This window comes from Anopheles ziemanni, chromosome 2 (assembly GCF_943734765.1).
Source record: "Anopheles ziemanni chromosome 2, idAnoZiCoDA_A2_x.2, whole genome shotgun sequence".
In the NCBI taxonomy this organism is placed as follows: Eukaryota; Metazoa; Arthropoda; class Insecta; order Diptera; family Culicidae; genus Anopheles; species Anopheles ziemanni.
This window is the reverse complement of record NC_080705.1, coordinates 35,925,789-36,063,613: the sequence shown is the minus strand read 5'-3', so window position 1 is coordinate 36,063,613 and position 137,825 is coordinate 35,925,789. Positions and strand designations below refer to the sequence as shown.

The following is a 137,825-nucleotide window of genomic DNA, read 5'->3' as shown; positions in this document are numbered from 1 at the left end:
CGGTTCAACGGTAAACATTGCTATTGGAAGCATGTTCCGTTGCCTAGTCGAGTGCTTGTTTCCCAGACTCACGCGGCACAATTGCAAGAAGCCAGCGCGCTGTCATGTTCACATCTTCGCCCCGCTGAACGCTCCAGAAGGGGTGCACAAATGGGTGTGTGGGGGAATGGGGAGAAAAAGAACATGCAAGAAATCCCATAATCCTCACACCAGCGGCCACCAAGGGGTGCACCAAGACGAGGAACCTCTCCGCGCGCGGTATTAACATAAAAGAACGATCAATTATCCAACGCAACATGGCACGCAAAACGGGCGTTATCTCGCATTGATCTTCATCGACGCACCACGACGACGCATGACGACGACTTTATCTGCCAGCTGGGGTTTGCTTCCATACCTACATTGGGACGCGAAGCGAACGGCAAAATCGGTGGCTTATCATGCGCGTTTCATCGATCACCGATCGCTGGAGCGGGATACGATCGATCGGTTCGATCCGATCCGATCGCGAAATTCCTCCGCCATTCCATCCACCGGCGCGGACCGTCGTCTGGCTACCAAATTTAAAGCGTGGAAGCCCCAACCTGCGCAACCGCATGGTGAAAATGTGATCAAATTTGTACCCAATGAAAATGGAATTATTCAAACCTGTAGCCCATCCATCCTCGGACCGGCGGAGGGCCACCGGCAAGGATCCCCGATATCGTCCGTACGATCGATCTCCGTACGAGACGAGTAAAAGGGACAGCGAGCCGGTGCGACAAAAGTCCTTTGCCAAGCATAAAATCGCCGGGCAAAATACATACGGGGCGAGCGAGTATGATATGTCAATAAATTTATGATAGTTTATCGAACCGATTATTCTTCCGTCGGGAACGGCACACGCGGGGACACGGGTATCGGGTGTCGCCGGTATCTGTGGTACTTTATTATTTTCATTACACTGCCGTGCGCATGGGTAAGTTTTCTTTTTCACTCGAGCACTTTTCTTTTGTACTCTAACTCTGCGATGAACTGTTTTGTTTCTTCTGAACCGCATTGCGCGCGGGGTGGCGGCTCGCGGGCGCGTAATGGATCCATCTTGCAAGTAGCAAGTGCAGGGAAGGTAAGTTAAAATGTTCGCTTTCAAAATTATCACACCCCGGAGGGGCAAATAAAACGGCATCGTTACAGCTCCAGTCCGATGGCGCAGTCCTTGTCGGGCAGCGTTGTTTCCTTGGACAGCCTCCTGGTTTCTTTGTTCTCTCCTCCTGGCCGGACTTCAAAACGTTGCGCAAAACAACAAGCTAGACCTCAAACCGATGGCAGCCTGCCAAAGAAGGTGCGATAGTCCTGAAAGAGTGGCAGATTTTCTTTTTTTCTTCCCCTCACTGGCGTTTTTTCCCCGAAAAAATGGCGATGCGGTATGGGAAATAAATTTGATTAAATCATGTCAAAAGATAGCTTTACCGCTGCAGGACGGTGCGTTCGAGGGGCCAGTTGCAGTCTTAAAATTTTATTTTTATGCATAAACAATACGATCATCGGTGCGATCTGTCCGCGGTCCGGTTCGCCTTTGAGGTGGCCCCACCCGAAGGGTAACGGTAACAGGCGCCCCGGAACGAACGCCCAAGGATCCCGTCCAAGGGCTGCACCGAAGAAACGCTCCCGGGAGTGCACCGGCGTTGGCACGGGAAATGGGAAGAGGGGGATCCTGTTTTTTTGAAAAGGATCGCCGTTTTTGTGTGCCTCACTGCAGTGTCCACAAACTTGAAGCCATTCCATCGCGCGTCCGACGCGACTGCATTGATTCCATTTGATTGATGTTATTGATATGCTAAATTTTATGACACCGAACCCGAAACGAACATCTCGGAGCCTTTTGCAGCAGCAACCGTTCCCGCCGATCCCGCCCGTTACCGTTGATGGCCGCGTGAATGCCAACCGAGCGGGCGAAACAGAAAAAATAACCAAGCCAAAACATGGTCATACATTCCCGCGCGGAATCGCCCGGCGAATTTTGCGGCGAGGCGCGAGGTTGGGCGAGCGGATGTATGCAACAGCATACATTCACGGCGTGTTTTAAACGGCTTCAAGTAGAAGTTATGAAATAGGTTAACGATAAGAAGGGACCACCGGGTACATCGGGGATTTTGCGGCTTTTTGGTGGTTACGGGAGGGTTTATATTATACTTTAACACGCCATAAGCCGTTTGCCTAACTACCGATAAGCTCCCTTCGAAAGCTCAAGCATGATTTACGCCGCCTTAAAAGTAGCTAAAAATGTGTGAAATAATTCTCTACGTCGTTGCAACGCGCCCGCATGCCTGTTCCTGGCACGAACGCGGCTATAATGTTAATTTCTGTAAGTTTTATTTTATAGTTTTTTGTAAAAAACCCCTCCTCGGGTGTCCCGTTTTTGCTGGGAAGCTTAAAAGTGTAGTGCACATACCTCCACACAATCGTACAACTCATTTCGGCAGCCGAACCGAATTTCACTGCCCAAGATCGCTGGCACGAGATGTAACGCTTGGCTGAAATACAATACGCTCGTAAAATTACCAAAATCACAAAATGCTCATCGCTTGTAGTTTCCATTTTTGCTGTGGATTTTTCATTCCACTGAATGCATTAAAGCTGGTTTTGAAAGAGCGTAGTAAAACAATACGTCCAGATATGCTTGACCGAAAAAAAGATGAGCAAAAGTATGCAAAAATGCATCTGTGTTCTTTTTGAGTTATTGAAAAATAAAGATTTCATCTGTTGATTAAAGAAAACTTGACAAAGGTTTAACCGAATAGCTCGATGCGATACACGGAATCAATTGATATTTTCCACCGGAACTTTTATGGACTGATCACTTACTGCATGTTGACTTGTAAAAATCAATTTAGTTCCTTCGGAAAAATCGTCCGAATAAAAACGGACAGATTTATCACTGATCTTACGTATAAAGTTTGAACATTTCCACCCGCCCGTCGCCACGAGATCCGAAAGCTCGAAAGCACGGCCTCAACCTTTCAACCGGACTCGCCTTTACATCACTCCGCTCCGTAAGTGGTTCGTAAAGATTGTAATTGTAAATTTCACGGATTTCAATTTTCACGAAACCATCCATTCAGAGCCGGGAATGTTGCCAGCCGACGAGCGGACGGTCCTAGGCCACCGATCAGAAGCATTTTGCGAGATATTGGTGCACACGGGGAGGGTTCCGGACGATAACGGGCCCCGGCTGCAATATTTCATGGAATGCATGTCCGCCGAAATTACGGTTATAAATAAATGAATAAACGAGTTATTGTTACAAACCTGCAGCCAAGCGAGTGAAATCTCCATCGCATCCGTTTCCAATCTGGATGACGACGATCGCGGGACGGTACCGCGGAAGGATCGGCCTTCTTTCGGCCTTCGCAAAACCCCAAAGGATGCGCTTCGAGTGGACGGCATCGGCTTGAGCGCATCCGTTTGCACCTTGTGGGACCGCAACATTTTCCGTTTTTCTTCATCCATCTAACAAACAGTCGGTCGAGGGAACGAGCAAGCAAAAGCGACGGGAACAGCAGCATTTAAAAATTAATTCTACAGTACCGATAATTCGATTACGCTAACTGAACCATAACGGAAGGTAAATTGAAGGGCCGTAAAATTGAACCCGCACAATATATGTCGCTTTCGCTGGCCACGAATGAAGCGACGAGATCCTTGCGCTGAACTCAACCCTTAGCCAAGGAAGGAAAAAATGAGGATGAGCCGAACGAATGGTGGAAAATGTACAACCATGCGATAACAATTTATGTGCTTGAAGGTGCAATTTTTGAGAAGATGCCATCACACTTTTTTTCAAGTAACCATTTCTCCTTTTCGTTGTTTCCCGTGTTTTTTTGTGATTCGTTCATCCACAGCTGTTTACTCTCAATCAATGGACTTTTGGTCATTGACAGCGTGTTTTCTATGTCTTTAGTAATTCAATTCTTATCTTAGGGATGTGGATCAGAGCTCCCTGGCGTCCACATTATCCTGTTATCTTTCCTTTCCTTCATCCATTCAGAAGTGGATGAATCAATTTTCCTCCATCGTAACAGGAGATGTTTTTCGCTCGTATCGATTTCCAAAAACCAAACCACGCGAAACCGATGCGTTGTACACGATTAAAACAATTAAATGTAAGACCCAATAAATAAGAGCGAACGTGCGATCGGCAACGAACGATCACTGTAATTTTGGCAAATAAATAAATTAAATTTGTGACTGTCCGTATATCCTTCGACGGTGAAACCGACGGTGTTCCTCGCCGAGGACGCAACATACTTGGTAGGGCCAATTTTAGGTATTAAATCTTTTCGTTTAACGATTGTTTTTCGTTTCTTTTGAATCTCTTGGTTTATTGTAAACGCCGGGCACTGCGGTGTGACATCTCCGTTGGAAAGGTGTAGGATAGGGGGGATAGGTGTGACCGTAAGATGGCGAGATGCCGTCCTAGAACTGTCAAAACGTTCGAGAATTATGTGACATGATATTTATTTTGCTCCAAATAAACAACGCGCAAACCTGTAATTGAAACGGAGAGGTTACGCACGGATGCCCTTAAAATTTATCGCTTTTACAATGCGGAGGGCGAGTCCTGTTCCTTCCGCCCCGAGGACACGCGAGCGGGCCCATCATCGGTGGGTCGGACTTTCACGGGCACGATAGTGATCCAACCTACTGTTTACGCAAAGAACCACAATGGCTGATATTGGAAACAGTTCACGGTTTTTGTTTTAATATTTTGCTTCATCTCACCTGCTCACTGCGGGAAAGGAAATCATCCAGCAAACGGTTGACAAGCGGAGAAACAGGATTTCCCCCATGCGTATGTGTTCCTTGCGGTTTAATTGATTCTTCAGTTCTGGATGTTCAGTGAACGGGTTTTAAACAAGCATGAAGTCGATGTGAATTTACCACCAATTCTACAACACGGGGCTGTGTTTACGATTTGCAACTTCTTAATTAAAACCGTCATCTCAATATCCTTCCCGGGACTGTGGTTCTGCAGCTTCTTCTGCTGGACGAGCAATGTTTTAAGCTTCATCGAACCACCTTGCCTCACACACTTTGACAACTCAATGCCAACCGAAGCGGTCGCCGGTGGCAGCTTGATGGATGGAAAGCCTGGCCATTTTTCACACAATCCTTTTGAAAATGAAAGCGAAAGTACGAAATAATTCACACCGTTCGGACAGCTGCGCTGCGTTCTTGGTTTTATTTGCACCGGATTATCGATGTGCGAATATGACCTTTAAAATGGGTTTGGTTGAGATAATATATTAATTTTATCTTCTTGCATATTTAATATCTAATAAAAGTTGTCTACTGTATGAAGTTATTTAATCGTGAAAATATGTTCCTCTTCCGTTTGACTTATTTCTTTCTCAAATGAGGTAAAAAGTTTGCCTCAAATTGCATGTTTTGTAGTGCACTCCTTAACTTCGCACTCGAAGCACCAAACCACCGATGAAAGCAAAAACCCCGAACTGGCACAAAATACAATAGATCTAATCGTGCGCCTAAGTGACGAACCGTGCGGAACAAATTAGCGGGCCCACGGAGATCCCGCCAGCCCAACCGTCCGCCGGCTTGGAAGAAACAAAAAAGATCAATATTTTGAGGCTAAATAGAAAGTGCCAAAGTGAGGCCCGATCGTCGGTGTCCTCTGCCCTTCAAGGCTCGCGCGCTCGTTCTCCCTTGGTGCTTGGGCGTGAAAATGAAATTGACCGTTTTTCCCCCCACGCTCCCTGGCGCACTGCCTGGCGCATGGTGATTTTGTTATTATTTGCTTCGAGCAGCGAAAAAGGCCTCTTTCTTCCTAAGCCTTTTCCGACCGGAGACTAGAGGATCGAGCAGGCATCCATGGTTGTGCGGGGAGGAGAACCGATTGAAAATTTAGCTTAATTTTACCCCTTTTGCATCTCACCGATTATCGTTAGTTTTATTGTTATTAAAGTATAACTGCGAGCGGTATTGCGAAAGGTTTTCCCCCCGGGGGGAAGCAAAGCCAATATCTGCAAGCTGTGTGCACGGCTCGGCGAAAGCCGGACCTCAGGGCCAGGAACATCGAGCTTAGACTCATTTGGTGCGCTTACATTTCCGCGCCGGAGTTTTGCCAGTCCGGTCTGGCTGACGATCGGAGCTCGCAGTGGATTCCGCAGTTGGAGAGAACCGAAATATCCAAACCGATTCGTTAAACGGATCGGAGGCGAAATAAAAATTAATGAAAACGAGTGTTTATGGCCACACGTTTTACCATATTTATTTGCAACGGACACGAACGGAGCCTGGACTCCGGGACAGTCCTTATGCAATCGAGTGCATCAAGAGGGGATGGTTTGCAAATGTTCGTGCCTTGTTTGTGTCTAGCTTCGGCTCGCGTTTTGTCGCCGGTGAAACAGGATTGCCATTTCAGCTAGCTTCCCCGAGGGAACCCTTGGAACGCAGCCCAACGGGACACCCAATTTTATACCACTAATCGTGCCATCACCCGCATCCCAGCCGGCTGCTCGGTGGGAATCGAATCATCGTTGGGGAGAATCTTCCGTGCGTCGTTTGCCATTGGAACCGTTGGTCCAGCCTCCGATGGTGGGTTTACGCAAAACGCATGTAAAACGTTCCCTCCCCGAGCACGTTCGATAATGACTTCTCTGTTTGTCCCGCGATCGGGCTGCACCCGACGCAAAACAAACAAATCGTTTTACAAATCTCAGGACCGGGAGGAGGTCCCACCAACTGCGCTGTGCATGATGATGCGTTGCATTGGGCGCAACATCAAATTGGTACCAAGCGAGTTTATCTGAACCTTAGTGCTGGTACTGGTTAATGCTGGAGCATCACTTTGTCCCCATGGTGTGGTGTATTGCTACAAAATCGTGCCTCCTCTTCTCGCCCTTTCCATCAGCAGCGTTTGATCGGTAGAAAGGATGGCTGCCTTACTCTCAGCGAAAGGGATTGTACTGTTCGTATTTTAAGACGAATGCAAAACCAATCTTCCACCTAGTCGAAGGTGAATGGATGTTGAGCTGATATCGTACTAATCGGTTGGCTGTGCCGTTACACTATTTTCTCTCTTTATTATCAGCTTTGTTTGAGTTGTAAAATCTTTGATTTATTTTGATAATACGGAATAATTATCCATAAAAATATTTTAAATATACAATCACCATGAACCTCGTTCTACTTTCTGGTATAAACATAATTAACATTATGTCTTATCCACTTCGAAAGTAATGACAGCGTTTGGAAGCTAATGTTTTTAGAATAAATTTTGTAAAACGTACATTGATCTTCCTGGCATCACCTAGTGATGGTATCGTTGCCAATTTTGCTCATTTCAACCACAAAAGAATGCTACCAAATATCACAATTTTTTTTATTTGAACATCTTATTTTCGAAAACTTAATCAATTTCTACTCTGCCGTCTCTATTCCATCAAATTGTTTTTCAAGCTCAAATATTTCCTCATTTCTATGAAATTGTCTCAACTTTAGATTAACATTTCACATTTCACAACATTTTAAAACTTATGCTTTCAACTGAAAGAGTGCAACATTCAGCCAATTGAATTTTCAACATTTTATTTTGAAAGTGTTTTCTGAATAAATCATTGTGCTTACATTTTGAGCAGTTCAAACTTGTACAAATTCGTACACCAAATTTGGCTGAAGTGAGCACGACTTTTACCATTGCGATAAAGGCTAGATTGTTCACTAAAAATTGCCAACAGCACGCCAAAAAATAGCAGCACAAAGTGCTTTGGAAAATAATTGTTTTATTTTACAATAAGATGCTTTTTACTGTGATAATGATTAGTGAGCAAAATTGTATGAATATAGTTAATGAAAATGTTTACTCGAATAGTTTTTTCAAGCATCTCTTAATTTTTTTTTTACTCTCTCATCAATGCATTATTTTTTGCATAGTGTTCTGCCCACAGTTAATAACTATCAAATATTTAAATTCATTAAATTCTTTTAAAATTGTCTTATGTGCTATTGATATCCTAATTCATCTACTAATCATCGATTTAAACTCATCTGACCCGATTGTTATGGCAAGTAATGGCTAATAATCGCTCATTAGTTACAAATAGACCAGTAATTTTATTACATAAAACGATTACACTCACCCAGCACCCTCAAGCCTTTCTGGTACCCATACCGCCCCATTAAATAAATATACCCACCTTCAGCGTTTACCTGCTTTCTAAATCAATTTCTGCAAACATTTCTCCCTGACCGGTCCGCTGACCAAAAGAAGCCAACGATCTATCTGCACCGATCACCGCCGTCCGGAAAATCGCTAGCCCGCTGCACGAAAAGCAAAAACCAACAATCCATTTTCCGGTTCATTGATTTTTATAACTCTATTTACAAATCTCTGGCCCCGATCACAATCGGCGCCCAACCAGGGGTGGGAGACAAAACTGGCGCGGGGGCAGCAGCTATAAGAGCAGTTTTTATTTACTTAAGATCGAACCGATCGATAGGTCTGGGACCCCTCGGAGGCCAGAAACGGTGCACAGCGCTACACGGAAAGTCCGCCCGAAGAAAGCACACGCAGACAGATGTAAATTCGCCTCGTCCTGGGGGCAGCTGGTTGGCGGGGGACCACCGAAACGCCGGTATCGGGTCTGTCGGGATCCACCCATCCTTCATGGCCGCGAGCAAACAAATCGACGATTCGCGATCCGATCGGCCGCACGGTCGGGCAAGGAAGTAAAAGCAGCCGGACCGTGCGGCCTTCTTATCGGTGCATCGATAGATCATCTTTTCGGTTCAGCACCGATTCCTTAATGCCTTCGTTTGGCGCATCGAGGTAAGGTAAGCACGCCAAACGGGTTTCAAATTGAATTCGATACAATATTATCTGCGCGCACCTGCAGGGGGTCTTAGATAGTGAGCGAACACAGACAGAAGAAAAAGTAAATGAAGTATCCTGGCGAATGGTCGCTTTAGCATTAGAAAAAAAACCAGGTGTCTTCTCTGTTCCTGGCGGATCATCGCTCCCGTTTGTGGACAACAAAATCGTCCATCACGGTACGAGCACGCGGCCAGAATAGAAGCAAGCCAGCGATCGCCGATCTAATTATAGGACACAAACTAAATATGCGTACGTTCGCGAGCCGAACCAACATAATTTCCTCGATTTTGCTTTGATTATGTCAAATCATCGACCCCGCTCGCTCGTGCGGCCCCTCCGGTGGGCCCATCGTTATGTTGTGGCACATTTGTACGACGCAACATGTTGAGGGAGTCATAAAGAGCAACCGGCGTGCGGCTCCGAACTGGCCGCGCGTCGCCCTATTGCTATCGTTAAAAGTTTATTGTGTCAATTAGTGATTGCGAATTTTCGTTCCGCGACTGATTTATGATGCAGACAACCTTTGTGGCCAGCAGGCTAAAATCAAACCACACTCAAAAGCAGGAACGTCCCCCGTCACGTCGGAAGAGTCGGGTTTACAATGCGAGAAAGATGATCGCTCGGGACGCGCGACCGGTTGGGAAGCCGTTTGTTTTATAATATGTGTGTTCTTGGCGCAGGGAGGGTTTGGGGGCACACCTGAAGGGATGTACCCGCCGGGCCGTATCGGTAGCGAGCGGTAGTTTGGTAGCAAGAGAATAGCCGAAGACGGATGGCTGAAGACAGGTTAGTTTTATAGGTGACAGGTGAGTTTTATACCATACCATATCAAGGAAAGCAAGAGCTCGGGGGGTTCTAAACGAGTCGTATTTTGAAACTCGTTAAAGTGGTTTTACGATTTTGAAATTTCCAAAAATTGTTTTTTTACAAATGTTAATTAAATTTATTAAACATGATTGCATCTAAATTTCACTCAAAAAAGAGATGAGTTTACATGATAGTAAGTTTTAAAGTAAACATAGCTCACCATAACAAACTCCAGCGACCAAGTACAATATGGGTCACAGGAACGGAAAAGGGACGTAAAAAGGAAACCGGGAAACGAACGAAGAAAATTCTTGTACCTACCACCCTGGCCCCCTTTCCCTTACTCTGAAAATGGCATAATTGAATATCCTTGCCAAAAGACATGGACTCCGAAACCGCAGTGACGTGACTTCCCACCAGGTTGGGTTGGAGACGGGGGAAATAATCACCGCGTCACGCATGTCGGCATTGTGCACAACACTATACCCCTTTTCGGACGGCCGTGCTGCCCGGTGCCCATCGATAAGTTATTGTTAATTGCCTGTTTGATTATTTACTACCAAGGGCCGGTCGGTAGGTAATTTTTCCATTACTCTTAATCGATTTGTGCACACCGGTGAAACCCACCCGGTACTCGGCCGTCACAGAAGACATGGAAGAAAACGGAACACGGAGCCAAGATCCTGGCACGCATATGGCCCCACGGCCGTGATCGATTAGTTGTGTGCACCGATGTGCTCCAAAACCCACTGGACTGGACTCGCGGAATTCGCGCAGGAAGGGTTAGCCGGTATGTTCGAGAACACACACACACACACACACACCTGTCCTCGCAAAGTTATACCCGTAAAGAGTTACCCGCGAATTACTGGAACGGAATGTTTCCTTTTCCAGATTCTTCACATCCTCCTTGGACGGAAAGAATCTGATGACTAAAAGAAAAAGTAACTATTTTAAACTAAGATACTAAAAGTTTATGAACTGAAATACCCAACTGGATGCTTAGCATGACTCTGGATGGAATGGATACGGCTAAGCAAATGAAAATAAAACATTGCTGGAGAAAAACATATCAAAGGAATAATATACTTTCGCGTGATTAAAATGCCCAAATTTATATTATGTAGCATGGCTTTTAAAAGAGGTTTATTATAAGGAAGAAGCTCCGGTTTTGCACCAATTACAATCAACTTTAAACCAACTTCAAACCAACTTTTTAAAACTTTTTACAAATGAAAAATGTCTTTAGGAAAATATTTTCTGTTGCCCTGTTCCGTTCCATATCGACACGGCACAAGAAAGAATGAATATTGCTACCACGCCGCTCTTTTTGATTACCATACCAAATATGGATCATGCAGAATGCATTTTCTCCGCATGCGACTCGTAAAGTGCAGATCCAGAACGCAAGACCACGCGCACGCTAATTGATTCCAACGGGCGAGAGTACGACCGCCGTGGTGGAAGAGGGAAATAACTTGACGCGACCGGGTCCGGCATAGTCTTCCGCAAAACGCGAACGAACAACGATTTCGGGACCGGCTGGAAACGTTGCTAAGGACAGCCCCCATGGCGTCGGGAAGGCCAAAAACTCCATTATCAGAGGTGTTTGCTGTTCCTGCCGTCGGCCGGCCGGACCAGACACATTGCCGGTCGCGGGTGCCTCTCCATTTACGGACGGATGGACGTTAAAGTTGCCTGCGGTGCCTTCAGCGGGCTGTCTGACGGGTTGTCCAGGTTCGAAGCCCAAGACTGTGAAGCTCATTCGCAGTGTGACAAGATTGTTGCCGGGACGATTCAGCTCGGGCTACGCCTCATTGCGCACGGAACAAGTCAATTAGGCTTTGAATTATCGGCTCTTGATGTTGCTTCGAAAGACGATCAAAGTGAGGATCGCGGCCGGTTGGATAAAGTGTTTGCAAATCGGGTTCAATGGAAGGGAATTTGAATGAATGGAATTGCTTTCGATAAAGGGAAAACTGTTTGAAATGTAATACATATTGTGGTGATAAAGCGATCGATCAATGTGGCGACATGTAGGACAAGTGTTAATCCGGTGAAGCTATCATCAACATATAAGAGCTTATGTATTGACGTAGTCACTTTTCACAATCACGGTCCTCTTCTAAACTTCAAAACTCGGCTAGCTTCAATTACAAATGAGCGCATTCCACCTTAACGGATGCGTAACTAAAACATTCCGGCTTCCTTGGGGCCATAATGATTCGCAATGCCTTCGCCGCTCGGTTGTGTGCTATAGATAATTTATCAATCACACCGTTCCATGTTCTCGTGTCACCGGGATCATGTCATCGTGAGACTAATAACGGTTTTCCTCAGCACCAGCGGCGTAGCCGCCAGTCTGTCTGTTCAAGCCGCTCAAGCAGAGATAGGAAAATTAATATCGTTGCAACATTATGAGCAACTGGGGGGAGGCCAAGAAAAGAAAACGAAATCATGTCACACTCGACGAAATTCAACGCGATCTACGCTGGGAAAATAGATCGCGAGAGGTCTGTTATGGGAAGGGAAAACTGTTACAGACACGCATCGGTTGGAAAACTATCGCAAATACCCATTCCAGACGAGTTTTCACACCAGGAATAAATGACTTCCGACTGGCATCTTTATATTACCGCACCTCGTTCGGTATTCGTAAAATATTGTGTCAAAGCTTAAACATCATTATCCCAGATGTAATTGCGCTATTATATGCCATTTCCCTTGCAAAATTAATAGCAGTGTGTCTAAAAGAAGGCGAATCGAGTTCGAAGAGATACAGAAATTGATCAAACCACTAAACCCGGCAAAGTCGAATGCGAATCCCTCGGATCGGAAGGGCTCGGTAAGATTTTCCCATATAAATATCGACCCTTGCCCGACAGATAGGTACGTAGGGTGTGTTGTACGTATGTTCCCCTCATTCGCTGCCAGATCTGGTGGATTGAAAGTATCGTTGGGAGCGTAAGGTGGGGATCGTGGCTATCTTGTCTGGGGGCAGATCGTTTCCTTTTCGACGACCATTTCGACCGTACTACCAGCATTTCCCGATCGGCCTTAGACCGATCACTATAAATTAATCTCGCTCTCAACTGTACCTACACTAACGACACGACATTCTATACAACCGATCGTAGAGAAGCGACTTCGGGAAGGTGGCTTCTTTCGGCTGTCTTATGCATTGCCGTGTCGCCTTGTTTCCTCATATTTGCTATTTTATTAACTTCACGCTATCTTTCTGAATCGGGTCTGGTGTGTTTTGGTCCCTGTTGATGGTTGAACGGGAATTATAAATAATCTTCACGTATCGGCTGCAGAACGTCACAACATCATCATCGGTCGCTTGGCCAGACAGCACGTCTGCATGGTCTCAGCCGGAGTTGCAATGCAGATGCAGTCCAGAATGGTTTCCTCGGGTCCTCTAAAATTAGACCTGAGGAAAAACCACCCAGCTGTCCACCGCTGGGGTACTGTCTGTGTGAGGGAACGGAGGACTAACTTTGTCAGCCCACTAATCGTGACCGTTCGATGAGCAACGGGTGGGAGAAATGATGCCACTTCTGCGACCAACGACCACTAGCATACTTTCAACCGCGAAGACCTAGGAGAACCCACCTTCTATTTACTGAAGTAACTTTCTCCCTGTAGCATCGCGAAATCAAGTGCCACTATCATGGACCGACACGGCTCGTAAAGCTCACTAAGAAAGCCAGAATACCCGCGGGAAACCCTCCGGGCTTGGGTTGTTTAAGCCCACTCCAGACACACATGTGAGCATTTTTCCCGCCCATGCTACAACTACGGAGGGGGACAGAAACATTAAAAGTCCTCCCACAAATCGTGACTCTCGATGGGACACAGGTTGGTGGGTCACAGAGCTGCGTTTCTAGCCACGAGGAAATTTCATGGGAAACTCCATAATTGCCCTCCACAATCCGTTACGTACCACAGTCGCATTGAGTAGGCGTGTTTTGTGGATAATGTAAACGAAAATGAAACATGCATTCAACTGCATACGCTTTTACTGAGATCATTCAACTGGCAATGACTGGATGTACAACTGATAGTGATTTGAAGAAATTCGTATATTCATATCGATTTTTATTTGTTTCGCACAGAACCTATTCCATCACAACAAAATATGCATTTTTAAAGTGCTACTCGAGTAAAAGGATCTTTTTACATTATAGGGCATTAATCCAATTTTACTGTAAATTTCAAAAATTACCTAACGTTGAAATAATTTAAACTGTGAACTATTTCAATCAAAAATTCAACCCGCTGTTAGATAGTGGTGGGTAAAAGGAATCTCCGAAGAAATTCGAATCTTTCCATTCAAATCGAATCTGAGATCAGGATCTCCAAATCCGAGTCTCTATCCGGACTCATTCAATCGAAGTCCGTGCTGCCTTTCTAAATCAACTAGTATCGTATCTAATTTGAGTCTGATTGAGTTTAAATAGATATGGATCGAGTCTGAATCAAATTGAGCCTCAATCGACTGACATCGAGTGCTCAAACGATTCGAATCGAATCTGTCAAAAGGGATCCAATCCAATCGAATCTGCCAAGGAAACCATGCCAACACTACACATAGCTTTCACAAGTATCAACAAGAAGGCGCGAAAATGAACGATAGCTGTACGTTCATGTCTTGCTAAAATTGTTTAATTTTGTGGATAAAAGTACATTTTTTAATACTGATTCGTCTTTACAGTTGGTGCTGGTGGTTTTAACGCTACGTCGGCCGATGGAGGCGGTTCGGAAAACAAAGCAGAGGGAGTTTTACCGCTCGTAATCCAGCAGGTCATCGAGTCCAGTGATGGCGGCATTACAATGTTTGGGAATCAGTACGCTATGATTTCTTTGGTTGCAATCGTGCGGGACGTTGAATTTTCGTCCACTAAAGTGACTTACCAGCTAGAAGATCACACGGGTAAGATTAAAAGTCGATTGTAAGTTGATCTAGGCTTCTCTGACTCGATTTTATTGTTTTACTATTGTTATTCTAGGTCGAATAGACGCACACTTCTGGCTCGAGGAGGATGGAGCGGTGAACACACCAAGTGTCGCCCCCAACTCGTATGCACGGGTCGTTGGATCCGTCCGAAATCAGGGTGGTTCGAAAGCGATCATGACATATAAAATAGATCAAGTTAATTCCCCGAACGATGTTACCACGCATCTGCTAGAGGTTCTGCATGCGAGGTACAAATCGGAGGAGAACAACAAGCGTAAAGTAGAGTCCAGTGTCGATGCGAACTCCAACGCGACGTCGAATGGTGGCTTCATGGAAACGGATTCCGTGGGCGCTTCGTTGGGTCTCAACGGGAAGCAGCTAGCGGTATACAAAGCTATCAAAAGCTACGGTACTGCGATTGGCATCAACCGAAAGGAATTGCAGGCCAAATTTAATCATATTAATCCCTCTGAGCTACAGTAAGTTCTACTATGACTTCTCCTTTTCGCATGATATTTCTAAATTGTTTGTATGCTTGTTTCAGGAACATCATCGACTTCATGACCCAGGAAGGAATGATCTATACGACCGTTGACTCAGACCATTTCCTTTGTGTCGATGCGTAGAACTCATCAATTAATCTATAATTCAGTTCTCTCATTCCTTTTTTATTAATAAACCAAACCGGGCGATAACGCACGATGATATAATTTCTTCAGTTAAACTCACGGGGTTTAATATTAAGAATCTTTCCTTTGTTTATTTGTGTTATGCTATTACTTTCACATTTTCGAAAATTCTGTCTCTTTCCAACTTGCATTTCGAAACCCGGTATCGGCCTGTCAAAGGGATGCCCACTGCAAAACAAACAATTTAACTTAGTGTGTCGTACGTTTACGAACAAATCAACGAATGAACATCTTTGTCGTTCGCATTCTGTGTACTTCACCTAATAAAGTGATCTATAGTATGGATTCCTGACCGATACTACCCCTTTCGCCGAAACGTACTGAAGTTGGCAAAAATGGTACTCTCCACGCTGGCTGATTTTATCTACAATATCTATCTTCTCGTGTACTACTTCATAAAAATCTGTATATTTATCGGTTCCCTGTTGTTTACTACGATCTGCAATATAACATGGGCTGGCCGGAGGCTGGTGGAAATCATTCAAACCTTCCTAAGCGTAGTCAACGAGGATAACCGATACTTCATCCAGGATGTGAAATCTGTTTTCGGCGGAATAGCAGACTTTTTCACAAGCAACATCAACAGCTTCTGCTCCGTAATTGGCAAGTTTATAAGTAAGGAAATTGCCTTATTGCAGTCCATTCCGGGCATATTCTTCGAAAGATTTAAACGCAGCCTTGTAGACATCGGTGAAGCCGTCTGGTGTTTGGTCAACCTGCCCGCCCAGCTTGCGCTGCTCTTGCTGGATTTCACGGTCTATTCTGCGATTTGGTTGAAAGATGTAGCAAAAGCTGGTTTTGAGTTAGGCTACGAATCGATTAACACATTTATTCACTACACAACACACGATGTACCAGTGGAAGCGGCTTGTGGGCTTAGTCTGCTCGTCTTGGCATACTTCCACCGAAGACGTTTGAATCCATTCCTTCGCATAGCTGCTTTCAACCTATTCCGAGGATTACATTCGTTGCTACGAAAGTGCATACTCTTGTTCAATTGGATAAATCAAACTCTCACTACGATAAGAACAGTCATCCATGCTTACTGCGAAACCCAACTACCGAGACGGCTTGTTCAAATACGCACTAGTCTGCAAGAAAGAGCTACTAATATCCTCGATTCGGAAGCATGGCCCATGCTACACAGCATCCGTAGCATGTTCCCAGCCAGGAACGGCGTCCACCATGGAAGACTCTCCCAAAGGAACAACGTTCACCCTGCAAGACCCACCGGAAGATCCCCCGTGCAAGCTCAAAGGCGCCACGAAACACCCAACCGTACGATAGGATCATGCATCATATGCGAGGACAACGATCGTTCCGTTGCTTTCGTACCGTGCGGTCATATTTGCGCGTGTAAGGTTTGTTCAAACCATCTGTGTCACCACAATCCTGTTTGCCCGATTTGCCGTACCTACATTCAACAGAAGCTGGAAATTTTCATCTAAAGGCACGAAAAATCCTCGATAGGGACCAATGGTCAAAATTAAATAGCTAAGAGGCTTAGAAAATCAAGGCACCCGTCTCATGATCTCTGGATCGAAATAAAGCACTCAAGACACTAGACGCTTAAAAAATTGAGAACTAACGACATTAATTTTAAGTGTAGGTATAAAAAACAACTGGCTGATAGTTGAAAAAACTTGTCCATAAAGAAAAATATGATAATCATTCGATGCCGATCGAATTTCTCATACATGAGTGTATGAATTTCCATGTGTTATTTTCCGAAATAGTAATTAACGCTCAATGGCGATCGTTTTTTAAAGCAAATTGCAGAACGTGTCTTAAAACAAACGGTAACAGTAATGTTCGAGCGATAAGTGTACATTTTCAAAGAATGAATATATTTTCATACCCAATATCATTAACATCTCGTTATCTACATTTTTATAATTCGAAAATAAAACATTCTAAGGCTACAAATTGCAAAGCTTAGAGCTTTTGCTCAAACACGGACAGCCACAACCCGACGCGCACACGTCATGGCGTTCGAACCATATCCTCATGTGCTCCGTGTGACCACCATGGCCACAATGCAGACAAGCGTTGGCCGCACCGCGTACCGGTAAACGGCACAGGCTGCAGTACAGTACCGGTTTCTTGCAGGTGGCACAAGCGGGTGCCCCCACCCGACAGCAGTGCAGACATTCGGTCACAAACTCTACGCACCGCGGTGTATCGACGTAGTTTGATAGGAACTTAAGCACCTTGGCCCGCTGGACGAGAAGGCCCCAACGGTAAAGCATTTCCGCGTAGCTGCGCTTGAAGTTGTCGTATAGATAGCGATTGCTATCGCCTAACAGGCTCCGATTGAGATCCGGTCCGAATCCAGCCGCACCCGGTGCACCAAATCGAAAGTCGTCTAGGGAATCCGACCACGAGTTGCTTCGCAGATGCTTCAGCTGTTGTGCCAGTATCCAGCCTTGGTTAGAGGAGGGATCCACCGGTAGAATCGTATGATAAGGCGATCCGCTGGGCTGTTAGAAAAGACGGGTGTGTTTGTGGCGATCCATGAAAAAGAGAGGAATAAATGTTAGATACGCAAAGTAACGAATTACACCGCGGATCGGCATCGACAAAACATCTGGGAGACGAAAGCACTATTACGGCAACAATGACATATATGAAGCAGCGGGTAGCGTGGCGTTGATTTCGGACGGCTTTGTACAGCTTATCCCTGCATTATGAGCTGCGAGTTTTTGTTAATGGCTTATATATTTCAGCGGCGATGGCAGGCAACGGTGTATCGAAAACGAAAGTCCTTTTTACACACACGGAACATACATAGACACACACACACACACATACACACAGTCTCAAGGTGCTAACGGCAAACGGCCAACTCGGCCTTTGGAGAGAACGATTGTACACGCCGAAAGCACAGAACATAACTGAACGGAGAAAAACATTGAATTATGAGAAAGAAGGAATCAACCAGGGACTGACGCCGTTAGGATTGGGTTCTTAAGCAAGCATGTTGACTTTTGCTAATTTATATTATTTGAATAGGATGTTGTTTAGTAGACGAACGCATTTTGGCAAAACAAAACACAAACCAGATTCGGAGTATACCTGATTTACCTTAATTTTTCGATGACCGCTAAGTAAGTGCTATAATGAGTCGAAGGAAAGAAACAATTAAAAAGCTAACGGGAGTAAAAACTTATTATACGGTAGCAAAAAAAAACCCCGCAAACGAAAAACCATACCATGGAAAGGATGATAACAGGGTAGGTGGTGTTATGTTTAATCCACTAACAGTTGATTCCGTAAAATTTAATCTAAAAACCAGGATACACGATGCATCCATTTGAATGGGAACATAAAACAAACTTATGTCTATATAATTTCATTTATCAGTGGACAGAATTCTTCCAAGTGGTTAAAAACATGCGATTTATGATGTATTTCTAAATTATGGCTGAATGGTAGAACAAATCAAATTATTCACTATGCAAATTATGGTGTAAAGTGTATGAAAGAATAATAAAATTCTTATATTGAGAGATAGCTTGCACTCGACGGTTAGTTAAACTACAATAACCGACAGCCATTCGTTTTTGATCACTGCCAAACAGTCACTCTCTTGCATGTCCGATGAGCAAGGAACGGATATGGGACACATATATTGAGCATAAAGATGAGAAAGGGGTTACCGATCTATCCACTACTATAGGCCCAACACATGCGCCTGTTTCTAAATCACCAGCGTGTATAAGGGATAAAATATATCAATTCTCAGGAAAATATCACTAGCGACCATGCTCGCGATCGCGATGAGAAGCAAAAGGCAAAAGGACTTACACTTTGATTGATCGATTTGCTGCTCGAGCTAGAACTCATCGAAAGCTCCAGCGCCGACGGACAGTGACGTCCAAAGGCACAGCAGAGCATGGCAGCCGTTTGAACATCGTGGATGCGCGCAAAATGATGTATTCTACAAGTAAGCAACGATTAGTAAAACTCTACACCAAACGGCGCACAGGTTACCTACAGAGATTCTAGTAAACTCTTTGCAAATGGATTCTGCGCACACATCATATCGTCATCCGCATCAAAGTCGGCACTCGGTTGGGCAATCATTTCGGCAAGTGACCAGCACTGTACCAGATCCGGTCGGCCATACTTTTCTGCCGCCGCGCGATTATGGCGACACATTTCGACCACATTCGTTGTATTGATGATATAGTTTTCGGCCAGCTCGCGACTCACGTACAGAATCTTGGATACGTCGTAAACGTGCACGGCAGAAACGTTGATCTTTACCGACGAGCCCCGGTGGCGCGAAGATTTCTATGGAACAAAAGTAACACATTTTTATGATATTACATTTATGGGTAGGTTTAGGAGATTTTGGTGTCATTGATCACTATGGTTTATACCTAACATAGTTGGCCGTGCACAAAATGATGTTTAAAATACGGTTCATTAACTTACCCTATCGGGAAGATAAAACGAAGATGCGCTGGGATCTCTGTGTGCGTAAAGGATCGGTTGCGATCCCATAACATTGCCCAGATAACCGCCGCTGATCGCAGAAAGAGCCCTCGGGGTAGTGTTTTGCTGCTTGAGACTGATCCGTTTCGTATTCAGCGGTCTGGAGAACGTTACCAAGATTCCCACCTGGCTAAACCGTACGCCGGATGTCTTGGGGAAGGGCACGCAAGCGTCGTGCAGTGCACTACTCAGCGCACCCTCCAACCGTGGCGATTGTAGGCGCAGATGGCGGTCTCCGTTGGTGGTGGAGGATTTTTTCAGCTGGTTCACAAGCGCCCGCAGGCACTGCTCCAAACAGGTGCGTCCCTTTTTCACCCGTTGGCTTGCGGTTTGCCGAAGGACCTTCATTAACGTCACCGAGAGCGAATCGTCGAGCGATGTTCCTTGGCAGTAGTGGAACTCCGGCACGGTGCCATTGTTGGGGTAGAGCGAAGGAAAGTTAACCTGCAGCATGATGACGTAGCCGTTGACGGAGATCCGAACGGTAGCGGTTCGTTTGATCGGATCCAACACCTCAATGTCGATGTGGGGTATGTTGGGATTGAGAAGCGAAAATTCGTGCTGCAGCGAAACGGAGGGTTGTTTTTCGCGTATGGGACTCTTGAAACCTTGAGCCGGCGGTGCTTTACCCGGTGCGTTCGGTGCGCTGTTACCCTCTTCAATCAGGAAACCACCATCGTCATCGTCGGGTGGATACCGCTCGCATAGCTTACGTACTTCCTCGTCAATGCGCCAGATGCGTATGGTTTGATCGCGAGACCAAGTGATCAGTTCCGGATCGTGGATACCTTTACGGCCCCAGGCAAAGTCGAGGACGACATCCGTGTGCCCGACCAGCGCGCATATGGGTGCGTCCTGCTTAGAATTGTTCCACATCAGGAGACTGTTTTCACCTCGGCCCTGTTGCGGCACGCTGGTAGTTACCAGACCATCCGCGAATGGCGTGTACCGAGCCCGCCACACTGGACAGGACGTGGTGATGATTTTCTCCGCCCGCCGGGGGTTGTTTATGTCGAAATACTTCACCGTTCCGTCCTGGCTAGCGGTGGACAGGCTCGTCTCATGATCGTGACTCCAGTTGATACCGTGGATGCGCGACAGGTGCGCTGTGATGTACTGTATCGGACAGGAGCCCTTGCGCTGGTCCCAGATGCGCAGGTCGCCATCGTGGGCCGTAGCGACCAGGTTCCCCGAGACCCGATTAAAACCCACCTGACTGGCACCGGACATACAGACGGCACTCAACGATAGTACAGGCTTCCGTGGGTCACGAAGGTCCCACAGATGCGTGAACGTATCGATCGAGCAACTGGCCAGAAGGTGCGGCACCTTCGAGTGCCAGTCGATGTCCGTTATCATTCGGGTGTGCGCTCGAAGCGAGTGTTTCAGGGTTGGCTCACCGGAGCGCCACGTGACGACCTCGATCTGCTGGCAGGTCGCGATCGCACAGTATTCCTGGCTGTTCTGGCAGATGGCCCACTCGGCGGCGGTCACCTCGTACTTCGAGTGCCGCTGGAACTTCCTCAGCCCGCACTCTGCCGTTTCCTCCGCGCGTGCATTGCTGCCGTCAGTTGCTTCGTAATCGCACAACGACTGCAGCGCAAGCAACCGACGGCCGGCCAACAGAATCCACGATCCGGTCCAGTCGACGGACATGACGTTGGCCTGCAGATCGCGGTACTCTCGTACCCAGGCACTTTTGCGTTGCAAACATAGCGGCTCACTACCGACGGCGCCAGCACCACCAACACCGACTAAGCCACCCAAACTTCCGCCTGCACGTGATTCGGTAAACGAGGACATTTTTCGATGTTTAATCAATTAAATCGCTGAATCCATCGTTGCAGAAGACGTTTTTTGTCGATTATCGTACAAAATCTAAAGAAAGTGGTTGTTTATGTTTTTATCTCTGCTCTCGTTTGACGTTTTAGAACCAGTTCGAAAATTTCAAACGTCATTTTGTTACACCGTTTAAAAGCGGTGTAAAAGACGAATTAATTTTTGAAACCGAATTCCATTATTTAACTTTGGTTTACCAAAACGTCTAATAATTTCTTGTTTAAAAATGCTTTCTTCATTTTTCATAATTGAAGTATTGCAGAGTAAATTTGCTCTAAATAACGTATAATCTCACCCCGCGGTGTGATTGCAGACGTCAAATGCGGTGTTCGAAATAAATAAAGCATTTGACATTACGCGTCAAACTGAAATTTACAAGACAAAAAGGTACACAAAATCCTTGCATATTGCGAACTTCGGAACAAATGAAAAGTTATTCGTGTTGAAGAACTTAAAAGTGTGTTCATCATGCCTCAAGGCCGTAGAAAGGTTCCGTTCAGTGGCAAACAGAAAAAGCAACAACTTTTGGCGAAAAAGCAAGCTAAAGGTAAGCATTGTATGAATGTTCTAGAAGTTGTGAATCTCGTAAAACTATTCCTATGCCAAATGCCGCCTTCTTTCGACACAGCCAGCACATCGCACAACATTATCCGCAAGCTGAAGGATGAGGAATCGAGTGACATCAGCGAGGACAGTGATATGCCGAGAACTTTCGGCGAAAACATTGAAAAGCTGAATATGCAACCATTGAAGGATCCGCGTAGCAAAGCGAACCGATACGTCCTCCAGTTTCACCGGGAAACCGGCAAGGAGCTAAAGGAGATGAAAGAGGAAGCGCGCAAGGAGCTTGTCTACCGTAGCGAGAAGGATATGGAGCTGGGGGATAACTACTTCCAAGCATATGATTTCCCGAAACGGCCACGCTGGAACTTCGAAATGTCTAAGGAACAGCTGGATGCCAACGAAAATCGCTACTTCTTTGTACGGTTCTCAGTTGTGTTATCTTCATTGATTGGACCGTCAGTATGTTAATGCATATATCGTATTTTTTTGCAGAAATATGTCACTCTGTTGGAGAAAACTCATTACGATGATATGAAATCGTTAAGCTTTTGCGAATTGAATTTGGAAACGTGGAGGCAGCTATGGCGTGTGTTGGAACTATCGGATATTATTCTAGTTATTGTTGACGCCCGATTTCCTGTAAGTGCTCTCAATGTATATATTCTGCCTGGCAAATAACGACATTGTTATCTTTATCTTGCAGACCTTAATGTTCCCTCCTGCCTTGTACCAATATGTAACGGAAGAGCTAGGAAAAGGTATGATGCTTGTTATCAACAAAATAGACCTCGTGGATGCCGAAGTGGTGCTGGCATGGAAACGTTACTTTGAACAAAAGTATCCCCAAATCAAGGTGGTATTATTTACTTCATACCCGTCGTACAACTTGCGTGGAAAACAGGAAAGCAAACATGGCCTTAAAATTCGTCGCCGCCGTGGCCGTATGCGAATGGCGGCAGAAGGCGCACAGCAAATCTACGAGGTGTGTCGCCAATACGTGGGTAATGACGTTAATCTAGCTTCCTGGGAGCAGAAGATACTGGAAGAACGTAACGCTCCAACGGATCTGGAAGGCGACGAAGATACGAACGTGACTTCGGAAACGACGCACGAGGAAGAGAAGGATTTTTCATTTGAGGAACATATAAAGTTTAAAAATGGAGTACTTACGATCGGGTGTGTCGGGTATCCCAACGTTGGCAAATCGTCTTTACTAAATGCCGTAATGGGACGCAAGGTGGTAAGCGTTAGTCGAACACCGGGTCACACGAAACACTTCCAAACGATATTCCTCACCAACACAGTCCGGTTGTGCGACTGTCCAGGTTTGGTGTTTCCCTCGTCGACCCCTCGTCAGGTGCAGGTTTTGATGGGAAGCTACCCAATAGCCCAGCTCCGTGAACCGTATGCATCGGTTCGGTTTCTTGCCGAGCGAGTCAATTTGGTTGAGCTTCTCACGCTGAAGCATCCGGAGAATGATAACGACCACTGGTCTGCGATTGATGTTTGCGATGCTTGGGCGATCAAACGAGGCTTCCTAACAGCGAAGACTGCGCGTCCGGATACATATCGCGCCGCAAACAGTATTCTACGGATGGCGTTAGACGGTAAGATAACTTTGTCGCTTAAACCGATTGGATATGTTGAGCAAAAAGAGAAGCTTACCGTCGATCCGGAGCTGGCTAAAGTGAAAGAGATTCAATCGATGGCAGAAGTCGATAACCGTGAAGAGGAAGATGATTGCTTGTCCGATACGGACACTGAAGACCTTGCTGGTGCTAGTAACGATGGAGACAACGAAGAAGATGATGATCCAAACAGCACATTGTCTCCTCCAGCATGCTCTAGTACTGCAAATCCGTATGAACTGCTCGGTAGTCCCGAATGAATATGGACGCTCGCGCATGGATGGCCAACTGGGACGTTGCTGATCACAAATACGATTTGCATATGATTACAGTATCATTACCTGACGGTTTTAAAGTGCTTCATTGTTTCGTTGCAAATAAATAGAAAAAGTAGATGCGGTTTTGGTCCTTAAAAATATTATGATTTGATGACAAGATTTTTTCTTAAAATACTTATCTTGCATCGTCCGAACTTTTATTGAGCTTGTACGCTGCTGGCAAGTAATCAAATATTCTTTTAAATTCTATTCAGAAATGTAAATTCTGTAACCATTGAAAAGAAAAATTAATCCTTTCGGTTTGCTATTGCTTCGCAAGCAACAAAATGGTGCACGGACGTTTTGAAATATTTTTTCATGTTTGCTTTGACTTAAATCGTGCGCCAATATGAAGATACTTGTAGAAGTAGCTGAATATTTAGCAGAACGGTAAAAAACGCTCGCTCAACATTTTTTCAACTTGTTCGAACTTTTCGACATTTGTTTAGTCGACATCGATTACTTCCGGAAACAAAGTTTTCACAAACGTCAAACTTTTACTGTCAAAATCATACAATGCTGCCAACATGAGCTCGTCGTTTCGAAGCTAACTGACATAGCCTCTTTCCGGCTTTAACGCCATTGTAAACCAGACGTGTTGAAAGTAAATAAGTTACTATATTTTACATTTCTTTCTGTAAAACTGCACTGATTCGTGAAACGGTGTTTCATCTGAAAGCGTGAACATTAACCTAGCAGAGCGTTGTGAAAATTGCGTGAAATTCACGTAGCTTGGTTGTTGAAATTAGGCATTCTTGTTCTGCACGAAAGTGCCGACACCGTGTGTACCCCGACGGTCCATTGGTCGACAGCACTGCAGCAGGGTTATGTGTGCTGTCAGTCCATCGACTCGTTCATTTTCTCCTGGACCGTCCGAGTGCACGTGTCGGCAAATCTTGGTGCTGCTTCGCTAACTAGAAAAGATTGTGAATGATTTCAAGTCTTAAACAAAAGTTATTGAATTTCAATACAGTTATTAAGTGAATTGAGCTTATTCTTCACAAGGTTCTGCATAATTTAATGTCCGCCTTGTTCGTGAAAGAATCGTGCTAGTTTTTTTTTCATACAGCACAAACCACGTTGGAGCCATAGCGCACATTTCATGCCTCAAGTGGTTTAGTCTTCGCTATCTAGATTGCTCAAGCTTGTGCTGTTTTTTCGCTGACATTTTACACCAATTAAAGCACCATGGCTGACGAGGCATTTGAAAACTTCGATGAGGAGGCTACGGTGCAGCCTGTGGCGACCGACGATCAGCCCGCACAGGTCTACGAGGAAGCCCAGGTCGTCCAGCCGGCCGAGCTACCCGAAATCAAGCTTTTCGGAAGATGGAGCAGCGACGACATCGATATTTCCGACATTTCCGTTTCGGTAAGTTTGTTAGTTCTATTCTTTTGCATGGAAGCTTCGCCACGTGTTTTTGAAGGTTAGAAACGAAGAACCGCGTTGCTAATCGTATGTTGTTGGTCGTTACGTTTTTAGGATTATATCGCCGTGAAGGAGAAGCACGCCAAGTACCTTCCCCATTCGGCCGGCCGTTTCGCGACCAAGCGTTTCCGCAAGGCCCAATGCCCTATTGTGGAGCGTCTGACCAACTCGCTGATGATGAAGGGACGCAACAACGGCAAGAAGCTGAAGGCAGTGCGCATCGTGCGTCACGCGTTCGAGATCATGCATCTGCTGACTGGTGAGAACCCGCTACAGATCGTGGTCCACGCCATTATCAACTCGGGTCCCCGCGAAGATTCGACCCGTATCGGTCGTGCTGGTACCGTCCGTCGTCAGGCCGTCGATGTGTCGCCTCTGCGTCGTGTAAACCAGGTAAGAAAAAAAATTTTCTCATTGAACCGATAGGTTGTCGATTCATTAACAGGCATATTGTCAGGATTTATTATACGTCATGTCCTCTGTACAATTCCGAATTGAATCGAAAATTATCTTTCGCATGGTCAATCGTTCGTTAGCTTCAGAAGCCGAAATGGCTAGAGGTGTGTCGGTTGATCTGCAACAGCATTCATTTTAAACCCATTCAAAGCTAATGCATATGGCTAGAAGCTTATCGATTCACTGATGATTTTCTTTTTTATATTCATAGGCTATCTGGTTACTCTGCACCGGTGCTCGTGACGCCGCATTCCGTAACATCAAAACGATTGCTGAATGCTTGGCCGATGAGCTGATCAACGCCGCGAAGGTAAGTGGGATCAAGCTGCGTCACGACAGCGGAAATCGTTGGCAAGTCCACTAATCCGACCCACTTTCCATCTTCGATCAATCCATTTCTTCTTGATGATTTTCAAACGTTAAACGTTTCTATTTCGTCTGTAACACGTTTGTCCCAACGCGCTTCTCGCACGCACAGGGTTCATCGAACTCGTACGCCATCAAGAAGAAGGATGAGCTGGAGCGTGTTGCCAAGTCTAACCGATAAGAACTGCATTCCACCATTTCGGAAGGGCGCGTGTCGGTCGGTGGTGTGTCGCATGCAGCGTATTTTCTGCATTGGCGCGAGGGGTGTGTTCTTGTACCAAACTGGGGTATTGTTATTCCATCATTCGTGTGCTCAATTGCGTCTCAGTGGGGTGCACGACATACGGGGTCTCTCCTGTAACATCATCTTCACATACCGCGCGTGATGAAGTAAGGGTTGTGCTCAACATCTTTACAATCCTTGAGGACCTCCAATACCATCAAATTATCAGAGATTTTTGCTTAAGTGTCGTGTTTGCGTGTGTTTCGATAATCGAAATACACACATTACGCCACCGATACAGAAAAACAGAGGTGTGAATAAAACAAAGGAAACCCAAATTCTCTCAAGTGTTCAGAACTTTTGTTTTACCGTGCTTACGGTTTTCATAAGAAGAAATGGTAGATTGGGGAATGGAATTTATGCATCTTGTTCGCAGGAAGACGAATATTCTCACACTTACACCATTAGCGCAAGAGAAAGGAATTCAAACGAAGAAAATACCCGGCCCGAAAATTAAGGTACGTAGTTCATCATTCAAGTATTACTATTACCAGCAGTTCCCAGTTCGCGCCCGACATGTTATAACGCTTTTTTCCACTTTCAATTCGACTAAGCAAAAGATATTGTTGGGCAAGATTATCATTGTTCTCAGGTATCTTGGTGTCTTGAGCTCATTTAAGACTCTACATCGCACGATGCAACGACATTGAATTTCTTTTTTCGTATTAAGTGTACGATCCGATTTCTTGCGCTAATAACGTTTTCACTTGTCTGGTATATTTTCTCTATAGGAATTGAATCTACATTTGGACGAGACCTAACTTTGGATATTCCAGTAGCATTTTTAACGGTGAGTACGCTTTCTTTTTTATCCCTTTTTATGTTTGTCCAATTGAAATGAACATGTAACACATGTTCAGTTGCAATCATTAATGGCTGTTCACCATTCGGAGAACAATTTATGCCATTCATGTTTTCCGTTGGACTAGATCATGACACTTCACTCTTCAAGTATTACGCACCGACATCGGAATACTTTGCAATATGATTTGTCACACTAACATAAATGCGTCTTATGGAGAAATGAAATTACGCATCGCCATTTGTCGGTGACTTCAATAATTTTAGTTTGAGATATCTCATAAACTTGGCTCTGACTTGGGTTAGTCAAGCTCTGCAAAATACGCTATTCATCTATATTTTAAAACATCCGTTATTCGTTGGTATATCCTATTCTCCACTTTATACCAAAAACATGAAGAGAAATTTATTTTTACGTACGAACTAATAAGATTGCTTTATTTTTCTTTCTAGATTCGCGTGTCGCGGTGTCATTCCCTATTCAAAAAGCAAATTCTCAAAGGTATGAAATATTTTAATCTGTTTTTGTTAAGGATGACAGTCCCACAAACCATTTGTAACGGAGCCACAGGCAAAAATTCTCTTACGAAAGGATGTTGGGACTAGATGGAATTGTATTATCTTTCATCGTTTTAACTCGTTAGCATGTTCAAATGTCTGATGTTAATACTACATTATGTTTACCTTTGGCTAAAAATAAAAACATACTAACATAACATGTACTAGACATCATTTATGCTTAACAGTGGTTTTTCTTTTCATCTTTTAGGTCTCATGGGGAAAAGAACCATTCAACTTCTCCAAGAATTTTACGATGTCATCTGGCTAAGGTACGTTTTGATTCTTCATTAACAGGTCCTCCCTTTTCATGATTAGAGCTGAGGTTTACTTATACCACGGCTCGTTTTTGGGCAGGACAAGAACAATAGTTGGTACTTTGCAGGGTTTGAAAGTGCATCTTTTTTACCCCTCATAAGTTCAATGACACAAATTTCTTTATATTCACAAACTCCAGTTATTTAATAGTTCTGTTAACGTATTTAACAAATGTTTTCTTCGTGATTACAGATGACGTAAGCATCACGCAGTTAACGCCCCCGAGCTATCTTAGCATGCTCTTCCTGCCAGATTATTAATGGTACGTATAACATCATTATTCTACATTAAACAAAGCTTTGTTTTACGCTGATGAATTTGACCTTTTTTATCGCCCCAGGCTGAAACTATTTTGTAGAATGATAAATTTTACTGACTAGAATATTAAGTAATAAACTATCAGGATGAGTGTCGACAGTATTGAAACGAATTTTCTTTTCTTTACAGATGGAAAGAATAACACGTCGGCAAAATGTACAAAAGAAGTTATTAGAAAAACGTACGTATAACATTATTTTACAATAAGACTTTTTTAAGAAATGATGAATTTGACCTTTTTTATCGCCCCAGGCTGAAACTAATTTGTTGAACGATAAATTTTACTGACTTAAATTTTATGCCATCAACTATGACGATATGATTGTCAACAGTATTAAAACGAATTTTCTTTTCTTTACAGGTGTAAAGAATAACACGTCGGCAAAATGTACAAAAGGAGTTATTAAGAAAACGTACGTATAACCATTATTTGTTTAAGCTTTTTGAAGTGTAAATTCCTCAATGATGAGTTAGTTTGTATCGCCCCAGTCCGAATAAATTCTGTAGAATGATATTATTTCCTGATTTAGTTTTGATCAGCACTCTGGTTTTTTTTTATGTTTGTTACATTGGATTTTATATAATTTTTCTTGGTCTTTTTACAGGTGTCCTAAAGACTCGAAGCATTAGTCGTTGAGGTGAGGTGGCTAAAGTGTAAGTACTTTACGAACTTAATATATTTGGCTAGGTGTATAGAAAAGCTTAATGTTTCAATTGAGATGCCTTAGTATGATGATATCATTACAGTTATCCCTATCTTAGTAAAATATTGGTGCTGACGTCCTTTTTTTCTGATTATTAGAATAATTTCTTCCGTATTAACACAACAACGTGTCATGTACCACCGATTGTAAATAAACATGATTTTATTTCTCCTTGCAGATACCAGAGACGAGAAGCAAAACCTTTCTTAAAGGTTATTCTGCACTCAATTTTACCGTTCTATTGGAAAAGTAAGTATCTTTAATGATGAAAATGATTGATTAAAACCGAAATGATGATCACATTTTACAGTTATCCCTATCTAAGAAAAATAGTGGTGCTGACGTCCTTTGTTCTGAAACAAAAGGAAAATTATAAGTTCGCTCCAAATTCTACACAACTCTTAGTAATGGCATGGTTTCTTTCTCATTTCAGATCATATGTTGGATGATACTTATCGGCGATTGATTCTCGATTATACAAATGTAAGTAATTGTTCTATAAAACAAGGAGATATATTGATCAAAGTGATGAGTTCTATGCAAATGACAAAACAAATATGTTGAAAAAAATTTAATATTTTCGATTGGTCTTACTGACAACGAAATACGTTTCGTATCTATTTGTTTAAAAAGTGAATCCTTCTAACAATAAACATCAAATCTACACTTTACAGTAATAGCGAGGACTATTCGGCTAACATGCGGAACGGAAAAGCATTTGTGTCCTTTCTAATGTGGATTATACCAAATTATTGGTTGATTTCACTTCGCCAATGGACTCATCCTGATAATCCTGATCCTCCTTGTCTGCAAATCTTGGATTCCTGATTATAGAAATGTAAGTAATTCTTACGTAAAATAAGGTTGAAATATTGATAAAATGATGAGTCTATGCAAATAACATAACTATTATGTTGAGAAAAAAATTTAACGATTGGTCTTACTGACAACGAAATACGTTTCACATCTATTTCAACCATTAAGCCTTCCTACAATAATTTTCCAATCTACTTCACAGCAACAGCGAAGACTTCGGTTAACGTATGCAAGGGAAAAGCAGTTGACGTACTGAAATCAGAGCAATCGGGTAAGCCATTTTTTTTTGTTCATTCTATTACTAGAGAAAAAAGTGTCCATTCTAATGTGGATTGCGCCAAATTTTTGGCTAATATCGCTTCGCTAATGGACCAGAGTAAAATACTTTATTATTCTGGTGATTGAGTTATATCAGCGTACTCTCTAACCGCGGAAACTGGAGTAACATTTGACTGATTCGTACACTTTCTACCATTCGATCAATTCCACAGTCATAGCAAAGTAATACAATTTTCCGTTCATTTTCCTTCCAGCTTCCACCATCTCTGCAGTTTTTTTTAAATGAATAGCATCTTGTGATTATTTCTCGACGCGATGTGGTAAGTACTGTACTGTAGTTGTACTTGTTGCTAGACTTGTTTTCGTCCTTCGCTTTACTCTTCTGTTATTAGAATCATTTCTATTGCTTTTCTATGTTGGCAGGAGCGATAAATCGGACGTAAATTGAACAAGGTTGTTCCCTGTGAGCAGCACTTGCCGTCGCAGTCTGTTAAACGCTTGTGCATTTGTCCACCTGCTTTGTATAGTAGTACATGTGGGTGGTGGCTCCTTCGAACGATGTACACTTGTTTTTAAATGTTACAAATTTGCCTTTCGTTTTAGTACGATTTATTTATTCATACGAAATGTTAATTTATTTTTTAATTTCTTTCGTTTCATTTGGAAAAACTTCAGCTTCAACAAATCACGTTCAAAGGAAGAAAAGTGTACGATTTCAACTGAATTGGCTGACTATATTACTTCACAAAGGTACGATTGACTTCGTTCAAACAACTTCTTCTTTTACCTCAACACTTCAAACATACCTTATTTTTATTTGATATAACGCAATTCACATAGTTGAAGATCTAAAATTGATGAAAACTTTCCACTATTTAAATACGCTAGGAAGCGTCTGAATTCAATACATGTTGAATTTGATTTGACTTGCCCTCACTGATCGATCAATTCTCAAGAAATAACTTTTGTCCTATTGGACAATTATAGAAATACTCTAAACAATTGTTTTTGTTTCTTTCACCAGGTTGCCGTTTGGAAAATTTTCGACCACTGCTGCCAGGACTTCTTAAAAGGTATAGCACGTTTTCTACAACGTTTGATTTCTTTTCTATTCATTATTTTGTAAAACTGATGAAAACTTTCCACTATTTAAATACGCTAGGAAGCGTCTGAATCCAATACATGTTGAATTTGATTTGACTTGCCCTCACTGAATCGATCACTTTTCAAGAAATAACTCTATTACGATACTGGACAATTATAGATAAATTCTAAATAATTGTTTTTGTTTCTTTCACCAGGTTGTCGTTTGGAGACATTCGGACCACCGCCATGTTTTCTGAAAAGGTATAGCACATTTTCTACAATATCTACTTTACTTTCTATTGCATGTTTAGTTTAAATGATCAATACTTTCCTAAGTTTATTACGCTAGGCAGCGTCTGAATCTCAATCTCGTACATTTTGTTTTTGACATGACTTACTCTGTCTGAATAAACTGTTTCTCAAAATATTAATTGTACATCCAAATATGTACTACTAACAAATATGTCTATTTTTCATTTCTTCTGTCATCCAGTTGCTATGAACATTTATTATCCCCCCACCCGCTCATTTGTATGCGGTTCTACACTTCATGTTTCAAGCACTCTCGTTTAGAAGAATTACATGTAAATGAGCCAAATCGTCCCTGAAACCAGTCAGTCTTGTAACCCGAAGAAACTTTATGGATACATGATCTCCGGACGGGACGAAAACAAATGGTGCGAGCTAGGTTTCGGCTGCCTAACCTCCTGGTGGGTTAGGGGCCTTTTTTCTTGCCCATACAAAATAACATATTATTTCAAACACGTATCGTGATTTTCTTATCGATTCCTTCCTTTCGTTTGTGTCTTTACTTACCATTTATTTTTGCTTTTTTTTAGATTCGATTCTGCGTATGGTGCGAGATCGTATGTCAGCAGTACTATGGTTCGCGAAATGCACGGTAAGTGTGGTTTATACATTCTCTATTTTATTTTATTTTTTCAATAAGTCCTGACTAGAGCCATTCGATGATATAATTTTAGTTGAACGGTCTCATGACGGACAATATTAAGTATTCACTTTGGTTGACGCTAGGTGATGGATTAAAAGATAATTATATCTTGAACCGTTACAATCCAAAGAACATTTTAAATTTTCATTCGTCGAAGTTCAGCCTTAAACTGTCAAAGTTGTAGGTAATTTGAATAGCCTGCATTCTGATTGTTGTGTTCATCGTCATGCGATATCAAGATGATTTCGTAGAAAGCGGTTTCGCATAGTTAAAAAATACGAGAATTGTGATTCATCGATATCATAAACCTTGACTGTCTGAATTTCATTAGTTGTAATCCGAATATAATTAAGTGGTGTTACCCGGTTGTAATAAAATATTATTTTCCATCGATTACAGGAAAAACTGGAGACTCTAGCATATAACGGCACCTGACCTGTATGGGATATGTTTGAACGGACTGTTAAATACGGAGTTTGCACCTGTTGAATCATTGCCGACAATGCTGGTTTTTTCGTCGTGTCACGAGATGTACACACCATCTCGCACGACAAAAGCTCCGGTAAGTTGTTCGTTTGTCAAAAAACGTTTCAAACTTCAAATATTTCAATGATGAATTTTAACAATATATACCTTACCTACATTGTCTGAATATCATAGTGATAGACTACAAAAAGCTGACTCCACCATTATTACATAAACATTTCTCCAACATGAGTTTCGATCTAATAAATATGCCTTTTTTCGTTTTTTTTTTACAGATTGGCGGCAGCACGTTTAAAGGTGGAAGTCATATTTCATGCACAGGACCATTTTGTGTTCTAGGTATGTTTTATCGAACAACTTTAGAATGCTGTGCTTAAATTTATTCGAATGATGATTTAAAGGAGGTTTCGCAAAATATAATAATATGAGAATTATCATTCACTGATATAAACCCCTTGGCTGTCTGAAATGATCATATGGGACCTCACAATGACAAAGGCGTAAGCTAATAGCAAGTTTGTAATGAAAGATTTTTTTTATTTGCAGGAAAAGCGATCTTTCCCGGCTGTTACGACCATATTCCATAGTGTAAAAGAGAAATTTAATCAAAATTCCGATGAGTTAAACGTAACAAGTGTGTGTTGCAGCGAATAGAAAAGGTAAGTAGAGTGACCATAAAAGCAAAATTGTAGTAATTTTATATAGTGCAATAAACAGCAATAGATGAATCCCGTTGAAGCACAAGATCAGAATCCAGTGTGTTATATTGTTCATCCGAAGTAAATCTGTTTCGTTCTGGATGGAAGGATGTGATATTAGTTTAATACATATGTGTAATAGGCATCAAAAAGAAAATTTAGTTTTCCGTAAACATCGGCATTATATTTATCCATCATTCGTTGCGCTTCTTCTCGATCAATTTCCTCTATCGTACATCATACACAATTTGGTGTGTTACGGTTTTGCTGCATATTTTTCTATGGCGCGGGGATTCAAATGTCACACAACTTGGTTTTGCGAAAATGAATAAAATAAAATTGCGAACAATGACTTTTCCTTTCCCGTCCCGATTGTTGTTACTCTGGCACGATTTCTATATTTTCTTAAGGTTAGTGCCAATACCAAATTTTCTGCGTTTACTTTGTGTTTAATCATTTAAGCTTTTCTTCGAAGTATTCGCTCACCGTAAACAGAATTAACGTACAAAAGAAAAGTCCAAAAATAGACTGTAAAATCTGAAAAAGTCGACCCTCCTCCAATTCAATTATGGGGAAATTTTCCTTCGAAATGAAACCAATCATCGATTAACACTACTTATGTGTTGTTGCTCCCTTGTTATTAAACCTAGCATGTTATTTTAGATAACTTCTGAAACGGATTCCCGTTTGGTGTGACGGACACATTCGTTTTGAAAGTTGTGTCTATCCTCCTCTCCACAATTGTAAGCACTCGGTAACGATGTGGATAACTTCCAATTTCGTTCTACACATCTGAAGCTCGGCGCCCTATAGATACTGGATGATAACTTGCCGCAAAAGAATCTTCCAGTGACTATTCAACCGTTTTGTACTTTGAAGTATATAAAAAGTTGATAGAAAAAGATCGCAGATAAAAAAGTTTCAGCTATCGTTTAGCAGCCAATATTATATTCCTCGTGAACAACGAGCAGGAGAGAGAGAGAGAGAGAAAGAAGAGAAGTTAACGAAAGCGAAAAAGGACGAGCTTTTGGTCGAGTAAAACAGCAGCGGCAGCAGCAGCAGCAGTAGGGATGGATTATTGTGTTCCTCGTTGCGGATGATGGTATATCGAAAATGGTTGGAGAAAAATGCTTCCTCCAATCATACAAAATCTACTAAATAATCGATCTATGTCCGATTATGAAACTATGACCGACTACTTCCTACATGGATGAAGTTACCATACGATTGTTAGATCACTATAAAGATGATAGTCACAAGTTACAAGTGGTTGTTGTGCATGGTTGTGGGTGATTCTGTTTCGCTGTTTTTTGGTTCTGTGTTTGCTATTCCAACCGGTAAAGCGTAAAAAATATGTTGAACAGAATATTTCCTCTACTGCCGACTATAGGTTCTACAACCTTTAACGATGATCAAATTACAAAATAAAACGTTTTGAAAAGATCCAAATACCGTTCGTTTACACATCTTATGCTTGCACACATTACTTCGGATGGAAAGAGCACTTCTCTGCTTTCAACAAATCCCTCTTAACTCTAGCTCGTTGGAAAAATAATTTCCTACCATTTTTATCTTTCAGTCTTATTTTCCCACTTTCACTTGTCCCATCTACCCCATATGGAATGTGGAAAAAGGATCGATGGGGTGGGAGTTCACATTTTTGTCTCAGTAAGATGTCAAGGGTTGTTGTATAAGATGTGTAAAACCATGGTGTCCTATCCGTCTTTTCAAATAAACCATCGAATTTGTTTGCATCAAGGTTAGGAACGAAAAGCGTGAAATAATCTTTAGTGATGCATACTGGATTAGTTTGTTCAGTAATATGGTATCTTGTATCATACCGTCTGGTGTATGTCGCATAACAATGATGATTTCCTTTTTCTTCTCTCTCTCTTGTTGCATCCATCCGTTACGGTTTCATTAACGTGTTTCTCAAACCAGGTGCCATCTAATGTTTGTCCATGTTCATTCAAATACAAGTTCGGTTCTTGCCGTTCATACAGTTTTTCTCCTTCTCTCTTCTCTTGCTCTCTAGTAGATACAAATGTTTATTGAATTGTTCTAATTTTTGTTTTATCTCTCATTTATCAGCTACATTTAGTGTGCCCATTTTAGTGGGTTTGCTTGTCACTTCGTTTAAATTAGATAATATACTTTTCTCAAATTCAAATTACTCTAAATTTCATAGCCGTGTCGTTCTATTGTAGCAGCTGAAGAAAAAGAGAGAGAAAGAGAAAAAAGAAAGACGATAAAAAAGAACAAGAAAAAGGGGGGGGGGGGGGGTGGTGAAAAAAATAAGAGAAAACAATAGAAACAAATTGACGCGAAATGAAAAACGTTAAACACTTTTCATTTGCACAAAAACCGATAAAATAAAACAAAATTTGAGCGCTCAAAGCTAGTTTGCACGCTTCGCAGTTCGTTCGTCAGGATATTTCTGTGGCGGACGACTGTTTGTGGAGGTGTGAAGATGAAGATGAAGAACGGTCGAAGATAGAGGGCTAGCGGGAGAGCAAAACCTAGCGGCCTAGTTGGGCGGCTAAAGGGAACTAGAAAGGGAGAGGATCGATAGATCAGAGATAGAGATGTATATAATGTCACATAGCAAGAAGAAGAAAATGGGGGAAGATAGTAAAAGATCATGTATTAAAAAATGGGAAGAAACACTTCACGGGTAGTAGACACATCGTAGATAGAGCGCATCGAGAACACAACAACAGTCAGCATACAGCAATCTAAAAGGCAATATACCTGCACATCGAGATAAACCATTGATTTATGCAAAGTTGGACTAACTATGGGAAGGAGAGGCACTAGTTTTGGGAAGTAGAGGCACAACTAAACACACACAACACGCACACGCACACAAACCTTCTACAGAAAATCTCGGTACTCGACTGATTATGCAATAAGGAGCTCTAAAGGCAAGATGATAGGGTGTTACAGTTAGGAAGCTCTCTTAGTAATGATATCCATAAGCAGCTGCGTGTCGTTAAAGCCATGCGTTTATAATAATGCTTGGGTAGGGCTCCTTCCGCTACAGGGAAAGGATAAAAACGTTTCGTTACTCTAAACATTCTACCGCAATGAGCGATCGATAATATTCGATTTCTACTAAACTTTTCCCTAGTAATGTAATGATATGGTATGGCGGAGATGATTTTACAAGAAAATTGAGTCACGTTTTCATATTGAAACAGGCCATTTTATTACATACGCCGTTATATTTATACGTTAATATTGACTAGAGAATGTGAGGATGTTTTTTTTTGTTGCTTTTTCATTTTGATTATTTTTCTTAAATAGATCCAGAACTATGCGAGTAATAAAAAAAAACAAGAGTTTGTACTGTGATATATTCCTCAAACGCGCGGACGCGGCTATGTGAAAATGGTTAAGAAAATTTCTCTAAAGTGCCACGGCAGCGGATACCGCCTATCTATAAACGATCTTATGATAGTAAAATACTGGTTTCAACTGTGCTGTGCCTACACCACTCGCTCTCCTCCCCCCTATAGCCTAACGGAGTCCCACGAGAGCCGATGGAACGGAAGCAAATTGACTATGGTATGTATTTTAGAGGATTAGTGTTTTCTAACGAATAATAAATGGTGGTGGATTTCTTAAATGCCTAATGTGTCTCACTCACTGTATGTACAACAGTAACAATTCGGTTGACCCCTAGAGTTGCTCTGCATTTTGACTACTCCTGCTGCCACTTACGATATGAAACACGGTTTTTTTAAACGTTGTTTACTCTTATTTAATAAATTGGTCTTCAGTAACCCTTTCCGGTGTGTGTTTTCATGTGTCGGCTTTTTTGGCTTTGCAAATGTTGACCCAAAGTAAACGCAAACGAAAGAGAAGAATATTTCAACGTTTCATTCAAGGCTAAGGAATAATAGTTGAAGTGTGGGCAAAAAAAGGATTTCTTATGATTTTGATTTTTTTTTTTTTCAAATAAGTTATATAAAATAGACCTAACTAAGGAATTGAAAACCAACCCTAATACCGGTGGGGAAACGGTATATTGGGTATTTTGTTAGAAAGTGAGAAAATAGAAAAAATAGAGGAGGGGAGAGGAAGGGGTTGAGAGTGTCCTGAACAGGAAAGCAACAACTTTGTTTGTAGAACATTAAACATTGGCATACATAGGAAGTAGAAAATTAAAAAAAAGGAACCACTCGCACGCAACAACACGAAACGAACAAACTGAAGGGCAAAATCTTACATCGACATCGATCAGAAAGAGCACAGAATGGGATAAACCAAGAGGAGAGTGGTATTGTGTACGGGAGCAAAACAAACAACGAGACAACTAAAAAAAAACACAACAACACCAGCTAGTAGTAATCGTACACATCCTTGCGCAACAGCTGCATATAGATGTCTCTACCGTACCTTTCCAGCAGCCGTCGCTTCAGTTCCGGTGGATAGGTCACGTAGATGTAGTGTTCGCTCTGTCCGAGCTCACCGAACTCTCCGCTGGCTGCTCCCCCGCCCGGGATGGCCCCCGTTCCCGCCCCACTGGACGGTCCCGCACCGGATAAGTCGCCCGCCACGGCGATCATCTGGCCCGTTGCCGAACCGGCCGCGTACCCGTACCCGCCGCTAGCTCCACCACCATCCTCGCCCGACGTCGTGGCATACAGCATACCGGAACCACCGCCGGACGCTCCCGGGGACGCATGGATCTGGGGCGTGTGCTGGATGTCATGGCCGCTACCGGTGCCGAGATTGTTCAGGCTTGCGGCCGAATGGCCACCGTCCTGCAACCGGTAGATACCGGTCGATCCACCCGGCTGCAGGTAGTGTCGTCCAAGGTGGGAACCAGCTACTCCACCAACACCGCCACCACCAGCACCATGATGATGATGGCCGTGCGAAGGAGTCGCGTGTCCCAGTACTGGGTGGCTGGCCACCGATGGGCTGAAATCTTCGCTGCTACGCTCGCATTCAACGAGGGAAGGGACGTTGGGTTTGTTTTTTTTATTTCCGATGCGCAGTAAGATAAGGGAAACCGGGGGAAGATTGTACATACAGAAATTACAGGATGATAAGACAAGAAGAAGAAGCACAGATAGAAAGGGGAAAGGAAAACCAAGTAAAGCAAACATAAAAACAATGCAAAAGAGAACAGGACAATAACAGATGCAGATGGCAGTAGGCGTTGACAGAAAGTAGTAAAGAGTAGGAAAGAGCTCAAGAACAAGAATGGCGCCGGAACCCCAAAAGAACTTCGTTCAGCACGATGTTTTCGGCCCGTTTCCGGGGGGTGGGAAACCGGATCATCCGGTATCCGAGTCGTTCGGAGATCCCGATGGCAACACGTACACACCGAAAGCAGTATTCGTGCGTGCATGCGTGAGCAAACGCATCAAGGACAGGGGAGGAACGAAAAATGATCGAGCAGGAAATATGAGCGAAAGATAGATGATCAACCAGATCAGATGGGTTTGTTTGAGATGAGGTGAACGGTAGGCGGCCGCAGGAAGAGGCAAGAAAACGGAGGCGTGAATCATTCACAAACTGAATTAATGATAATTTGTGCATGGCACTACGGTGGTGTACGATGGCTAACGACTACGACCGGAAGCACTAACTCCGCCCGCTCGGGAAATACTCACTCGAACAGTATCCAGATGATGTAGTAGCAAAGGCAGACGCCCATCGAGAGCACCATCACGAGCACGAACACGAGCCCCCAGGGGAAAGGGCGCTGCTCGAGCGGCCCATCCTCCCAGTAGCGCTCGCAGGTCAGGTACCAGCAAACGGCCCGGTTCAGCTCCTCCTCCATGCTGCGGAAGTCGTCGTGGGACAGCTGAACCAACAGCCCAACGATGCAGTCCCGTACCAGAATCTCGCAGCGTGTCTTCAGCTGGCCAATTTCGTCCGCATTACAGTTCGCCTTCATGCGCTGCATCTCCGATAGGCGCTGCTGCTTGCGGTCCACCGGCGGTAGCGAGGAGTCGACCAGATGCTGCTCGCACTGTGACGTCGCATTGCTATCATTTTCGGACTCCTCCTCTTCCTCGTCGTCCTCATCGTCCTCTTCTTCGTCGTCTTCGTCCTCGTCGTCATCCTCCACTAGGTGATCGTTGGCTAAAATATTCGATAGAGATGACATTAGAGCACCGATCGCTGCAACTGACCAAACAAGTGTGGTACACTTACCTTCCTTATCGTCCTCACTCGTTTTGGAGCTCTTCCGGCTTCTCTTCGATTTGCCCTGGTCACTTTTGGCGCAGTTACCGGCACCGCTCGCACTGGCCACCGACGTCACCGCAGGCTGCTGTGGCTGAGGTTGTCGGCTACGAAATACGTCATCCTTGATCGTCTGCAGCACCTTCGGAAGCAGCGACTTCCTACTAATGGAACGAACGGTCCGTTAGGGTCTCCTCTTCCCGGTCACAACCTGTCCACCCCCTCACGTACCTTTCCGGCACCTTGGCTAAATCCCGCGGGCCAGAGGTCGTCAGCGCTGTCCGGTAGGCGGTCGCCTCGCTCCACACCTCGATGTCGGTCGAGACCGTGTTCGGGTCGCTGCCGAACGCGAGCGTCGCATCCTTCGCGATCAGCACGTCGCACCGCATCATGTCGCAGTAGTCGGCCAGACAGACCGCGTCCTCGGCCGTGTTGATGTTACCCTTGTGCCGGTTCTCAAAGTGTGCCTCGAGGTGGCGCTCCTCGAAGAAGCTCTTGCCGCAGAACCCGCACGTCCACTGGCTCGGCCGGTGCTGCTTTTTGGCGCTCTGCTGCGGGCCGAAGATGTCGCGCAGCGGATGGAACGGGCACTCGAGCGGCAGCTTCACCTGGTACTTCTCCAGGATCGGCAGCCAGCGCGCGTGCACGATCTTGCGCACGACGCGGGAGCTCTCGCGGGAGCATGATATTTTGAACACACTCGGGCCCGGCCACGGTATGATCGATAGGAAGCAAATAACTATCACCTGCGAACGAAGCGCGAGATAAGGCGGGGAATGTGGAGCATTACATCATCGAACTGTGTTTGCCTGCCGCAGATGATAATGGGTTCAAACCATGCTGGCCTTAATGTAACACGATCGGGTAAAAATTGTAGAAAAATACTCTTGCTTACAATGCGTTCGGATCGTGGGTGAAAATGTTGCACATTGCGTTACGAATTGTATGTAAGTCACTCCCATTTTCCTGCAACTTCATCAATGATATGTTTTGGAGAAATTTAACATTTTTCCCATATATTTTACAGCTTTGACAGAAGCCATCCCCAACCGCTAGTAAAAGGATCATTCGATGCAAACATCCTTGTAATGTTCCTGAAATGCCAAGAGGAAGATCTCGAACAAGGCCATGAAGCTTTTGCGGTTCCCCTTCAATGTGTACAATCAACAACAATTTCCAGGCGATTTTGGGAAATTAGGCGTTGACCTTCAACAAGACAACAAGTTGAGAACAAGAAATGTTTTTAAATTATGACCAGCATTGAATTAATTATTCTTATGTGTGCAATGTTTCCTGCGCACCATTTCCACGGAACCACCACCAGTACGGAATAATTTTGTACTTTTACCCACAGAGTGGATGAACAAAGATCATAAAAATAGTCAATCTCATGGGTACAACGTTTCCCAGAAACACTCCCACTTGCCAAAAATATATTTTACCTGACCTGATATAGTTAAAAAAATTGCGGCTTAATTTACCAAACCATAATCTAGAATAACCTCTGTTTAAAGATTCAGATGTCAGGAAAATATTTGCGCGTAGTCCTCATCGAACACGATGGAGTTGTGGCGCTAGGCTAAAATATTAACGCACAAATAAAATCAAACAAATAATTATAAACCAAATTCAATTTTATTTATCAATAGCAATTAGCTTAATCCTACTACAAATCACGAGAGGTTTAACGAACAAGTGCCTAAGAGCTGCACTCGACTGCCTTCTTTCGATTGAGTTTGCATGGATCCAATCCACCAGCTCGGGTGCACCGGTCCATGCCACACCAGTCGCAGCTGCTTTGCAGTATCGGAAGTGGTTTGCGTGGAACCGACAGAGCCACCGCATAAACCGTGGTCAGCATCATGCCGCCCCAGAAGCACATCTGATACAGCAACCGCCACAGCATCACGATGGTTCCCGGGAGTTTAACTTTAGCTCGTTGCATCGTTGCACTTGCAAGTGGTCTTTCGCTAGCAGTGGGTCAATCGGACACTAGAGCACGCAATCCCGATGCCGACTGACGCATTTCGCAAGAGTTTTTGTGCACTTCCATCAAACTGATAAGCAGCGCCTGTGGGGCTGGAGCGGTTAACGGGCCACAAAGGTTAACCTTTCTACCGCGGATGCACCAGCACCAACGAACGCATCGAACACACGCACCTTGGTGAGAATTAAAACAAAGTATGACCTAATGAACAGGCAGCACATTAATGGACGGCACTAGATACTCGGGGTGTTGTTCGCGGTAAACAGGAAGCACCGAACGAAGCGAGGCTGGACAACTTCAAGTCGATCAGAACCGTTGCACTCGTCACGATGAACTGCGACAGAATCGCAACGAACGAAAACCGTAATCCACTTGTGTCCAACGACACACTGGCCGTCCACCACATCACCACCGATGGGGTATGGAGGGACAGCACGATATTAAAGCTTGCTGTTCGCTTGCCTGATGTCGTGTCGAAGCTTATTTCGTCAGAACGGAAGTGAAACACTTGCACAGGGAAACGCGCGGGCAACACAAGAGGTCGTGGGGTGGTGGCATATTAGGTAGGGTTTTTTTTTTGTGTGTGGGAAGCGGAAAGCCCTTTGCACGACGGGAATGAAAAAGGAAATCAAGGAAAAATCAACAACCAGGAAAAAGAATGTCAGCACACGTCATTAATCTAGTCGGGCCTGCCGAGGGTACGCGCGGGGGACACAGAGTGCGTCGGAACTTTCACTGTCGCTCGCTGACGTTAATATTCACCGGGACGGGACAGCGCCGTCAAGTGAAAGCCACCAGTGAACGATCCCTCAGTCCGGTTCCGGGCGTCGTGTCGCGTTTAAATGATGGGTTTATTTGAAATGAATGGCTCAAGAGGTCAATCAAAGGCCCGCCGGGCCGGGGATAGTTGCACGCACGTGAACCAGCACCATAATTTAACCGAAACGATCGTTTTTATGATGGATGTGATTTTTCCATTTCCCCGATGGAGACGCCCAGTCGATCCTAGAAAACCCACCTTGTGCTTAAAAAAATTTAACGTTCATCGGGTCAATTTGCTTTAATTATTTTAAATGTCCAAAGCAATTGAAACATCGGAAGTGAAAATAAGGGAATGCTAATCCTGCCGCAAGCGAAAGAAGGTATGAACAAATAACACCCTACGCTATCAGATGCCTACCCGGGCTGTTTCCGGCAATACGTGAGCCACTTTAACGATGGTGTTAGTTTGCAAACGATATCAACCCAAGCGAACCGGCCAACCCCAGCTACGGCAGGGGTTTTTCTTTTCCGGCTTGCGAAGGTATGTACGAAATGGACAAAAGTAAAGGAACAAAAAGTGGTAAAAATATGAACACGTCGCCAACGAGAGTAACCTCCCTTCTAGTAAACACAAAAAAAACTCATGACACAAGATAAGAGCCTTACTGTCGGACGCGTTCTCTTGCGGCCTGTAGCCTCATTTCCGCCTGCTCAAGGCCCCTTCCGTTTCGCTGAACCAATCCGCACGGCCGGATGCCGAACGAAAAAAAAAACGCACCTTCATTTATTTTCTCGACAGACGTCGGCCAACTTCAGAACGGAGTGGTGGCCCGCCCCTCCCGTCGTTGGGTTCCGTACGCTCTAATGCCGCTTTCACGGACGATGTAAGCTACCGGATTGGACGGAGTTTCTGCGCACGGGCGCGAGTTAATGCGAGCGTATTCAAATAATAGCGGATCTGGCTGCCAGTACGACGTTTCGCCAGCAAACAAATGGGAGCCCATCCGGTGTCCGTGGTGTGAGTGCCATTAAACACCAGTGGTAAAATCAGCTCCATCTATAAATGTATGCAAAGGTACGTACACCCTAAGCATGATTTTTCCATTGTCCATTCAACTTTCCAAGAAGCTACACGTAAACATGGCATATTATTGTGGGAAGGGGGTGGCAAGTTTTAGTTGGTTTTCCTTATCTTGTCGTTGTTCATAACAAATCTGCTATTTTTTTCATTTATATTTTGTCCGTCAAAACAGTGACGAGGGTACAGACCGCAATGAAACTCCTCACTCTGGGACATCTAATTGGAAGGCTAAAAAGCGATAGAGCAAATAAAATATCAACGTGTTTAACTAGCTGCCACATGGCCCTCCGACTTCGATAGCTCTGGTTCAGAAGTAAGTGAGAATTCGTATTTTTGCAAGTAACCAACCATCTTTGCATCCACGATGATTGCTTCTAACAGTAAGGATGGTTTTATACACAGCAATGAATTACACTGTTATTTTATTATTCTGCCATTTTTTTCAAATTTCCGAATTTATCTTTTCGTGTGTTTTGTTTAAATAATATCATTCGTACAAAAATATTAAGTTAAATTTAGCTTCCGCATTGATTTTTTCTCCACAGAAAACACAAGTCACGAACAGTAACAATAAAAAAACATGTGTCAAAAATATAAAATAATTTGAAATTGAACCTCGTTAACGCTGAAGTTGATTTGGTACATTTTCAGTTACAGTGTTTGCACTGACAACAAATCTTTAAAAAAGAATGATTATGCACGTCAAATTACGGTTCCATCTTTCTAACTTAGGCTGTGAATTCTAATGATGAGAGATCTTTTTAAAATACTCTACTTGCTTTTTAGAATTGGCCTCATGTCAGGCAAAATAGTTGAAATAGATAAAGATTTGAATTTTATCCAATCCGTTATCAACTATGATGATAATCTACTAAAAGATAGCAGAAACATCCGAGTCAACAACAAACCTGGACCTTGTTGCATTCAGCTGCAGTTCGAAAAAAAAGGAATCGATGAGGTCAAGCAGCACTAACTAGGTCGACTGGATGGCCGCCCACTTGGTTGGCATAAAATGGTAAGCTGCTTGCGGATTCTGGCTCTTATCCATTCATAGGTTTTATTTTTTCCTTTTTTTTTGTTTTTGTTTTGTAGCATTCTCCATCGGGTCGTCAAATGGTCGTTGGGGCACGAGCCGTCTTCCGACGGTTCTGGAATTGCATGTATAATTTATGCAAACATTTAAATTGCTCAGTAAATGCGGTAAAAAAGGTTTTTTTTCCTTCTGGCACATTAAAAAGGCCTTCGGGGTCACACTTCCTCATACTGATCGGAAGGAACGAGTACAAGGAACTGCAATGGCCGTTTTTTTGCCCCTCCCAGCGATCAAGATGTTTGAAGTCCGTGGTATGATTTTCATGTGGCTAGTCAAGAGCGTTGAAGAATGGAAGCAAAGAAAAGAAAAACTCACATTTTCCAGGTCCAATTTTTTTAAACCATTTTTACTCGATAAGGCCAGAAGGCGATGGAATAGAAAAATTTTTTAAAAAAATCAGTTACGCGGCCATCAAAATGCACCAGGCGTCTCCAGGGGGTCACGACGTTAATAGCCCTCATCCATCACATGCGGTTGTTTTGAATAATTTGAAGCAATTTTGAATGAATCAATCAAGGAGAAAATCTGTTCTCTCGGTTGATAAAATCAATTACTATTATACTTTCTCGTTTATTTTGATCAGGTCTTTTAAGATGTCCAGTCGTGTATCCAAAATTCAATTTTTTAAACCTATAATAAATTTTGTTACGGATCGATTCCTTTTTAAATATTTAATTGACTTCAGGAAAACTTGAAACATCAACATAAAAAAAAAAGTCTGCACTGAGCTTTGTCATAGTGTATTTATTGAACAGATGTTGTTAAATATGCTATATTTGATATACCAGCTGACCTGGAAAGCACGGGTAAAAAATAACTTTTTTTTGCTTTCTCTACGCATATGTGCATCAAATTCGCAGGACTTGGAAATACCAACGAGCACCGAAAGTTCTGACCGTTTCGGTCCCGATAAAAGCCTTGTGCCTTCCATCCACGGCGTCTGGCGAGAACCGCGAGCTTCAAAATCAACATATATAATGGCAAGAAAATATCAAAATGTAGTAAAGGGCACATTAGGTGGTTACCCAAACGGACAACGAGCCGGTGGCAGCGGTAGTGTGTGGCCCGGTTCCCACTCTGGCAGGCGCTCTCTAAGGACGGATGACAAGAAATCGATTTTCGGTTTCGAAGCGCTTATGTACATCGGTCGATTGCGTTTTCGTTGTTGTTATTGCGGTGTGCAGGATTATTTCTTTCTAACTATGGTTTCTTGGTTTCCCAATTTTTAGCCCGGTGCTGCGTTAATTCCCATTCGTCCTCAAAAAGAATCTCGAAATGAATTCGATGCGCATATACATATTTTGACAGAATTCCGCCCCATAATCGGGCGGTTGAAACTAAAAATACATCCACCTCTCCCGGATGGACACCGTTGCTCACGGCTCGGTTACGCGAGTACGCGGTTCGCTGGGTACTATATACAAAATTTACGACTCTTCCGTAATCGATCCGATCCGTTCCCGGCACGGAAGGCACGTGCGTGGTTTGGTTGGGCCGGCTTTTTCTCCATCCTGCTGTGGGGCCGGAATTCTGGCAGCTTATTAACCTCAATCGGCTTATAAATTTCTCAGACCCGGCGGAGCCTCCCACCACGGACGACCCGATTTGCCTACAATGTTTGTCGGAGCTTTGTTGCAATTTCGCGAAGATGTGCTGCTCTAAAACATTGGACCTTTGGACGAAGAATTCCTCTAGACAGCTTTTGGCCACCATCCTACTCAAGCTATAATTTTAGTGATGATAAATTTCCGTTCAAAACTCCGCAACAAAGAGATGCGCTTATGAGCTTGAAAGAAAGCGACAGAATATTTGGCCACCGTCCATAATAAGGAGGCCACTCGAGTGCAACTTTTTATCGGCTTTCTGCTCGATATCCTCTCAGCTTGTTTTATAGGTTTGATTATGCCAAAAGTATTTTAAGACACCCGGCCTCTAGCTTCCCCGGTAGTAACGATTTCTTTTCCCCCTTTTCGTTCCGAACTGTCCTTCTCGCATTGGGGCAACGGTTGGATCAACAATCAGAAAAGTTTTTGGCAGTGCTAGTCTTACCTAACTTACTTCATTTCAATTCATTCAACAGTTTATTACGCGTCCGAAGACCGAGGACTACCTGTTAAATTTGGCAGCTAGTAGTGGAAGCCAAAGGAAAAAAACGGATTCCCGCAGATAAATGAGGTGAACGTACAGAAGTTTTCCGCACTCCGGCGGGACGTGTTTTTGATGCCGGATAAAAAGGAGCTGCGGTGAAAAGGGGGTGCCATCACCACCCTCGTTTTTAGAAAGCGCTATATCTGTCACATCGCTGGGCGGGGAGGTATAAAGTTAATAGGATTTATATCTATCCTTTTTTGTCCTAGTTGTGTAATCTGGTACGGATCCATTATGCGAGAAGGACATTTCATCACGGAAGGGTACAGAATAAGGAGCATGGAAATTGTATCGTTTTTCATACGCATTTTTTCTTACCTCGATGTTAATTGATTTAGTCCACATTCATAATCCTGTTTCATATATGATGGCGACGAAAATGTGCGATGACCGCTCGCTCGTCGAAAGAGGTAATTCTAGAGTGCGACCAACCAAACGAGTGGTATGGTTGGTAGAACGTCTTCCGAGCTGGTGATGAGTGTTTAATCCATTGGGCGGAAGTAGACGATTCAGGTAAATCCTCACATTTATTCCTTCTTTCTAGGAATGGTCACTTTTCACTTGATATTGGCACCTTGCACACTCTGCACTGTTCTAGTAAGAATTTTTCACCTCACTCTTAGCAACAGTAACTACACTTTTCACACCGTCAAAGGCAATGCGGTCACAGGGAAAGGATTGCTTACTATATGGGGAAGGGGATTCCGAAGGCAGTTCTACTGCTCCTCCGGCAGGAAATGCTGCAGTAAGGGATTTTCCTGTACAGTAAACTTGCAGCAACAGAGCGCACCAGCAGCAGCAACTCGATTTCGACGTTTAGGTGCAAATGAACCAGAATGAATGTATGGTACAGCAAACTTACCAATAACGCCACTGACAGGGCACCGTCCTTGCGCAGAAAGGACATCATTCCCAGGAAACCGATAGCGGCACTTTTGACGTTCCGGTGGATGTCGATAGAGTTGATTTACGACTCACGGATACCACGCAGGTTCCTAAGATAATTCTGTAAAATACAATGTTTCCATTTTTATATTTAATATCGTTTTTGCGACCGTTCCACGGTTTGGATTCGTATTTGCCATGGTCGTGTTCATGTAAACGCCATTGATTGCATAACTTTACATTACACTTTAACCAAGCGGAAAAAAATATTTTATTTTTATATCCTGCTTTTAACAAATCATCCGCATGTCCCTACATGTGGCCTGCAACAAAATTTAAAATAACCCAACGAATTATGCTCCAACTGCTGATTTGCCATGCTGCTTCCGATGAACAGGAAGTCCTTAATTTCAATGTTAGTCCGTTCCTCCCGCACTGGGTCCATCGTTCCGTTCAAAAGAATCGATTCGTTTGCCCGGTACCGGTTGAACCGGTTATGGCTCTCCCTCCCCCAATGAATTAATTTTCATAAAAACCAGAATCGATGGAAAAATGTTGCCTAAGTCGAAGTTTTTCGTTACAAAAACACCTTTCATTCAAGGGGTCATTTGTACAAATTGGTCCAACGGTTTAAAAGATACAAAACTATAAGCTATTTGCAGCCAATATTTCATGTCTAGCTTTCTCTTTCTTTCCACCATTTGTTTGTCGCCTTGGATGTCTGACGTGTGTCTCGGATCTGTCAAACTCAGGTCGACCAATCAGCGAGCAGCTCGTGGAGTTTGCAAGCTTGACGTTAGCTTGCGAAGAAACCGCACAGATTACCGTAATTGTTGACTCGGCTAGTTTTAATCGCATTCTCGATGCATATTTGAGTCGAAATCTATTCGTTGTTTGCCTAGCGTGCGTGGAGATTATTGAGTAGTCAATTAGGAAAACTAGCTACGTGTAAGATTAGTGAAAATGAAACCATTTAATTTTTGCTTCACGCTGCTGATCGGCGCAGCGGTATTGCTGTTAGTGGACGAGACATCGGCGGGTCGAGATTTTTACAAAATTCTAGGTCTACGCAAATCGGCCAGCAAAAACGAGGTCAAAAAAGCATACAGGTAAGGTTTAGTCGCTAACTTTGTGTTACCGTGTTTTGATTGTGGCGAGAAAAATCGATAGGCGCTTGAGTGAACCGTTTGCTGACGTATACTTTTTCACAGAAAACTAGCAAAGGAGCTTCACCCGGACAAAAATAAAGACGATCCCGATGCAGCGGAAAAGTTCCAAGATTTGGGTGCCGCCTACGAGGTGCTGTCGGACGACGACAAACGCAAGTTGTACGATCGGTGCGGCGAAGAGTGCGTGAAGAAGGAAGGCATGATGGACAACTCGGACCCGTTCGCTCAGTTTTTCGGTGACTTTGGATTCGGCTTCGGCGGTCAAGAGCAGCGGGAAACGCCCCGCGGTGCGAACATTGTGATGGACTTGCACGTTACCCTGGAGGAGCTGTACAGTGGGAACTTTGTAGAAATTACACGAAATAAACCGGTCATGAAGCCCGCTTCGGGAACGCGCAAATGCAACTGCCGGCAGGAAATGGTGACGCGAAACCTGGGCCCGGGACGGTTCCAAATGATGCAGCAAACGGTCTGCGATGAGTGCCCGAACGTGAAGCTAGTAAACGAGGAGCGAACGATCGAGATCGAGATCGAACCAGGCATGGAAGATGGGCAGGAGACGCGATTCTCCGGTGAGGGCGAACCGCACATGGACGGTGATCCGGGTGATCTGATTCTGAAGATCAAAACCGTTCCTCATCCGCGCTTCGAGCGACGAGGTGATGATCTGTACACGAACATCACGATCAGCTTGCAGGATGCGCTGGTAGGCTTCGAGTTGGACATCGTACATCTGGATGGACACAAGGTGACGGTGACCCGTGAAAAGGTCACCTGGCCCGGTGCGCGGGTACGAAAGAACGGCGAAGGAATGCCAAACTACGAAAACAACAACCTCCACGGTACGCTGTACATTACGTTCGACGTCGAGTTCCCCAAAACGCAGTTGAGTGACACGGAGAAAGAAGGTAGGATGGATGAACCAACCATATCATATGGATGAAGACATTTAACAAACGTGTTTTCTTTCTACTTACAGACATCAAAAATCTACTAAACCAGCCCTCGAACAACCGCGTGTACAATGGACTGCGATACTCTTAACTGACCCGTCGGGCATAAAACGGGAATTTTGCATCTACACGGCCTCCCTACGGTCGTAACGGGGCTCAACCAATAGCTTGATAATGTAAACGCGATTATCTAGTAACCTAGGCTGACAACAAATTTAGCGTATGAACCAAGGGACGAAAGATCCTTAAAGTCTTCTGCCCTGATGGTAATGTGGAACGTTAATCGATCTAAGTTAGACCATTATTCCCTTCCTCTTTTCCGCATAGTTACGTCCAGAGAATCCAACCGCAGGACCGTTTTCGTGTCCCGCAGAATTGTATTTATTATTTTCTGTTGTGCCTTCCTTTCCCAAATTCCACCCTCCCTCTTGATGGCTTGATACGATCAATTTTCCTTTTGTAAGACGATTTTGTAAATATGCGTTAGGTGAAAAAAAAAACACGAGATCAATAAAAAATATCCTTAAACGAGTTCGAATGAATTTATCGTACTGTTATTACATTAGTCAGAAGCAAATACTATGAAATTTAAAGAACTTCTAAAATATTTTGTAAACAATTGCGTTGTATCGACGCAAGAAGTATTTAGTTGAATGAAAAACATGTTTTCGCTTTACTTCCGGACCCGGTCCCAAAGGTAATGGAAAAACGTGAGAAATCAATTACGCTATGCCTATGCACAGAGTGTGGAAAGACATGCTGAGCATAAACGGGTGAAACGAATTAACCGGAAATAGCATGAAAATTGCAAATGTTTCTTGCTTACTCACTCACAGTGAAGCACTGGATGGAACATAAAATAACAAAATTCTGCTACAACGAGCCGGTTCTCCAAGGTCTCAAGGATAAACCATACGCTGAGCACATAAGGATCCGCCACGCACCGTGTATGGGTGAGCTTCCGCTCACACGTATCTGTTTGTTTTGAAAACAAAACGTGCCCTTTCTTCACCTCGCCAACGGCTCCGTACAGCCTCCACTAGCACGATGAGTCCAACGACACGAAAACTCCGTCACAGTCGAGCATCCAAACGGACATACGCGGGTGCGGGGAGGGGACGAAAGTCCTCCAAGTTCTCAATCTCCTCCGGCATCAATTTGGATAGCGAACTGGCTGTTGTCATGGTGATGAAAGCGTGCTCTCTTCTCCGAATCCGGATGCATAGGATGCTTTGAGCTGTGAGCTGGCAGAAGAAAAAAAACTTCAGAAACACGAGAGCACGATTTAACGGAATTTGTCAGCACGAACATCGGCGCAGACTCCGGCGTAGTTCCGCTTCGATGGGTCGAGAATGATGCAGGACCGAAAGAGAAGACACCGACCGTGCGAGCTTCATCCGTCAACGTCAGGGTGGCAGATGCTGGTGGTGGCCAGTTCGCCAGCATGCACCCTTCACTCTCGCTTTTAATGCCAACGACGCGCGACCGGGGACGAATCATGGCGACGATGGAGGCGCACGGTGTGAACACGCGGCACACTCACGCGCGCTGGTGATATCCAGATCTGTGACTGTGATAAAAATCTCTCGATCTGCTCTCAGCGCTACTGGTTTGGTGCCTCTGGAAGGCTCCAAGCTCAGTAGTAACCGAAGGAACGTCTCTGCCAGTGGCCGCAAATTTGACGGTGTGCCGATGTCAGTAGATCCCGGATACCCCAACTCCGGTGCAATAAACTAGTGCTCGAGGAAAGTGTCGCGGGAGGACTTTCTTTTTAGAAGTTCCTATTTTCCACCGTATAAACCATCAAGCATACGGACAACTGCTAGCGAATAGCATATTGTGCTGTTTAATATTGTTCATTTTGTCCTTAAGTTGGACGCATTCCGTAAACTTTAAACCCCCTCCACAGGAACCAATGGCTGTATAATGTGAAGCTAATGGAGCACATCGCTCATAAACACCAATGGTGTGTCGCTGTCCGGGTATTAGCACACGGCCAAGTGCGTCGCCTCCGAGGGTGAACACAGCACCGCACTCCCGGAAGCAATTGGTGGAAAATATGGGGAAAAAGTAACCATCAGGAGAGCCAACGAGCGACGAATGTGAACGTGCGAGGACTAAATCGGTGCGACACGGATGAAGTGAACTGAATTCGTTACCGTAGGCCGAGCGTGCAGTGACTTTTCCTTGAGTTCTCGGAGTTGCTGGGAGGGCGGATAAACCAGTGGTGAAATGTCGTTTTGAGATAAATCCCTTTAAGGAAGCTTTTCGACGAAAATAAAAGCCCTTAAGCGAAATCTGGTCTACTGGAAAGGTGCGGACTTAAAATGAAACCTCATAAATCGTGCCCTCGTTTGCCGAAGGAACTGCTCACCCGGGTTGATGTTTCGATTTCGGTTCGACCATTTCAACATACCGTTCTGATGACGCCGGGGAGTGTCTCGTGACCTCCCGCCCCCAGGTCAAAGGAAACGTACATAAAATTGAATTAAAATCCAATCCAAATCCGAATGTCTAGTGCGCACCGAAGGCTTACGGCGTTTTTTGGCGAGAAAATTGTGATCCTCAGCCAAAGTTATACCCAAGCGAACGCAACAAACCGAATCGAATTAGAGTGTTTGAATTGTGCACTTGGGTTTATTTACTGAAGGTCATAATTTTGTAATCAAAGGTAAAGTGAAGGCAGAAGTAGGAATAGTTATCCCGGGGGAATAGTTTTCCCGGGACGATTTCGCAAATCTCTACTCCCCGCTAAATTTCTACCGTGGACCAGCAACGTCCAAGGACTTTCCGCGACAGGATGACTGAGAAAACAAGGTAAGAAGATAAGCTTTTCTTCACGGTATAGCCTTCCCCCCTCCCCCCACACCTCTTTCGCTTCAATCCCTTCCTTCCCACAAAATCTACGTGAAAATGCGGGTAACCGTTGGCAGGCAGGGAAAGTCAAATCCGAAGTGCAAACATCTGCGAGTCCTGGTTGATGGATTGCACGATGGAGTAAGGGTTGATATGGGTTTTCGCTTTTTTTTATCATTAGATTTTCCGTGACTTTGACGAGTAGGTTTTTTCTCTCTCCATCAAGGTTTCCGATTTCAGCCTCCGCAACCCTTTTCCATCACGAATAAAGATTAGATTTTACGCGAAGCGCATAAAAAGTGGTGTGCGATAAACTCGTTACGGTATTATACGATATCATTTCGCGTCTGAAAGATTACGAATGTAACTGTAATCAACGGAGCTCAGTTGGAATGTTCCGGTTGCTTTCCGGAATATAAATTGATTTAAGTACTTTTGAGATGAATGCTGGAGTGAGATGAAACTGCTTAAAGATACCAAAATCATGCTTTTATAGGTACGTTTTCCGTAAAAGAAATAAGGTTGTAATAATTTTCAAATGTTTATTAAATTCTACTTGATTTAAATTTCATAAGATCAATGCTAGACGGAGAGAAATTTTTATTAAGAAAATGAAATATGAGTTGCTTTTGTTTTACAACTTTTTCAAATGTTCGACTCGAGTTTATAGTTTTTCACTACTATTATTTCGAACGTTTGTTGACTTCAACCTTGACTATAAGAGCGTTTTCCACAAAATGGTTTTTGGTCAGCTTACATTCATTTTATTGATGTTACTGATTTTTTTTACAATTCAAGTAACATATTATTTACTAAATAAAAAAAATGGTGTTATTTATCCAAATTCAGAATCATATCTAATCCTCCGGCTTATGATAAATATGCAGGTCCTATTTTCGTACACGTATTTTTTCCTGAAGTATAAACAATTTGCATTTTAAATAGTTTCTACTTCATTTCTCCACTGCTACGACATCGGCAATGAGCTTCTGCTTCAAAGCTTCTCTATTAAACAACGCCCTTAGCAATGGCCGTGGCGCGGGAAAATCGAGTTTTCAATTAGTATCGGTTGGCTCGCAAAATCAATCAAGCAACTCAGGTCAAGTACCGAGGGCGAAAGTGAACCACGCTTTGCTAATTCTCGCTGACACCGCCACAGCAATGCTCTTTGATGTTCGTCAAGCGTTGTTGATTGATTAGCAGCATCTTGGTTCTCCGTCTTGCCATGCAGTGATTCCGTTTCAACACCAAACGCTTTGTCGAGGAATTTAAATTAAGCTTTGCCAGAAGGTTGGCAATTGCAATCGATGGGATCAGCCGTATCGGTTTTGATGACTTTGATTCCTCCTTTTCAAAGGTATTTTGTGTTAAACTAGGAGGTCCCTTGAAAAACGATACCATAAAATCCCACCCAAGGGTACGGGTGTTAATGATGCAAGCATCCCGTTTAGTGTTGCCTTTCGATGAGCACGTGGCATTGTAAAGCAACACGCCATCCTGCCAGACCCTTAACGTTCGACCTCACAGTTCATTATTTCCAGCTGATATCAAATAATCGAAAGCCCTTCGACCGCCAATTGAATCTCTAATTGCTTTTATTAATTAAGAAACAGTGTCGTCATCCATCGCATAGGGCGAGGAGTTTGCCGGCGGGAAATAAATAGATCCATAGTCCTCCTCATCCAGTTCCCCCCCCCCGCAGCGCGTAGTCTGCAGGGTAAGCAGCAGCTGATATTATCTCCGTCAGAGACTAAGGAAACAATAGCCAAGAAAAAGGGCGTTCCACTGGGGAACAAACACAGCACAAAAAAGCGCTTTTGGCATCAACCTCTTCACGAATCGGAGAAAGCTTCCGAGAGCGAGAATACAAATAAACCCCGGGTACGCTACTGCTTCCAGAAGAGGCACACTGTCTTAGAACGGAGGCAGAAGAAACACCAACAATCCACTCAGAAAAAACTGCAAAAGTAGAACATGACTTGGAGCGGGTCCAATACGGGGAAAACTTTACTGATTTATTTGCCAAGTCTCCGGCAAAGGGTAGTTGAAAATAGTTTATCGGTCGAAGACACATGGAACGTCCAACGGAATTGCCGATCCAATGTCAGCAGCGTACAAGAAGCATCTCCCCGTATGTTCGCTGTGTGGGGCATATCCTTAAATCGTGTCTCTTTTTTTTTAGCATGAGGTTAGCAATTGGTTACTCGGGCAGTTCGGTGACCGAAAATAAAAGGCATTTGTGTGTCGTTCCACATGCGAGCATAATTTGTTGAATGGAGTTATGGGATCCAAGCAAGCTACGATGAATAGAGTAAACATTGTAGTTTAAAATAAAAAGACCTTAGTTCTGTTGGGAAATAGATGGCGGGTTTTCAAATTCAATTATATTGCGGTCAGAACACAGAAGTTCATTTCATAACAATTATAATGAACCTTATCCGATCAACGATCGCAATTGTTGTTCTTTTCAAATGCATTTTTTCCGATTCGATAGGGAAAATAAAGCCTACTTAAACTCCTACCATTGCACTTGACTCGTTTCAGTTTTCCCGAACGGTACAGAGCGATGTACACCGTGCACAAGTACAAACCGCTGCTGCCCAGCGATCGTCGGATCGTGCCCTTTCGGAAGAAGAAAACGCGCTTCAAAGTGATGCTGCTGATGGGGACGGTCTTTGCCTGTCTGCTGTACGCAATCGAGCGTCCCTTCTGGTGGGACTACGACTCGCTGGAGACTCCACTGTGGAACGAGGCGCTTGAGACGCGGGACGACGAGCAGCACTTCAACTACAACAGTTCGTACTTCGTCAATACGGCCGGCTGCAAGATGCCAAGCTTTCCGGTGCTAAACGAGCACATCCAGAAGTTTATCGAACGACCGGACCCGATCGAATGTGTGCCGGCGCTGCTGCAGTCGGATGACCGGTGGCTCTGGTTTCGACTCTCCGAGGAGGATATCGAACGGCACTACAACGTGACCAACGCCAGCCTGATACAGTGCTGCGTGCAACCGTTCGTTCGGCTAACGGACGACGAAGAGAAGCTGACGGGCAACAGGAGTTGCTTCGAATTTCCGGACCGGTTCGGTGTAATGGAGGATGAGTTCATTATGGTGCACTGTCGGCATCCGGCGTTAAAAGTATCGTTCTATGGAGACTACTTCGCTTTTGCACCCCGTAAAAAGTCCGTCGAGGAGCGGATACGGAAGGCGAAGAATCAGAGCAAGGGTGATGGCGCTGATGAGCGTCGGCTGGACGTGATGATACTGGGTATCGATGCGGTATCAAGATTAAACCTTCACCGACAGATGAACCAAACAGTCGACTATGTTCTTAATACCCTCAATGGTTCGTACCGAAGGCCATGATTCCTGCCGGTGGATGAAATAATAGTTTAATTTTCTTCGCAGGTATCGAAATGTTCGGCTACAATAAAGTCGGTGACAATACGTTTCCGAACATGATCCCAGCTCTCACCGGGCTGGACATCGAGGAACTCGGTGCAGCATGTCTTCCAAACTCGAGCAGTACCTTCGACCTGTGCCAGTTCCTGTGGAACAAGTATGGCGAGGCCGGCTACCGGACCGTGTACGCCGAGGACAGCACGGCCATGGGTACGTTCAACTACGCTAAGAACGGATTCCGTACGCAACCCACCGACTACTACCTGAGGAGCTTTTTCCGCCGGATGGAATCGAAGGTGGGCTACAACAAGAAGCTGAACGCTAAACTGTGCTTGGGGGGTCGGAGTCCCACCCGGGTGCTGCTAGAGTACGCCCGAAAGCTCGTCCGATCGTTCGACACTGGCGAGTCGGTGTTCTCGCTGCTCTGGGCTGTGGGAATGACGCACGATTTCTTCAACGCCCCGGCGCTTATCGATGACGACTATCGGCAGGTGTTGGAGTTTATGAACGATGAGGGACAGCCGGAGAAGCGGCAGTATCTGAACCGCACGGTGTTGATCCTGATGAGCGATCACGGAATTCGGTGGGGCTCGTTTCGAAACACTTACCAGGGTATGATGGAGGAACGGCAACCATTTTTGATATTCATATTGCCAACGTGGTTCCGGGGGCGCTATCCTACGGCGTACCACAATCTCCGGAGGAACCGGCTTCGTCTCACCACCCACTTCGACCTGTACGAAACGCTGAAAGATGTACTCGATTTAAGAACCCTAGAAACGGGGACCCTTTCGACGCGAACCAACGAGCTACTGGATGCCAAACCGACACCGAGGGGCATCAGCTTGTTCCTTCCGATACCGACGACACGGACCTGTGAGGACGCCGGGATAGCACCGCACTGGTGTACCTGTCACGATCATAAGCCACTCTCGAAAACCGACCGGCAGGTCATACAGGCGGCACGGTTCGCGGTAAACCGGGTGAACCATCTTCTGCTGGACTACCCCCAGTGTAGCGTGCTGCACCTCAACTCGATCGAGGAAGCCAGTGTGGGTATGTCGTCGGACAACATCACGACCCAGCATAAGTTCAGCGACATCAACGTGCGGTTTATGACGAAACCGGGGGACGGCGAGTTTGAGGCGACGGTGCGCATCGACTCCAACAACGAGAGCTTCCTGACCGGCACCGTAAGCCGGACGAACCTGTACGGTAAACAAAGCTTCTGCGTCGATGACTATCGTTTGAAATTGTACTGTTTTTGTGGGCTGTAAAAGGGCGTATAAAAAGCGTATATTCTCTATTAATCAAGGTCAAAACAAAACGAACAAAGACGAGTTCGTATGGACAGGGAATTAATTACCCGTGCTAGTGGAGATAGTGTTAAGCCTAGAGCGAATCCAAATCAAAAAACTAAACGCTACCTATAAAAGTGATAATGTAGAGATACGAGTTTTTCGTCCCTTCGTCCATATTGCGAGGGGGTTAGGTAGAGTGAGGTGTAGTCAGGTACAGGTATATAATTGGTTCTGTTGTCCTATTTTGTAATGTGCTTCCGTTGTATCGCTAGAGTATTAAGAATAAAAAGTAAGTTATTTTATAAATCGTCAAGTGTTTCCTTAAATTTTCGCTTCCATAAGCGCACAATTTGAGAAGTACTCCGTAATATCAACATTACAATTTTAGTTTAATTTCAAACTGCCAATTTAAATCAGACCGATTAGCTGAATCGATGAATGTTGTTCAGCGTTTCTATGACAGACAATGGTGTCGATTAAAAAGAACGTCAATGTATAACAGGTTGGCTGATAAGTCCCCGGTCTAACAAAGAAAAACACATTTTTTTGTCAAAATTCGTTTTTATTATTCAACATAGTTCCCTTCAAGAGCGATACAACGATTATAACGACCTTCCAATTTTTTGATACCATTTTGGTAGTACTCCTTCGGTTTTGTCTCAAAATAGGCCTCAGTTTCGGCGACCACCTCTTCATTGCAGCCTAATTTTTTCCCTGCGAGCATCCTTTTGAGGTCTGAGAACAAGAAAAAGTTGCTGGGGGCCAGATCTGGAGAATACGGTGGGTGGGGAAGCAATTCGAAGCCCAATTCATGAATTTTTGCCATCGTTCTCAATGACTTGTGGCACGGTGCGTTGTCTTGGTGGAACAACACTTTTTTCTTCTTCATATGGGGCCGTTTTGCCGCGATTTCGACCTTCAAACGCTCCAATAACGCCATATAATAGTCACTGTTGATGGTTTTTCCCTTCTCAAGATAATCGATAAAAATTATTCCATGCGCATCCCAAAAAACAGAGGCCATTACTTTGCCAGCGGACTTTTGAGTCTTTCCACGCTTCGGAGCCGGTTCACCGGTCGCTGTCCACTGAGCCGACTGTCGATTGGACTCAGGAGTGTAGTGATGGAGCCATGTTTCATCCATTGTCACATATCGACGCAAAAACTCGGGTGTATTACGAGTTAACAGCTGCAAACACCGCTCAGAATCATCAACACGTTGGTGTTTTTGGTCAAATGTGAGCTCGCGCGGCACCCATTTTGCAAAGAGCTTCCGCATATCCAAATATTGATGAATGATATGACCAACACGTTCCTTTGATATCTTTAAGGCCTCTGCTATCTCGATCAACTTTATTTTACGGTCATTCAAAATCATTTTGTGGATTTTTTTGATGTTTTCGTCGGTAACCACCTCTTTCGGGCGTCCACTGCGTTCACCGTCCTCCGTGCTCATTTCACCACGATTCAATTTTGCATACCAATCAATTATTGTTGATTTCCCTGGGGCAGAGTCCGGAAACTCATTATCAAGCCAAGTTTTTGCTTCCACTGTATTTTTTCCCTTCAGAAAACAGTATTTTATCAAAACACGAAATTCCTTTTTTTCCATTTTTTTCACAATAACAAAAGTTGATGGACAAAAGACGCTCTGTCTCACAAACTAATTGACATACAGACGTCAAATTTTGACACGAATCATTTGAAGGTTGGTACTACAGGTGAACGTCGATTATCCGGGGGTGTCGGGACCGGGAGGTCCCCGGATAATCGAATTCCACGGATAATCGAACATATACTAAAATACGTTTATAATACCTGGTTTGAGTCTTGGCTATTTCACTTTTGACCAGTTCCAGTTAGTTGGTTACTCATAAAACATGTTTGAATTATTGTTTTATGGTAATTTTGAATGCTAATTTCGATCAGACAAATTTTATTTGACACTTTTCCTAAAAAAATGTTGCGAACCAACCTGATATTCATGGAAACAGTTCAACCCGGTTGTGCAGTTGTCAGTTGCCAGACACCCGGATAATCCGCCCCCCGGTTAATCCGGCCCCGGATAATCGACGTCCGACTGTATATAAAAATAATATGCATTTAATACTAGCGGCGCCAAGGTGTATAAATTAGAAGGTGAAGTCGTCCAGTGTAAAATGACATTTCATGACTTGACATAACACTTCTGGGGTATTCATATGGATTTTGAGGGGGGTATCGGAAAAGGATTGGGCTTTTGACATAACTCTTCTCAAATATGGCACCCCTCCCGCTAGGCAATTTCGAGCAAATCGTCCTCAAAAACGTCCTCCATGACACAAACATCGAGCAGTTTTGTATGGAGAGTAGGACGAGGAGGGCGATTGCTCGAAAAACGTCCTCCTTTTGTTTCATTCCCATACAAAAAAGGAGGACGTTTGTTCGCGCGGAGGACGTTTTGAGAACGATATTTCGAGCTGCCTAGCGGGCTTCTAAAGCAACCCGTAGACGTTGCGAACTTGTACGCGCGAACAATTTGACAACCAGGCATTGCCTATGTTAAGGAAAGGAAAGGAAGATATAAGAGAAAATCTTCCTTTCCTTTCCTTAACATAGGCAATGCCTGGTTGTCAAATTGTTCGCACGTACAAGTTCGCAACGTCTACGGGTTGCTTAAAGCGACATAAAGTCACCTTCTATATTCATACACCTTGTAGCGGCGCCATCAATGTGTCAGACCGAGGACTTATCAGCCAACCTGTTAGTAGAGGTGGGCCTTATGAATTATTGGAGAGATTCATTCATAGGGACTTTCAAACAAGATTCATTCTGATTGATTCATAAACCTTTTGGGAACCGAATCTCTAAACAATTATGAATCTTTGAAAATACTCATGAATCTTATTGTATGTGAAATAAACTTTTCATGAGTCTTCATGAATTTATTCATTCATTGATGGGTATAGATAAAGCGGAAATAAAATAAATATTTTTTAAAAAAAACATAGCGTTCATCAATCTTTCATTCAGAGATTCATATGAATCTTTAAAACGAAACAAGGTTCGCTCATATTCATGGAATATGAATCTGAGCAACCCATCTCTATTTTATTGTGAATAGCGCCGGCAGTTTGTTGTGATTCGAACAACGTGATATATCTTTCGGCTTTTCGCAATCAGGAAATATAGGAAGACAACATGAAAGTTACAAAACATAAGAAAATTCGAAAGTATATGAGTTTCTACATGAACAACTTTGGATTTCGTGAACCACTGCTCATACTGATCGATGGAAGTTTCTGCTATGCTGCTTACAAGGTACATAGAACCACCGCAAACCAACCCCATCATTATTTTTGTTTTAATTTTGCAATTTATTTACAGATTCATCTCCAAATCGAAGAACAGCTCAAAAAGTATTTCCAGTCTGAGATGAAACTAATCGTCACGGCATGCATCATTACGGAAACGGATAATCTGGGGTCGAAATTTATTGGCACCACCCAGCTGCTTAAGCGATTTCTGGTACACAAGTGTGGCCACGAAAAGCGTCCCATCAGTGGTTCAGCGTGCATCAAGGCGATGACAAAAACGTCCCACTACATCGTCGCCACGCAGGACCGAGTGCTACAGGAATGGATCCGGTCGAAGCCTGGCATCCCACTGTTCTACCTGCACAACAGTTCCGTGCCCACGTTGGCGCAACCGTCGGAAGCACACCGTAACGCAGCTACGAAATTGCAGAAGGGTAGGATGGAGGTACGTTCGTTGGACCAGAGCACACTTACCACCCTGAAGGAGAAGGAAGGTATCGCTCTACCAGATGGAACCGTCAAGAAGAAGAAGAAAAAACCAAAAAATCCAAATCCCCTGTCGTGCAAAAAGCCGAAACGAAAGACGCAAGAATCGAATGGGAATCCGAAACCGCCCGCTAATCCATTGGGGGTTACGGATGGTGGTGTGGTGAAGAAAAAGAGTAGGAAACGCATCAAACTACCGAAACACGTTGTGGAACATTTGAAAGTAGCGAATGGACACCAACAGAAATCAAATGTAAGCTAACATGTTATTTTAAATAATAATTTCTTTCAATAGCAAAGCAAAACAAAACCTTTATTTTTTCGTGGTGCTTGGACTGCCGAAATGTCTTTGTTTTCATGTTTGTGTCCGTTTTAAATTCATAATCACCAATTTTCGTCTCCTGTTTCAAAAAAGGAGTATAAATTCAAAGGAAGAGCAAAAGTTGTAGGTCAAGAAAAGGGTGTTGTTAAAGGTCAAAAGTATTAAAAAAGAGGATTAGAAATGTGGTTCGATTGCTTGTATGTTTTGTTTTGTCGCGCCCATGGTGCGAAGATGGTTTGAATCCGTTCAGGTGCCATCAGTCTTGCAGGGTTGTCCTTTTTTTCGCCTTTGTCGCTTTTTGTGCCGACGACGCTACGTTAGCAGATATCAGATTTGCTCGCCGCTGATATACTTAGCGGCAAACATGAGCATCTTGAGTTTGCCGCAGAGCGGATTCAACGGGTTAGCGGTGATGAACGTCTGACAGTTGGCGATCAGCTCCTGCATCACCTTCGGTGAGTGTTCCTGTGTGACCGGATCGTCTAGATTGAGACTGACGATTGCATCGTCAAGATATCTGGAAGGAAGGAATGATCGATGATACAATAAATAAAACAAAACCTGTCAACGCACAGTTTCATTGGCCACCTACTTATGCTTGAGTTCATTGTGGTTGGACATGTCGGCGGATATCTGCTGGATCAGCGACAGGAGCACTGTCTGCTCGAGGGGACAAGGGTCGAACACCTTCTTAGGATCGGCACGCTCGAGCAGGAACTCTACCACACTCAGTTCGTTCGACGCTAGCGCCATGTGGAAGGCTAGGTTGATCTGATCGGCTTTGAGATATTTCTTGATCTGATCTTGCACTTCAATCCCGGTCGGTGCGGGTGTCTGGGCCTGCGACCGAACGACCGACAGCACCGAATCCTCCAGGCAAGAGGCCTGCGCTTCGAAGCCCTTCTCGATCTCCTGTCGAATGTTTTCGCGGATCGTCTTCATCAGTGGCGTATGCAGACCCTTAATGTCCTTCTCCAGGTGCTCGCGGATCACCCGCAGGGTGTTGGATGTCACCCGTTCTCCCTTGACGGCTATCTCATCCGGGATCTTACGGAGCAAGTCCGCTACCTCGTTGGTGCGCTCGTGCGTTTGTGCAACACGCCCTATGTGTTCATCGATCTTACGCATTACTACGAAGAGAAAGAGGGACAACATAATAAACTGTAACCAACATTATTACCGTGCGGGAAGGGTAAATACTTACATTCTTTTACGCCTTCCGTGAAGCAGAGATTAGCCTGACGGAACAATTCCTGGTGGACCTTTTCGTACCTCGGTATAACAGTATTGCGCAACGAATCGTTGTAGGCTTCATCAAATTGCTGCTTCAAATCACGTTTCACGTTTATAGCTATAGCATTGTGGAATTGCTGAAAGAAGAGATAATATACGTCTTAGAAACAAATTGAACTGCCAAATTATTCGATAAATTGAATAACTGATATTTCCAATGAATGATAATCAATAAATGCTCCAACAAAGTTCCAACACAACATTTCTTTTGTGAAATCAAATGTGGAGTTGAGTTTTGTATCTGTGGAAAAAAGTCATCAAAAATCCCCCTATAATATTTCAAACATAATTTTAAGATCAATTCCCACATTTTAAAACGGTTTCTTCTTGTCGTCAAACATCTATAGGGTTTCAATATGAATTTAATAAAATGTTGTGCGTCTGGAACTGGAACTCTACTGCCGTCAACTAGTGTCTTTTTTTGCATTATACGATCAAGTGCTACTAAGCATGCTATGATTTTTACGATGTTTTACTAACTAAGCCTACTGTGTTCACTACACGACCCGGCTTGAATGTTGATTTGCAAAACGTTGTATGCATGGGGATTAATGTGACTTTTGCCAATGTTTTCTATCATTTCCCCATTGGCAAGCAATTTAGCTTAATCATTTTTTGGAAAAAGGAATAATCATTTCTTACCTCCGCTCGCAACGTTCGTGTGATGGCGTTCTTCAGCGGATCTTCTAACGTCGCCAGCCGGTGCGCGATTTCATCAGTTAATCCGCGCTGAACAACATCAAGCTTGCCACCGATCGGGACCAGTATTTTAAGGTGCAAATCGCGCACCAGATGGACCGAAAGTTGCTCGGGCAGCTGGGCCAGAAGAGCCTGTACAATTGAGTTCTTCAGCGCTTCGGTCAGCAGTGCCTGTTGTTTGCCGAAGCACGACTGAATCGTATGCTCGAGCCGGACTGTGTGTTGTACGAGGCAGTTATTAATTTGCGTTTCGATGGTTTTCGGTATAGTCTGCTGAAAGCGGTTGATGAGCGTACTGTAGCGCCGATGTTCGTCATTTTTCGCTTTCTTCATCGCTTCCAGCTGACCGTTCATCTCTTCCATCCGGCAAGACTGAGCGAGCAGCAGCTCCATCATGCGGTCCATCTTGTCGGTGAGTGCTTCGAGTGTTTGTTTGGACGAGTCAGAAACGGTAGCAGTGGTGGCTAATGGCACCGAGGGCCAGAATGGTGCTACCGTCGGTTTCTTCGATTCCCCGTCGATGGTGGGAACGGCACTTGCATTCTGCAGTCCATCGATATCCACCGTGGAGGAGGTTGCTCCTTCGGAGGTAACTAGAATCTTATTTCCAATTTCCTCACCATCGCCAAGTTTCTCATTGTTATCGCTTGGTTCAAGCTTCTCCTCTTGTGGCCCATTCGATGCCACTCGAACAACGCCCTCCTCTTCGGCGTACCGACTGTCACTCACAGTATGGGTTGTGACACCCTGTCCACCACCACCAGCATTACCACCATCGTCCACATCCACACCTGCCTCCTCCACTTCCTCTTCCTCTTCATCATCCAATGCGCTCGGCTTTCGCTGCCCCGGCGTGTAGACAAAATGCAGCAGATCGTCCACCATGAGGTTCAATCCCGACCCCTTGGTGGACATAATTTCCTGCACTTCACGGCTTGGACTTGAACCACCGCTTGCCAACATGTCAGCCGATGGCATTGGTGGGATTTCCGGTGGAATTCCTAATTGTTAAAAAAAAAACAAAGAAAATGTGGGAACAACTCTCAACAATTAACATTAAGCCCTTTGACAACGGTAAGAAATGCCCTACCTCCTTCCGCTCCATCCAACGGTCCGTTGGATGATTCGGGCAGTTTACCGCTCGACATGACCGCCTCCTTATTGAGCGTCAGGCTGTTCATCATATTGACGAATGCCTGCATATCGTTCGCAGGTCTTGCCTGCGGGGCGCCGCTGACCGTGGTCCCCTTTAGCGTTACGGAAGACGAAACCATCTCAACGACCTTCTGGGCTGGTTGGCGCTGTTTGGTAGCGTTCGCAAGCATCAGCAGTGTGTTGAGAACGTTCGGATTGACCGTTTCGTCGCTTTTGTTCTTTTCTGGAATTGGGAAGATGGAAATTTGCATTCGTTAAAGCCGGTCCAATCCATACGAGAGTTCGCCTCTCCAGAGGTGTCAAACAAATGTATGTTAGAAGCGTTTATCTCCTTAATCTAGGGAATCTTACTTTAAGTCACCGTGTTTTAAAATAACCATTTGACACCTCTTGCAGTCGCTTACAAATTTTGAAATTAAACAAAAATACCTCTAGCGGTCCGTGGTTCTGCCTCGTCTAGTGTGAGTATTTTAGTGAAATGTTCCACACTTAGCACGGTAGAAGTGCTCGTAACGTTACGCACGCTCCGGTACGTATTCTTCGGTGACTCGGTAGACCCAGCGTCACCATCACCATTGCCCAACCCTGCCGCCAATCTTCTGGCGGCGCTTTTCTCCTTCCGCTTCGCCGTCACAACCCTTGGATCGTCTTCTCCACCTACGGCACGATTCTCCCCATCTTCCTCCTGCTGCTCCTCCCTGATTTGATCATCTTCCTCGTCGGGATCGTCGGTGATGTTGGCGATCCGTTCGGAACCAGCTATCGACGCGACGCTGGTATTGTTCCCTCCGGCTCCTTCTCCCTCTCCACTACTGCCGTCACGGCTACTGCAGACACTCGCCCCGTTCGCACTGGCCGTGCTGCTGGCGGACGAATCATTCTTTCTCGACGACGTACCGATGGTCGCAGCGGTTTCCGTTGAGGCGATTTTTGATGCCCTGGCCCCCCGGCCTCTACCCCGTCGCCTGGTATCGAGCTGGCTCATGAGCGTTTCCACCTCCGGGTAGGGCACCTCGGAAAGGTTTATGATACGTACGTCCTTTTGCGGCGGCCAAACGTTGCTGCCGCTGTCGTTCGCTGCCATCGCGCGGTTTGGAGAAGGAAGAAGGAAGGACACAAAAACAAACCGACGTTGTTGAGGACCATTCGAGTTGAACATATACAGGTAGCCCAATGGAAAGGTAACGTTACAGGGCTACTCACTGGTACTAGCTGTTTGTACGCAAAACAACACTAACCAATCTATTTACGACGAATAACTAAATGCTAACAGACTCTAGATTAATTAGGCTAAAGGTGCAACATAAATATAAACGAAAACGAGGCAAATACCACACTTAAAATTACTATTCTTTTAACATACGGCATGATGTACGAATGATTTTTGTTGAACAAAATCAAAATAAACCCAAATTAGTATAACAGCGACGAGTAACAAAAAAAAACCAAATATTTCTGTCTTAACAATTAAAATATTTCTATTCTAAGCTAAAAAAAATATTGAGCTCATGCTGAGTTAACGAAGTTTGGCTAGACGTGTATGTAATACAAAAATAAAACAAAAATTGAACCGTGTAGTTCTATATCCGAGTATATCCCTGACCAGAAGAATCTTGACGCGGCCAAATCTTTTAGATCTTGGTAGCGCCTTATTAAGTTATTGATTTTTTCCTGAAATTATTAGAATCTGATTTCGCTTTGTTTGCGGTTAGAATATTTCATGTGGGCAAACGAAATTGATTTTTTCGCATTAAAAAACATATTTTCTCAATCTCAATAGAACGGAGAAGGAGAACAAAATATAAACTGGTCCGTATTACCTCAAAAGAAATCACTAATATACCGGTAATCAGCCACATTGGCAATAGCTTCAACATTGAATTCAACTTCATTGAATTACTTCGTGTATAAATAGATTTTCGACCGAAAATAGAGAACTTTGAAAGTAAAACTATATTACATGCAATGATATCCGCTACGCAAAGAATAATGTACGAAAAAGAAACTTACCCGATCGGCTGCCTCGACCGCTTGGCGTGCTGAACGAGTCCGGAGTCATGAGATTAACCTTTGCAGTAGTGCTGGCCGGAGTCGTAGGACCACTGTTGATCCCACCGCTGGCGCTGGTATTCGCGTCCGGTGGGGAACCACTGGCCGGCTTATTCTTATCGTTCAGTTTTTGGGCCGCTTCGGCCATTTTTAGCATCAGTAGATTGGTCGCCGGACCGGGACTACCCTCCTCTTCCTCGTCATCTTTTCGGCTACCGGCGTTGCTTCCACTTCCATCAGAGCTTTCTTCAGCCGATGCTTTCGGCGCTGACATAGCAGTCAGTACAACCTTAGACTCCCGTTCAACCGATTGGTCGCTAGCTTCGGAGGGCGGATGAGACAAGTTGTTGTCCGTCGTCTCGGCAGACGATGATGCCGCGGACGACGATGACGAAACCGAGGAGCCCGACGACTGTGGGGATTGCATTTCGTTACCGTCTTCGACTTCACAGTCGTTGGTGTTCACGTCATCTCCGGCATCGATCGCCAGTGGTTCACACTCGCTTTCATCTACCGGGTCGTACACGAGCGTGCAGTCCTGCATGCTGCTTGGTTGCACCAGAAACATCCGGATCACGATGCAGCTCGGTAGCGACTGGTCCTCGTCTTCGTCGTCTTGCTCGCGCTGGAAACAGTTACCAACGCGTGCCCACAGAATGCCAAAGCCCAGAATCATCGTCGATATAGGGTACTCGGCGATGGACACGATGTACGGTTTGATCGACGACTGATCCACACGCCGGTTCACCTTTCCCCGGGCGAGACTTGCTGTGCGTGATTTCCACTGCGGTTCTCCAGATGCCTGATCGCGGGCTGAAGACGATGCAGGGGACGGCAGGGCAGAGCTACTCGACGACTGACCTTTGCGTATCTGCAGCACGTAGATTTGCCGGGTGTTCATATCGGACAGGACCAGAAACGATGAGGACAAATCGATTTCTGCCTTAAAGTTAAGCGGCTGCACCATGGGCGACTCGAGCCGAATCGTTTGCAAACACTCCCAGGATTCGCAGCACCACACCCGGATTTCGGTGTTGTTGTCCGCGCAGGTGATCACGTTCTTCCAAAGCACCTTATCGTTATCCACCGTTTCGGTGTAGTTGTCCAGGAAGAAGAACGAGCTCACCGATCGGCCACCGTGCGGTTTCCACTGGTGCAAGCGGCGCGGCGTACAATTGTTTGCGTGCTGGTACACCTGATAGAACCGGATCATACCATCCATCGAGCTCAGCGCTAACGTCGTTCCGTCGGCGGAGTATACGCTTCCGGTAATGGTCGCATCACCATCGCTTGCCTTAAAGCCACCCTCGTCTATATCGACGGCCTTTAGGTTGACCGACTCTCCGTAGGTTTTTGACAGCTTACTAATACTGTAACACTGGAAGGTGGAACCGCGCGTCCACACGAGCAGCTGGCTGGCAAAGTCGTCGATCTCGTAGTCGTTCTCTCGCAGGTACGGACACCAGTTGATCCGGTCGTATTCTGGTACGTGGCCCTCGAGCGGATCGACGATTTTCACCTTCAGCGATGTCGTCAACTCCGTGCCGTTAATCAGTACCTGGTACACTTGCAGGTTCGATCGTTCGATAATCCCCAGCAGATAGTCGGGGTGTGTAGTGTGGGCGAACTGAATGTCCAACATTTCCGATAACCCCCTGATGAGTGCTCTTTGGGATAGCTGCAGCGACGCTACCCGGACCATTCCTTCGGGTTTCTGCAACTTCACCACTGCAATGAACAACAACGAAAAACAGTAAGATGGGAGTTCCTATAGCAACCTTGCAAGAATCAATCAACGCCGATGGACCAAAGTACCTGTGAGCGCGTATGCCAGCAGTTGACCCTCCTTGTGGCACGCTATCAAACGCCCGGGATAGTGTTTCACCTCCCACTTGTAGTTGACGACGTTGTCCAGCTTGATCTTTGAGCTGCCGCGATCATGCGCGCCTCCACTGCACATCACTGTGATGTTCTTATCGGACGCCTTGAAGGAATGTTGATTCTCTTCCGAAGTGAAACGGCTGAAAGAAAGCAAGAGTTCGATCGGTTTATTACACTTTGCGAAATTAAATATACGGAGACCAACAAAACCGCACTACTTACAATATTTTATTCCCGCTCATCGCGGTACTATCGGATTCCATGTTGGCCTCAATTGTTGTTTCGATGGTTCCCAGCAATGAATCAGCGACTGTCGTTGCCGATGGTCTGGGAAGAGCTAAACGTCACAAAGGTTTCTGGCTATCACTTCTCCTCCCAGTCGGCTGATCGACGTTGCACCAATTTTGCAAACAAAAACGTTGCAAAAAACCAGCGAACTGAACTGTGCTGATGATGGCGAAAATTAGCATAACATTGCACAGGTCGTCACGCGGTACTTGGTGTATACGGGTGTTCTCGCCGAAAAACGGGATTTCCGGTGAAGAATATTGGTGCGCAATTTGCCTGAAGTCGTATCAGACTTTGTGTATATCGGGATATTGATATCCGTGCGTCTGAATGTGCGCTACTTAAAATATTTATGACTGTTTAACTTCTATACAGCTCTTCTAAAGTGATTGCGGCGCGTCTGTCACACAGCAGGCGAAACAATTGACTGATAAAAAGAATACGGTACGAAGGAAACAAAGAATCTGCCTTCCTCAAACACGATTGAGAGGTGAATGCTCGTATTGTACGGTGTTTGATGGGGCAGATAGCACTTCCTTTCGGAATTCCAGTAAAAGCGGGTATTGCCGTCTGTACGCAGGTTCCGCTTCCGTTTTTGCTATCCTGGGTCGCCAAATGCAAACCGGCTTCACTTTTGCTTCTATAGTATGGCGGACACACGAGCTAGTTTTACGATCAAACTACGGTACGCGATGCGTTAGTATGCCGCCAGCGAGCGTTAATTTGGGAAGATACGCACGGTAAAATGAATAAAGTACGTAACTTTTCACGATTATCTAGACGCTCACAGTTTGTCGCGAGATTTCTCTTTTCTATAAAATACAACTGCAAAATCTTTGGAGAAGATGCGACGCTTGACAATTTCAGTAGAACATTGACAATTCGAGGAAGCGCTGTCAAATTGATGAAATAAAGGTTATTAGAGTGAAGCAATATTAGCTTGAGAATAGTTCAAAGTTTTACTTCGCCCTAGTTACCTTGATTCAAACCTTTTAAAAAGCACGTTGAAGCGCCTTTTTAAAAACATATTTGTTTCGGTTTTTCAAATCAGGTTTTTTATGGGAAGAAAAAGTAAAAGATAAAAAGGAAGAAAGCGGTTTTATTGTATCATAGTCCGTTTAATTCGAAATAAATCTATGAGACGTACTCTTCCCAAGCACAAATAATCAATAAACATTTGGCATCAGCCATGGTTTCTGCTACCATCAAAACGGTACATTATTGATGAACTGAATCATTACAGCCGACCACCTTTGTGCCGGCTTCATAAATTCAGTCCAAAGCATAATCCATATGACTTCTCCGACATCGTTATATAACGGTCGATTTATCTGCTCCATTATCTAGTCGTAGATTTTGGACGACGCGGTTTTCGTACCACTACTGGATCCCCATGGAGACCCCGAGCCGGGAGTTGTTGTTTAGAAGTGAAAAACAGCGGCGTAGCGTTACGTCTTGCGCTTCGTTTCCTCTATTACGCGCTGGTTCGCGGTCATAGTAAATGTAATTAGCATGTCCTATTGGGTGGTAACTCGCAGGGCGCGAGGGATTCGAGCTTCCGTCCGAAGGCAGCGCCGTGTGGGTGACGCGTGTTATCGTGTGCTTTGTGTGCGGTTTATTAGTAGAACCTTGGAAGGGAAGAAGAATCGAAGCAAAAATATACTAACGTTTGGTTCGGGGCTTGGCCCTACTGACGAGTCACTTGTGCGCCAGGTCGTAGTTCCAATCCGTCGTCTGGTTGCTTAACAACCACGCGCATCGTGCTGCCACAACGTCGACCGAGGGTTCCGTCGGCTCGGGCCGATGGTTATAATTTAATGTTCGGACGAGAACAATACTGGGTTTGTTGTTGGAGGCGTGATGTGTCATTTGTGGCCTCTACAAATATATTCAATTACAGTTGTTTGGTTTGTGCATATGTCTGGAGTAAAAATAGTGGAGGTTTTTCGTAAGTGGCCAACAAGTTATCCTAAAAGAGTGTGTTAAAAGATAGGGCGCAAAAAATACTTCAAAAGTTATGGTCCAAATTTGATGTAGATACCCTTCTTTTCATTCATTTCCTGCTCTATAGCAATAAGATTATAAAAACATTTCGTGTACGTAATAATTTAAATTGGGCCACACCATAGCACACGGATAAGAGAAGTACAACAAAAAACTGAAATAAATTTATGTTAGTGAAATTTGCATTTTACAGTTCAGTGACCTCCTCCCCATGTTTATCGCATGTGACGCCAATCGTCGTTAAGGTGCATTACCTCGTGTGTTTTTTTCCTTCGCCAAGTTCCGTCGTTTGCATGCAAAAATGGTGCACCTGAAGCAAGCGTCCAGAGCCGAACGGGTAGCTCCACCGGGAAAGACTGGCAATTTTATGGACAGCTTAAAGGGACTGTTTTCTCGACGCCATTCCAAGTTAGCCACTGTTCCAAGCGGGTTGCCCTCTTCGTCACCAACCGTTGCTAGTGACCACCATCAGCAGTTTTTGACACGTCAATCAGCCCCCATTGCCTCTCCGGAATCGGGTAGTGAACCATCGTCGTTAGTGTCGCAACCGGCGAGAGCGGGCCAGCAGCACCGTACGGTGACCATCCAATTGCCTCATCACGGAGACAATCGGTACGCGATTCGCAGGAAAACTCGAGCGGTGAAGGCAGCCGAAAAGGAGGACCAGCTGGTGAAGGACCACACCAGGCACCCGAAATCGGTCGTTAAATCCGTTAAAAGGCGCTCCTTCGGTAAACGCATCAACAACCTGTGGAGCAACTTTGGCCTACTGCGAAGTTCGGAGAAAATCGTGGAGTTTGCCAACGGACACGGTGAGTCAGCCTCTGCCTTTTAACCTTTACCCTACATTAACCGATGGTGTCTGTTTTGTCTCGCCTACGAATCCATTTAATTTCCACCCCTCGGTTGGTGAGCTGCAGTCCTGTACCATGAAACGCGATACCATCTAACTTGAACAGTTGGCAACTGGGCGTCTCCACTTGGGTACGAAAACTGCCTTTGTATCAGCAGTTGTTTTCTGATGCGTTTTCGCCATGCTATTTTTTATCAAGTTTCACTTCCACAAAAAAACTCATTGACACAGCTGTGTGGCCACCTCCTGCGATCGAAATCTCTGATTGATTGTGTACCTTATTTATTTGCCCCACTAGCGGGAGTGAGAATTTATTATTAGAACATCACAACATTGGCTCGAGGTGGGTATAGGAAGGAAAAATCAATCGGTATCGTTTCACTGATGATCGGAACTTCCTTTCATTTTCATGGTTTCTTGTTTTCGGCTGATATCGGGGACGGTGAAGAAATGTGGTGTAAACAGTGTGCAAACCCCTTAACACTGGGAGTGAACTGAATCGGGCAGATCGAATTATTATGAACTGAATGACGATTGGTATGGATTCATTATTCGTCAGGGCACTAAAGCTGGCGTTTGTGAGATGAGAGTTTAAAAATTACTCGTAAAACATTCATAGGTCAAGATTTCAAACAACGGTGTGTTGAACGATGACAGCATGAGAATGTTTATGGGCATGCTAATAAAATAAATATCGGAAACTACGCAATGGTTGTACAACGTCGAGTTACCTTTAGTTCGTGTGTTCAGAATATTCCATGCATCAAGTCTTCAATTCAAATCTGTAATACTTTGATTTGAAAATTTAAATTAAAACCACAAATTCATTTAAGCACAACAACCACTAATTTAAAAATGAATCTTAAGCTAGCCATTTCCAGTAGACGGCTCGACTCGCTTGAGTATGAAAGAGGACGTCTTTTTTGCCAATGCTTTTATTGTTTATCGACAAAACAAGTTTTAAGCACATAGATATATGATAATTAAAAAAGAGTATTAGAATACGTGTGAAAAAATAAAAATGCTAATATGTTTCTAAATTTGAAGAATATCGAAGGCTTGCAAGCAAGTCCATTAGCAAAATTTGAAAGCAGTGAAACATAGAAAATGTAAAACGAATACTAAGCATTCAAAAGGAAAGAAATGTTAATAATATAAAAGTAAACAAGTTACCCTTTCACCCACCACCTGAGCGATTATAAGGATATGCTAAAAATTGTTTCCGGGATATCCGTAGGCATTTTCCAAATCCATGTTGTTGTACGGCATCATGACGGATTGGCCAGCAACTGCAGTGGTCGAATTTGAGAAAGCATACGTAAATACTCTACATTATATATCTACGAAACAGTAGTAAAAAAATCCAACTTACATGGACCCGCGGCAACAGGATCAGCGCCACTGTACGGGTGATAATGAAAAACACCCGGTATGTAATGTGTCGGACCGGCACACGAAACCGGTTCATAGCCAACAGCGGCGGCTTGGCTCAATTGATGCTGCTGGGAGGAATCAACATACACCAACATTCCGTACATAGAGTTCTGCACCGGGCAATTGCTATGATGTTGGAACGAAAAGACAGAAAACGGTAGTTGACCGCCGTGCTGATGATGTGGATGTGATTGCGGCTGCTGCTGTTGATTTTGTAACTGGAATTGCATCTGCTCTTGCTGATGGTGCAACACGTGTTCCTGCAGCTGACGTTGTTGCGCCAAATGAGACTGTTGCATGAGTTCCTGTTGCAGGAGGTGTAGTTCCTCGTCAGTCGGGGAATCATTCACCTCGTACAACTGTACCCCACTAGGAGATACTCGCTGGGACTATAATGCAGAATTAGAAATAAACACATCAAAAGTTTGCCTTCGTCTGAATCGCTAAAATAAATAAAGGCAAGGGCTTACCACTGCAAAACATGAACCACCGGTTAGACGTCCTTCAAGATCGTAATTTGGTGGACACATTTGGGTGTCTGGTGTTGTCGGAACGAAATGCCCTCCCAAGGCTCCAACGGGTGATGATGCCCAGTTCTCGTACGGTACCGGGGGAGGTAGCATCAACGGCATGGGCATTGGTACATTGTTATTCCAAGGCGCCCAATTCGTATTGCCGGAGTAGTTAGCTGTTAGTGAAGGTTTTTCTATCCCTCCGGATGCAGCGTGTTCCCTTTGGCTTGATCGATTTACTACAGCGTCGTAGTATTTTACTTGGACTCGTTCGCTGCGGTCATTAAAAGACGACTGCTCTATTTCAGCTTGCCCTTCGAGTTTCATCGCTTTTCCAGGAATATGTCCTCCATGCAGAGTAGCGAAAGGGTACGGCTTTAGCGACGCTAGCTGAACATTTACCAAACCGTGAGTTTGACTCATTCGTACCATACGTGTTCCTTTTTCAAACTGAATGTTCTCAATGCGACACACCTTAAGGGAATTGTTGGATTGGTAAAGGTATTTCCTTCCGTTCTACATAATGAAGATAAGTGTTAGAAATAAGTTTTAAATTCCGAACTGTGAGGTTACCTACACTTACCCGGTATATCGTTTCACAAGTTTTTGTCATGTTTGCGAGCTTCCAGACGTCGAACTCGACGTTACGATAAATATAGGCATCAAGCGCCTTCGCCGCCTTGTAGGCAAACGGCATGACTCCTTCGTTTAGCAGCTGGCGTACACACGAAATGTCCCGGCCCATCAGCAGAGGATTCGGTACTCTACCAGCCCTTACTTGGTAGTTGCTTCCGCTAAACTGCCCGTACAATCGGTACCCTGCGTCGTTGCCGTGCTCCAAGAAAAAACGTCGCACCTTGGTGAAATTCACGTTGTTGTGGAAGTGGCACAGTTGAAAGTTTGACAAAATACACTTGGTATTGTCGCGTCTGCTTAATACGAGCTGCCGACCATCTCCGGTGATGGCAATGGGTCGTCCTTCATGATCCTTTCCATAGGATGTAGTGATGTTTTTCGGATCGTACAGCATACGCTCTACAGCGTACTCCACATCAGGTATTTGAAACACTCCTTTGTACAAAACCTCATACACCAGAGCTGTAGAGAAGCATAATGAAAGCAATTTTAGACATCAATATAGAACAGTTCTTTTCCCTCAACTTACATTGACAGAAGGCTGCCTCTTGCATATGCTCTAACGGGTACACCGAATCAAAGTGGTTTGCCCGGCAAACGAACAGTCTCCAGACTTTCTCAGACCCGTCCAAATTCTGGTAAAACCAACGGCCAGTCGAAAGCGGTTCATAAATGAAAACATCGGCTCTGGAACGATTGCGGATACATTAGAACTCATCATCATAGTTCAGCCCCGTTGGATCCCAATACTTACTTGTAGAACATTGCCAACGCCCGCAACTCCAACAACGAGCCATACGTACGCGTTAAAGCCAGGTTAGCCAAGTAAGTTGTAAAAGGTCCTTTCACGAACTGAAAAAAAAAGGGCAACCGTGATGATGTTGAAAGTGGGTTATTGGTGTTATTGCAATATAGAAATGATACGACTGAGTAACTTTAGCTGCGGGACGATATTGAGGTTAGGGTGCGCGTCGTATTAACTCTATGTCCTACATTGCTTACTTTGGCGAATAAATGCTTATTTCCCCGCATAAATGCCACACAAATCCGACGTACACTTTCGTGGTACATCTGAACGCCATGTTCTTGCTCCGCCACCGTTCGAAACAGGCAGGTAGAGTCTGTGGCCGTGTGCTTGCGATAGTATCCCAGCTTTTCGATGAATTGATCATCAACGTCCGGCGTTTGCCGGCTACCGGAGGCGAAGGCTCGCTGCTCATGTCGTGTGGAGTTATTCGTTGCCATAGTTAAAACGTTTGTTAGTAGTCACATTCAAGTAAAGCGTCTGTAAACTACACCTTTCTGGTGTATCAATAAGGTTCGTGAATTATAAGAACGTATATTTTCACTAATATTGAAGCGCACAATACGGAGTGACTTGGATACCAACCGGGCGGAAAATATGACAGCCGTCAGTTGTCACTCTTTTTCCGTGGGGATTTGTTAGCAAGCAAACGGTTTTGAAGCAGTTTCAAAGTGCGATGTCGTTTTTCACACGGTAAATTTCTAAAAAGTTTATTTTGTAAATAGTAAATTTGTCAATAACTGACTTCACAGTGGAGTTCATTACGAGAGATTTCGCTTTTTTACGCTTTTAGCTAAAATTTAAATTGATGTTTATTGTTTGGTCAAGGTATTTAAACGCTCGGTTATATATTCACCTTGATATTCCCGTTGATAATTTCGACCAGTGGTTGGGACTTAAGTCTCGTCTCCAATGATCTGCCTCTGATCGTACATTATTGTACTGAGGTGGCTATGGAGATTTCAGTGCAATGCTTGTAGAAAAATACGCTATTAATTCATGTGAATGTTGCAAAAATGGTCGAATTTGTGGAAAGAAAACACGAGAAAACTTGAGCACCATAAAATCGTTGATGAAATAGCGAAACTCTCAATACTGGTTCTTCTCGGGAAACATTTGAATTGAAAAAGTAACAACTGACAACTGTCACCTCTTCAGCGCAGAATCAATTTAACGTGAAAAACAACAGCTCCAAGTCGCTTCGTGCTGTGCGTCGTGGTTTCCGTGTAAAACGTGCGTTGTGTCTTTACACTTATGCAATTATTTTAAATATAACCAGTATAGTGTATTTTTCTCAAGTTTCTCTTACATGTGATTAAAATTAAACGATTTAAGAATGCACCGTGAGTTTTCTTGCGGAAGCCTGAAAACGCCCGAAGCGGAATCTCGTTTCCTCGAAAACCTAGGATACTATCGTAAACATATTGCACTAAACTCTACCTGCCTGTTTCGAGTGGTGTCGGAATATGAGCATGGCATTCAGATGTACCATGATAGTGTCCGCCAAATCTGCGTGGAATTTATGCGAAAAAATAAGCAGTTGTTTGCCAAGGTAGGTGCTGTACGACAATGCTTAATATTAGAATTAGGCTTTCTTGCCTCGAACCGTAACCTCAATATCGCATACCCTACGTAAAGGGACGTGTCATTTCTAGATAGCCATACGTTCCGTAATTCCCTTTCAAAGTAGAAGCTTGGAAACCATTACTTTTTGTGTTGTTAAAAACAAGTCGCATGTTTCACTATGTATTGCAGCTGGTAAAAGGATCTTTTACAGCATACTTGGCCAACCTGGCATTAACGTGTACGTACGGCTCGTTGTTGGAGTTGACGGCGTTGGCAATGTTCTACAAGTAAGTATTGGAATCCAACGGGGCTGGACTATGATGAAGAGTTCTAATGTATCCACATTCGTTGCAGAGCCGATGTTGTCATTTATGAGCCGTTTACGACTGGCCGTTGGTATTACCGGAATACAGACCGGGCCGAGAAAGTCTGGAGACTGTTCGTTTGTCGGGCAAACCACTTTGATTCGGTGTACCCGTTAGAGCATATGCAAGAGGCAGCCTTCTGTCAATGTAAGTTGAGGGAAAAGAACTGTTCTGTGTTGATGTCTAAAATTGCTTTCATTATGCTTCTCTACAGCTCTGGTGTACGAGGTTTTGTACAAAGGAGTGTTTCAAATACCTGATGTGGAGTACGCTGTAGAGCGTATGTTGTACGATCCGAAAAACATCACTACATCCTATGGGAAGGATCATGAAGGGCGACCCATTGCCATTACCGGAGATGGTCGGCAGCTCGTATTAGGCAGACGCGATAATACCAAGTGTATTTTGTCAAACTTTCAACTGTGCAAATTTCACAACAACGTGAATTTCACCAAGGTGCGACGCTTTTTCTTGGAGCACGGCAACGACGCAGGGTACCACAGATACGGACTTTCAAGGAAAACATTCTGTTGGAGGAATGGTAGAAAACCAAATCCGTTGCTGATGGAGCGGAACATTTCGTGTGTACGCCAGCTGCTAAACGAAGGAGTCATGCCGTTTACCTTCAAGGCGGCTAAGGCGCTTGATACCTACATGTATCGTAACGTCGAATTTGACGTGTGGAGAACGACACTTCCGGCAAACCCATACCAAACGGAACGGGAAGGTGACCATACACCTAATAACGATGAGCCCATTTCCAATCAGCTTGATACAGGGATGTGTTGGGAAGGAATGAATCAAATTCGGGGTTCGGGGAATGTTCAGTTTGCTGCGCTCTGTGAGCCCTTCCCATTTCATACACTGCAAGGTGGGCAAATTTTTGATAAATCCGTAAAACCGGAAAGGCATGTTCAAGAGGAGCACTCATCTAATCACTGCCCCGGCAGAATTCAGGTGCAATACTACGATAATGTAGTAAACCGACAGTGCCAAATGGATCGCGATGTATCGGAAATGATTCAAAAACCTTCACAAACAGCTGTCGTCAATTCGTATTTGGTGCCTTTGGATGTCAATTCACCAATGCCTTTGCTGTTCATACCTCCGACACTGGTACCGTACGAGAACTGGCCACCATTTGCAGTGGTAAGTGGTAGCTTGTTTATTGTATCTCATCGAACCAAGACAGAAGTCCTAATTTCTAAATTTAAATGACAGCCCCAAAGGGTGTCTCCTGGAGAGGCACAGTGGTCCGAAGCGAGTGCCAACGAGTCTCACTTGCTGCAACAACATGCACTGCAGGATCAGTTGGAGTATCAACAGCAGCAGCAACCACACCCTCAGCACGGCGCTCAGCTTCCCTATTTTGTGATTGCATGGCGATGCCCATGTGCCTACTGTATGTATGTTCCATAACGGGTGTACTGTATTACTACCCCCACCGTGGCGCTCAACCTGCAACACCTCGGTCTCTGTAAGTTTTATTGTGTTGTGCCTACTGTTTCGTAGATTACTATTTATTTTTTAAATTTTATCTTATCGCGTTTAGTTGGTGGCCGTATAACTACATCGATTCCAGAAATACCGATCAAACATCAGCAACTTCAAACATTTAGAACATCATCTTAACCAGCCCGTTGGTGGAGCATAGAATTCTACTATTTCATTGACATTGTTCTTGATATTGTTGAACTTTTTATTCATCCCCAAACAATTGCGCATCAATTGCGCAAGGATTGATTTCATGATTATTTCTGTTTTGGTTTTTGCAAATTTGACACATGCTTTTATAAACTTTTATCGTGCTTTTTTGAGCTTGGACCTTATAACTTTTTTTTCTCTTGTTTTTTACATTGTTGACGTTTGCTCAATATTATCAATTTTTTTTATCCATTCAAAACATTTGGGTTTTGCAGCAAGAATGATTCCAACTTATTGATGATTCACTTCTTTGTTTATTTTTTTATGCCCGCTTTCTTGTATGCTATTAAGTCTCATACGTGTTGTACTTTTTATTTTGTTGACATTTCTTTAAATACCTTCAAAGCGATTGCACATCGTAGGATGTATTTCTTTCCATTTTCTCTATTACTTATTAAACTTTACAAACTTGAAATATCCTTTGCTTTGTTTTCCATACCTTTTATGCCTTCTAATGTGCATTTTCAAATAAACTTAATATCTTAAACATTAGATGGAGAAAATTCAAGATTAACGTTGAACAAAGTGTTTGCATGGAAATATTAATAAAATCAAATTCATAGAAACATATGTTCGATATTGATTTGACTTCGATTTTTTTGTCATTGTTGTTCCAAAACTAAACATGCGATTTACGTCACCATCCATAGGTAACACGATCGTATATTCCCCTTCTAGATTACATCGTCTGTCTGACCCAATACCGTTTTCCATTTCCCCTTCGAGAATGTGTTACGAAATGTAATGTATGTTTCCCTACTTCCCCACCCCGTTACAAACATTTCAAAGCCTCTGTAGATGTACCCCCGGCACAAATGGTTGCGTTTCCAACGGCACACTGTTTACTACGCCAGACCAAAACACAAACGAAAACGCCAACCTGCTCGGGTTGGGTTGGGCTGCGCCGGCGTTTGTAAAAGACACCACGTGCTACGACTGACCTGGAAAGCAGGTGAATGAACGAGCGCAGGTTTTTCTCCCTCGGTTTCCGTAGGGAAGGTCCACTGTAATGGCGTTGTGGTTTCCCTCCATTTACGCAATGAGGTCCCTGGACACAGGCAGAGGGAGACAATTGAAGTCCTTTCGTAAGTTATAATCAGGAGTAGGTGCTGGTATTGGATGTTTGGTGAAGGGTTGTTTGGAATGGTCCATTAAGGTTGGTTTGCTTTGTGCCCTGAAGGGCTCCGCCTTTCGAGAGAGAGGTGTTCATTACTGAAGGCATCGTGAGTGGGCCCTTGTGTTCACCTGGCCGATGGCCACCGCTGTAACTGCCAGCAGCCAGTGAACCCCAAGGCGGGTAGTGAATTCCGTGAAGCCTCGCAACATCTTTCCCATCCACTCGTTGTGTGGTTGTATGCGTCTGAGGAGAGTCACACAAAAGAAGCATCCACGATCGGTTGTGCATCCAGCATGCAAAGTATGTGGCTCGCCCGGTTGGTGCTGGAAGCCCATGGTCCAGTTCCTCCACTCCGCACCGCGCGAGGTTTTTACCGGCCTCCGTCCGAAAGTCGACGGAGCGCATTCTGACGCTCCCTGCCGACAACTTTCCCGACGGCCGCCGAGGGCCTCGACGATGAGGCTTCCGTTGGCTTGCCGTCAGTTGTGTCGGTGTTGTTGAACCCGCACGATCGTTGTCTGAGTGTGGCGCTGGTTCTACGTACGCTTTGGCGCGCTCGCGCGCACGTATTCCCTCGTCGATCGCGATCGCCAACCGTGGTTCCTTTTGTGGAGGAACTATATAGACGGCTTCTCGCCGCAGAATCCAGCGGCTCGAGAAGAAGTGAGTTGGTGTAACCCAAGCCACGGTGGCGTTGTAGGTGGGGGTGCGTGGTGCGGTTTAAAACCTGTTCAACCTGTCTGTTGCGATGCTGGGAGCGCGATCTTGCTGTACGTCGATCGATTCCGTAGAACTTCACCAGCGGACAAAATTCGCCAATCAGTAGTTCTCGAGCGGTCGCGATCTGGACTTCGGACTCGCAAGCCAAGCGTGATCGGTCTCGGATGCTGCACAGCTTCCAGAGTGAATAACGAAACACGCCAGCGATGCCGAAACGGTTTTACTCCCGAACATGCAGTACTATTGGGAAAACTCCCGTTGATCATCCCGTGCCGGTTGAGGGACGCGCATCCCATAGAACCGTAACGTAGTAAAATTAATTACTTCTCTGTCAACAACCTCTCCTTGGACCGCGATAGTTAGTAAGCGTGTGTGTGTGCATGTGTGTTTGGTGCAGTGTGAAATGCGTAGGACGAAGTAATTATTGAGTTTTCATTTGGTCCCAAACCGACGGCCTGTGACGACGGATACGCTGTCTCGTGGATCGTTTCGGAAGTGGATGGGAAACAATTTCCCGAAAATAAATGTCACCACGTGACCCTTGCAGCTGAGAGTGTTCCGTTTTCCTCGAGTGACTCAAAATGTGTGTTTGCAGGTCGTAAATTAAAACTCCTCTCGCTTAACGATCGTTATGAACGATTTGTTTCTCGATCGGACCAAGCAGGAAACATATGAAACCGATCCAGCCAAGTCGGTGAAAAGTTATCTCTTCGACACAGGAACATTCGCGTTACCGGACACCGTGCACCAGATAATAATACGTTCCAAATGTTCCGCGAAAGCCAGGGGGGGCATGCAATCGGAGGGTATTTAGTTGCATATTCCCTCAGCTATTGGGTGTGCATGCGTCACAGGAAAGCAAGCGGACGAGCTCTACTGGTCGTTAGTAATTCGCAAACGTCAATCAAGCGTCTCTGCCTTTCTTTTCTTTTCCTTCACTACCGCTCCGACATCAAGATCGCACTAACGCACGCCACGTAAGTGAGGGCGGGGTGCAAGGAACATCGATTAAGAAAATTAAACTCCCATCCGTCTATCGGCGATTTCCGGATAATTTAAGATTGCGCCTCGCTGCCGATGCGCGCTCTTTTAATTTCCACCGTCTGGGCTGGGGTATCTGGGAGACTGGTCTCTGGGTCGTTAATGCGATCAACCGGACCGGTTGATTCCTCAAGCACCAGCGTTCTTCGCCGCGGCCACTAGAAACACTCCGAAAGTCATACACACTCGATCATGCGTCTCTCGGGTGATTTATGATCCGTTTGCCAGGTCTGCCAATACCAGGAGGATGGGAAGTAAAGGATGCAGAGCAGCACCGGGCCTCCTCAGTGCAAACACTTTTCACGTTCTTCTAAAGGAAATTGGTTCCGCTGTGTGTAGGCCGGGCCGAGGAGTTGGTGGCAAGTGGTGGGTGTGGTTCTATGCGTGGTTTATTTTTCTGCCAGTATTTTTCTTTTACCCCGGTCAGAGAAATTGTAATTCATTCTGTCATATTTAATTCACGACCCGGTGTGTGTGTGTGTGTGCCTGTGTGGGTTGTATTGAGGAGGGGGCCGCGTGGAAGGAAAATATTCGTTGACGATGTTTACGTTTTCCAGCGGCCGCGGGAGCGGCCCAGGGACAACAAGGTTCTCGTGTTACGCGCGTTATTCGAGTAGGATGTGCCGCTGGAATAGGGAAGGTCGATGAAGAACCAAAATAACAGCGAACGACGGCACGGAAAAAGAAATGCATACTTCAACACATTCGTTTGATGCTGACCAGTGCTTGGGAAACATATGCAAACGTGAAACCGTAGGGTGACTCAGAACAGCATCCCATTTTCCTGGGATGTTTGTAGCCCGTACTGGAGTGCTAGGCTAGGGGTGAACTATTGGGGGCATTATCTGTGATGTTTCCTCAGCAATGTAGAGAGAGAGAGAGATGAAAAACGCTTAGAAGAACATATATATGGATGAATTATGCTAAACAGAACGTTGAGGGGCATTAGTTACTCTTTCAACGCTGCGCTAAAGTAGTCTGAAGGGAACGAAAAACCATTTCTTGAGTTTTTGAGAACAAGATTAACATCCGTTTGCTCTAAATGCATATGCAGAGGGCAGCACAAAAATTGTTGCAATGCGAGTTACTAGTTGACAACGGCAGGCAAAATGAAACTGTATTTCAAATTTAAAACAAATCGAACATAGCTTTGAGCATTCAAAACTAGCGAATAAAAAGGCGTAATATCTGATAAAAATAAGAGTAAAATCTAATATTTCCCGAAACAAACCCAAACAAACGAACCCCACAACTGCCTCTGTCGATGGAAATAAATAAAACGTTTGACAATATCCTATGTTTTCAGGTCTGAGACTTTTTTTTCGTTGTTTATGAGGCATTTATAATTGTTTAATTTCTTACAAATCTTTTCAATATACATCGTTTCGTTATCAAAGTGCGGCAGGCATTCAAATCGAGAGTAAATTAATGCCATAACATCAATTTGAAACAAAACACATTGCCAGTCTGATAATTTGTCATGATTTTTCCTCGAAACTTTTGCGATAAAACGTTTTGTTTGATAAATCGGATGTTTGAAAATACCGATTACGAAGGAAAATAAAGAAACATTTTCCACACGACTGACCTTGTTCTTCCTGCGGACGAGCGCGCGTGGTTGCTCGCCGTTTTGGACAGCTTTAGCTCGCCGATATTAGTTTACCACACATGTCAAACATGCCGCGTCTCCCCGTCAGGGCAGGAAGAAGATCGAACGACTTGCCAACCGGTCAACCCGGGGCCGGTAACGGTGGAAGTTTTCCACCGAAGAGAGGAGGGGGGACCAAGTTCCGGGCGCTAACGCTGGCGTAGGGTTGATTGTTTACCTTCAAATGAATCGCAAACACGTTGTTGTTTGATTTTGCTATGCGAGGAGGAGAATGTGTGCGCGCGCGAAATTGCCCCACAACCACTCCCTTCGCCCAACGACAGCAGTCAAATATAAACACTTTTCGTCATCGATAATTTCCGTTCGAGAAGCTGGTGTGGGGGAGGAAAATGACCACTAGCGTGGCTGACAGATTTCCTCAAATTGAGAAGAAGAAAATCGTTACTTGGCTTAGGGGAGCGAGCAAAGAATGGGGTGCGAGTGAAAAATTTGAATTTTTTTCCCGTAGTTATGCGGGGGTGGGTGTTTTCCGCCCCTCGTGGCCCCGGCCCTCCGTCGTCCTTCCCTTCCGAAAACGCAGTTGCTTTCGTCACTGATCGTTTGTCGGCGCTTTTCATCCGAGATTTTCTCCCCGAGACAATTTTTCCGCCGCTCTTGTGATCGGCTTCTTTCTCCCTTTTGCTTGGAACACAGTTTCCTTCTCTCGTGGCTAGTCGGTATCGTTCCGTCTCGGTTTTCCTTCGTTCACTCTCTCCGTAATATCCGTGTGACGACGTCACGGATGAGGATATGCGATTTTCGGTGGTCTGTTCTTGGCCGGTCAAACAACATCCCGCCGTCCGAGAGCGATCAGTTGACGATAGTACGCGGTCGGGAAAACAAGTTCGTGTAAGCTTTGTTTGTGCAAGTGCGTTGCCGAGTGTGTCGTGTCGGAAAATCTACCCCGCCCCGCCCGCTGGCGTCTACCGAAAGCGGAAACGACACAATTGCCGGTGGTGATTTTGATCCTCGCTGGCGCTAAAGTGGCGCTTTCGCGCGTGAAAAGCATCGCCGCGGGAGTGTGAAAAATTCTCCCCTCAAACTCCCCCTTGCATACGCTACCCCCCACCGCGCAAAGTACGTTGGTTGCTTACTCGCTTCCCTTTTTGTTTCTGTTGTGAACCACATAACCTCCCACTTTGCATCCGTTTTTCTTCTGTTTGCTTGCTGCCAACCTGTCCCTCGTTTTCGCAAGCAAAGTGTAGAGATTTACTTTGCTTTTTGACACCTAGCGACGTATGCGATTGTGTTGTTTTATACTTTAGGCATGTTTCGAATAGCACATTTGTTACTTGTTCTCTTGATGGGTTCCTTGCCGTCAGATATTTTCCCTCAGACCGGTTGGATGGGGGCGGGGGGTTTCGAAACCGAGAGAGGTCGAGAAAAAACAACCACCCCTCCCCCTGTCCGAAAGACAAGGACAAGGGACTCGCGCGCACGGTTTGGTCGACTTTCTTCGGTTTCGCGATCCTCGCCGGGAAGAAACGCATCAACATCGCCGCGCGGCCATGACAACGATCGTGGCCTGGTGTTAACGATTCTCAACTGCGCCCTCATTAACGGAATCCCATTCTCGAACGACCCAACCACCACCACCACCACCACCACCAGTGTGTGACACAAGCCCTTCCTCCCGTTGGGGAATTCGCGCTACCGGGAAGACGGCGAGACGACGGTTCCTTTATTTTTAGGTTCCACAAAACGCCCGACGCCACAAGTCATCCTTCGAGACTGTCTCGGTGTTGGGCAACAAAAAAAAAAAAAAACGAACCAATCGGCAAACAAAATCGCTTCTTATTTTGAGGGCAGTTCGCAGTGGAACAGGAAAACACCAAAGGGGTTTTACTCATCGCCAAAAGACACACGCACAGGCACGCGAATATGGTGCCGGCGGAGAAACGAAGAAGAAACCGTGTAGTGATAATTTTCAATTGAGCGCGAGATGAACCGGTGACAATTTCCCTCCCTGGCACACATACGCACAACAGCGCGGGGGGAAAGTGTATCGTGTTGTTTAGGTGACCTGCAGTGGGTTCGAGCGCTCGGTGTGTCGGACATATGTTTTCCATCAAGATCGTTGCGGGTGGTGGGACTTTGTCGTGTCGTGTCCGTGGAAGCAAACATTTCATCCTTCGGAGGGGGTGCAACAACATTCACAAGTTGTTCAACAACAGCATTCGCCGGGATTAGTGTTTATTAATCTTTGAGCGGTTCTGCTTGCGAGGTTCGAGCGTGTCGTCTTCCTGCATCCTTCGTGATATCAAGCATGATTTACAGTTGTATACGTTTGGTGTTGTGTATTTTTGTGTTTTATGTGCATCGTAGTGGATTTTTTTTAGGTTGTTTGTAAGAGAATCGTTTCGAGAACATTTTAATTGGATATGATAACCCAAAATTAGTGCTTTTATTTGCAGTGTTGTGTGTGTAACTAGTGGTTTGTTTGAATTATATTTTGTTTTCCTCCGCCGTGCTAATTAAAATTGACGTGTGTGTAAATTTTATTTTCAAGTAGTGTTTTAAAAACATAATTTTTCAAAAATATCCGTGCGCTTTGGCTGTTTGTGCTGCCTGGCCCCCTCCCTGTCCTGCAATTATACGACTTCTTTAGCGCTGTCGTGCCCCTTTAAAAACAAAGCCAAACCGTGTCTTCCTTTTCGTCCTTCGATCACGTTCCCATGCTCGGTTTGACGATATGGTTCGCTTTGGCAAAAAGGAAACCACCGACAAGCGCCAACTGCTGGCCAGTATGAACTCGATGCACTACGACAGCTCGAAGCAGATCGACAACGGTAAGTTATGGGTGGATGGTGGGACTAAAGGCCGCGCGTAAAGAATGGTAACACCTTAACCTGTCCGGACTGAAGCGCGAGTAATTTTCGGTTTTATAAACCTCACATTGCACCGTTCGCACCATCGAGGTGGCCAAGTTCCCGCCGCCGAAGAGAAGGAGGTGGATGCCTTTTTCGCAAGACGTGCGTAAGAAGTTGCCCTTTTTCTTCGCATTCACAAGCCTTCTGCGTGCTGGCCCGGTGTAGGAAGTCCGAGGAAAGTGAAAATGAAAATAGAAAGTAAATTTATGCCGGTCAAAATCTCTTACCTCCCTCACCGGGCGACCCTAACCCCATCCGGTCTCGCTCTGGCATTCGCCGACACTGGTTCACTTTTCCCGTTTACAAATTCATCGCGTTATTTTGGTGCCACACTTCTATTTTTCTGCTGTGTCTTGGCCGTTTCTAAGACGGCTTAGTCTATGTCTCCCCACCTACCGACGGCTTGCCATGCCCATTTCCCGCCCCCCCCCCCTCCCCATTCGACGGCCCTTTAAAACCTCTTCGGCGGAAAACGCACTAATGATGACGGCTTTCGCTTTTGGCGGTGATCGGTCTAGTTGTTCTGCACCGGGAAGATGGATACGCCGAACGTTCCCGCTTCCTCCCGGCCCGTCATCTGGCATACTTCAATCATGCATCATGATCGTCCGATCGGATTGGGATCTGCAATTTTTCAAGTGTTACTTTAACGTTCGGCCAACCGGTTCGGGGGGATCTTGTTTTAATTTGTGGGTTTTGTTTTTCTTTTCACCACTGGTGGGATTTGATTTAATTGATTAAGGAATACCGAATGCTGCGGTGGGGTGTTAGTTTTCCTTCCCGGCGGCCAAGGAGGGTAAAGTCTAAGTCGACCGTGCGGTCGTGTGCAATTGATGGGCGAGTAATTAAATCGGTATAAAATACGGTTTTACTACCGCACTCTTGAGTTGAGTGGTTTGGTTGTGAATAATGTTTGGCCCGTGTTGTTTTGTTGTTGCGTTAGTTTGGTCATCTCGTTGCGTGCATTTTATTTGTGTTTTTACAGAGGTAATGTAAATTTAAGATACCCCATTTTTAATGGATTCGATTAGGTTGGCTAATGAAGGAAATTTACGCCATTTTATTCGTCGAGAGAAATTGAAGGTGGCGAGGAGAAAATGTTTCCTGCTAAAATAAACATTTGTATTTGCTTTTGTTCGCGTTACTCGCTTAAACAGATTTGTTAAACAATTTCTGGCATTCCAATTTGCAATGGAAGACAAACACCATCTTAATTGTGATAGAAATAATTAGTATCATGAAACCGTCTTTAAAAAGAAGGTTTTCTAACACATACTTTTACAGTACCAATTTCTGTTCCCAAAAATACCAAGATATCTTCAGAAGATATCAATGTTGTAATTTTTACAAATGTTTTTAATTTCAAGTTTGTTCAATACTTATGAAGTACGAAAGCAGTTATGTTTGAAGAATCGTCAAAAGAATGAACCTAAGAGCAAAATATAACTGAATTGAAACTGTTATTTAACTGACCAGAACTTAACATAAATTACCGTGAATGTTTACATTAGCATTACATTAACGAGACCATTCATTGTGCAACTAGCAATGATTGAAATTAAATTAAAATATGTTTTGAAGTATAGTAATTTTGGTAATGTGGTAAAAAACATTCTTGCAAACCAAGCTTCAAACAAGATTGCAAACCAATTGCTAGTTTAATATAAAAATACGGAATTTCTCAAAAGAGGAAATCAAATGCATAAACTGAGTATTTATTAACCTTTTGTGATAACTCACCAAATCGAGGACCCGCATAAATGATAAAAAACTATGTTGCTCTAAAACTAAAATAGCATAAAACTTTCGGCTGAACTTCCAAAAGAGCACAACTTTGGAGATATAAAATTGATCCATTTTGGCCTTATGTCAATGCCACTTCGGTACGAAGAGACGAAGAATTGCGAAGAAAATTGTTCTATGTTTATAGACTTGAAAAGGTTTTATGATGAGGGCTGTCTAAAAATGACATTTTACCATCACCGAGCCGTTCAATCCACAGTTGCCAGAACACTTTAGGCCAATCCATAAACTCTAATTCCCGGTCGTCCACCAAAGAGATCCACCCGGCGCCCCGAGTGCATTCGTATGTTCGTATAACTTAAAGCATTAGTGTCAGCCGAATCCTTCCATGGGACTCGTTCGCTGCCTCAATATTGTTGTGTGGCCTGGGCCAGGACTCACCAGTATCAGAATATACAACCATCAACACCTCGTGCTTGCTGTAAACGAGCTCGGCTTACTCGTAAATCGTAAATTGTACGACAGCTTTCCTCCGTTCGGCGATGGGTAGAGAGAGAAAAAAAAGGAACAGTAATGTGCACCGGAAAATGTGCAAAACGGATTATCGTCGGAGAAGATTTTTACGACCGCACGACCGTACGCAACTCCCCCTCTCCCCACGCCCCACCCTCTCGAGAAGCGGATGGATTTCCACGCGGATCTTGCCCCCCGTTGTTGTACGACGTGTAGACATTTTTTTTCATCCTCTCTTTTCCTTTTTTCCCACACCGAAAATTCTAAAGATGAAAAACGTTATAAACAAACCATCACTTGCCGTTCGGATCGCGCGCCACTTGGTGGTCGCCGCTTGGATGAAGCCGTTCGCGGGGAAAGCTAATCCCAATTGCAGTAACTTCTCGGTGGCACAATTATGGGTTAGGGGTGTTTTATGATACACAAGCAATGAAGAAGAATGTATTCATAAACCCCCCTCCCGTGCGTACCGAGGAAACCGTGGGCACCGAAGGATGTTTATTTGTGCAGAGGAAATATTGCATTTTAAAGACAACAACTAAACGGTTCGGAGCGATTATTATTATCGTAACACCCGCTCGCTTCATGAAGGTACGCGCAAATGATGCAGATGAAAGGATGCGGTTATGTGTGAAGATAAATATTATTGCAAGCAGCAGCATCTTCAAAGTGTTAATCGATTTATGGAACCTTGAGTTGGTGGTTGGCGTGGAGAGGTTTATGCCCTACTGTAGACACAGTTAAACACTATCTCATTTTCAGCACTGATGTCACTGTGTTCTTCTCCCAAGTATTTAAGATAGTAACAGTATCAGCAAAGAAACACGTTGTGTGACATTGTGGCACTCTAGTGTCGCCAAATGTAGCCCGGGGTAGTTTTCATGTCACCACCCCCGGGCGCCCTAACGGCTGCTAGGGTTTTATTCGATTCCATTTTATTATCCCTCACACGAGCCACGTGTACGAAGCGTTACTTTTGCGGCTGCAGACACCCGGAATCCCTCGAGCACGGTCCTGCCCCGTCAGCTGCTTAGTCTTTGTCTTCCCTGGGCCATTTCCCAACACACCCCCTCACCGCTCGCCGGACGTCACATTTCTAAGACCCCGCCCGAGACAAGAATGTGGCAATTACCCGGCAAAATGTTCGACCGGTGCTAGATGTTGGAAAAGGGTTGTTCGGTGTGCGGCCGAACGAACTTACACACAGACTTGCACCGACCTTCCTCGTGGCGTGAGGAAGGATCCAGGGAGTGACTTCAGCGGATGGAAGCCACCACTGCCTGGATGGAAAGAGCTCGGAAGTAACCTCCGCGGATTGAGGTTACTCGCTCTGGAAATATCAGTAAAGTCGATGGGCAGGCCAACAGACTAGTACTCTTCCTTTCCAACTTATGGAGACTTAGACGGCAAAAAGGTGTCCAAATAGAACTACCGTGGGTCGGATTCCGTTTCGGATCTAATTGCCTTGATAAATAATGCCTATGCTTCTTTATTCCAAGTTCTCCATGTATTTCAACAGTTTCGTAACCTCAAGGCATCCCACGATACGATGCTACTATAGTGATACCTAAATACTAACTACTGCTTTGTATCCTAGTTCTGTACAATGCTGGGCTAGCGATGAACAGTTCTTATCGCTGTAATTTGGTTATTGATCGTTTGTGCTACGTCTTTCATATCGTTTCGTGGTTTACAGTTCTATTCTGTACTCTGTTCTACAGGTTTGGATCTAAACTATATTGCCTACCTTTAGGCGTTCCGTAACTTCCGATCTAGACGGAACATACACCCCCCGTTGAGGCTACTCAATATTTCTTGGTTACTCTTACTCTTCTATGGGCAATAATGAAATCTTTGTTATGGGTCGCCGATATGTTGCTCCGTCTACGAATACATCAATCGCTCGTACGAGGCCGTCTTCACCAGGGTATACTGCTTCCACTCTCCCCATCTTCCAATGGAGCGGCGGCTGATGTCGATCATGGATGAGGACGATCATTCCTTCGCGAACATTCGGCAGGCTGCGTAGATTTTTCTTCCTCGGTTGCAGCGTATTCAAGTAGTCTCGCTGCCATGCACGCCAAAAATGCTCACGCATAAGCTGGAGGTGTTGCCATCTAGTCAGTCGAGTCGCCTTGGTGTCTTGTAGAGATGGTTCCGCCAAAGCCGTGAGTGGTCGACCGATTAAGTAGTGAGCGGGCGTGATCACTTGGGGGTCCGCGGGATCGTTAGAAATACTGAAGAGTGGTCGTGAGTTTAGTACAGCTTCGATCTCGGTGATGACGGTAGATAACTCCTCGAAGGTGAGTTTGGTGTTGCCTACGATGCGTTTGAGATGAGTTTTTGCTGATTTCACCGCAGCTTCCCAAAGACCTCCGAACTCAGGGGCATCTGGCGGGATGAAATGCCATTCAATTTCTCGGGACTGGCAAAAACTTTGGATGGTGTCCTGGGTTTGCTGGTTTCGGAATTGTTGGAACAATTCATGTAGCTCGTGTTTTGCGCCTCGGAAATTTGTTGCGTTATCCGAGTGAATCTGCTGCATCATTCCTCGTCGACTGATAACCCGCTTGAGAGATGCAATGAACGCATTTGTGCTTAAATCAGACACTGCTTCTAGATGAACTGCCTTTGTTGCCATACACACATAGACTGCTATGTATGCCTTGATCATTGCTGGACGACGAACACCTTGCTTGATGAAAATTGGACCGGCGTAGTCCACTCCGGTAACTGCAAACGGTGGTGATGGCGTCACTCTGACGGCTGGCGGGTTACCCATCAACTGGCTTACGGGGGCTGGGTTGGTCTTGAAGCAGGTGATGCATTTTCGGGTGATAGACCGAATCGTGAAGCGTGCGTTCAACAGCCAATATCGTTGACGTAGGGCGTTCATCAAGCCGGTTTGTCCCACATGAAGTAACTCCACATGCATTTGTCGAACCATAAGACGAATAACTGGATCCTTGTTTGGTAGAATGATAGGATGGCGGCTTTCGAAGGGTAGAAGAGACCGATCCAGACGGCCTCCCACACGGAGCAAACCTTCAGAGTAGATTGGACGAAGGTTTGCAAACTTCTTCGAGGGTTCGTTTTTCACTGCTCGCTGGATTTCGTCGTCAAGATGGATGAGTTGGGTGACACGGATGATGGCTTCAGTAGAACGGCGCAACTTGGGAATCGTTAAATACTGGCAGGTATTTCGTTGGGTTGGCGGTCTTCTACAATTTTCCACAAACCGGAGAACGTATCCCATGATTCTCTGAACCGTCCGAAAACAACTAAACCGTTCAAAAAATGAAAATGGTTCAATAGTCACGGTTGGGTTGGCCATCACTCCTTTCAATTCGGGAAGTTCGTCCTCAGGAACAGGATCTGCTGGATTAACCATATAGTTCGCCTCATGAAGGTAATTGGGTCCGCTCCACCAAAGGTTGTTGGTTTCGAAGGCTTCTAGTAGCATGCCTCTCGAAACGATGTCAGCTGGGTTGTGATGAGACCTTATATATTCCCATCGACACTCTTCCGTGTGTTTCTGGATTACCGCAATTCGGTTTCGGACGAATAGCTGCAGCTGATTCAATGGTTTTCTGATCCAGGCTAAAACAATTGTGCTGTCACACCACAGCACAATTTCTTGGAACTTCAAATTCATGGCTGGCAAAATCTTTTGTACTAACCGGGTGAGGAGAAGAGCGGCGCACAACTCTTTGCGTGGGATGGAAACGTCGTGCTGTGGAGCCAGTTTGGATTTGCTAGTGAGCAAACATAGCTTCGCTGAACCATCAGGAAACAGGCTTCGTAGGTATATAGAAGCCCCGTAGGCCACATTTGAGGCGTCGGAAAATCCGTGCAGCTCGTACGACGTTGCTCCCTCAAATGTGACGCACCTTTGAGTCTGGATGCGATGCAGGTGTTGCAAGGATGGTTGGAGTTCTTGCCACTGTTTCATCGATCCTTCGTCGATGGGGTCGTTCCAGTCAGTTTTCAGCTTCCAAAGACGTTGAATGAGTAGCTTAGCCAACACGATGACCGGAGACACTAACCCCAGAGGGTCGAAGAATTTGGCTACTTCCGAATAAATGATGAGCTTCGTAACCCTTTGGTCAGCTGTTGCGACTGGCTTCGGCTGGTGCGCGATATATAGATGATCTGCTTTTGGGTCCCAGAGTAACCCAAGCACCTTTATCGCCTGGTTCACTCCTCGTTCGGCCATTGGGATGGCTTTTTCTTGCTCTTCTACTGGAATATGCTCAAGAAACTCCGGCGAGTTTGAGCACCATTTGCGGATGGGAAACCCTCCTTGGTTGAGAAGCCGCTTAAGTTGGTATTGGGCTTCTATAGCTTCCTCAACCGAGTCCGCACCTGAGAGAACGTCGTCCATGTATGTCTCTTCCTTTATTATGCGGGATGCAATCGGAAAGGCATCCCCGTCCTCCTCGACCAATTGGAGCAAACATTTGGTGGCAAGAAATGGTGCTGATGCTGTACCGTAGGTAACTGTACACAACTCGAAGACTCGTAGTGGCTCGGAAGGGTGTGGTCTCCAGAAAATCCGCAGGAAACGTTGATCTTCTTTAGCGTGGAGAATCTGACGATACATTTTGGCGATGTCTCCCGAAAAGGCTACTTTGTACATTCGAAATCTCAGAACAATGGAGTAGAGATCGTTCTGTACAACTGGTCCTACATGCAGCACGTCGTTGAGCGATAACTCGGCTGGAGATGCCTTTGCACTGGCGTCAAACACGACTCGGCATTTCGTGCTCGAACTAGATGGCCGCAAAACCGCATGGTGTGGCAGATAGTAGGATAGCTGGTTGGGTACATCGTCGGATTCACGGATTTGTCGGCAGTGCCCTAGAGTTTCGTACTCTCGGATGAACTCCACATACTGTTGTTGTAGCTCTGGGTTGCGAAGCAGTCGTTTCTCCAACATCATAAACCGTTTGAGGGCTACCGTGCGACCATTGTTCAACAGGGTTTGTTGTTTGTTAAACGATAGTCGCACAATGAACCTTCCAGATTCGTCCCTTTGATATGTAGTTAGAAAATGGTTCTCGCACTCCAGTTCTTCGATGGATCGTTCCGGGACGTCTGGAACCTCTTCAATTTGCCAAAACTGCTGGATCATTTTTTCGATGTCGACCAAAGCGTGGTGGGAATATATGGCTGGGATGGTAATCTGCTGCTCTACTATGGCTCCGGACACAATCCAACCAAACTGGCTATCTTGCAGACGAGGTAGATTATCAGCAAGATCGAGTTGGCTTGGCTTGAGTATATCGAAGAATAACTCAGCCCCGATCAGTAAATCAACCTTGTCTGGCGTGTAGAACGTTGGATCAGCAAAGGTTATTCCCTCCGGAATGTCCCAGTTGTCGATGTTGATGTTGCACGACGGGATCGTGCCAGTTATTTTTGGAGTTACCAAGCATTCCAAGCTTGTTTGGTAACTGTTCACCCGGGATTGTATTGTAACGGTCAGCTTGTCGCGAGCGAGCGTGCGCAACGCGTTGATTCCCACGATCGGAACGTTTGCCGGTCTCTTTGGCAGTCCTAGACGGTTGGCCATTTCCTCAGCAAGGAAATTGACCTGAGAACCGCTGTCTAGGAGGACGCGGCAGCGATGTGGCTGGTTCTTGGCGTCCAGTACGTTGACCACGGCCGTCAACAGCAGGACGTTCTTACTGGGTTTGATGGTTTGCGATGCACATGCTGTCGAAAGTTGTTCCCGTACCACTGGTCCGCCGTACTCTGCCGCTGTCGATGGAGGATGTACACTTGGGGTCGGAGGTTGAGGTTCTACTTCTGCTGCCATGGAAATAGTTGGCTGACCGGTGGGTGCTACGTCCTCGTGCAGGAGCGTATGATGGCGACGCTGGCACTTGTAGCACTTTCTCTTGGAGGGACATTCCCGTAACTGATGTCCCTTCCGCAGGCAGTTGAAGCATAGTCCTGCTTTTTGTGCGGTGTTACTCCTTTCTCGTGGTGTCCCTTTCAGCAGTTCTGGGCAATTTATATTAGGATGGTCCTTACCACAGATTTCGCACTGAATGACCGCTGCTGTATAGCTCTTCTGGGCTGGATGTCTCGGAGAAAGCGGATGGTTGCCCTTTAGTTTGACCGCAGGAGCTGATGATGACGCTGCTGCGCAATTTTCCAAAATCTGGCATCGGGATTTTAGAAATGCCATCGTCTGCTCGTAACGGGGCAGCTCACCTTTCCGCTGCGTGCCTTCCCAGGCTTTTCGGGTTGATTTGTCTAAAGCCGAAACCAGCAGATGGACCACCATTGGTTCCGACACTCCTTCCAGGTTTTGTTTTAGGAACTTGAGACTTTCCACATGCCGGGAAGTCTCTTGGACCAGAGCTCTTAGCTCGTGGAAATTTTCTGACGTCATCCTTTTGAGGTTCAGCAATCCGTGGATGTGGCTGTCCACTATGGCTCGGTGATTGCCGAAGCGCTCCGTCAGAATCTCCCAGGCTTGCTTGTAATTGCCAGCGTTGAGAATGCTGACATCGATTGCACCTGCAGCCTCGCCGACCAATGCCTTCTCAAGGTGATACAGCTTCATAGTGTCACTGTCGCCGGCATTGGCCATCAGGTCCTCGAAGATGGCCTTAAACTTGGGCCATGCAGCGTAAGTGCCGTCGAAAGTCGGGATCGGTGCCTTGAGCGGTTGCTGCTGGATGACAACTTGAGCCGCGGCAGGCTTGTTGTTCGTTGTCTTTGATTCCGCGGCTAGCAGCAACTCCTCGATTCTATTGGACGCCTCGTAGAATACTTCTTCGAACTCGTCGTAGACGCCGTCCTGCTCTGCCATTGCGCTGTCTGGAATTAGGCCTACGATGGTGGTGTGTATGGCACTAAATTCCGCGTACACAGTCGCGACGGTTTTGGCGAGCACCTTCAGCTGGGAAACGGTTGGCTCTTTCGTTTCCTGCAGCGTCTGCTCGATTCTCAGTAATTTGGCGTTGATCTGCGCTCGTTGGCGGACTGCCGTCTTCAGCGCCTTTTCCATCTTCTCGCTGTCCTGAGGTTCACTTGTTGAAGTACTCGCTGTCGGCTCACTTGACTCACTCGGCGTCTTCGTAGGGGAATCCGCTTGCTTGGATGGGGTGTGCCTAACTCGTGGCATCGGGTTGTCTTTTCACTTTTCACTAGCACAATGGATCCGGTTCGAAGGACCATATGTTCGGTGTGCGGCCGAACGAACTTACACACAGACTTGCACCGACCTTCCTCGTGGCGTGAGGAAGGATCCAGGGAGTGACTTCAGCGGATGGAAGCCACCACTGCCTGGATGGAAAGAGCTCGGAAGTAACCTCCGCGGATTGAGGTTACTCGCTCTGGAAATATCAGTAAAGTCGATGGGCAGGCCAACAGACTAGTACTCTTCCTTTCCAACTTATGGAGACTTAGACGGCAAAAAGGTGTCCAAATAGAACTACCGTGGGTCGGATTCCGTTTCGGATCTAATTGCCTTGATAAATAATGCCTATGCTTCTTTATTCCAAGTTCTCCATGTATTTCAACAGTTTCGTAACCTCAAGGCATCCCACGATACGATGCTACTATAGTGATACCTAAATACTAACTACTGCTTTGTATCCTAGTTCTGTACAATGCTGGGCTAGCGATGAACAGTTCTTATCGCTGTAATTTGGTTATTGATCGTTTGTGCTACGTCTTTCATATCGTTTCGTGGTTTACAGTTCTATTCTGTACTCTGTTCTACAGGTTTGGATCTAAACTATATTGCCTACCTTTAGGCGTTCCGTAACTTCCGATCTAGACGGAACAAGGGTGTCATAAAATAATGCAGGGAATGCCCCAATAAAATTCGAACCATCCCTCCCTCCCCCGGGCAAACACGAGGGCAACATCTGCTCTCCGTCTCGACCCGCGACCCCATTAGTGTTGAGAAACTGACACTCTGCCTCAGGCTGGTACTACTTATGATTGGTCCATTGTGTGTGTGTGTCTCTAGATCAAATATAACTAACAACTTCATCCCCCGTCGCAAACGATCTCGTTAGTCTTTAGGCGGGGGATTAATGTGACTTGTGAATTAATGCTCTTCCTACCTTTCGAAATCTATTGCAGCTGCATTTCAGCACGTGCGGGAAAATCTCTCCGATCTCAATGGCCGCCCGGAAGCGAACGAAACGGACCTCGTCTTTCTACAAGGAATACTGGCGAACCCGGCCGTCACGCAGCTGATCAAGGTAGGTTTATCCACCTCGTTTTTTTTTTGGGGATTGTTGTCACTATTATTATTATTAAGTGGAGACACTTTATTACGCCAGTGTCGGCGCGATCGATTAAGTCGGTCCTCATCCCCGTCAAGGGATGACTAATTGAATAATTTAGCACCCATTACACGCTCGACCGGGCGCACAAGAAACCCTACGATGCAGTGGAAGGAATGATGTACTCCGTACTCGACGTGAAATATTGGGAACCTGCACTACCTTCGCTCGAACCACAATGTTACCCTCCCGAGGGACCGGAAGATCGGCTCTGTCGTGGAAGGAGGGAAAGTGAGTCGTGGCACGTTGTTGATGGCGCGTGCGGAAATGGGTTGTTTGGTTTCACCTAATTGGATCCGAGCGGCGGAGCCAATTTCTTCGGTGCACACATACTAAAGTGTTGCGCGGTTAATTGGTCGAGTGACACATATTTTCCCAAATGCGAAACAAGCGAGCTGCTTTTCTTCCGCTTTCCGCAACACTCCACGCTCTCGAGGGTCTTCTGGAGTGCGCAATACTTGAGTGAGGAGGAGGAGGAGGGCGCCTGTGTTAGGTTAGGTCGCCCTGGGATAGGCGCGTCGTTACACCATTACTCGCTCCGGAGGGACCGTAAATTGACCGTTGGCCTGTTGATGCGTCGGAAAACCCTAATTGGTCGTGAATCAGTGACCCTCGGCTGTTCGACAAGAGGAGGAGGGGGCCATACGTTCGTCGGAGGTTATGGCCCGGGCCACAGTTACATTGATGAACTGCAATTAAATCAGATTGTTTTAAATTGGTTAAGACTTGCGAACGGGTGCTCGGACGTCGGCGTTAATTTAATTGAAGCGATAAACTCAATGCGCAGGAAAAAAGTGTGTGCGTGTGTGTGGTTTTGCCCTTGAACGAAAGAAGGTTTACAACAAGCGCGTTACATGACAAATTAGGCCGATTTGTAACAACGGAACGATTTCCCAATGTCGTCAGGAATCATGAAGTGTTGTTCAATTTGTTACTAAATTGCCATCCCGCGTCCTTTCGGTAGAAATTCGCCAACATTCTCTCTCATGCTCGCCGTGATTCCAAACATGTACAATTTCCTGAAAAATCATTTGACCCCGTGATGTTCTATCTTAAACACGCTAATGAATTTAAATTAGCTTCATCAGTGCCGGAGCATACGTTTTTCTCTAACCAAGCCCCGGCTGAAGGAAAATCCTTAAGCTCAACGTGCGAAGGCTTAGCCTTCCGTTGATTGTTTTAATTCCGTACAGTTTTGTTTTTCCCCCCACGAGCCGCAATAGGACCACGAAAAGCCGCATTAATTTATTCGCACTAAGGGGATTCCATCGTGAGCCGTCTTCCTTGGTGTGTAACCCGAAATGTGGCAAACGAAGGCTTCGACACCGAAGACACCGGAGCCGAGAAAGTTCGTACATTTATAAACACACGCACCCAGCTTGCTTGCCTTAGCGTTGGGCCAAGTTGGGTTTTTTTTTTGGAGGAGAAGAAAAGCATTCCGGCTGGAATCAACAAACACAACGACACGGCGACGGGCGGCTCATTTTCATCGCTGATGAGCTCCAATCCGGTGGTAAAGCCGGTTTGGTGTTGGTGTTGGTGTTTTGGGGGTAGTTTTTTAAAACCGGTTCCTGAGCCGTTTTACTCGGGTTAAGCGTCTCGGGGCCCAGCATAAGCTTTTATGCTTTGCGGTTGCTGCAGCGGTTTTGCCGAAAAATGCCTACACCGTGCGAGAAGCCATCAGGGAGAAACGTGGTGTGGTTAGGAGGAATGTGTGGCTTAATGATCTTACTCACACTAAGGTGAATGGATGATTGTTAGATGCTGCTTATATGAGGCGAGGGACGGTTGGCGGGGAAACGTTCTGCAATTTTTGGCAATGACATCAGAAGAAGTGTTTCGGTCTTTTGAGGTCTTGAAGAAAATGCGAGTTAGTTTCGCTTAGGTTATTTCTTGCGCTTACTTCAGTCCTCTCTGTGTGATCAGCGAATGAACCAGTGAAACTCCAACTCGAAGGATCGAAAGGGATTAAGTGGAGAAACTTATTAGCATCTTTGTCGAAAAAAAAAACTAACTCCTGCAGTGTATCAACAACTCCTTCCCGCCCTTCACTCAACGCTTCATCCAACGCCGAAGGTATGTGCTTGTCACCACAAAGCGAGTGTTTCATTACGTCCATGGCCTGGAAAACCGAACGGATCCGTGTTTGCCGGAGCATTTATGCAGCTGTGAAAACTGCATGTCGATATTGAGTTACACGGTGGCCCGCAAACCGGCCAGTGGTCACGGAGATTGGGGTGCGCGCAACGACAAACTATGCTGCGGAGTCACAGATTTCTATTTATGCAATCGATTGTGTTGACACTCGTTTCGCTGCAGCTGGACACATATCTGTGCTGAGATTTATTTCTACAGATTTTTCACCGGTGACCGGCGTGAAGTAAGGAAACCTTTAAAGGCTTTAGCTTGACGTTTGAAAAGTAAATTTATGCTTATGCACGGGCAACATAAGGATATTTTTAGCCAATTATTGTCGCGAATGCAGATCAAATTTGCTTTCCGGAAATGAATCATTGTCTCCGACTCACATATGTTTCACAATTTTATTTTGACCGTTTAAAAAATTGTACTTATAGAGGCACCCGTCTAGGAGAGAGCTCCGTCATCAACAACAAATTGGTCGTGTTTATTTGTCGCCCGTTTTCCATCGGAGACACACGCGCCCGATCGCCGAGTATTTATAAAACAATTAATCAACGCGCTCTCGGAGCGAGAGGTGACGAAGTTAACGCCACGTTTGCATCGGCGCGATTAAAATTTCCCTATTACGTTGCCGAAGTGGAGTGACGTTTTCCTGGGTGAGTCGCGAGTGTGTGGTGGGTTGGCGGAAAACTTGGTGGAAAAACTACCGACTGAGCAACCACCTGCTGCTGGGACACGCGGCATCTGTATCTTTTTTTTATAGCCGCGATTGATCGCCGTCGGCAATTCACTTATTACGCTAGCTGGCCATCATATTGTGCGCTACGCCCTCGCACTCGCTCACGGAGACACGAAAACCGTGGGTTCGGGGGGAAAAACATCTTCTCTCACAACCACACACTATCTTCATGCCCACGCCCTTATGGCGAGCTGCACGGCACGGCACGCCGCGTACGGCTTCGGTCATCGTTTGCCGGCGTCATAAATACGTGGCGTTTCTCGAGACGTGGTCCGTCCGTCCCGGCGGGAACATTATTCTTGACCTGCGCCACCTCTGCAGCGGAACGGATGATGGGTGTGTGCGGAATTGAGGAGGAGGAAATATTCGTCTCGACTCGCTCGAGTGGCCGGAGAACGATCGTTTCCCTTCGCCGGGGAACGTTATCGTTTCACCGTCGATGAAACCAACCGAGAATGCATATAACGCTTGCTCTCATGATCACCATCATCATCACGACGATCGTCATCATCTGCGGAGCGTTCGTGTAAATTACGACTGTTTAGCGGATTTTGCCAGCTTATCACGATCATCTCCCCCCCCAGCCAGTCAGCCAGCCAGCGTTGTTCTACTTTGTGCGCCGCTGGGGGTTGAAGATCTTTATTTATCTTTCTGCTCATCGGTTTCAAACGTACGAACGCATCACGGCGATGCATTTCGTCATCGTTTTGAGTATTTGAAGAGAGCACGTACAGGTCTGCTTTATGGCGACAATGTTGTGTTTTCGTTGCTGTGGTGCAACTGGTTAACATTTTGTTAATGTTAAGAACCGGATCAAAATGTTTAAAAGTTATTTGAATGTGATTGCATTAAATATGCACGGGTTTGTGTAACTCTTTACAACTCCGAAACCTTTACATTAACACAAAATTCAACTAAATTATTTTTTTTTTTTAATTCAGAGGTGGATCATAGGATAAACAAACTAATTGTAATTTTCTCCAATATATTTTTCAAACTTCAATTGTAGAATTATTGTGCCAAATAGTTGCTTGTCTTATCACATGCGTAACAAGTTTGTGGATTTACTTCCGAATCAAAGTCAGAAAATTATGTAAAAATGTGAGAATGATGCAACTGAACTATCAGAATTATTTTAGAAAACGTCACCAAACGTCGATTTTCCTTGCTTTTGTAGGGGTTAAAATGATTAAAATTATGATCCAACGTATATGTAAGTGATCGGTTTAAACATTTCATAAAAAAAGGAAAATTCTCTGAATAGTTAGGGTATAATAGGCATCAATGGATCAGCAAAAGTAGTGTTTTGCATATTCCAAAACATTGAAATAATGCTTAAAATTATCTGAACTTTTTGATTTTTAAACGTTTCACAGTAAAACACTTTTTCAGTTTTAAAACGACTGAAAAATTGTCTTATTTGAACGTACAAAAATGATTACTAGTCAACTTTCTTCATAGAAATTAATATCATGTATTCTCAATAGAAAGTTATTGATAACATCGCATGAAATAAACAAAAAAAAAACATTTGAATGAAATACCGTTGAGGTAAATTGTGATTAAATCTTAACTACAATACTGTTTTTGGTTTAATCTTGATTAAAATTTTATAAATTTAAAAATAAAAAAAAAGTTTGGTGAATGTAGTGTGTGTTTTGCTGCTGTGAAATACCTTCACTTGTAAGGCACAAGATCTTTTGATCATTTCATCCGTCGACCATCTGCCCCTCCGAAAAACGTAGACGGCACAAATTATGGCTTCAGCTTCCTCCGGAGCAAACAAAAATGAACAAACACGGAGTTCTCCCTCCCTCCGTGCCGTTCTTGAGCGAGCCCTTCCTTCCTCCGTGCCGCATGACAGAGCGCAAACATTCGGCAACCTGCTGCAGCAATGCTACCCGATGCAAGCCGCGAGCATAACGCCGCGCAGTCGATGACCGGCGTCATGAATTTCCCTTCAAACACACGGGTGAGTTCCGGCGTCGCCGTGTTCACGCGCCGATCGATCGGTGCGCCGGCCGTGATCGAGCCAGTGAGTTCCCGCGCTGTGGAATCGCACCCAAGGGTAGCGAGTGGTGAGTATGTTGCGAGCATGATTCGCCTGATGTTCATCCATCGCCGTCCGCCGGATCGCATCACCGAGGATTTCGATGCTAGCGACGGGCCGCGGGTTTTCAGTTGCCAGTGAACCGTTTGCGTTGCCAGTTGCGTGCTCGAGAACCGTGTCCCGCGGGGTTGTGCTGCCCGTTGCGCTTTTTCTTTTTCAACCCTCTTCCCTGCTGCTACCCTGTCCGTTTGTTGTGTGTGTATGTGTGTATGTGTTTGTGCACCCCATCAGCGAGGGTGTGTTTATTGTTATTAGCCACATTGTTTGAGTCGCATACAGTCTCGGGGTACGGTACGTCTGTCCACACACCGGTGGATGTGTGGATCCATTCCGCGAGGGATTTGCATACGTCGCTCCGTCATCAGCGGCAGTCACACCTTGGGAGCCACCGTAATCGGTCGTCCGGGCCGGTGTGTGTTGTAGTGTGGTGTGTTGACCGTTGTTTTAACCGCTGCGGTTGCCATCGCGGCGCGAGTGATTCATAAATTGCGGCAAAAGGACGAACGAAGAGCGTGGAAAACCCGAGCACGAAAAATCGATACCATCGGTGGTACATAGGGGAGGAACCTTTCGTCCAGCAAACAACAACGACGGCGTCCACCACGACGACGACGACGGCAGCGCCACCGAAGACGGACGGAGAAAGGAGGTTAAATTTAAGGTGTGTACCCTTTTGCCTTGCGTCAACCACGATGGGTGAGGGAAATGCGTTTTTACCTTTGGCCCCGGCTTCGAACCAACCTTTTTTCCTCTCCCCCCCACTGGGTGGGGTGTTTGGCCAACTGTCGGAGGCTAAAGGAAAACGCCACCCCTCACGGGAGGTACATCGGGCGTCGTCGAGACGGTGAAGTTAAAGCATACACGATCGGTTTGGAGCAAGTGATGGAAATTCTATTTCAAAAAACATAATGAACCAAGTGACTGCAGCATGAAAGTATTCGTATATTCCGTGGCCTGAAGTGATTATTTGGGGGGAAGAAAACAGGTTAAGCGTTGAGATTGTAATTCAAAATGGCTTCCTCCCCAAAAAATCTGTTGCACACCGTGCAACCAAAACGCAAAACGCTGTGAGTAGTGAACGCTCATTGGGATTTTCCGACCCAATGGTTAATCTATAAACGTAAAAGGGCACAGAATTGTAGCTTTTTAAAATGTATTGACTCACCGTTTCGGTGCTGAGGTTACGCGATGTTGGAAAAGGTATCCACCCATCATTAGCGGAGGTACCACACCGAACGTGCGAGAGGGCTTACGCACACATAGGTGCGATCTTCCTGCCTACCCTACAACCCCCTTTTTGAGAAAGGTGGGTTTTGTTTTTGGAAGTGGTCGTGCGTCGCGAAAGATCGCATCATTTTATGGCCCGTCGACGACGACGACGACGACGACGATCATGACGAAGATCGCGTTAAACGGGGCCTCCCGCTGTATGTGTGGTGGTGCGTTTTAACCCCCTGGAAGGCAAGTTTCGCGGAGTTTTGTTCTCATCATCGTTCACGAGAATCGAATCGAAAAAAAAACAGAGGTACAAATATACAGGGAGAGCGAACGTGAGTGAGAGAGAGACAAAACCTGCCGGTGGTTGTTTACGTTGATTGCGGCGGCCTACGTTGTCTTAGTCAGCGTCTTCACGACGTTGACATGATGGAGCGCCTCACTAGGGGTGGCGGGCCGCTCGCTGGAATGTGGGGAGGACACTGTGGGGTGGGGAGCTGTTTGCGAGATGGGGTTCGAAAGGAAGGGCATGGAAAGGCATGGAGCAAACAAAGCACAATCGTAAGACGCTGAAACCTTCACAGATGCGCGAAGGAACGCTCGACAAGAAGTCACACTCAGTGAGCGAGTGGAGACGCATGGTGGCATGGTGGGGAGGCGCACGGCGATGAGAAAACCTGTTTTGGAGTCCAACCGGACTGCGGCGGTCATCCATGGCGCTCTTTGTGCTCCATCGCACACCAACACGCTGCGCATCGTTGTGTTGGGGAGATGTTTTATGCTGCCACAATGGTTGGTTTTGGTTTCGGTCTTGCATCGGTTGGAATTCTTCACAACCGGGAAAACCGAAGCTGGGTGGAATGAGAGATAGAAATAGAGGGAGGGAGACCGGCAAGCAGAGAGTCAGTGAAAACAACAGCCCTCCGCCGAAGTACTTACAAACCGTCCAACATGTTACACGTTTTCACCAACATGGTGTTCAATGGCGTGTGTTTTTCTTACCGCTGGCGTTATTATATAATGATAAAATAATCACAAGTTTTCCCTTTCCATGCTATCTGCCCTCGCCAGACCACTTCCCTAATGGGATAAACCGCCTCCCCCGAGGCGCGTGGGTCTTAGAGGCAAACAATTTGAAGCAGTCACTTGTTGTATATGGCTTTCTCGCATTCATTACGACATACCTCATCCGCTAAAAGGTGACACGAGTGTGCGCGTTGTGGTAAAGCCAGTAGTTACGTTTTCCTTTGAAGCCGGCTGATGAATAAAATTAATTCTACCACGAGGAGGTGTGTGTTTTTTCATCATCCACCGTTCGAGCTTCGATTGAGATGCATGGGAATGGGCGACTTATAGCGTGGGTGAAGAATGTTCCGATAAAGGTGCATTGAAAAGATAATTTTATCTCCGGCTTAATTCAGTACGCCTTCGATGCGTTTATGGGGCGCGTTTGAATGGCGGACTGTAAGTTATTGCTATCTCGAATGAGACGAGAGTTTTTTGCGTATCGCATGTGAATGTTTACACCCCTCGATAAGCGATGGTGGTGGTTTGGTACTGAATTTTATTGGAAAAGCCAAACGTGATAATTTTTATCCAATGAAAAACATGTTTCTCGTTAACTCGCAAGTTTATTAGCACCTTTTTATGTTTACACGACGCATGAAAAAAAAAATCAGATAGGTAAATATTTCTAACTTGGGCTTGGGATGATCTCCAACCAACTCGAATTTCCAACTCGTGTATGCACTTCACGTCTCCGACGACGCCCGTGTCTGTTATGCTTCGACTGTATGTGTGTGTGTGTGTGGGTACCTCAACTTAAAATGGCACAAACTGAAACCGAAATATAAATGAAACCAACAAAACGGAACGACGACGACACAGCAATTCGATGACGAGAAATTTCACCTGAACATTGACAAAATTGGAGTGTTTGTGCAAACATGGAAAAATCCTACCCCCTCCCGCGTTTGAACGAAGGGCTTAGTTGATGGAATTCACTGCAAGAGAACCATCCACACAACAGGTGGTGACTCTTCGTTTCTTCCGAGGGAGAAGTATGTAGAACGGGCGAAGGCTTATATTTGTCCTGATGAAATGGCACACAATTTGTTATTCGTATCCTTTTCGTTTCATTCTGTCTGGTTATTTCGTTCATTTTGCTTGTTTTTTACTTACTTGTCCATTGTCTGGTTTGAAATTTCTCGTTTGATCGATTCGAAGCTGCCTCGTTCGTTCGGATTCAACGTATTTGTGCCATTTTGTCTACGTGCTACATGTTTCTTGCTTTAAACCATTCAAGAATTTTGCAATGTTTTGTTGTTATTCTCCGTCAAACTCTCGGTCAAGGGCGTGAATATATGCGCCCCGGTGTGTCAAGTGTCAAGTTCATGGTGTGAAATTCGCTCGTTGTTGTGATGTCGTCGTCGTCTTCCGTTCGTCCTTTCGGCTCCGGTGTGTCCCGGTTAAGTTGAGTTGGTTTTGTTTACCCCCTCGGTGCAGAACGAATCTCGGGACTGACTCGCTTCCTCTTCTCTAGTCCGACTCCGGTCTGGTCCACGGACGTCACGATGAACTACGGCAGGAAAACGCCGTCGACGTACCGGTCGACGCCGTCCGTCTACTCGCACATCACCAGCCGATCGCAGTCCAACCTGCACTCGCAGCGTTCGCGCTCGATGAAGTCCGTCCGGATACCGTGGTACCAGAAGCCGCTGCTGCACAACAACAAGTATCTGGACATCCAGCGGGGCGCGTTCATCATGGGCCTGTTTGCGATCTTCGTCGCCATCTTCACGATCGGCACGGCCGTGTTCGACATCTACTGCCTGGCGCTGGCCGCCCCCGGCTCGTCCCACTACGGCTACTACATCATCTCGTACGAGTTCGTGTACGTCGGCAATGTGCACGTGCGGAACGCGCTGATGGTGGCCGCCCTGTTCTCGCTGATCGGCGGCCTGGTGGTGCTGGTGACGAGCATCATGCTGGTGCACGCCCTGCGCAAGGAGTACGAGTCGAAGATCGTACCGTGGCTCTGGTCGTTCGCCATCTTCACGCTGTTCCGCTTCCTGGCGTTCCTGTTCTTCTCGATCGTGAACGATCTGATCTTCGCGTACAACATCCTCATCACGCTGATCTGGAGCGTCGTCATCGTCGCGTCCATCTACGGCTGGCTGCTGGTGTACTCGCTCTACCTCGAGCTGGCCGACCTGACCAAGCTGGAGGACCTGGCGCACCTGCGAATGGGTACGATGCAGTCGCTCAATGCGTCCGTGGCACACTCGTTGGCCGGTTCGCGGCCAACGACCCCGCACAGTACCGTGTCCACGATGCCGGTTGGCGACACGAAGTTCGTCTAGACGCCATCCCCATGCAAGCCAGCCTTCCTGCCGTTCACACGACACTCAATCCGTCCACAACCACAAGCCAAGGGACCTGCTGGTCTTATCGTTTATAAGCTTTTTTTCTCTTCTGCTACCAAAATCGTACAAACAAACGATGAAGATCAAACGCCAGTCGTTAGGGAAGGGAAGGAGAGGAGGGGGAGGAGAAAAAACTCTCTCCCCTTTAGTGTACGAGCACAAATCGAATCGAAGCAAATTATCGACGCACACGAAAGCGGTCACACCATCGTTGCCAAGGTGCCTTCGTTCCGTTTCCGGAATCTCGAAATCGAAGTTTTTTTTTAAATAGTAACGTTTAGTTTCATAATCGTATTGCGTAGTGCTTAAGTTTACCGTTTTACTGTGGTAAAGCTGTGGCCGGTGTGGAAAGGAAAAAAAGAAAACGCGTGCAAGCGACGAACCCCCAGCACGCTTTTCGTTCGCCCCGGTCGAGTTTTACTCTTTTTTTAACGCATTCCACAGTGATCAATAAATTATTGATTTCTTGTCAAGAAAATTATTATAATTTGTTTCCGTTTCATTTATTAACACATTATTTTTCGTAATTTTTCTAGCACCATTTGTGTTTCGTAGGTTCGTTGTTTGGTGTCGTTTGATCGAAAGATTCCCCAACGTGCACATAGCTCTTTCGTTTTGGTATTTTGGTGTTCGACCTTTTTTTCCCATTCCTCTTTTGTGACCTTCCACCGTAACGGTCGTTCACCCCTATCGTAGGCGCGCATTGTCGAAGTTTTAAAGACCCGGCCCTTGTTACGGTGACTTTCTCTAGCATAGCTTCTTTTTTCCCCGAGTTTTTCTTTAGACATCTATCTCTTCACCGTCACCAAGAAACTATTATCTCACACACGAGAGGTTTGTACCCGGGAAGCGGGAAGCGTACCTAAACAAGCGACCCGTGCTCGGCGTACGTTGACCCGCGGGCGTGAAAACAGAACCGAAATAGAACGATAATTTTCCCTAGGTGTTTTTATCTCCCATTTAAGATCTGTTTTGAACATCTGGAGGTTTCTAACCATGAGCTCAAATTTTTTCTCCCCTCGAAAAAGAATAACATTCCAACGGCAATTTTTTTTCTGTTTTTGTTATGAAAATCCCGTTTATTCATTCATACCGTCATGAAGTTTGTCAAGTGGTTGTCTCCCGCGTGTCATGCAAATGTGAAATGAATCCAATCCCGCGTTTTTTTTTTTCATCTGGTTGTCATGGTCACCAAAGCGAGCACATGCTAGATGGCGCCGTACGCTAGATTGCATGTCATTTACCGTTCTGACGTCACGTGACGGTCAGGGTGGCGGACGCGAAAACAACAATTCTGTTCCGTCCAGTCGTGGCGCAGAACGCCGGCTTTCCGATCGTGCACTGCCCACGACTCAAGTCACCGATATATCTGCAGAAAGACACATTCAATTAGGGCGAACCACGGAGAGCGCACAGGTAGAACATGGGGAACCGAAAGCCTTTTGCGCTCTGCAGAAAGAGAATGGAATTTTCAGTTGCATTTCAATTAGGACGTCGTCCGGACGTCAGCCAGAACCCTCTGGTGCGGTGCTCTGGTTTCCGTCCGCCTGGCGATGTTAAGCGATCGGCCAATTAATGCGGATCGTTTGTGCAGCACCGGTTGTGCCGTCCATTAGCATACCGGTCGGTTACTTAATAGTGCGCCTAAGAAGGTGTGTGCGACTCGGTTCCGAAGGAGCATTACTTTCAAACGTGACGTTACCGCAAAGACCGACTGTTCTGTGGTGGCCAGTTTGCTTCCTGTTCGAAGGGATTTATAGTGTGGGATTGATCATGACTTACGGTTTCAATGTCACTGAGTGCCTTCCAAACAGATGGGATCGTACTTGGAATTGTATGATATATTTTATGTTTTCAAGGAATAAAAATTCTATATAAAAGGATTTGAAAATGCATTGGAGTCGTACCTGTGGTTGGTATTTTTGAGGACACTCTTACGGAACGTCGTGGTGGTGGAAAAACGTTCTGGTCGCGTGCTTCCCGCACTGACGATGGTTTTGAATTACGCAGTCACGAACGACAAACAGCTTTACCATGTTTTGGCTTCCATGACTACAAGCCACTTCGGATCTACCATCTTCAGTTCAAACGCGAAGACAAACCGAAGTCGATGTAACGTCTTCCTCCCTCTCCCCCACGGGGTGGTGAAATCCAACCAACGCCCAACGTTGGTAGCATCGAAAATAACACCCCACTGAGTGTGGTTTGTCTGGTCGATAGTCGTCGGCGAGTGAGGTTGTCTTCGTGGCTCCGAGGGTGTGTATTCCCGCTTTGACGTGACCTAGAAACCCCGAAGGGCCAAGAACCCGTCCCTCGGGCCTGGTGGTGGTATAATAATACAACAATAATACCCTGACTTTATTCCGCCCATACCGGCGAGCGAAAGGTCCAGTTTCCTGTGGTTGGTCGAGTATAACGCAAGCACAACCAAACCGGCCGCTCGGTGTGCAGGGAAATCGCTGTTGAAGCGCCCTACAACTTCAACACACAGACTTGCGATGGTAATCACTATCCGGTGGAAGTGACTTTCTCAATCGCAAACCCCCTGGAACTCGATCGTGCAGTTGCAAGGGCTCTCGGAGATCTTCAAGAAGAAAACAAAATAAATAAACCCGGCCCTAGTCTCGGTGTGTTCGGTTTAACTCACAGTGAAAGCGCATCCCAAAGCCAAAGGAAAGTTCATCCCAGCGCAAGGTATGGAATTTTATTACCAACTTCTTACCCTCACGTGATGGATCATCGTTTTTCACCGCACCATCATCGCACTCCGCAGTGCAGCGAAGGGCCACCACAAAGTGGAAAGCACGAAGGTCAAAGAAATTACAGAAAATGACTTGCAGCTAGCGTGTGCCCTTCTTCCTTCTTTCCCTTTTTTAAAGGGTCATTGGAAGAAAAACAAAGGAACGAAGAAGGTGTTAAAATATGAATCAAGAAAGGCAGACAAATGTGTGGAAAGTGGAGAGATTTATTTGTGCCCGTCGTTAGACCCAAACCCGAAGCCCATCCTGTGCGATCCATGGGTGTCCTGTGAGGGGTAAATATTCGTCCGTTTCTTTTCCACTCCTGTTCGCCGTTTCAAAGGTCCCAGCAGCGATGTGGAACGTCGTACAATTAGGATAATATTTTCCGCCCGGAAATGATCTTCCGTTGAACGAACATTGACAATGATGTGTTAATTTGTTGGTTTTAAAAGGGCAAGGGATTTAAAAATGATGCATCGATGGGCTTTAAAATGGAAGCTGTAACAGTGGGCTTTAAATGTGGTTTGCTACTGTTGGTCCTCACTTAGGATGAATAAAGCCCGAGTCCCAGGAAAGGGAGTTTAAAATGGCCCAGGAACAGCAATTCCGAATCAATCGATAGAGCCTATCTGGGAGCAGGGATTTGGAGGTGCAAATGAACTCATTAGCAGGGATTTTCACTGCCCATCCCAGTAGTATTTACAACTAACAATTTGAATGTTCGTGCGGCAGATCAGGGCGTATCGCACACACGCATTGTACTTGTACCTCGGGTTTTTCTAGGCACAATAATTGAAATTGTTTCGAGTGAGTAATGAGGTTGAACTGTTGTTGGAGTTCGTGCCAATGCCCGTGTCCAGACAGTGACATGCAAAACAAACCCCGGGAGGATTAAATGTCTGTAAATCGCGTGCTTAATTGCCATTTCAAACATGGCACGAATTGTTCGGAGGGAAGTTGGATTGCAGTTTTCGAATACTTTTTAGTTCCCGTGCACGATATACGCCGTAAGTCGGTGCTGCTTCCCAACCGAGGTGCATGATTCGGCTTCACCATTAGTCGGTCGGTGGAATGTGCCTCCGGAAGGTGTGCTTACCGTGCTGTGGCTGGGGTTTTTGTACTGGCGATACAATCAACAGTTCGGTAAGAATATTAATTAAACTTTCGCGGGTAGTGGCAGATAATCATCGTTTTAATGCCGTGTAGAGCTACACTTTCGGTCCAATCTCACTCCTACCGGTCTTTGCAATCGTGAAAATTAAACTTTCAACTTGCTATTCATACGGTACATTTTACTGGCGGTTTCGTAAACTAGCGACGTAAACTAGGAGAAACATTATAGCCCATTAGAAGAACCATTCCCTCAGATGGAATCGTCATAACGTGAAGATCACAACCTTTTGCTCGTTAGAACTTGCCGGATCAATCGACGTGTCTCCGCTCTGCGATGATTCATCGCACTACCAAGCCCCGGTTTAATGTTTGTGATCTTTCCCCCCATGTGATCGTCGATCTTTGCCGCGAACGTTCGCTTTCTAGCGTTAACACCGCGTCGCGCTGTAAATTCATTGGCCAATCTGTTGCAACGGCGGCGGTGGAGACGTGTCCGGACTCCGGAGTAGCGCGCGGAGATAATAATTGCATTTACGAATAACACGACCTCGGAGCGATCGCGTTGTTCGACTGCTGCATACCATACGTGCGGAGGATCGTACGTGTGTCTGTGGTTGATCAACGTGCGCGCGCTACGACACATTCGTGTCGCGGTCATACACGGTGCTTGCCGTAACTACAGCACCATTTGAAAAATATTTTTAAAATATAAAAAATATGTTCCTAAAAAAGACTCTCACAAATAAAACATCCTTTGTGTATTATATTACGGAAAACAATTTTTAAAAACCTTTTCATAATCTTCCCCCCGACGGGGCTGTCTAAATTGTCTAAATGTCTAAAGATGTTTGCCAATATTTTGTCGAATTGGGTGGGAAATCGCAGAATATAAACAGGTATATCAATCAGTATATATAGGTGGATAAATCAGTCCGTTGTCAGTTTAATTGTCGAGTATCACCAGGAATGTACAAATTTAATTACCAACAGCTCTGAAAAAGTCGCTTTTCTATAGGATCTTTCTTATAGGACACGTTTTTACATTAATTTTAATTACATTTAATTGAACGGTCGTGAATAGGTCGTTTCGCATATCGTAAGAATTGGTTTTAGAACGAAATACAGTTTATGTCACTTATGTTTCACTCCAGGGTTGGCTCTGGTTTTGAAATAACGCATCTTCCCTTCTGTTTATCGCTCACTGATAAGTTTTTGTTTCGTTTTCATGTGGGGTTTTCGCCTGGTTTTAATGTTGTTCCTTTATTTAAAAAATGTTATGTAGCAAGAAATCTAACATTTTTAAATAAAAAATCTTGAATTTAATTTCATGCACTTTTCGTTCACTGAAATTCAAAACAAGCAGAACTTATGTAGGAATGGGTATTTCCTTTCGAGAATATTGTTGCAAACATTTGACCAATAGTTCACCAGCTATTTTCATTGTTCTCGTGAACGAATGCTCCTAAAGTAATGAGGGGACCTGTGCTATGCTACCTCACTGTGCTCACGCTGGAATTAGGCGGAACATGCGGGGAGGGAGTCAATGAATGCCACACAACATTGCGTCACCTTGATCACTCGCGCTGGCGCAAAGAGACACACGAACACTCGCATCCGTGGTTGGAGAAAAACGGTGCCGAGCGAGTGAGACAAGGTTCGCAGGTTGTTTGTCTGGTGATTTCGGTAGGGGGGAACTACTCTAGGCAGGATTGGATTGCGCCCGCGGTCCCTAGTACTACCATTGCTGCCGTTCGGGGTGGTTGTGTTGAATTCGTGTTGCACGTGGACAAATCCTTACTAACGTTCGACCTCCTTTTTCGGTGCAGATCCAAGACAAACTCGAGGAAGCACCAGCGCCCCTACGTCCAGTGCGAGTGGACAACGCACCGTTGGTGAAGGAAGTGATCGATCGTTGTAGCCTCTCGCGGAACCCGCACGCCCGCGAGCTCGCCCGGATCTTCCGCTATCCCCACGTCCGGGCCCTGGTCGAGGCGCACGACGAGATCGGTGTGTCGCAGCTAGCGAAGCTGAGCCAGCATCCACCGACGCCGCACCGATCAACCAGCTCCCCTAGTCTCGACAGTCACACGTCGGCGGCCAGCCCATCGCTGAACGGCGCCCCGAAGGACACCAACGGCACGGACCTTGACGCAGTGGACGACGGTGGGGCAGGCGCGATGCCAGGCGAAACGATCAAGATGGTCGGCATCCGGCGGAACCCGGACGAACCGCTCGGCCTGACGGTGGAGGTGGACGAGCACAACCAGCTGGTGGTGGCCCGAATCATTGCCGGGGGCATGATCGACCGCCAGGGACTGCTGCATCCGGGCGACGTCATCCTAGAGGTGAACGGTGTGCCCGTGACCACGCCCGAGGAGCTGCAGGCCGAGATCTCGCTGGCGAAGGAGTCGGTTACGCTGAAGATTGGGCCGAGCATCGAGGAGGAGATGAAATCCGCCCGCATCACCATGGCCGGTGGACAGGTAAAGAATGGACGAAACTTAGACACGGGCAAGAAACTGACGGTAAGTGGAGTGTTCCCGCCTTCATTGGCTTTCTATTTCGTTTAAGTTATGTTGTATCGTTTAGTACACTTTCGTTGTGTAGCTTAGTTCGGTTTGGTTTAGTTCCCGCCCTCCATCCGAGGGGTTGTATGTTTGTGTGTGTGTGATTTAAGTGTGCCACCCTTGTTTTCACCCTTAACCTTGCGTTTGTCGTTGAAGTGTGGTTTTAGTTTTGTGAGTTGTTTTTCTTTTCCTTCTCCTTAGTTTTGTTTGTACATATTAACTCAACTTAAAACCTATCTGTTACGAAACGAAGAACGCATTCTAAGGGCGTTTCCCGCTTCCGTTTACAATTCACCCTTCATATCTTGTTTGAAGTTTTCCTTCGTTCCGAGTTTATCAACATTCCTGTTCCGTTGGCGTGGTTGGCTTTTTTTTCTTGTAGTTTTGGTTCTGTGTTGGTTTCCGTTGTTTTTCTTGCTGACCCACTCCACACTGCTGCGAAGTACGCGAGCTAAACGTATAGTGTGACACCGTGTCGCCCCCACAACAACACCACACGCTAAAAGTGCACTTCATCGATGTTGCAATGTATGTACGTACCACGTAGTTTATAGCCCCATGGCTCAGGGTTAGGAGGAGAACCAGTTCCACGTGCTCGCTAGGATCGTTAGGCGACTGTTAGGCTCGTAGATGTAGCTCGTAGATGTTTCCGCTTGGTTTGGAGTAAAGCTCTACACTGGTTTGGTTGTTTTGTTTTTATGTTCGGCCCCACAGTGTTATATGCGCGCCCTGTTCGACTACGATCCGAACGAGGACAATCTGCTGCCGTGCAAGGAAATTGGGCTGTCGTTTCTGCGCGGCGACATCCTGCAGATCATTAATGTGAAGGACCCGAACTGGTGGCAGGCGAAGCACGCCGGAGAGGATGGTCCGACCGGGCTGATTCCGTCGCAGGAGCTCGAGGAGCGTCGGCAGGCGTACGTCCCACCGGAGGCGGATTTCGTGCACAAGATTGGCATCTGCGGAACTAGGGTATGTAAAAGGCATAACGTCGAGGCAGATGCGGTATTTTGAAAACTCAACATTTATTATTCTTTTTTTTTTTTTAACAGATTTCAAAAAAGAAGAGAAAGATTCTGTACAAAACCAAGCAAAACAGTGAGTTTGATAAGGCGGATCTGATGCTGTACGAGGAAGTTACCAAAATGCCCCCGTTTAAGCGAAAGACTCTGGTCCTGGTTGGGGTGGCCGGCGTTGGGCGACGTACGCTCAAGAACCGACTGATCAACAGCGATCCGGATAAGTTTGGTTCTGTGTTACCACGTAAGGAATCGTGCCCCCTCATCAGCACCTAACGTTCGAGAATCCTGGCATAACATTGTGATTTGCCGTCCCATTTCCAGATACCTCTCGCCAACCGCGTCCACTGGAGGAATCGGGCAAAGCGTACTGGTTTACCGATCGTGAAGACATGGAGGAGGAAATTCGGCAGAATAACTTTTTGGAGTACGGCGAGCACAACGGCAACCTGTACGGGACCCATCTCGACTCAATCCGTGACGTCATTCGGCAGGGTAGGTTGCGAATCGAGTGGCAAATTGGGCTAACATTACCATTACCGTCAATTTTCGATAATTGTTTGCAGGCAAAATGTGCGTACTCGACTGTTCACCGGCGTCCCTGAAGACACTACACAACAGCCCCGAATTTATGCCGTTCGTGGTGTTCATTGCGGCTCCGGGCATGGAACAGCTGAAGCTTCTGTACTCCGAGCGTAGATCCGCGAATGGATCGACGAGGAATTTGCATGTAAGATAAAGACGTCGTGATCGTATGTTGTTTCCGGTTTGTTGTGTGTGTTTGTTGATCTGTTTACAACATTAATATTGACTCAGGGTTGTTTATCCCACGATATACCACTCGGAAACATGCAACAAACGAAACTTCGGTTGACAAAACTAACATTGCATGGAGAATAATTTATTTACTTTTTGTGTTTGGCCTTGTTTTTCTTTCCCCTATATGTGCCGCGTATTTTTGCCCACAGTTCGATCGACAGAGCTCCATTCGCTTCAGCTCGCGCCGTGCAAAGACCCTGGAATCGTTGGCATCGCTGTACGAGGTAATGGCGGCGCAGCTCTGCATGGATGTTTAATGTGTTGTTGTGCATGAAAACAGCCCATGGCGAGCCTGTTGGCACACTGTTAAGCTTCCCTTACTCACAAGCAATCCTTTTGTGACCCCCTAGGACGACGATCTTATATCGGCGGTGGAGGAAAGTGCACTGCTGCAGCGGAAGTACGACAAGTACTTGGACATGGTCATCGTGAACGAGGACTTTGACGACACATTCCGGCAGGTAACGGAAGCACTGGAGCAGCTATCACACGAGCATCAGTGGGTTCCGGTGAACTGGATCTACTAGTGCGTGCAGCACCGTGGCCTGTGCGTGCACGGAGTAAAAAAAAGTATGTGTTCAAATCAATCAACCGACGAGCTGATCACAGAACCACGTTCAAATAGTTCAAATAGCCATACATGAATGCATTCAGCCGGATCACTCGCTCGCACTCTACAGTAGCACAGCACGCAATAGCATCGGTATTCTTCATTGTCACGCGCAACGCGAGTGCGCCACATAATTACAGTCTTTACCTTTGAAAACTCTATACACTCCAGTATGCCTTACGGAAATGCGTGCATGACGTCGTCAATGTTAACACCTTTCTCCTTCGCGCTATACGCTCGGTACTACGCCTTAAATCGTCCACAGTGGATGTGGCACATCTGGGCAACATATTATTCACAAACAATCATGCCTTGGCACCTGCCGACAAGCTGACTATCAATACAGACGCGGATTCACGGCTCCATCCCCTATTCTAACGTGTAACCGCCTTCGATGTTAGTAGTAGTATTGTTCTAGTGCTTAAGATCAGTCGAATACGTCCGTTTACTTTCGTCAGTTGATTTATTTCTCATCAGAAATCGGTAGGGAGTTAGGGAGAAAGCCGACTGCAGCAGCTGCAGTGCTATTCTCTTTTAGATAAAGGTATTTGTTAGAAGAAAAAATTAAGAAAACATTACCCGTAAGATGAGTTTTATTTGTTCACCTTTATGTTTATTTCGCTTTTCCGTCCTTTTTAGTTGTGAACGATCATCGTAGAAGACGTTAGCAGGAGGCCTTCGAGCCATTTACGAAATGCTAGTTATTGTAAGTCTTTGCTAAATGTAAGTCGATACCTTCAAAACAAGAAATGGGGTCAAATGTTTGTTTATGAAATTTGTTGTAGCATTTCATCGGATTTTATATGTTATGCGAAATAAAGAACTAGGACCGTGTAAGCTATATATGGTGGTATTGTCTTATTAATTTTTTGGATCATGGAATGAAAATAGTAAAATTGATTGTTGATGTTTGTCTTTAATAGTTCTTTTTGTTTTGTTTCTTAAACATTAACTATTAAAAGCTTATTCATCTTGGCGTCATGCCTGCCCGTTGTGGCCTTACTAGACTTTTTCCCTTTGTGTTCTCAGAAAGTTAATACTCTCGTACAGGGGAGTCAGTTTTCTCGTGAACCCCAGTGCTCAATGGCCGATTTTCTAACTGGCGTAACCACTCGGCTTTCGCGAACCCCCAACCGTTAAAGTACGCGTGTAAGAAAAATTCAAAATAAACCTGGTTTGAATAGTGAGATATAGGTGGCGCTGTCCGTCTATATAACAGAACCCTACAAATGTACATAGTTTGAAATTACCCGCTACGTTTAAATGTTTACTTCGTTGGCTCACTGGCAATGTAAAAAGTTTTATAAATTCTCAAACTGTTCGATGAGCACATTAGCATTCTCGTTCGTTAGTATAGAATGAGATAATTAGAACGGGAAGGAATAAATAATTAAAATCAAGCAAAACTCTCTCACACGTTCACACATATGTACCGAAATAGCTCAATCAACTCCACCCGTTCCCTTCCGTTTCGGTTTGGTAGCATTATCGGACCTCCGGGTCTCGATTATCGATTCCGCAGAACACCGATGGGTTCATTGTGATAATTGAGCCAATCGATAAATTGAATCTACGTCTAGCGGTCGAGCAGAGGCGTTGGACGACCGCATCGGGCTACTTAAAATAGGCCCATCGTATATCGGAGGAAAGCCGGGTCGAGACCGTATTGCGAGAACTTAATTAATCCACTAGTTTGTGTGAGGAGATTCCCCATTGCTAAACTGTGCATTGCTTTTCCAAGGAATAATACCGAGGGAGATATAATTCGTATTCTCAAGTGGGAAGGTATTCGTGATTAAAGATCAAACGTGTGGGAGTGCATGTCGTTTATGAAGGTGGAACTGCATGTCTGTTTAATTGGCAATAAACTCCCAACAAAGCAATACGGTTCCCCAAATACGGGATGTATGGTTTTGGCTTGCGTACATGTCTAAAAAGAGGGATTCTCTGGGAGCCGGATATGTGTGCCCGAGAGCCAATCAATTGTTTCATTAGCATCCAAGCAGTTCATTATGGATTATTTCCAAGTTAAATGTAGCTAACTTGGTTACTAAACCAAGACAAGATTTTTAGAAAGACGTATCACGGAGTAAGTTTGGTGAAATCTTCATTTGCCAAATTAGTTTTATATTTATCTCACCAACATAAAAACACCCAACAGTTCCCTGACACCGTGTTTCTGTTCCCGGTTGACAAAAAATTTTTGCAGCTGTCATGTAGTTACAGCAAGTTTTTCCATGGCAGATTGCGCGGACTCTCACTGGAACTATATGATACCAGCAAAAATTTTAAATTTCTGTCAACCGGGTTGGCTTCCATTTTAATTGTGCCGCACTCGCACTTAGCAAGTGACACTTGGGAAAAAGGATAAAAATTTCCACAGCTTCGTGAAAACAGTTTCCAACCCACAGCAAAGATGCATCCTCAAACGGACATGTGTGTTCTTTTTGCGATGGTAGTATATTTGAATGTTTTCCCAAGCCCACTTTCAGTGGGTGTCATCGTCGCAAACTTTTGTTTTTGCATTCTATAACACGGGGAAGGATTTTCCCTTCCATGTTTTCCGTTTTTCGGTTGCTCACTGCCTCCTCCGGTGAAAATGATACGCGAAGTGTCAGGAACTTCACAGCTCAAACCACAAAAGAGTGAAAGTTGAGAAGGCTGAAAGAAGACATCCTCATATCATCCATTCGTGACATCCATGTGTTTCTTAGGTACGGAGCTTAAGTGGCCTGGGTGAAACCCCTGTCAGCTTCCCTGAATTCTGAGTGGAACATGGATTCGTCACAGAGCCTGACTGTTATGAGTTCTCTTTTACTTATTTTTTCGCCAGCATCTATGTCTCCCTCATTGTGTCGTCTACTCCTTGATCCATCTTCTGGATCCTCAAAACCGACGACGTTGGCCATGGCCTGGTCAACATATGCGGCACTACGCTTTGTTTGGTGTGACGTTTCCTGTCTCACTTTCAATTTTCTTTCTCGGGCTCAAGTGTTTTCTTTTTCTCTCTTCTCAGGGTGTTTGTTCCCTGGGGTTTCCCTTCAATCACTCTTCTTAGTTATCCGTGTTGGGATTATTCCGGTATTTTAGTCGGATTGCTTCGTTTTGGCTGTTCTGTTGGTATTATGTTTTTGCCTTCCGGTCCTTGTCGCAAATGAACGCTTCAGTTAGGATAGTGAGCCACGTAAACCTACTTCAGCTTTCTCGAACAGAGCGACGGCGTGGATCAACGTCAACGAACCGAATGGGAAAAACGCACCACCAAATACACAGTGTGGCAACCGGGTGACGTTCTGATCGTTTCCTGTAGTTGACAGATGAAAGACGTCCCGGCATGTTTGTGCTCGCTGTGATGCGCGTTCCTCAGTGTGTGTTTAGGTCATGGGAGGGTCTGATAAAAGGACACCACGCTGTGCGTAGGCAGAAATCCTCCCGATTCGATTTTTCTTTCCCTCTTTAACATCAGCCGGCTTTTGGCTGTTTGATTTTTTTTGTCAATGGCTTCTACGTAAAGGATCTTAATGTCAACAACGTTCCCTGTTCACTGCCTCCTCCCTCAGCGGCCATTCTTCTGTCGTCTCTGGCGACAGTGATGGCTACCTTTTTTGGCTCCATTTTCGACAACTTTGTTTTCTACTCAACTAAATGGTAACACAAGGAGCTTCAGCAAGGAAACAACGCGAACGACAAAGTTCTTCGTCAGGTGAAGCGTTGAGAAGGAAACCCGTTACCGGTGACGGTAAAACAGGTACCTGCTCCTTGACCTACCGTACGGTTTTGAGGTTACTCCAGTTTGGGAGTGTTCGTCACTCTTGAGGAGAGTATGTAGTGTCGGTCGAGGTGGAAATTTGTAATCGAATCTGACCTGTCCAGGAAACGCAAACACAGTGCGGCCGTCATCGGGCATCATGTTAGGCCCATTAACATATGTTTTAGGCGACGGGTGCGGTGTGTTACATGACTATCGGTATCTCGATCACGTTTTGATATGAAACACACGTGCGCTTGATTTAGTTTGCGTGACAAGCAGGCAAAGGACAGTTAGTGGAAGGTTCTTCGATGGGCCTGATTAAGTTGGTATATTTAATTTATAATTGAACGTGAATGATGCCAACGGTGTAACTGTTTGCAAAATGATTTCCAAAACTATATAGATTGCGGGATACACTGAGTATTACAAAATTAGAATGATTAGATACGGTAAATATCAGAACCGCGATGGCCGTACCAAATAACTGAAAAGCATTCTAATATGAGCACAATACTACCGTACATGTTTTTCTTTAAATGAACTCTTTTATTAGATATTTTACATCACATTTTGAAATAAATACTCAATCTACTAAATAAATGCATGGGTTTTGTTTATGTTTCTAATGAAATTAAGACTAAGAGATGCAAAACATAATGGATTGAATGCTTTAAAGCTTCAGCGTTGTTTGTTTGCTTACAGGGTTTTTCAGATGATATCATAACAGCAGCAGCATGCTCGGGTATGTTACAAAAATATTGGAACACTGGTTGGAACTGGGAACACTTGTAGTAAAAATCTGTAAAACTATTTTCGGTGTTGAATTGTGCAGTCGTTCGTAAAATTTGGTTGTTAAATATATAAACAGACTTTGTGGGTTCGACCAGCCTAACGAGACGTTGTTTTAAAGAAAGTTGTGCTTTTTGCCCAGTGACAATGCCAGAACCTCGAGAGGCGGCTCATACGGAGTATAGCAACGTCCGGTAGAGGTAGTGTTTTTCTTAGCAAATTTTTGCAACGTTCTTCACAACGGAAGAACGTGACGAACAGACAGTCTGTAGAAGTGTAGAGTTTTCTTTTCATTTTTTGTTTTATTTTCCATAAAGTTTGCAGACAGGGAGGCATAGAACATGTTTCTCGTTACAGACTGCTTGAAAATGTATCTGGAATGGCCTCTGAAATGTTTTTGTGTGTGTTTGTGTGGAGGACGGGGGATTTTTTCTCGATCATGATTGCGCCGGTAGGACGCTAACGACGCCGTCGATGATGTCAACGTCCCACAACGAAAGGCATTTTAAGTGTAGTTTCGGCATTTTTCCGACTGACTTTATGCACGCTTGTAAACCGAGAAGGAATTCTTTAATAGGATGGGAAATGGAAACCGGGAACAATGGCTCTATGCTTGGCTTGAAATAGTTCATTTTTCGCTTCAATTCGGTTTTATTGGCACTCGGTCGAAGAATTGCGAGATAAGGCATTAATTTTCGCTTCGCAACAGTGCAATCCAACAAAAATCTGCGTCCTATTGAGGATTCGTCGTTCGTTGGGAGAAAATTGGCAAAATTGGAAACTAAGCTGTTGGTACTAACGAAGCGGAACCGGCTGTGGACGGTTAGTTAGGGCGAGTAGAGAGACGGACGAATTCTTACAAGAGCATCGTCTGATAATAATGAAACTGAACGGAAGATGTTTCCGAACGATTCTCTACTTTTTTACAAACGGCAATCACTTCGCTTGGACGTATCAGTACTTTTAATTCATTTGAGCTTCAAATACCAAAGCTGTATACCAACCGTTACCAAGTTAGGTATTTTCTATAGAAATAACTTTGGTGAACTGGAAGTGTATCTTTTCAAAGGTACTAAAAATCTTTTGAAAACACTCTTAAGCTTTTTTGCTATAATAATACATCATTCAGTAAGTGAGATTAATGTTTCTTGATCTCCAATCAATTTTTACAAATGATAGCCTTAACTTTCAATGGCGCTCCGTCGCGAAGGATATGTTTTATTTTGGGACATTGCAGCATCGCCACCGGAAGGAAAGCTAAAAAACTAGTGTTTAATTCTGGAAAACTACTGGCCATCTGCCACCCAACGAGAGATAATCAATTTCAATACCCACCATAAATCTTCAACCCTTCGAATAAGACATAAATGAGGCGAAATCATTTGTCACCATCAATATTCATGCACAGGAATGGTGGAAACCTTTTTCCGCAACCCAATAACAATCGACCAATCGAAGAAAAATGATCCCTTCAATCTTTTGGTTTCATCGTTTGAGGGTTCGTTTAGAGATGCATGTGGAGAGCTTGACCAGGGGGGTGTTTTTTGGGGTGAATTGGGTCTATCTAAATCGCTTGCGCACAAAAGATTCACCCTTCCAAGAAACATTCCTTCTTTGCTTTGGTGCGATTTGTTGGATGGAATAAATCGAGCAGCACATAATTCGAATCCGGGTGTTGTTTCGTGGGAAAATGATCAGCTTTATGTGGTAATTTATTGAAATACCAACATTGAAAGTACAACCATATTTTTGTATAATAAACCTCTCGTACAGGGTCTCGGTCGAGGCCGATTTTCTAACTGGCAAAACAGCTCGGCTGTTGCGAACCGCTTTAATTTATAGTTTGATGAAAGTAACAAGCAAGAGAATAGAAAGAGAACAAGCAGCAGTTGTACAGCTGAACAATTTGGAAAGGTTCAATAACTGCAATCATACCTCTTTCGATCTCTTAAAACCTTATTTCCGATAAACCTTAAGTAGTTAACACTGCAATACATTGCTTAAGAATCTTGCCCGAACGCTTTTTATCGGTCTTTTTGACTACTCTTTTTAACGCACTTTTTCAAATCCGTAAACGGCTTTTTTAGTATATTTGTTGACTATCTTTTGACGTTTTTGTTTTTTTTTGTACACCTCTTCATCATTCCGCTAGCTCAAAAAACCAAAAACGTAGAAATACTAAAAAGTAGCTTTTCACGAATTTGAAAAATCTGCAAAAATTTGCGTAGCGTGCTGAAAAAAAGCGGTTAAAAGGACCGCTAAAAAGCTTTTGTGGTTTACTTGTTTTACAACCTCCTCCGAAGGGAACAACCATTAGTCCTTCGCTTTGTCGACCTACCTTACGGACTCACCGAAAGACCAGAGATCCTTGCAGTATTGTCTGTACATCAGTTTTTCATTTTACCCGCATGCACATGTCGGATTCGAAATGCAACCAGAAACGCAACAACGAGTCACAGCGCAACCGAATGCATTCTCACTTCCGGCGTTGCAAGTTTGACACGTCAACAACGGACGAACCGACACCACGGCATCGGCACCATTTTGAGCAGCTTCCAATCGTGGTGTGAACGCAGCGAACAACACCAATTCAACCGGAACCCCGAGTCGGGTACGTTCACACGTGGGGATGCACTTTCACGTGGCTCTAAACCATTCTCATCCCCTTTTCGATCAAGTGTGGTATTTATGTTGGAATTTTTAATAAACGTGGAATTGGAAATGCGGTCTACTCGTGACTTGCGCGTGTTTGTGTGTGTGTTGTGAGCTATAGGGATGTGGGCTTTTAGAGTCTCCTTTAGGTGGAAATTTCACTTCAAACATTTCACACTGAACTGGAAAACGGCGAAACTTTTAGTCGGTAGTTCCGGAGCGTCAGTTATTAAAATTTCGAATAATTTAGACTGTAGCAATATGGCGGTATCCAATTGATTTCCATGCGGCACAATTAATCAAGCGTATCTTCTGCTATTTTTTATTGACACGAATGAAACTTTGGATTTAGTTCTCGAAATATCACAGCTCATAGCTGTTCGAAGTGCCAAGGGTAGAATTCCAGTCGACCTGTGAAAAAATGGAACACTCAAAAATTTTCTCTTCCTGAAAAGCGTCAATAAGTTTTAATTTGTTTCCGGTAAAATCCGTTCGAATGGTACACCCAGATTTCCACAGGATTAATAAAATTCCGCAAATTTGAGTTAAAACTTGTACAAATTGCATTCACATCGCAACAATGCACACATTATGGCTAGAAACAATCTGATTCGCAAAACGAACAAACAAACCAAGGCCTTGTACTTCACCTTGCGCAAATAGAACTTTTCCAAAGGGGGTGGAGGGAAAAGGTTACGCAATTGACGTGGGGACAAAATAGTTACCTTTTCACTAAGAAACAAAGAACGTATAACCATCGTGAAAAGTTTCGATTCTGAAACTTCGCTAAGCTCAGCCAAGACCGAAGTACGTTCGAGGTCGAGAAAAATAGGATTTCCCTTGTTTTCCTTTTTTTTACGCTGATCGCGGACCACCAACACAACCTAGTGCTTCGTGTCTTAATTGTCGAATATTTTGGTTACTTTTGTCTCCCACACCGGAAAGTCCTCATCCGCACCGTGTGTGAGATTTTCGCATATTCGCTTTTGGGGACGAATTTTAGGTGGATTTAAGTGTTCGTTCCAGACAGGACACAGCATATTATCAGGACTCAGGAGCATATATGTGTTATGGTACGAACAATTGAAGATGACACAAGCAGGGGATTATGCAATAATCCAACGCCAGTTAATTAATTACTATGAAAAGCGAACGTGTCGTGGGCCAAATTTAATTGTAATAATTTTGTTTGGTACACAAGTACACAACTTACATTCCACGAGGAACTCCACAAAGTTATGTGAATGTGAGGAGAGGAAAAATAATAATAATAACAAATACAACCGGTAAGAAACTATCCTTAGTGAATTTCTGTAAACATAACTAACGTCCGGAAAAAAAACGGAAGGGTACACAAAATGTTCACTACAAGTCGTCCTGATTCCTCTTCCTGTATGCACTCTCCTTTTCCGATTTTTTACACATCCGACTTTGAATTCTTTCACCCACTTTTTTGTAATTCACGTCCTTTTAAAATAGAGCATCTCGTTAGGAGAGCAGTTTTAATTATTTCACTTCCTAATTGCGATCATTCGAGGTGCCGATTGTAAAGGGTGCTCTAGCAAACTCCGGGGGTCTTCATCACAAAACGGGTTACGACGCATATCCCCATCAAAAGACACCCAGTTTGTTGCTCATTACGAAAGTGAGATCATGCACGTTGGTGGTTTCTGATGTTATCTTCACTCTGGAGAGATGGAATGCCTGGGAGATGTCGGTCGACCTTTGGCAGGACCTAGGGATCATGTTGCATAATGATGATCTCCCGGAATGACACGGGTAAGAGTAGCTTACACGTTCAGTAGAATGACGTTTTTTGTTGTGTAAAGTTTCAGATTTTGCCTTATTATTTTTCCGCAATTAGGAAAGGAGGTGTAAAGAAAAGGATGGTAGCAACATTTTCCTAATGAAGTACGCACATGCTGCCATTGGTGTATAGAAACTACGAGCTTCGGTTTCTCACTTTCGGTTTCCTTTATGTCGGCTTATTGTAAGATAGTTTTAATCTATTAACTTCCTAGGCGAGCTACGGTCCTCCATTTGTCTCAGTTGAAGCTAAAAACGATGGGAATGTTTTTGATCACGCGTTCGACGATGTTTCGATTCCGGGTAGAACATACCCTATGCACCATTACTCTTCGTTGCCTCCCACTGCAAATCATTCTGAAGGGGTTTACCCAATGCAGGCCGAAATATTCATGAACCCGAGAATCTACTGAGGAGATCTGAGAAATGCATTCCCCGAGCCGCTCAAGCGTGACATACTTGAACCGGAAATGTATGAGCCTCTCGCCTACCATAGACTCGAACTTCAAGGAATCCATTGTCCGACGGTAATGAAGCCGGTCAGTGCGATGGAACGCAGTGGAGTATTATCGATCAGATCATTCCTAGGTGCTACACGTGCTTGCATCCTTCCTGTCGGCTGAGGTGATTTGAATTAATTCAGTAATCCAACCTGATTGTTTTAGTAACCATTGGGACATAATTAATTCCAGGTCATTTGGTGGCGTTATTTTTACTTATGAAAATATGAAATTATTGACTTTTTAGGTGACTAAATGTATATGATATCTAGCACACAATGGAAAGGAATGGTGGAGAGGTGCGTTAAAAGACCAAAAACACCAAAATTTAATCGACAAATATGTTCAAATGTAACCGTTTGCAGATCTGATAAATCTTCAAAACTGACGAAGTTATAACATTTGCAAAAAAGCGGTCTAACAAATGGGGTTTTTGTCATACAAAGGAAGCAATGTAAATACAGTAATTATATTCACAATTACGATGAGTCTAATCACAGCCGTTTTCAGCAGCAGTAGAGATTTATTTTGTAACTTCTGGGAAGGTTTTGATAGCATAATCCATTTGTAATCCTCCTTATTTTTTTCTTGAGAGGTAGAAACTACATTTGTCCATTCATCCAACCAGTTATTCAGCTTAAAAAAATTGTCGCAATACTGACTGAGCGAGTTGACAGAATTTATTTTGGCTCTTCTTGATGACATTTGGAGCAGCGGAAGCAACCAAGACCACCACAAACCCGTTGGGCCAGGCAGTCGGGGGTCGTACGATTGGATGCATTTTCATGGTTGACGGTGTGGGATCAGGCGGTTTGGGAACTATTTTCCAGCTATGCTTTAATCCACCAGCGCAACCACCGCGTACCATTGGAGCAATCAAGTAAACGAACCGTGATTTCCCAGGCCATGGAAGTCGCTGTAAATGTCAAACCGCACGCGGTTCGGTCCTTCGTGGAGTCGTTTTCGGTTGCTGCAGTTTCGTTCGTCAGCGGATGAGTTATGATTTTAATAACCATAATTCATGAAGTGAAGCAACACACATACACACTTAGGGAACGTCCTCACGAAGGATGGTTAACTGATAATGGGTCGATGACGAGTGGAATGGAGGTTTGGAGTGGTGCTTTTATGGTGATTGTGCAAGCACCGAAATGAGCAGAACTGTCCAATGCGACACCAGGGGCAACAGATAGCTTCAAAGTGTAGATTAAATAAAAACGATGGTAATCCCTATAATGAAGCATCGAATTGCGTGAACTGCGAACGCTACTAGGGGTCCTTCTGTTCGTTAGGACGACTAGAGTATCAAAGGAAGGACGAGTACCAAAAATGGCAGGACGAGCGCGATAAGGTTTCCATTGCCATTCCAGGGGGCACTGTTTGAAGCGGTTCGTTTCTTGTATGTTTTCTGCTGAGGTTTTCTTCAAAATGCTGCAGCGAAGGCAACTGCATGGACAAGTTCTTGGGGTAGTTCGTTGAAACGTTTGCAAGTGAAGGATTTGCTAAAATGAAGCTTATTTGATGTCAAGGAAGTAAAAAAATCTATTCTATATAATCAAGGCTTACTTCATTTTCGTTTCCCATAATTCGTTTACAATCCGTGTTGATATTTAACCTCGTATTACCTTGTGGTTTGTAACCTTTTCTTTTGTTTTGCAATAAATTTTCATTTCATGCTCACTCTGCAAACCCACTTCCACAAAGTTAGCTGAAAAGAGAGCTCATCTTAATTTTTTCCACATGGAAAAATGTATAACATGATTCGTACGGATTGAAGTATCCTTTTTAAGTCTGTTTAATTTTTAACCATACTAGCTTTTCCCACTGGTTGCCCATCATTTTCACAAAAAATATCGCGTAGTTTTAACAATGCTTCTGCATTAAAAATGATTCATGTGACTGTGTACTCCTTTTTTCCATCGATTCGTTAAAGACAGATGGATTATTTTGTTTTCCTCCTTTTGTGCTTGCTTCCTTTAACGGATGCAACGGTCCTTTTGTTCATTGCAGTGAGTTGGAAATAAATCCGCGAGAACTCCCACAATTGCTGTTTACATTGTTTGTGAAACCATTTTTTATAATTGAAACCATCGTTTGTCTCTTCATTTTGTTCGCCACTTATTGAAAACATTTTTTTCATTTGACTGCGTGATTTATGCGGAAGGTTTTACGCACCACGTGTTAAGTGGATACTTCCTCGTACGCATATTTATGCATTGAAATTCGACGACTTGAGGACACAATGGACGCCAATTTATGGCTTCAGCAAGATGAATGGAGTAATTGGGCGCATGATATTTTATGTTATGAATTCCGCAGGTGTCAATACTTTGCAGAAGTCATCTTCCCGGTACTTCATTCTGCATGGATTTTCGATCAACTAAAGGCGACTTATCGTTTGGTTGGTTTCCTTTTTTTAATAATTCACAGTTGTGAGAATGTAAATTTATTCTATCCTTTAGAGTCTTTTATCATTCAGAGATCATTCGGAGAACCTTATATGTAAAAATACGTTTTTTAAACTATTTATAGAAACTATTTTTATGTTATGAACTTCATATCATGAGCAACAGATTTCGAAAGATTATGATGTACAGAACTATGATGCATTTGATTTAGGTAAATCGACATTAAAAAGGGTAATTTTAAAGGTTAAGATAGCTTTAAGATAAACTTCAAAATATTAGATTTAACTTAAAAGATGTGAGAATATGTGAGAATATACTAGAATCAATAGTAAAATAAGAGTTCAGTAATTAAGATTCATACCAGCACTAACCGAAAATCGAGCACACCGATTATTAAAATGCTCAGTCGTCGTGAAACATTGTTGTCTGGCTTAAGCTTAGAGAGTTACCGTTTAGAAAACGATGTTTGAATTGAAATAATTTCTCCGTAACAGTCTGTGGCTCTCGGTTACTAACGCAGTACGCATAATTGTTTTGCTGTGTTGGTGTTGGAGCATCTAGGTTGCCCAACAATGGGGTTTGTACCATTACGATAAAACTATTTTACGGGCGACACCAAGACAGCGTAGCTATCTTACTCTACTTGCCGCAGGAACCCATTTTTATCACTTAACTGGCACACCTTTTTCCCCGCAATGATCAAAGCATTACCGACAGATCTCACTTTCTCATTTTGTTTCGATAGTTTAGTTGGGTAAGTAAACTCCTATTGACACTCCGGCTAACTTCACTGTTGCTCAAAGGGACAGGCAGGGTGAGACAAAGGCGTGGTTTAGATTGGTTCCTCGATAGCAGGATTCCGCTTATCTTTGCCCGCATACGGCAAACACGTGGACAGGGAGGGCTCCGTTGAATGCGAAATAGGGTGGTCGGAAAGCCACACTAATTAACTGACATTTCTGCCGCAAGGCATAACCCTACCATCAACTACAGTTTTCTCCAGCCTCTACCTCCGGAAGCAAATGGTGTGCTAGGTCTGGATTTGTTACATTAGCGAGCGCCGGAAGCGAAACCAGCGGGCTGTTTGTAGTAGCGTGGAGCATGTTTTCGACGACCTTCCGGCCAATCGGTCGGATCTGTTCAACCTGCACACAGAGCACGGATTTTGGTCCACATCCGACGTATTGTTTCCTTTGTGGCCATGGCTTAGCACAATGAGACTACATGTAAAACAACTACAATGTCCGAGCTACAGGACCATGTGTGTGCGTTACCCTCTGGGGTGCACATCACGCAGCAGTCGGATACTTGCATCCTAACACTGCTATCTTTAGTAATATTTTCTGGGTTTTTTACATTACAACTCAACATGGCTTCCGGGGATTTATCCACTGCAAAGTCCACTTTTACGATAAAAACGTGCACCAAAACCCTCCCCACTACTTTGTTGTCGGCGAGATAAGATGGGGGACGTGGTGTTAGGCTATATATTGTTGACAAAATAAGCGCACCGACCAACGGACGCCGGTGTGAGTGTCCATGTGTCCATTTACATTTTAGTACCTGTCAACATCAGGAGAAAGAAACCACATTGAGCCACAGGGTAAAACATTTTATCTCTTAGTTTGTTTCTGGGCATGTTCCGCGGAATTCGCATGTTGGCGAACGCATTTCTCACCTGGAATACTCCACCAAGTGCCGAAAACTATATCCAACAATAATTCTCGTTGAATTTATGGTGTTATTTGCACACGCTGCAAATATTTTTTGACAGTTCCGGTGTCCAAATTGGTTTCGATATCACATCGGTCGGGCATCTCAACACAATTTCTCATCCACTCGCCGACTCTTTTTCCCACTCGTTATATTCTAACACGCCATCGAGACTGCCTACCGTCCGGATTTGCCCATCGCACCCTGCAGCAAGATGTAGTAGCGAATGTAAACACATTTGATTGGAATATACTTCAAGCGCGCGGGGCACAATGTTGGAGTCACGTGGCGGTGTGATGGAAAGTGCCGTCGGAAATTGAAAATTTCGTCACACAAGGCGTATTTTGCATCGCTTGCATCGGCGGAAGCTGGCGGAGGCATCTGTTCGAAGCTGGTAAATATGTATATCCAAGCTATCCATGCAACCGAGTTCTCTGCCGGCAGCGAGTTCCGATGGATTCTCTACGTTACCTGGCGTTACGCTACCAGCACGGTAGATCACGCTTTCGGAGTGATTGATACGATGGCACCATCAAACGAATCGTTGGAACGGAAATGCCTTTGCATAACGCGAACGGTAAGATTTCGATACGAGGCGCTGACAGGAAATGGATCCAATTTCGAATCGCGGCAAATGGCAAACAGTAGAAGCATGGCCCCGCGGTGGAACTGGGGAAACAAATTCGAACTGTTGACAAACATTCGCGACTGGAGCGCTTCAAACGATGGCTTCGATGGTAAAACGGAATGCAGAATGGTGGCGGTTTTTTCGCTCTTCAAATATGACGATATTATGTCTGGTGTCAGAAAGCTCTGCGAAAGCATGCACCAGAAGTGGCGTGTAGAATGAATAAATTGGGGGTAAATATTTGAAGATAGGAATACCCCGGTCACCCTTTATAAATTGAAAAGACAATTATTTGACTTTGACATGGGAGAATGTTCATTGATTGATGAGTGTGTTAGGAAAAAGGTTATGCAAAAATTTATTTCATTTATTTTCATTCTCGATTTCGGCCTAAACTTTTCTTGTGATTGATGATCGCGATTGCGAAACACTAGCTAGTTTTATGAGTAAGCAAATTAAACGGAATGTAGATTGACCCTACCCCGACCTACCCTGTACGTATTCAATTTGTGGTGCGTAAAATGCAATAGCGGCACTATTTCAAATCAATCGCAATAAATAAAATTACCATCAGTTGAAAAAGCGGCGCGCTTGCGAGAAAATGGAAATGCAAACGAGGTCACACACGACGATTAAATTTGATTTTTATTGCTCCCACTGTGGATGCAACCCATGCTTTTGAGGCGCGCTCTAAATAAAATTAAATGTCCTTCGATCGTTTCGTTTTACTGCTTTTAATAAATATCACTTTTTTCGGTCTGTGTGAGTGGATTTACCATCCGGACGATTTTAGCAGTCGACGGGCACTGCAAATTGCTTGATTGTTGGGAAATGTTGATCGCATTCTGTTAAAGGCCAAAACAGCGAAAAAACCACTGACACTCACACATACACACACTAAGCATTCGCCGAAATACACACTTACGGGAAGCAATCAATCACACTTTGGAAAATACCCCATACTGCCATGATGTGAAATCAATTTTACCAATGAATCGTCACCAGCACGAACCGCCAAGCGCGGCCATCAATTATTCAGTTAATTTTATAATCCCATTAAGAATCGATTGACGTTGGGCGTGAGAGAAGTCAGAAAGTGTTATATTCATGTCAGCGTGACTTTTGATTACGGTTTCCACCGGAACCGGAGGCTTTGCGGGAGCCTCAAGGTGACGTTCGCGCGCGGGACGTCAAAGTTTGCTTTCCAAAAATTGATTTCCAATGGGAGGAGTAAAGCAAGACTTTATTTCACTATAGTTTCTGCGCTCACGATTTCATCCGAAAGTAGGGAAAATTTGCGCTGACCGTGAAATAATTATAAAGTCAATTAACAAGGCGTCCTTGTGACAGGTTTCAACGCCGCTTTTTCGGGGGTTTTGAGGGACTTTGCACAAAAGTTCGAAGAACACCAACGTCGGCTTGGGGGAAGCGTCAGTTTGATGTCGGTTTCAACGATCGATTGTGACGTTGCCTTTCAAAAAGCAGGAAAGGACCGCGTACAAAACGGGGCAGTAGCACAATGGGTCGAAGTTTTCCACCGTGGATGATTAAGATGTTACCAAGCCGAAGAGGGATATTGTTGGAGGTGTAAAAAATAAAAGATAAATATTCCGGCCAACCCGGAACCGCTCATTGACGTGCTGTCAATAGAGCTGTCGACATGGAGGTGCTAGGACGATCATGATAAACGAGGTCGTCATTCGTTAAAGCGTCCCGAAATGACCCATTTCGAGTGCGAATGTTGGGTACTTGTTTGTCTTCTCTGTGTAGTTGTGTTGTGGCCACTAAACCGAGAACGCTGGGAAGGAAGCTCATTATTTCTGCCGCGGCAAATAAAGAGCTCATTTTGCACACGGGTTTGACGGCTTCCGTTGGTGTCGTAATTACGTTCCATATGGCGCTGGTAGGAATTGGTTAACAATACCGGACGAAAGTGGAACGTGGATATGAGATTGCAGTACGGGTTTTTTTTTAACAACCGAGCATAAAATTTAACGACAACTCTTGGAACGTACCTTCAGCCAGCTTTTCCTGCTCCTTTCCTTCAATTGGAAGGAACCAGTGGTTCGAAAAACGAAACTCATTAATTTGTAAGGCGTAGCACGAATGGTAAAGCAATAGACGAGCAGTTTGGGATCTTCTGATGTCCTGTAATGGGTCCCTTTGCCTTCTTTCTTCCCCAGCAGTGGCAGATGTCACTCATTTTGAAATAAAATTGTTTTAAAAGATGAGTACTGAGAATACTTCATGAACCGACATCAGAATTACAAACCTTAATTTACCGACCCATGCTTTGTGCATGTCATTTTTACTTCCGCTCTGATCCTTGGAATGTTTTCATTTTTGTCGCATTATTCCTGTACGTCCAGCACATGGCTTCGACGTTGACCTTATTTTCTGTCTTCATGTGTCATTCATGGACCACCGAGTTGTTTGCCCTTCTGGTTTTTTTTATTCAAACAAACCCAAACACCCCCATCAGTGAAACCCGTCAATCACAGCAACAATGAATGTAGGTGATAAAGATAATTATTTTGCTCGTTTACGAATTTGTACTTTTTATTGGACAAACTTTTGCTGTTTCTCTTTTTTCTCATAGTAACTTTACCGTTTCTGTGAGTAACGGAAGATGATGTAAATTTCCTATCGTTCGTGAGTGAAAGGAGTAAACGAAAAAGGTTCTCAAGACATTCACTTGACGGCGATTTAGCGAACACACCGAAAAGTATATCGACTCGATACCTGGAACTCGGAGTGGTATTACACAAGCGGAAGTGTAAGTCTCAGAGGAATGGAGGAATCCCTTCGAGGATTGTGAATCGAACCGAGAGCATAGCTCGCAAACCCTGCCCCGATACCAGCCGCATCCCCTGGACCCGATCGACGGACATCAATTATTGAAGAATGTAATCATAAAAGTTAGGCCCCGAGGACATGGGTCGTAATTTTTTCCACTCTGGGACGCTGTCGCACACCGAGGGAAATAAAGTAAACAGGGTGAATTTGATTCCAAGGCTGCCAGGTGGTGACACTGGTGGTGGGTATTGGTAGGATGGGTTTACGTGTGTGTTTGTGTGGGAAGGTAAATAGTAAAGAAGATTACTACATCTTGGTTGCGATGTTTGGGTAATGTTTCAAGGCGAGAAAAATTAAACAAAAGTCGTTTCAGAAAAGAAAAAAAAACTTTTTATTTATTTTTTCAGAAAGAACGGCCTGGCCGTATTGCTTATAGAGAAAAAAAACTACGTACATTATCATTTTTGCCCATTTTTAAAACATTCCTTAATACTGAAAACCTCTTGAGTCAATGGAGGCGCCTGGTGTTTTTTTGGTCAACGTAATACGCGACGATTCATGATTTGAAACTCAATAATAAGAAGATTTCGTTTGACTTTGAAAAATTACTTAAATTACAATTACTATTCTATAGTTCAATCATAATATTATTCGTTTGGAATTACGACATCTTACTCTCCACGAGTTTTTTTTCGATATGAACAATTACCTTTTGCGTCAAGAGAATAATGGTAAGAATTCATTTTGTTATACCTTCTTGGAGCTCAAAAAGGCATCCATCGAAAACGTTCCTTGTCTGGTTTTGTAGTTGGTTTATCTTGGACGCTTGGCTCGATTGGCAAAAGGTAAATCTGAATGAATCTTTGGTGAACTCGGTTAATTCGGTTTGTTCGGTAGTGATGGAAAAAGGATGGCAAAGGGGAAAAACCCCACCATCGTTCATTGATTTTGAGGAAAAATAGATTAATTAATGATATGTGAACCAACATGGTGCTTTTATGTTTATGTTTTTAATTTTGATGGAGACGCCTGGTTGCTTTCGTCCTATAGACGTTAGTCTGTAGCCGGTTTCAGTTTATTTAACTATTGATTTTGGCTTTTGTGGTATTTCAAATAAAATTGTTTGCTATTTTAAATTCTTCACATTTTTTAAACCAGGCATCCAGACATTTTTTTCATTGAAAATGGAAAAGCAAATTAATTAATAACTTTACATTAATTAATTACCTTCTCAAATATTTTCCTAGGATCTCAAATTTCTACAACACGATAGCCTAAAGAAGGAAAAATGGTTAAAATGAAGTCAAAAATGCGCTTAAACCGGATCCTTCAAAACGTGTGGCATCGAACGGTTTCATGGTTTTTTTTGTTCACACCTTTGTTGCGAAGCTGTTCACAGCTTTCCCCTAGCCATGTCTCAGAAGTTAGCCTGGCTTTCCATTATAATGGCTCCCGGCTGAAGTGTGTCTCCGTCCCAGGGCATCGAAACAGGAAAATTCATAGTGGCGTTCATCAGTCCATGGGCGTTTTGTGCCCAGTTTCATCGTCTCCTGCTTGTGGTTTCTTTTCCGCCGAGGGCTACGACGCACTTGGAATACGGCGCAGGATCTCGGATCTAATTGAATTTCAACGTACCGTCACGATTTGTGCATCAGGCATTCGTGGATTTTTCAACCGAACGGAGCGTTCGAGACTCGCGAGCAACCCTCATTGGACAATGCTGCCGATGGACGTTCGGTGGAATGTGCGATGTGGTGTCGCACGCACAGCTGGTTTCAACTTCCTCCCCCTCGGGGGGCTCCAATTTGAAAGGAGGGGTTTTCGGACAAAAGGTTCTCACCGACACGATGAATGATTTAATGAGAAAATTAATTGCAACCGGATGGGTTTACGGACGAGTGCCGTTCGCGGGTGTGTGGTGCGGTTTGGTGTGAAATTTCTGGCCGTTTTTCATTCCCTGCCTTCTGCTGTTTCGATTTTCGGTCGTGCGAAAACTTCACGGTTGACCTAGAATCGCTACCGGTCGGTAGAATTGGGGGGAAAACCATGGTGCGAAGGGTGGATGATGAAAATGAGATTACATCTACCATTACAAGCTCGCCGAGGATGCTGTTTTTAGTGATAGGAATAGGACACATCGATGGAGCGCTCTTTGATCGACTATCAAAGGGCACTTCGAATGAATTGCCCACTTTAGACCCATCTAATTCATCTGCTGACAGTGTTGAAAGCAGAAACAATAATATTTTATGATCTTCGAAGATAATGAAGGGGAAAATTATTTGTGATGGTTGTTTAATTTTCACTTGAACTTCATTTTGGTCTTTCATTATCTATTGACTGATTCCTTCCTTTTCGTGGACGTTTTGTTTAAACGCAGCGAGGCAGGATATTCAACCGTTGGCTTCCATTAACGTTGCACGAGAAATTTAGATTCAATAGAACGTAAGCATCATAAATGAGTTAAAGCTCAATTTATTTTTTCTCGCTCACACTTTAGCGAAGGACCAGAAGAGTGTCTACATAAATGCTGCTGCTGCAAAAGGCGATAAAATCAACCATATAGTACGTGCCAAGCGCGTTGGTCACGAGTTAGGGTTCTACAAAAGATGAGACCGCATGTGTGCCTTTGTTTAGCCGTAGAAATGAAACCAATGTAATTCCTAAAAACAACTAATGACGTTCATTTTACTCTCGTGCCACGGACAAACATCAGCGCCCTGAAAGAGTTTTACTTTGTGCTTGAAAACGTGACGTGTTTAACATTTCGATCATATTATATTTTAATAATGTTGTTTATTTTTTACGAACGTATGCTTTGCTTTTTTTTTAAAAAAGGTTAACCACGAATCAGTTTGTAAGAAAAGCATTGATTGAAATCCGGAAACCTTCTAGTGCCTCCTTGAATGGTTCTGTAAGAAATCCGATGACATTTTAGCGTTATTCGGGATAACACTAATCTGGCCATAATTTTGATCTCCTGCTTGAATCGTTTAAACACTCCATGAACCCCATAACTAAAACATCACTATGACCAACTACCTACTGTGGGTATTCCCATCCCACAGGTTCAATACACTTCGAAATCATCACCGCAAACTTGCAGCTAAAATTATTCTTGAACGGAATTCATTGGCTTTATTCATTTAATTCATACCTTGGTCGCGTTGAAAGATGGCCTTAGGCATATGTCAAATAACATCTGCATTTTACTTTCGGCAGATCGGATCGCTTGTCGGAATCGGGATGATAACGACACACTATACAACCGGTTCTTGCATCACCCTTGTATCGTTGGGATGAGTCCCGTGATGTTCTAAAGTCGTATATTAACATTTTTCCCATTTCTATGCTAATGGTGGCCGCAAGTTGATGACGGGCTGATATGCGAAGCTACACGATAATTCATCAATCGGGAACGCTTATTAGTGTGTGAAATTGATTCGGGCTTAGTGAAGTCAAAGTTTTATGACACTAAACCTCAAGCAGGTGTTTACGTTTTAAATAACTCTTGATTGCGAGCTAATTTCACTGGACTGTACCTTCTAAAGTTTGTCTTCGTAAAATAATGGAGACTCTTCCATTTTTGAAAAATAAATTATAACTAGTCCTAAGTGCTTTTTTTTGACTTACAAACGGTTTGTTGTTCATCAGTAACAGTTGTTGGCCTATCTTGGATTCATGGCGATGCTTAATTAAGTGTAGATTTCTCATCGCAAGATTGCGTTTACAAGTAACATAAAAGAAGACGAAAAAACTCCACCATCTGCTACCAACCGTGGCAAAAAATTTACCTGCTCATTTTTCACGTTACTTTTAGCGGACAAAACATTAATGATTTTTTGTTTTGCTTGATCATTTTACTGGTTCTACTGTATTTTTAATATTCTTTCGTTTCTCTTTGTTTCTAATTTTTTTAATCCATTTTTATGTGCTGGATCGTGGCAAAAACCTAAGCCATTAGTTATTATTACATCATGGGGTAGAAATTGAGTACACGTGCATTGAAAGATTAAGTAATTGTAAATATTTTCAAACAGATTGGCAGACTGTACAGTAACCGGTAGAAGGAGATGAACCACGCCTTTCAAACATGCATTTTTTTTCCTTTTTCGGAAAAACGAGGGTTGAAAAATTCCCTCGTCGCTTACGAGACTTTTAGAGACGAATGACCAAGAAGGTCAAAGTTTCTATAAGCTAATTATCAAACATACAAGCTTAAGAGACTTTATTTTTGATGAAAGGGATTGTTTGTGTGGTAAATTTTCTAACAACAAACAAGGGAAGTTAGAGAAATAAAAAGATCAATTTGTCGGAAGAGGCTTGGATTTGAAAGATGCGGAACTAACGATTTCCGTATAGAGATGTTTCTTATTTGGCATACTTTTTCTTCAATTAATTAAATCACGCTCAATCAAATACTTGATGTTAGAAGTTTTTTGAAGCATCACTTTTTCAATTTATGTATATGTCGTAGATTGTTACAATCAATGAAGTGAAGAAACTGCATATCAAGTTTGTTCCCTAAGTTTCAATTTTTTGTATCATATAGCCTCCAACTCCATTCAGGAAATCGATTACAAAAACAGTGGCTTGCAAAAGAGAACCAGATTGGAATAGTTTAGCGAGTCTTCCTCGAGCCAGTTGACGAAGTTTTCCACCGCGCTCGAAAAGGTTTCAACACATTCGATAGGAGAAGGCAGCAAAGGGTTAAGCTCTTTTAAACGTAAGCAACAACCGTCACATGAACGTTGCATAAGTTGATGCCATCAACGCCATCGACCTCATTGTTGGAGTCAGACGGAGCGACTCGCAACTTCCTAGTGGAACGAGAAAGGGCGAGATTTGAAACATTTTCTTTCGAAAAGGTAGTTGGTTTTATTCGAACTTTACCAGCCGTTAGGGCGCTGAAAGTACGCTTTGATTCGGTGAGTTGGTTGTTTCTTCACTTTCGGTGTTTTGCCGTTTCGTCGAAATTTATCTCAAAAATGAGTTGCAACCAAAAGAGTGAATTCGTGCAACGTGATTCCTTGTGTTTACTTCTGTTGTCTTGGTTTTTTGAGTTGTTTTGGATGTTACAGTTTTCCACTTTGACGAACTAGAATTTGGTGAATCTCTTGCTGCTTCCGTATCAAAATTGTGAGTGGACAAGTTTACGACGGAAGAAGACACATTACGAAGGTTGGGGAAGCGCCCTGCAGGAACAGGTAGGTTAGAGACATTGGTATTGAAGCATTATTGCTGTTACAGCGGGTCGTGATAGAGTTCCTTTTTATTTGCGTGATAAAGCAAAAGTATTGGAAATTTGCTCTATGAAAATATAAGGTCCAAGTTTATGCTCCGGTATGGAATTGAATTCGGATTGTATACAGAGACATTTTTACGATAGTGCACACTTGT

General features: G+C 44.6%; 11 protein-coding genes across 17 annotated transcripts; 8 read left to right on the top strand and 3 right to left on the bottom strand.

Annotated features, from left to right (window-relative positions):
- The first annotated feature begins 14,284 nt into the window (after window positions 1-14,284).
- On the top strand, window positions 14,285-15,334 carry LOC131281854 (replication protein A 32 kDa subunit). The gene is made up of 4 exons (XM_058311214.1): window positions 14,285-14,320; window positions 14,397-14,615; window positions 14,692-15,118; window positions 15,184-15,334. Exons 1-4 carry the CDS (start codon window positions 14,308-14,310, stop codon window positions 15,263-15,265), a joined length of 741 nt encoding a protein of 246 aa, XP_058167197.1. The 5' UTR covers window positions 14,285-14,307; the 3' UTR covers window positions 15,266-15,334.
- A 1,856-nt stretch (window positions 15,335-17,190) lies between these two features.
- Window positions 17,191-21,681, bottom strand: LOC131281081 (GATOR complex protein Wdr59). Of its 2 annotated transcripts, XM_058310334.1 has the most exons (5): window positions 19,769-21,681; window positions 19,326-19,624; window positions 19,136-19,268; window positions 18,413-18,442; window positions 17,191-17,808 (listed from the first exon to the last, which is right to left on the bottom strand). In XM_058310334.1, exons 1-5 carry the CDS (start codon window positions 21,629-21,631, stop codon window positions 17,248-17,250), a joined length of 2,886 nt encoding a protein of 961 aa, XP_058166317.1. In that variant the 5' UTR covers window positions 21,632-21,681; the 3' UTR covers window positions 17,191-17,247. The 2 variants fall into 2 exon arrangements, with proteins under 2 accessions (XP_058166317.1, XP_058166318.1); XM_058310335.1 differs by lacking the exon at window positions 18,413-18,442.
- A 385-nt stretch (window positions 21,682-22,066) lies between these two features.
- Window positions 22,067-24,206, top strand: LOC131281082 (guanine nucleotide-binding protein-like 1). The gene is made up of 4 exons (XM_058310336.1): window positions 22,067-22,214; window positions 22,296-22,648; window positions 22,724-22,870; window positions 22,935-24,206. Exons 1-4 carry the CDS (start codon window positions 22,136-22,138, stop codon window positions 24,117-24,119), a joined length of 1,764 nt encoding a protein of 587 aa, XP_058166319.1. The 5' UTR covers window positions 22,067-22,135; the 3' UTR covers window positions 24,120-24,206.
- Window positions 24,207-24,704: 498 nt separating this feature from the next.
- On the top strand, window positions 24,705-26,963 carry LOC131281083 (small ribosomal subunit protein uS7-like). Its single transcript, XM_058310337.1, has 5 exons — window positions 24,705-24,780; window positions 25,361-25,547; window positions 25,659-25,997; window positions 26,272-26,370; window positions 26,539-26,963. The coding sequence occupies exons 2-5, from the start codon at window positions 25,365-25,367 to the stop codon at window positions 26,605-26,607; spliced, it is 690 nt and encodes a 229-aa protein (XP_058166320.1). The 5' UTR covers window positions 24,705-24,780; window positions 25,361-25,364; the 3' UTR covers window positions 26,608-26,963.
- An 11,105-nt stretch (window positions 26,964-38,068) lies between these two features.
- LOC131281774 (uncharacterized) lies at window positions 38,069-47,910 on the bottom strand. The gene is made up of 5 exons (XM_058311123.1): window positions 47,863-47,910; window positions 40,161-40,675; window positions 39,900-40,090; window positions 39,353-39,827; window positions 38,069-38,669 (listed from the first exon to the last, which is right to left on the bottom strand). Exons 1-5 carry the CDS (start codon window positions 47,908-47,910, stop codon window positions 38,069-38,071), a joined length of 1,830 nt encoding a protein of 609 aa, XP_058167106.1.
- Window positions 47,911-48,653: 743 nt separating this feature from the next.
- Window positions 48,654-50,549, top strand: LOC131283056 (dnaJ homolog shv). The gene is made up of 3 exons (XM_058312616.1): window positions 48,654-48,994; window positions 49,097-49,962; window positions 50,034-50,549. Exons 1-3 carry the CDS (start codon window positions 48,849-48,851, stop codon window positions 50,096-50,098), a joined length of 1,077 nt encoding a protein of 358 aa, XP_058168599.1. The 5' UTR covers window positions 48,654-48,848; the 3' UTR covers window positions 50,099-50,549.
- A 2,258-nt stretch (window positions 50,550-52,807) lies between these two features.
- Window positions 52,808-57,543, top strand: LOC131293492 (uncharacterized). The gene is made up of 3 exons (XM_058321568.1): window positions 52,808-52,824; window positions 55,408-56,210; window positions 56,273-57,543. Exons 1-3 carry the CDS (start codon window positions 52,808-52,810, stop codon window positions 57,541-57,543), a joined length of 2,091 nt encoding a protein of 696 aa, XP_058177551.1.
- Window positions 57,544-60,678: 3,135 nt separating this feature from the next.
- On the top strand, window positions 60,679-61,620 carry LOC131281059 (rRNA-processing protein UTP23 homolog). The gene is made up of 2 exons (XM_058310311.1): window positions 60,679-60,867; window positions 60,934-61,620. The coding sequence occupies exons 1-2, from the start codon at window positions 60,748-60,750 to the stop codon at window positions 61,609-61,611; spliced, it is 798 nt and encodes a 265-aa protein (XP_058166294.1). The 5' UTR covers window positions 60,679-60,747; the 3' UTR covers window positions 61,612-61,620.
- Window positions 61,621-61,678: 58 nt separating this feature from the next.
- Window positions 61,679-69,844, bottom strand: LOC131283093 (enhancer of mRNA-decapping protein 4 homolog). Of its 3 annotated transcripts, XM_058312657.1 has the most exons (10): window positions 69,776-69,844; window positions 68,971-69,190; window positions 68,683-68,888; window positions 66,829-68,595; window positions 65,248-65,895; window positions 64,754-65,041; window positions 63,607-64,664; window positions 62,876-63,041; window positions 62,264-62,801; window positions 61,679-62,188 (listed from the first exon to the last, which is right to left on the bottom strand). In XM_058312657.1, exons 2-10 carry the CDS (start codon window positions 69,009-69,011, stop codon window positions 61,999-62,001), a joined length of 4,902 nt encoding a protein of 1,633 aa, XP_058168640.1. In that variant the 5' UTR covers window positions 69,012-69,190; window positions 69,776-69,844; the 3' UTR covers window positions 61,679-61,998. The 3 variants fall into 3 exon arrangements, with proteins under 3 accessions (XP_058168640.1, XP_058168639.1, XP_058168641.1); XM_058312656.1 differs by having other exon boundaries at window positions 68,971-69,830; XM_058312658.1 differs by lacking the exon at window positions 65,248-65,895 and having other exon boundaries at window positions 68,971-69,830.
- A 1,497-nt stretch (window positions 69,845-71,341) lies between these two features.
- On the top strand, window positions 71,342-115,299 carry LOC131282130 (protein PALS2). 4 transcript variants are annotated; one of them, XM_058311527.1, is made up of 10 exons: window positions 71,342-71,498; window positions 71,535-71,852; window positions 96,677-96,798; window positions 112,194-112,892; window positions 113,649-113,906; window positions 113,987-114,197; window positions 114,278-114,448; window positions 114,520-114,683; window positions 114,922-114,996; window positions 115,123-115,299. In XM_058311527.1, exons 1-10 carry the CDS (start codon window positions 71,342-71,344, stop codon window positions 115,297-115,299), a joined length of 2,352 nt encoding a protein of 783 aa, XP_058167510.1. The 4 variants fall into 4 exon arrangements, with proteins under 4 accessions (XP_058167510.1, XP_058167509.1, XP_058167511.1 ...); XM_058311526.1 differs by having other exon boundaries at window positions 71,342-71,852; XM_058311528.1 differs by lacking the exons at window positions 71,342-71,498; window positions 71,535-71,852; window positions 96,677-96,798 and having other exon boundaries at window positions 112,540-112,850.
- LOC131282132 (uncharacterized) lies at window positions 105,662-106,497 on the top strand. The gene has a single exon (XM_058311530.1). It carries the CDS (start codon window positions 105,662-105,664, stop codon window positions 106,448-106,450), a length of 789 nt encoding a protein of 262 aa, XP_058167513.1. The 3' UTR covers window positions 106,451-106,497.
- Window positions 115,300-137,825: the final 22,526 nt, after the last annotated feature.

Excerpts from the sequence above, each read along its gene's own strand:
- LOC131281854 (XM_058311214.1), top strand. Across the intron at positions 14,616-14,691 it reads CCAGCTAGAAGATCACACGG|GTCGAATAGACGCACACTTC; the intron begins GTAAGATTAAAA and ends TTGTTATTCTAG. Across the intron at positions 15,119-15,183 it reads ATTAATCCCTCTGAGCTACA|GAACATCATCGACTTCATGA; the intron begins GTAAGTTCTACT and ends TGCTTGTTTCAG.
- LOC131281081 (XM_058310334.1), bottom strand. The coding sequence starts at position 21,631 with ATGTCCTCGTTTACCGAATCACGTGCAGGCGGAAGTTTGGGTGGCTTA. Across the intron at positions 19,625-19,768 it reads CGTTTTATCTTCCCGATAGG|AAATCTTCGCGCCACCGGGG; the intron begins GTAAGTTAATGA and ends TTTGTTCCATAG. Across the intron at positions 18,443-19,135 it reads GCAAATCGATCAATCAAAGT|CACTTACTTAGCGGTCATCG; the intron begins GTAAGTCCTTTT and ends GACTCATTATAG.
- LOC131281082 (XM_058310336.1), top strand. The coding sequence starts at position 22,136 with ATGCCTCAAGGCCGTAGAAAGGTTCCGTTCAGTGGCAAACAGAAAAAG. Across the intron at positions 22,649-22,723 it reads ACGAAAATCGCTACTTCTTT|AAATATGTCACTCTGTTGGA; the intron begins GTACGGTTCTCA and ends ATTTTTTTGCAG. Across the intron at positions 22,871-22,934 it reads TTGTTGACGCCCGATTTCCT|ACCTTAATGTTCCCTCCTGC; the intron begins GTAAGTGCTCTC and ends TTTATCTTGCAG.
- LOC131281083 (XM_058310337.1), top strand. The coding sequence starts at position 25,365 with ATGGCTGACGAGGCATTTGAAAACTTCGATGAGGAGGCTACGGTGCAG. Across the intron at positions 25,548-25,658 it reads TTTCCGACATTTCCGTTTCG|GATTATATCGCCGTGAAGGA; the intron begins GTAAGTTTGTTA and ends TTACGTTTTTAG. Across the intron at positions 26,371-26,538 it reads AGCTGATCAACGCCGCGAAG|GGTTCATCGAACTCGTACGC; the intron begins GTAAGTGGGATC and ends TCGCACGCACAG.
- LOC131281774 (XM_058311123.1), bottom strand. The coding sequence starts at position 47,910 with ATGATGTCCTTTCTGCGCAAGGACGGTGCCCTGTCAGTGGCGTTATTG. Across the intron at positions 40,676-47,862 it reads CCCTGTCAGTGGCGTTATTG|GTGATAGTTATTTGCTTCCT; the intron begins GTAAGTTTGCTG and ends CTTCGTTCGCAG. Across the intron at positions 38,670-39,352 it reads ATCATCTGGATACTGTTCGA|CAGCGAAGATTTCAGCCCAT; the intron begins GTGAGTATTTCC and ends ATGCGAGCGTAG.
- LOC131283056 (XM_058312616.1), top strand. The coding sequence starts at position 48,849 with ATGAAACCATTTAATTTTTGCTTCACGCTGCTGATCGGCGCAGCGGTA. Across the intron at positions 48,995-49,096 it reads GAGGTCAAAAAAGCATACAG|AAAACTAGCAAAGGAGCTTC; the intron begins GTAAGGTTTAGT and ends ACTTTTTCACAG. Across the intron at positions 49,963-50,033 it reads GAGTGACACGGAGAAAGAAG|ACATCAAAAATCTACTAAAC; the intron begins GTAGGATGGATG and ends TTCTACTTACAG.
- LOC131293492 (XM_058321568.1), top strand. Across the intron at positions 56,211-56,272 it reads TGTTCTTAATACCCTCAATG|GTATCGAAATGTTCGGCTAC; the intron begins GTTCGTACCGAA and ends TTTTCTTCGCAG.
- LOC131281059 (XM_058310311.1), top strand. The coding sequence starts at position 60,748 with ATGAAAGTTACAAAACATAAGAAAATTCGAAAGTATATGAGTTTCTAC. Across the intron at positions 60,868-60,933 it reads TCTGCTATGCTGCTTACAAG|ATTCATCTCCAAATCGAAGA; the intron begins GTACATAGAACC and ends ATTTATTTACAG.
- LOC131283093 (XM_058312657.1), bottom strand. The coding sequence starts at position 69,011 with ATGGAATCCGATAGTACCGCGATGAGCGGGAATAAAATATT. Across the intron at positions 65,896-66,828 it reads CGGTCGAGGCAGCCGATCGG|CGAACGACAGCGGCAGCAAC; the intron begins GTAAGTTTCTTT and ends GCGCGATGGCAG. Across the intron at positions 63,042-63,606 it reads CACGAACGTTGCGAGCGGAG|CAATTCCACAATGCTATAGC; the intron begins GTAAGAAATGAT and ends CTCTTCTTTCAG.
- LOC131282130 (XM_058311526.1), top strand. The coding sequence starts at position 71,342 with ATGGTGCACCTGAAGCAAGCGTCCAGAGCCGAACGGGTAGCTCCACCG. Across the intron at positions 71,853-96,676 it reads GGAGTTTGCCAACGGACACG|CTGCATTTCAGCACGTGCGG; the intron begins GTGAGTCAGCCT and ends AATCTATTGCAG. Across the intron at positions 114,997-115,122 it reads CGTTGGCATCGCTGTACGAG|GACGACGATCTTATATCGGC; the intron begins GTAATGGCGGCG and ends GTGACCCCCTAG.
- LOC131282132 (XM_058311530.1), top strand. The coding sequence starts at position 105,662 with ATGAACTACGGCAGGAAAACGCCGTCGACGTACCGGTCGACGCCGTCC.